This window comes from Musa acuminata, chromosome BXJ3-3, assembly GCF_036884655.1.
Source record: "Musa acuminata AAA Group cultivar baxijiao chromosome BXJ3-3, Cavendish_Baxijiao_AAA, whole genome shotgun sequence".
NCBI classification, from domain to species: domain Eukaryota; kingdom Viridiplantae; phylum Streptophyta; class Magnoliopsida; order Zingiberales; family Musaceae; genus Musa; species Musa acuminata.
The window spans coordinates 31,774,301-31,912,498 of NC_088351.1; the positions used below are offsets into that span (position 1 = coordinate 31,774,301).

Sequence of the window (138,198 nt, forward strand, 5' to 3'; positions counted from 1 at the left end):
CATTTTCTTTAAGTGTAAAATTGTTGATCCTAAATGACAAATTGCTATAAGATTTTATGTATGAAATACCTCAATGTCAGTAAGCCATAAAATTTATTAGAAATTTTGAGTACAACAATTTAGTGTCACCTAAGCCATAAAACTAGCGATCAGAAGACAACAATGGAGAGATTCTACAGCATTCTTTATTATATCAACTTATCTTAAAGCAAAGGAGCCATGATATTGACAAATATGTTTCCATGCATACAATGAATAATCAAATATAACATGTTTAATATCTAACTAAAGAACAGATATAATGTCTCTAAACTTGCTTCACATCATCTGCAATTTCTTAACAATGGACTTCTAATTGGTTGGTACATATGCAAGTTATGATTCAAAGCAGAACACTTACAATAACTGTTGTGACAATGACTTTCACCTCTCCCCTCTGCGCCATAGTCAACTCAACAAACCTCTTAGCAATGGATTCAATATAGCTGAGTCTTCCATTATCAGCCAAGACAGCTTGTATAATTTAAGAAAAAAAAGGTCAGAAGTAAGATTCATAAAAAAGAAAAGACAACTGCCTTCATCAACATAGTCAATATTCTAGCACATGAACACAATTTTCAGTTAACCAAAAAATAGAAGAATTAATCTGCAATAACAAACAACTTGCAAGTATTTGGTGCTAATATTATACCAGGTAACTTCTAAATATAAAAGATTCAAAAGTTGAGGGGATGCATATTTCAGAATGACAGACATAAAACAATATCATGACCAATTGTATTGTCAAGTCCAACATAGATGTCCTTATAGAATAAATCAATATCATGAACATAAAACAATATTTCAGAATGGCAGGCTTTGACACCGGTATTAAAACAGTTAACTTCTAAATAAAAACTGAGTGCTGTTGTCATGTCCAACATAGATGTCCTTATAGTATAATATATTCAAGAACAATTTCCAAGGAAAAGAGTTGATACCCAAAAAATTCTTAGTGACATCAGAAAAGCCAACATCAGAAAAAATTTGTTGCACAGCCCTCACACGTGTTTCCCTAGGCACTGATAAATCCTCGATGAACTGTGAAAACAAAGGACTCCTTTTTGAAGCCTCTACCAAGTCGAGAATCTCAGATTCAACTTTGTCCAATGTATTTGCCTTGGAGGCAGCAAGAAATAGAGCAGATGCATAATTTCCTGAACCTCCAAATAGTGATAAAGGCACCTGTAATTTCAATATAAAACACTAATTGAAAGTCCATACAGAAAATAAACCTCATCTGAAACTAACATAAGGAAATATTGCAAGTATCAGGAGATATTCACACACTGGGAGAAAACTATAATTTAAAAATACATAAAAATCCAGATAAATTATTCTTCAGTATCTCCTCCTAAAAAAATCAATCCTCCTTTCTCCCTTTAATTAAGAAACCCACAATTAAAAATGGTTTGTAACTCAAAATATGAAATCACTGATGATTATGTTCTTCTAGGATCATAAGTATTTGAGTTCTTTGGTTATACTAAGAATGTACACTTTTCTTCTTGATAAAACACTAACATTGTCCACCCTGTCTCCTCTTGATTCAGTTGTTCCTCACTTCCATTTCTCTGAATATGCATTTATTTCTTGAAGGCATAATTAAATAGCACACATGCTCATTCATATGATGTACAGATACAATTTATCTATCATGTGTTTCATTATTGAATAGAATAGAATAGAATACACATACCATACTGCCAGGACGTTTCTAAAATACAGCAAAAATTGCTGAGAAGAATAACTAACTAATTTGTACAGTCACAGATATCAAAGTATATGTATTGGCATCGAATAGAGATACACCAACAGCTGTATAACCTATGTAGCCATACGTAAAGTAGAGAAAGTTAGGTGGATTATCTTTCAAAACCAGGAAGACAATCGGATGCCCCAAAAATAGAGAGACAAGATAGATTCTTCAGCCAATGGAGACTTAGAAACCAATCAAACAAGGGGCCCCTTTGCTTAATTAGTTGTATTATTGTCTTTGCCATCTAACACCTATGAAAGATAATTTAATGCATCTGCATGTTATCTACTCAAGGAAGTCAAGTAATCCTCTTAAAGTTTCAGTTTTACCTATGTAGGTAACTTTTTAGTTTTAGAAATTGGTTTCACATCCTCGACTAGGATTTAATTTTTCAAGAATGACATCTCTGGAGTTTCTGGCCCCATGAAGATGCAGAGAAGTGTTATTGTCAGTGAATATTGACCTGCTCCCATTGAGCCAAGTGTGGCATTCTATATATGATTGGTGTCACTCGATAGATAGATAATGTAACCTAAGACAATACTTCCACAAGCAAAGTTTTCAGCAAGATACATGGTGCATTAATCAACTAATATTTAAATGAGCTCTGAAATACACAGAAGACATATTCAACTATAATCCCACAACAATCTGCAATTCTCTCTATGCTCATTCAATAAGCAAGCCGTGGAATGCACCGAAAATACAGATGCATCAGATCAGATCACTGATATAGCAGTTCCGAGAAATGGATGCATTCGTCAAAATTGAGCTAATGCTACTTAAAAACATTACACCAAGAAGATAAAAGAAAAGGTAAGCGTTAGTGATATAACAAAAACATTCTAAAATTGTATCGAGGTGTGACCTTTACCTTAACATTTGTAATTGGTTTTGCTTGGGTTGCAAAGGTCTTCAACCCCTGCAAGAAAGGCAAAGATTCGCTCGTTAACTCCACGGTCAAAGCACACCGACGCCCGATTCAAGAAATAACAAATAAGACTACGGGGCGAATTAATCTCGATCTTTCCGACCGAAACTAGATTCGACAACCGCAAACCAAAAGCGCAAAGAATGGATCACGGGAAAGCCAAAAGAATAAGATGTGGAACAGCTAAATGGCAACACAGATCGCGATTACATCTGTTACCAACTTAGGGCTTACAAAGGTCAGATCAGCGGCCGATCGAACGCAGAGGGCCGGCGATTCGACCGCAACGATCTTTCTGAAGAAGGGGAGAGCAGATCTGAGACGCCCTGAGAGAGCCATCGGGAACCCTAATGCTTTCGCCGCCTCCGCCGGAGACCCAAATCGATGCGAGGAGGAAATGGTGTGCGCAAGCGGATCGGTTTGGAGGACTGCAACGATTTATTAAGAGAACAGTGATCCTGACGTGGGGTGTTTCTATCACAATCATGTATGTGTCTCCTGTTATGAGAGACTCAGACGATCCTGCCATGCGACGAGTTTGTTCCATGTAATTATTCAACAACGAATGAAATCATTCGAGTGTTCCGTTCTTGTAATCACCGGCAGTGAGCGGATTCCCGACGGGCTCATCGTTTACACCAAACTGGGCCAAGCCAAATGTTGGCGGATAACAGAAGCCTATATATATAGCCCATGAAGTGTGAGTACGGTGATTTTCCGGTGCGCTCACCGCGGCCGATAGGATGACAAAGTGCCGTCCAAAATTTTCTTTCCAGCCTCAAAACTGTCAAATTCGTGTGTTTTGATTGTGCCATCGGTGACTGGAACAGAAAAACAAAATAATAAATAGAGAATATATCATCGACATCAACGAGTTATCATCATAAATTAAATTATTAATAATATACAATTAATTATAATGTTTTTGAGTTATCATCATTTAAATATAATTCTCTTGCATAATATTTTATATAAATCTAAAAAATTTAGATATTTTCTTTAATGCTTTCTGAAAACCTTAAAAAGAATCCTCTTTAGCTCAAAAATACTTCAATATATATACAAGATATTTAAAAAATAAATTCTAATTATAATGATTTATTTCATTCATGATAATTATTTCTCGTACGCTCGAACCTTCTAGACTCGGGACCGGCGGGACAACCGTGTGATGTCCCTGGTGATCACATGAAGTCCTTGTCAAACGAACAGTTCGAGACGTGTGAGACTACGGTGGACAGCATATGAACTTTACGTCGATACTGACGGCCGAGACGTATTTGCTATAAGAAACCATCAGACGCTCGGATGGTGATAGCTACAGCCAGTGCCTCGGTGCTCGACTTGGCAGTAAAGCTTGCATGCTGACGTCCCAGTTGAGTCGGCCTGGAGCCGACTGTGGCAACTCAAGCAAGCCATTTTCTCTTCTACTCTCATCTGCAGGAGATTGGGAAGCTTGGGAGCAGTCAGGGTTCCCACCAGATTGACTACTTTTACATCTATCTCGTCTTCTTTGGTCTCCCAACGCCTCTTCTCATATGCTCTTGCCGTTAGGTGGGAGCTGGCCACCGGCCCTCGCTTTTGTCAGAATTATGGCGACGATCCCCAGCCTTAAGAGGGCGGCACGCATTTGCATGACATAATGCACTCGCTCATAAATGAGCTCGCCAAGTCAGAGAAAAAAAAAGGAGCCCCGTCTTCCTTTATTCTTCTCTTCCTCTCGCTAGCTTTCACTACTCGCGCTGCTACTTACTCCTCCAGGACAGCAGTCCTTGATGAAGATCATCAACATGGGAAGAACCACTTTCCGTGACTCCTCCTCCTCCTCGTCTAGAAGACACTTCCAGTGGAGGATAAGGAGGTCACCGAAGGAAGGAGGAGGAGTATCAGAGAGGAAGGAGTGGGATGAGGTTGAAGAGAACGCAGGTCTCGGTTTGTTTTCCTCCTCATACTACACTTACAAGAAATACCAGAGTAGCGCCACGCCGACCGCCTCTGTTGCTGCTGCAGCGCCGAAGAGAGCTTGGGCGTCGGAGACTGCCGTGTCGAGGCTTCTGTCGGTTCTGGCGGCCGCAGCTTCCGGTCGCCGGAACCGATCGACAGGGCTTGGAGTCTACGTCACGGGGACGCTCTACGGGTACCGGCGCGGGTACGTCCGCCTCGCCTTCCAGACGGACAGCAAGTCGTGCCCGGTGGTGCTCGTCGAGCTCGCGACGCCCACGAGTACGCTCGTGCGCGAGATGGCGTCGGGCCTGGTCAGGATCGCTCTCGAGTGCGACCGCAAGGCCAGAAGTGGCGGCGGAGGGAAGGCGGCGTCGACGAGGCTAGTGGAGGAGCCGCTCTGGCGGTCGTACATCAACGGGAAGAAGTGCGGCTACGCGGTGCAGCGCAACTGCGGACCGGCCGACTGGAAGTTGCTGAGGGCCGTGGAGCCGGTGTCGATGGGGGCCGGGGTGATCCCGGGCGTCGGAAGCGGTGCCGGCAGCACCGACAGGGACGTCATGTACATGAGAGCAAGGTTTGAGAGAGTGGTCGGGTCCAAAGACTCGGAGGCCTTCTACATGATGAACCCCGACGGCCATGGCAGCACTGAGCTCAGTGTCTATTTGCTCAGAGTCTGAAGAAGATTCGTCTCTGCTTCGTAATGGATCAACTGCTTCCGTTCTCTGTCTTTATGTAGCAGTAGCTTTGTGTTGGGGGGTGAGATCGAGTTGCTACTTCACTTTCCCGGTGTTGTATTATGCCCTTCTGTGTTGTTTTCAATCCCAAATCTGTGGAATGAGGTGGCTGTTTCGAATATCTGCTTCTCACTGTTCTTGGTTGAATGACGACACACAAGCCAATCCTACTCACTTGTTAAAGATCTCTATCTAATCCAATTAAAGATCAACCAGATCCAAAGATATTTATCACGAACACATATGTCACTGGGCATGATTCTAAACTACCACGCCTAAGTATTTAATGGCGCGATTTCCGTAGAAGATTCCAACTTGCCTATTAGGAAATGTAGAAGTGAAGTATCAGTTAGTTTCTTCGCTTTGGGATGTCGCAAGCATCATCATCACAATTGTGGTAGCAATTAGCACTTAGCGTTGAGGGGTTACAGTATTAACGTCACGGTCACAATAACACACGTTCACGTCAGCCATTTTGAAGGCTATTCTTTCACCAAATAAATGCAATTTAAAGTGATTCTCTTTCAGCAAACATGCTCTGTTTTCATCATGACTGGAATAGTTGAGATGCTTTCAATAAAGGATCATATTTGTGATGATAGTTTAAGAATGCCTCCAGTGGTTTAAATGCTTTCTCTAAAGTAGGATGTGTTTTTCTTCTCCAAAGAGGGCCCTCTGTTGATATGCTACAAGCACCAGCTTGGATCAATCATGCCCTACTTTTGGAATGATTTAGTATGGATTTAATCCATTCTTTAAGGGGAATCACAAACAAAGCTTGGCTCCATTACCCTTATCAGCTAACATACACCACGAATTGCTGTCTCCGGCTGAAGCCTCATCCTCCTCCTCTCTCTCTCTCTCTCTCTCTCTCTCTCTCTCTCGCAGCCTTGGAGGGAGGGACATGAGCGTGACTGTGTTGGGCACAACTGAGACAAGCAGATCTGAGGGATTCCTCCTCGTTTCCTGAGCTCGCCCTATCCTCACATTACAGTCTTTAACGAAGGGTTTCATATGGTTACTCTTCCATGAGCATGTGTGGAAAAGGAGAACAAAAGATATATATATATATATAGAGAGAGAGAGAGAGAGAGAGAGAGAGAGAGAAAGGAAGGTGGTACTGAGGAGGCTTGGCTTCTCGAGGTTAGGAGTATTAATATAGGCTTTGAAATCATTGCCACACGCACTGAAGCATGCAGAATGTGATGCTGCTTTGTGGAATGCTCGATTCCCAGCAAAGTTGCATGCGCCTTTGCATGAAATGCTAAGTTGCATGCGCCTGTGGAGAAAAAAGAACATGTATGTAGTCTGATATCGATTCGATCGAACCAAAGTCGAATCGAAATTGAATCAATCCAGAACCAGAATAGAAATGGTAATTTAGAACCGAATCAAAATCTACTTTTGATATTTGAAGTTGCAGTGAAACTCATGAAAAGTCACCATGTCATTGGTGCAAATAATTTTCATTGAATTTTCAAGCTTGCAATTCGAGTCTACACAACAAAAAATGGAGACTAATCTTAATATGATCCATGGTGTCCTAAATCAGAGGATAAAGAGCATGCTAAAACAGAGAGTGAAGCGACATTAATGAGGTGCTAACCTGAGATTTACATTACTAGAAATTTTCCATATATAAATTGTTGGAAAATTACTTATATATCATCAAATCATTAGGTTAAACCTGTGGAGTGGCTGTGATGTTTAACTCCATCCCCCAAGAAATCTGTGCTCGTTTGTTCTACCTGCTTGCCAGATTCACATTTACTCTGCTCTCGAATTCTTGTCCTCCCCAGGAGGATGTCAATCTACCTCATCACATCAGCTGCTGCCGGAGGTAATTAAGTTGATAGGCATCGCATTGACTTTGATGTGCTGTTTGTTAAACTTACAATCATACGTAGTTGTTGGCCTCCTTTTAGGTCACAACAGTAGGCAAACCCTAATTCTGGAACCACATCGAGTTCCGAATTTGTAGCATGTGTTTTGACTCGCACACCTACGCACTGACTAATTTGCGCCATGGTGATGCAATAGAAACAACGAAGTCAGCACCCGTATCTATCTGTGTAAGATGCAACAGATGTAGACTTTTAAGGTCGTGATGTAGCGATCTTCATCGATCACTGCCATCTGATCGCGATCGAAAGAGAGAAGAACATGTATCAAAAGCAAATCCCAACTTCTAATGATCATGTTATCTTTTTAGGTACAGAAGAAATTAACTTTCAACTCAGTCAAACACTGAGCTGTGTCTTCTTCATCTCCGAAAAGGTTTACAGGAACCGAGTGTTCAGTTCAAAAAGCTGAATCATGGCAATGCATCAAGTTGCGACGTTGAGATGCGTATGAGCCACATTCTTGGTTTGGTGGGCGGGAGAGCATTTGCATGATCGGCCAATCTGTATGAACAAGCTGCTATGTCATGCCGGGTCAACTGGTTAAGGTGTCCTATCACTCATCCATCCATCATCTTCATCAACAAGCTTTAGAAGTCAATGCTCAATAGTGGAGCAGTTATTAGCTATGCCTCCTGGCCAGTAGCATCATTCCACTTCTCCTCTGATGATACATCGAGTCTCAACCTAAATTGTCCTCCGTCTCCAATCTTATGATCGAGCCGACAGAAATCAAAGCGAACCTGTAGAGTTTGGAGCGAGTGACATAAATGATATCAAGTGTCAATTATCTGGTGATGATCGGAAAGAAGTAAAAGCGTACATCAAGGAGAGGGCATTCGATCACTAGGAATGGAGTTGTGCCGCTTCGACGGCGCCGACGGCGGTACTGGGATTCCCCTCGGAAGGAAGTTGAACGTGCTGCTCCAAGGGACACTATGAACTGTGTGGTGAACTCGGCGGAGGAGCTCGTCAGGTGGTCGGTCACCGGCGGGAACCTCTCTTCTGATGGAGCAGGCGCTGCGTGGGCCATGAAGAAGAAGAAGCATAAGAAGAGAGAGGAGAAAGCGAGGAGAGATGCATGAGGGAGGAGGTAGAGGAGATTTGGCAGGAGAAGCCATGAGGAGAGCCTCCTTGAGGTATGGAATATGAGAGGGATGTGGTGCAGGACCGGTTATTATGTAGAATGGGAAGGGGGGAAGCTACGTGTGAAGAGGAAGACGATTGAGATCCAAGAGAGACTGTTCCAGAGTTGGAAAATGTCAAAGGAGGATCTCTATGCTGACAGTGGAACCGCAACGTGGGCCGTAGAACTTCGAATGCAAACGCTAGAACTCCGTCATCGTTTACATCATGGTGGTGTATGCATGTTCCACTGTTCCGTGGCCTTAACGAGACATATTATGTCGTGTATTAAGAATGAGAGATAAGATGGTGTCGATTAACCCTCCCACCCCACTTGTGACAACCAAAGGTCAAACCACGGCACATGGACATGAAACTATGAGACATCGTTTGGCTTGGGAGTCAAAATGTCGGCAACGCAGGAGGCGTGCGTAAGCAAACGTTTAAGTTAATGAGTTGGTGGTTGTTAAACAGACATGATTTGCGCACATTTTGGAGTTGAATTCTATATACGCACGCCATCTCATTTCCCATGTATTCATACACGATGGAAGCAATAGGAGATTACGACGTGTATGGCTAAATATTGGAGGAGTCTGATAAATAATATTGAGGACCATCAAAAACATAATAAATCTTAAATAGGTTTTTAATTGAATTGGTGTGCCATCCAGCATTGCAGTCATCAATTATATATCTCTTCACTCTTTTATTCCGTTTCTCTCAAAATTGTTGGTGCACTCTACAGTTTGATCGTAAGTCATTCTTCGCAACGAGGTATATATTTCCCATCACAATTTAATGGCTCCCATGTTCTTATGGATTGGTTGAGGAACAACCATGGGCTTTTTATTTTTTTATTTTTGGAAGCCCGTCTCTCATGACAATGACTTTTTTTTCGCCTTAGCGCTCGTTAAGATAATTATGCTCTTGGGTTCTTGGCTCGTGTTGTGATCAATCTCGATGAAAGAGTGTTAGGGGTGATTATAGGAAAATAATCGACTTTGGAGATGGATGCTTCAAAATGACAAGGCTGGAGTTTATGAGGAGAGACCTCTAAAATAAAGATAGCGACCATGAGAAGGGGTTAAGGGGGCATATGGAGGTGGTGAAGTTTCACGATAGGATGGAAGCGATGAGAATAATAACAAGGGCCTCGTGACGATGGTAACAGCTCATACGACTAAGGTAGCCATAACAAGACAAAGACGATCACGAATAAAGTAATCTTATTTTTTCAAAATATATACTAAAAAAAAGAAAAGTTTTGACTTTTTTTTTTTAGGAATTTGTCTTTTTTTTTTTTGAGGAATTTGTCTATGGGTATATATATTTATATATAACCAATTCTTAAGGTTAAAAATGGTATAGATCGTTATTAATAGGATACTTTTACTGCGTGCACGGTCTCTCTCTCTCTCTCTCTCTCTCTCTCTCTCTCTATATATATATATATATATATATATATATATATATATAACATTTTTTTGTTCTTTTGATGAAGTTACTTGCGGACATTCGAAGCTTCATATCCTTGGATCTCGAGAACTATAATAAGCAACCCACTCTAGTTTTGTATATCTAATTAAGCATTCAAATCGATAAAATAGAACATGCAGTTAGAAGGATGCTTGCCATTTACAACATGGGTGGATCGATCACTATAATAATCGAAGGAAACAAGGAAAAAGTGCCCGCCTTCTCCTTGCTTCACTTCTGGTCAAACTTGACGAGCACCAACTAACCCTTCTCGTCATTCATTTACTACCGTAAGACTTTATCTAGAGATCACTGCAAATGGAGAGAGAAGACAAGAGGGAGATCTACTCATTCTCACACGAACAATTCAAACTTTGTGGGTAAACAGAGTGAAGGAATTCAACAACAAAAGACAATGTCTACTAAAACAAACACGAAGGAGAAGCCACTGCAAGCCGCGGAAGACGACGGTGGTGCATTGTAGTACCAAGGGAACCAAGGCACGATTGGGTTTGGAGGGGGAGGCACAGGGAAGTCGATGTAAGGTGGCGGCGGCGGCGGGGGCGGAGGGTAGTTTCCATACTCCGATGTGCTCGGCGGAGTGGGCGGCGAGTCTGTGACTGATGGCGGTGGCGGTAGGCACGGATACGGACATTCCGGAGGTGTGGTGGTGTCCCATGAGACAGACGTCGGAGGATTCGACAAGAGAATTAGAAGGAACAAAAGAGTGGTGGTGGCGTGGAAGAGCTTGGAGAGCATCATTGTATGAGGTGAGGTGGAGGTGCGGTAGGGAAGAAGAAACAAAGGAGACGGCATATTATGGGACGGAGCTCATCGTTTTGTCCTAAGAATTAACTTCTGTCAAATTAACGTGTTCTAATGCATAATTATTTGCATGTAACATATGATACCGGTAATATCATTTGCATAATTATTTCCCTCGGAAGCTAAGAGTTGATAGAATATTCTAACGTCTACGTTGTAAGCATTTGGCAGGGGTCAAGTTTCATGAACTGTACTGATGACAGGTGCCTTCCAGGAGAGAGCGAGAGAGGGGTGGTTGCATGCTTTCGTCGTTTGCCGGTGGATTTGGTCATCAAAGAAACAGCAGAGAAAGGAGCGTGGACTCCTCTATCTCTATGCTTGGAAACTGGTGAAAGAGAAACGAGAGTAACCTCTTCAAGTGATTACTCGCTCCTTTTCTACACTGATTCACTATTTATTTGCATTAAATTAGTTTAGGATAAGAATTCACAGGCACGAATGGTCAAATGAAGCAGGTAGTTGTATTGTCTCGGCAGTGCAAACTGTGGAACTCCATATGAAGCCAGCGGAGAAGACAAGAAAGAAGATGAGAGTGTAGAAAAGACTATTCTGATGATGCGAGCAATTAGGCTTCATTTGACTCGATATGCTCCGGAATTAATGAGGAGACGAAAAGAAAGGAAGATTCTTTACGTCACATCCCTTTTTTTTTCTAACATTGAGAGAAAAAACAATCTGCTTTCTGGATTTTTTTTAGTCTTTCTTTATAGATACCTTATTTTGTTGAAGAAATAATAATATTTCTCTCTGATTTGGCCTCTGTTCTTCACATCATGTTCGAGATGTGTTTTCTTCTTCCGGCAATCATAAAGAACAGAGACAGGACGAGTCGCGAATCAATGAACTTGTGGAAGCAGGATTTCTTCGAATTGAAGGGTACAATTCTGCAATTCAGAGAGACAGAGAGGAGAGACGGAAACGGACAGATCTGCGATGGATGATACATACGTATCATCGTCGCTCTAAAACAACATCGCTAGTAATCCACAGGATATCATCCCCGTCCACCATCCGTGATGAGTCCGCCAAGCCCCCGAAAGAAGGTATTCTGGATCCACCGGGTACACGTTCCCCGGCGTGTAACACGAGTAGCACGGCGGCGTTGGCGGCTTGTCACATGAGTAGCATGGCGGCGATGGTGGCAGCGGCGGCGGCGGGCAGGCCGGTGGCGGAGGCGGCGGCGGCGGCGGGGGGCTCGGAATGCTGCATGGTTGCCCGCACGGATAGCAGGGACACATCATATCCAGCTCCCGTTCCGGTCGTGTCACCGCAACTCCATCGCCATCGCTCGCAGCCACGCACTCGGTCAGCAGCAGAACCACCACGACGGTGAGTAGCATCTTCTCCTCGGACGAGTCCACAGTTGGCCGTCTCCTCGCTCTTCTTCTGTATGTTGAATCTTGCGAGGAAAGGGTCTTCTCCATGGCCATTACTTTTATATCTGATGGGACTGTGATGCTTGCGTCGGCAAACGGCAATTGCATGTGGACGACTCTGCCTCTTTTGAGGGTCAACAACTGAGCTCTCGTTACTTAGTCGTGAGATTCCACCTCTCATTTAACAACAGAAATGCTTAAGATTGAAATATTATGCAATGCTTATCTTTCTACGACATTATTGAATTGGATTCTATGCACAAGAAGACTTATAATAATAATTGATGTAATTAAGCATCTAATATATCTTTATCTAAGTTATTTGGCCACATAATCTAATCCAAGTTAACGGAGTGGTCTCGCTTCTCCACCAAGGAATGAGCAAGTTGGTGGGCGATGCATGTTTAGGTAAGCATCATGTGGAGACACTAATTATTATGGTACCAACTGTCTCTTGGTCTTCTACTCTGCCAACCTGTACAAGGTGGGCATGCCGAGTTGCAGATGAAGCCTTGGCCGGCCGTCTCATGACACGGGATGAGAAGACATTAAATTGGCCATGAAATATGGGTTGGAGCAGTGAGTGGTGAGGTTGCGAATGATGAATGGCTCTTTAGGTGAGAAGCGGACAAAGGGAAGGGATGAAGACGTTTCACCACCCTGCAGTTGCTGTGCCTGGCAGAATCATGCAAAGGACAGGGAAGGGTGGGGATGAAGGGACAGGAAATGGTCGTCCGAAACTTGGAGCTTATCCACGGAGAAAGGGAAGACGACACGCATCAACGTCTTCCACTCAAAGACAATCTCTCCTCCATCCTATATTCTGTCGACTTGCAACACAGGGACAAAGTTGTTCTATTCTACTCTTGGGTCATTGATCCTTACTGCCACCCTCGAGTCTTTCCGACGTTCTGCCAACTTCAAACTATGTTGTCTACATAGAAGTCGATCTAACAAATGATTTCCTGGCAGAGTCGAAGGAATTGTAAGTGGCATGAATGATCCTTCGAAGAGCAAAAAGCCTAATTGCCAAACACCAAATCGAAGACGCACATCTCTGCCATTTAACATTTGGGCTAAGAGATTGAAGACGAAGGAGCAGAGGTCGTCGACGAATACAGGTGTGGCATCGCTATTAAGGATCAGTAAAGCATGACATGACCGATTGGAAATACTTAACCAGTGAAACATAAATGGTAGCTGAGAAGAATCCATCTGTGTTGTGACATTTATTCCCAACGAAAGCTTCGATCGATGGAGTCGACAGGGAAAGAAAGGTAGGCTGGACAATGCAAAAGTGGGAGCCTCTTTTAAGCCTATATATATATAATTGTCATGATTCTAAGAGAAAGAAGGTATTTTTTTATTGAAAAATATAAAGAAAAAGAAATAAAGAGAGATAAACAGGAAAGATTAGTGAGACTTCCTATCAGATGGTCTCCAAATAGTGCTATGATTTTGAAATGAATGAGGAAGAGTCAAACCGGTCCTGCTTAGCATACATGAGATCTAGACACTAATTCGACCAGAAGGGTATATGTCATCTCCTTGTTCATCTATGGTTCAGCCATCTCCATCGTGGTGTGTCAAGAATGTTCCGCTAGTGGTGGGTTTGGAGGATTTGGTTAAGGTTTGAAGTTAATAACTATGTCAAGCGAGGAGTCCCTTGATAATATACTTGAGTGACTTTTCTATAATGTGATGGATGATTGTTAGGATGAGATTATGGCAACAATCGAGAATTGTTATATGAATTCTTCGATCATTAATTGGTTATGAGATTGTGAGCTAAATTGTTAGGAATACGATTATAGAGTAACACATTTGTTGAGTTAGCTTTCCTCTAAGTATTGTATAGCTGATCTTGTGGGGTCAAATCGATACACCCTCGTTAGTGCCACACCACCAATGTCATGAAACCAAGTCCTGTTAGAGTAACAGGGTCAAATCGATATACCCTCGTTAGTTCTATATTGTTATGATCTTAAAGGTATTAGCGGATTCGAAACCGATATCAAAATTATGTTTAACTTATAATATGAGTAAGTGTCATAAGTAATTAAATTGGTAAGCAATAAAAGGAAATGCATACTAGATTTATAATGATTCGGTCATCGCGATCTACGTCCACCCTCGATTCCTTCTCCGTTGAGACTATCGAGTTTTATCGACGATCTTCTTTTTAATGGGTGAAGATAAAGTACCATTATTATAACTCTTTTCTCTTTTTCATAGGTAGGAGAGAATCTTTACAACTCTCTTTTACAAGTAATCATCACACCACCCTTAGAATGATTTAGAAGCTTAAGAATGATTTAGAAGCTTAAGGAGAAAGGAACTCAAGACTTTCAATAAAGTTTACACACTTAGAATCACAAGTATTTTATGCTCTTTTCTTACTATCTTAAACGAAGTATTTATAGGCTCCAAATAACTTCTAAAATGAAGCTAAAAAGTCTTATCCTTAGGTTTTCAGGAGTACTAGCGGTACTATCGCAAGTGGGTGATACTATCGTCTAATAGAGTCTGAGAGACTGAGCTTTGGCAGTACCACCGCTTGCTTGGGTGGTACCATCGCTTGACATAGCCTAGAAAATTATGCTAGTACTACCGTTAGTCTGGGTGATACTACCACTTGACATTGGCGGTACCACTATCGGATTATTCGAAAACGTATTCTTCGTACTTTTCAATTTATAGACGGTTCCATCGTCTAGTCTGGTAGTACTACCATCTAACCCAACTTTATGTCATTGAATTTAATCTTATAATAGGCCCAATTTAATCCTAATTCAGGTCAATAAGTCCTTAATTAAATTGGCATAGTTACACTTAAAATCAACTCAATTAAAATCTAAATTATTTCGATTACAATCATGAATCATATATTGTTTGATATGTCATTGGTTCCTCCGATATTTTGTTTGAACTTTTGGCGCATCATCCTTGCTTTTGACATATTATCCAATTTATTGGCATGATCTCATGTAACATTTGATATTTGCGTAATGTTTGATCTTTCATGCCTGATGCCCGGTATATGACATGATCCACTCTAGTCTAATGTCTAATTCTCCTACTTCAATTGATTTATCTTTTCATAATCGAAGTTAGTCATACATCATTTTTCTCAAACACTTATTAAATCATAAAATCATTTATTGATTTCATCATCAAAATTTAGGATTTAATACATATGATATCTCATCTAAATGGGCATGATGTGTCCCTTGTTGCTTACGTGGCATGCCCCTCGTATTATCTACCTGCATTTGATACATGAAAGGAGTCATGACACAAATTTAATAGGCTAATGATCACATCGAATGCTTTGTGGCCAATTGAAAGATGTTTTTGTTATTGTAAGATACTTTGTTATTAATTTAATAATATCATCTTTATTGGATAGTTTGTGATCGATTCCACCATAGATTAATTTGATCACATTATTGTCGTAGGATGCTTTGAGGCTAATTTAATTACATCCAAGGAATGTTTTATAGTTAATTTGATCGTATTATTATCTTCTTAATCGATATGAGAAGATGAGATTATTTTAAATTCGGCCTTAACTCATACATATATATTATATTAATAAGCAGTTTAGAAGGAATGCCAACCTAATAACTAACTTCCCCATCTCAAAGGGCATCATCATAATTTCCAAAACCAACACGAATATTCAAAATTGGAGTCTCAACTATATAAGCCACCTCATTAGCAATGGGTGATTTCCATGAGATCGACCAATTTATTCTTCTTCCAAATGGAAAACGCGCATTGTGATTAAAAGGTTGACATTACGTGACACGTGCGAGCATGAACGCTGACGTGGACATGTATTATTCATACACGTAAGTCGAGATGCATGCTCGTGAGATGTGCTGAACCAACTTGAAGTATTCGGTTCTGTACTTTGACCTTCATTTGTGTATATATATATATAATCGAACTGGAAAATGACCTAATTAAGCATCGGGTCATTGGACGAACCATATGTTCAATTAATATTATTTTATAAATAAATAAATAATTTAAAATTATATTAATATAGAATATTAAAATTAAATTATATAAAAACAATAAATTGATAATATCAATGAATATTATAAATATAAATATTTGTGATAATTATATTACATTAGATCAGTTTTAATTTATTTCTCACGTCAATCATGATTTGATGATTGACATAAATATCATTTTAAACAAATAAAAAAACAGATTTTAAGTTAAAGATATTTAAGTAGTGTTTTTATTATGTTACAAAATGAAATCGGTTTCATGTAACCCAATCGATACATCGGGTTATCCAAAAATCGATCGAGTCAATTAGTTTATTTTATTTTTTAAAATATATTTGATTCAATAATTAAATCAAACCTAACCATTCGATTCAATATATTTTAATTTTTTAATATATTTGATTCAATATATTTTAATTTTTTTAACCTCTTTGCAGCCTCATGTTTTCTTTTGTGAAGTAATTTATCAGGGACTATACATGGAGTGTCACGTAGGTATATTGACATCAGATAAGCCAAATATGTTCTCCTCTCTCCACTGGCGAATGCCATATCTCATTGTTGGTGTTTGTAGGTCACCACTGTTTCATATGTGTAGTTTGTTCGAACAGCTTGTGCACTTAATGGACAACAATGAGAGCACAAGTTTGTGGTGCCACTTGTGCTTCCTCGAGCCACATACATTCGAACCAATGCTTCTGCAGTCAACCGATAGATCCACAAGCATCAAAGTTAGGTATTTTAATGCATTCTACTTCATTGGATTACATAAACTAACATTGGAATTGGAAAAGGAGGAATCTCGCATGCATCTTCTCTCCCCAGTGGATGTCCACGGGTCGTTCATGGGTCGGAGCTCGGTGACATCGGTGGTGGGTCTCCTTCACCGACCATTACACTAAGTTCTCAGTCATGCGGTCAGATTTCAGACACAGAAGAAGCAGAGCCGCAAGCGTGGAAAACGCTTGCACAAGTCCTCGACACACGATCTCTCTTATTCAACGATGAAATGGCTGCGGAGAAGGAAAATGAAGTCGACAGAGAATGCTTGTGTCTTTCATGTTATTCTATCGAGTCATCCCTTTCTTTTGTGCGTTCAGATCGGAAGCAGATGGATCAGCTCTGGAGTAGTGGTTTCGTGAATCGATCCACTTCTGTTCTCTGTTCAGATTGGAAGCGAACGGAGTGGAGCTTCCACTCGTTGATGTCGGATGCAAGCTGAGAATCGAAATTTAGATGTTCATTATTTTTTATTAATGGAAACTCTAACCCATGAAATCTAATCAATGCTTAAATACATCACATCAATAAAAATTGAACCCATTTATCGTCTTCTTTGTCTCTACGTGTCTCTTGTGGTCCAAATCCGTCATCCCCTGATGACCATGAACGCACGGCTCCATGTAAACGACAGGGAAGCAAGTGCAAGAAACGTGAACCCCGGACCTGCCTTCCTGCTCATCCAGCTTATAAGTACGTACGAGGGAGGGAAGACGTCACAGGAACTGATCGGAAGACTGTCCTTGATGAGTTCCACAAACACGCCCATGTCGATCGGGCTGCTCCACGCGGTGATGTCCCTGGTTTCCACCTGCTCCGCACGCATGGCGCGCGCAGCCAGGAAGCTGTCCAGGCGCCGGTGCAACGTCATCCCTTCCGCCCGCGGGAAGAAGATGGCCGTCGAGGAGGACGCCAACGGCGAGCTGGAGGACGGCGGGGACGGGGTGTGGCGGAGGTCGATACTGATGGGGGAGAAGTGCCAGCCGCTGGACTTCTCCGGGGTCATTTACTATGACGCGGACGGGCGGCGGCTCTCTGAGGTGCCGACGCAGCGCTCGCCGCTAAGGAGCCCCTTGCCTTCCTTGCCGCTGAAGGCTCCGATGACCGCCAATTAGTCACAGTTTCTACATGAACGCCGTCAGTGTCTCCTTTCTCTCTCTCTGTTCTCATCCGAATCCTCTCCATGTTCTCTCCTCCGATCGTCTTTTGACCTGCTCAAATAGACGAAGCTTCAGCCCTCGGTTTGAGTCTACATGGAAAATTACCTGTTTGAATTGCTATCTTTTCCTGCCGACTGCAAACAGGAGGAATTAGTCTGTCCGGAGACATCTCCGGTGAACCAAAGCGTGATTTCTGCTCCTGTGTTTGTTATTACGGCTCGAAAGAGCTCAATATGTCATAACGAGTCCGATGAAGATGATAATTGATTTTTCTTTTTCGTTCAAGGAGATGATGATCCCTCTTATTAAATTAATTTTTAATATTTTTAAAAATATTTTAAAAATATAATAAAATAATAGTTAACTCTATAGATCCATTCTTTTTCGTGAAATAACTAATATAAATTTATGATTCCAAGTTTAAAACTAATTAAATAATAAAAATTCACATATAATTTCTTAAAATATAAATATGTCTAATTAAATTATAACAATGAGGGAGGGGTCTATTACAATGGGCTGTTGGCCTCCTGTGCTAACTGCTAAGGGAGAGGGCCATCCATATATATATATATCCCAACCTAAGCAGCCCAGAGGACAGCTGTGAGAATTATTTGTGTGGATCTCACTCATCTTCTTCACATCGCACTGGTGTGGAAGAACTGTAAGAGCTGGAGCGAGAACATGTAAATATCAAGCAATTTTCTTTAGGATACATTGATTTCCTCATAAACTGGGAACTCCATGCTTTGGATATCTTTCGAAAGCAATTCCAGAACAAAAATAACAGCAAACAGAAAGAGAAAAGATTCAAGAAGACGAACACCTCTATATTATGGAATCACCTTCATATTTCTTTGTTTCTCTTAATAAACGTTCTAATAAAAATTATTGTTTAGTAAATGCTATGTGCATTGGAACATAGATATATAATAGATAGTGGGCACTTTAAACAACCAGAAGAGGAAAGGAAGAAGAATGTAGACAAAAAAAAAGATAAAATTTGATTCGATTTCACTTCTCCAAAGCCAATACATGCATTGCACACACGACACCTTTGATATCCATAAATGTAAAACATTTGTGAAAATAATCGATGGAGCTTTGTGATGATATAAACCCTCTGATTAAATTACTTCGAAAACTCAAGTTAAAACTCTCTTTTGTCTATCTACTAAGGCTGTTTTGTAAATACACTTTAGGATATCAATACTATAGATCCATATGTTTATCTCGGTCGCATTAGATGAAGATTTTTTTTTCCTAAATGTTGTAATTGATTTGGATCTCGATAACTTGTAATTATAGAAGGTGAAGTTATTTCAATAATCTTGTAAACTACATTTGTGATTACTATTACAAGCATAGGAGGTGGCCATTGATGCATAAGCTATGATTGGCTGCTTCGTTGAAAAATAAATTATAACTGTTATTAACATTAAATTAATTAATCATTCTAACATCACAATTCAATAATTATGATTTATTAATTATAAAAATTTAAAATTAAAATATTATTACGTATCATATACATTATAGTAATTTTAATATTAAATATTAAATATTTTAAAATTTTAATAAAAATTAATAAAAAAAATATCTATTTTTCTTTAAGGAATTGATTAAAGGAGAAGAAAAGTAAATAATATTTTTATATTTTTATTTTAATTATTTTACTTTCATAGATAAAAATAGAAATACATTATTTATTTATTCATAGATAAAAATAAAATTTATATTATTTTTTAAAAAAAATATATTGCTCATTAGGAAATAAATCAATTAATAATATAATTAATTGATAAAAATCTAACTTATCCATGGGAAATCAATTTTAATTATTTCTTTAATCACATTATACAAATAAGGTAGTTTGATACAAAGAAAAATAATAGATTATTACAATAATAAATCAATACCTGATATAATACATCTTCATGGATAATCCAACTATTATCCATCCAAGTAGTTTCCATGCTCACTTATGTGTTATGAAATAGTTTCCATGCTCACATATGTATCTCATGTTCGATTGTTATTCATTCAAGTAGGTCTCAACGTTGATGGATAACTATTCAATCCTAAATAATCCTAAGTTTTTATCCATTCGAACCTCCTAAACTTCTATACCTTCTCTTCTGCATTCCTATAAATGTCTTATGCATAGTCTCTCACTCACATATCAAACTACGTTCAAGATATGTTCCATTCGGTTCTCACCCTTCTTCTCGTGCGTCAGACCTCAATTTGATCATTCTTATTAAATTATATTTTAATTTTTTTTAAAAAATATTATAAAATAATAGTTAATTCTAAATCCATTCTTTTTCATGAAATAACTAATATAAATTTATGATTCCAAATTTAAAACTAACTAAATAATAAAAATTCACATATAATTTTTTAAAATATAAATATGTATAATTAAATAAATTATAACTATTATTAACATTAAATTAACTAATCATTCTAACATCATAATTAAATAATTATGATTTATTAATCATAAACTTTTAAAATTAAAATATTATCATGCATAATATATATTATAATAATTGTAATATTAAATATTTTAAATCTTAATAAAAAATATCTATCTTTCTTTGAGGAATCTCTTGTAAACCCTCATATAGGAATAAAGGAGGAGAAAAGTAAATAATATTTTTATTTTTATTTTTAATTTAATTATTTTTCTTTCATAAATAAAAATAGAAATATAATATTTATTTATTTACATACAAAAATAAATTTTATATATTTTTTAAAAATCATATTACTCATTAAAAAATAAATTAATTAATAATATAATTAATTGACAAAAAATCTAACATATCCATGAGAAATCAAATTTAATTATTATTTTTAACCACATTACACAAATAATATAGTTTCAAGTAAAATTGATACTCGATGCTATCCGTTCAAACAAGTGGTCGAAGAACAAGTGGTCGAAGAATCAACCACCTGGTTCCATCTGGTTCTCGTCCTTCTTCTCGTGCGTTGACCTCTTGCTCTCCCTCCTATCAACCAGCAATCCACGCTTTATGGTTGGAGCCCACCAACTAAATCGTGATGCATTTCTCGAGGGCTTCGTCTCGTCTTTAGCACTGCAAGCTCTGCCTACTAAGTTGAGGGCATGGCGCTCAAGGGCGACAGAGGACTGAGCATATGGGTTGCATTCGTTAGGGTTTTGGGTATCATGTAATCTTTCTCTTTCTCTTTTACTTCACCTTCTTCACTGAAATGATTTAATATTTTTCCTTGAAGGATTTCTATTCGTGTGTGTTGGTTGAAGGATTTCTATTCGTATGATATCAACATCACAAAGAAGTTCAACTTTGATGCATATCGATTCTCGATCTCGATTTTTCTAAGTACTGGAAACATATTTTTCTATTATTTTTTTATCATCCGTTACTCATCTTTAAAAAGTAGCATTGGAGTCTCTACATATAAAAAATAATATTTAACCCTGATTCTTCTTACATTGTTAATTTCATCGATAAAAAAATAACATGTATTGTCACATGCAAAAAGATTGTGAATGAAAAGGATAAAATTTACAACATGCGAGTAGCGAGCGAGGAGGAAATTAAAATTTTATATAAAATTAATAATTTAAAAGATAATAACGAAAGGAGAGAACCTATATCGTATTTCTACTCTACACATTCCTTTTAACAATGGATGGAAGAAAACTCTAATTATCACATCAAGAAGTAATATGATAAAATATTATAACAGACTTCCATTGTATCATCAACCTAATCTAAAACGTGAGTTAAAAAATGCTTGACCATATAGGTTGATCTATCTAACCAATCTAACTTGAGTCTGACCTCGATTTGATTCCTTTTATTAAATTAATTTTTAATATTTTTAAAAATATTATAAAATATTATAAATAATAGTTTAACTCAAAATCCATTCTTTTTCATGAAATAACTAATATAAATTTTTGATTCCAAGTTTAAAACTAATTAAATAATAAAAATTCACATATAATTTCTTAAAACATAAATATGTCTAATTAAATAAATTATAAATATTATTAACATTAAATTAGCTAATCATTCTAACATCATAATTCAATAATTATAATTTATTAATCATAAAATTTTAAAATTAAAATATTATTATGTATCATATACATTATAGTAATTTTAATATTAAATATTTTAAAATCTTAATAAAAATTAATAAAAAAATCTATCTTTCTCCGAAATCTCTTTCAACTCTCACATAGGAATAAAGGAGAAGAAAAGTAAATAATATTTTTAATTTAATTATTTTATTTTCATAGATAAAAATAGAAATATTTATTTATTTATTCACATATAAAATATAAATTTTATATTATTTAAAAAACATATTGCTCATTAAGAATCAAATCAATTAATAATATAATTAATTGACAAAAATTCTAACTTATCCATAGGAAATCAAATTTAATTATTTCTTCAACCATATTAAACAAACAAGTTAGTTTGATACATGTTAAGAAATAAAAATAATGGATGATTAAAATAATAAATTGATACTCGATAAAACAAATCTTATAACCCAGCTATTATCGGTCTAAGTAGTTCCCATATATGTCCCTCATGTCGAGCTACTCTTTATAAAAGTAGGTCTCAACGAAGGTTGACGAATCAATTGTTCAATACCAAATATCCTGAGTTCTCATGTACTTGAACCTCTTGAACTTCTATACCTTTTGCTATTCTGCCCTCTTATAAATATCTTCTGCATATTCTCTCACCCACATCATCAGACTATGTTCAAGATGTGTTCTATTCGGTTTTCATCCTGCTTCTCATGCGTTAGACCTTAGTTTGATTCCTCTTATTAAATTAGTTTTTAATAATTTTTAAAAATATTATAAAATAATAGTTAACTCTAGATCCATCTTTTTCATGAAATAACTAATATAAATATATGATTCCAAGTTTAAAACTAATTAAATACTAAGAATTCATATATAATTTCTTAAAACATATATATGTATAATTAAATAAATTATAACTATTATAAACATTAAATTAACTAATCATTCTAACATCACAATTCAATGATTATGATTTATTAATAATAAAATTTTAAAATTAATATTATTATGTATCATATACATTATAATAATTTTAATATTAAATATTTTAAAATCTTAATAAAAATTAATAAAAAGTATCTATCTTTCTTCTACAAATCTCTTTACAACTATCATATATGATTAAAGGAAAAGAAAAATAAATAATATTTTTTATTTTTTATTTAATTATTTTCCTTTCATAGATAAAAATAGAAATATATTATTTATTTATTCAAAACAAAAATAAAATTTTATATTATTTTTTTAAAAAAAATATATTACTCATTAGGAAATAAATCAATTAATAATATAATTAATTGACAAAAATTATAACTTATACACAGGATATCAAATTTAATTTTTTTTTAACCACATTACACAAATAAAGTAGTTTGATACATGTTAAGAAAGAAAAATAATGGATGATTACAATAATAAATCAATACCTGATAGAACAAATTTTCATAGATAATCTAGCTATTTTCCATCCAAGTAGTTCCCATGCTCACATACGTGCTACTTGTCCACCGTTATGCATTCAAATAGTTCTCATGCTCACATACGTACCTTATGTTTGGTTCTCATGCTCACATACGTACCTTATGTTTGGTTGTTATCCGTTAAGTAGGTCTCAATGAGGGTTGATAGATTAACCGTTCAATCCCAAATAATCCTGAGTTCTTATCTATTCGAACCTTCTAAACTTCTATGCCTTTCGCTCTTTTGCCTTCCTATAAATATCTTCTGCATAGTCTCCCACCAACATAATCAGACTATGTTCAAGATATGTTTTATTCGGTTCTTGGATATCCTTCTTCTCATGCGTTAGACCTCAATTTGATCCATCTCATTAAATTAGATTTTAATATTTTTTAAAATATTATAAAATAATAGTTAACTCTAAATCTATTCTTATTCATGAAATAACAAATATAAATTTATGATTTCAAGTTTAAAACTAATTAAATAATAAAAATTCACATATAATTTTTTAAAACATAAATATGTCTAATTAAATAAATTATAACTATTATTAACATTAAATTAACTAATCATTCTAACATCATTATTCAATAACTATGATTTATTAATCATTAAATTTTAAAATTAAAATAATATTATGTATCATATATATTATAATAATTTTAATATTAAATATTTTAAAATCTTAATAAAAATTATCTATCTTTCTTCGAGGAATCTCTTATCAACTACCTATAGCAATTCTTAGGTTTCGATCTCTCATTACTAATGTGAACATGGTAACATCTCATGCTTTAAGAAGATATCAACATCACGAAGAAGTTCAAATTTGATGTATATCGGTTCTCAATCTCTTGGAGCAGGATTTTTCCAAGTATTGGAAACATATTTTTCTATTATTTTTTTATCATCCATTACTCAACTTTAAAAAATAGAATTGGAGTCTCTACATATAAAAAGATAAAATATTTAACCCCAATTCTTCTTACATTGTTAATTTCATCGATAAAAAAAATTGCATGTATTGTCCCGTGCAAAAAGATTGTGAATGAAAAGGATAAAAATTGCAACATGTGAGTGACGGGTGAGTAGGTGTCATAGTTGCATTAGGCAAGCAGGCGCGTGAGTGAGTGACAGGACGAGCAGACGAGCATACGAGCAAGCGAGTGATGGGCGAACAAATTTTTTTGCATGTGACAACACATGCTATTTTTTTCATCAACAAAATAAATAACATAAGAAGAATTGAAGTAAAATACACTTACTTTCGTAAGTGTATGGACCATAATACAACTTTTTAAAATATAGATACTGGGATGCTAATCATAGTTAACTACATGGGATAACTTATAATTACCCCATCAAAAATATAATAATAATTCTTATACAGTAAATAAAATTATGCATTAATCACATGTAACATATCTTGATGTCATACAAAAGATAATAAAAACATATATCACACATTATGGTGTGCTCTCTCAACATCAGCATGAAAATACATACCTTTCAATAATGAAAAGAGAGAACCTATATCGTATTTCTACTCTACACATTCCTTTTAACAATGGATGGAAGAAGAATATATCATATCAAGAAGTAATGTGATAAAATATTATAACAGACTTCCATTGTGGATAACCCAGCATAGTTATAAATACAAATGTTAATAATCATATCAATATTATCAACCTAATCTAAAACATGGGTTAAAAATTGCTTGACCATATTAGCTGATCTATCTAATCAATCTAACATGACTCCGACCTCAATTTGATCACTTTTATTTAATTAAATTTTAATATTTTAAAAAATATTTTAAAATATTATAAAATAATATTTAACTCTAAATCCATTCTTTTTCATGAAATAACTAATATAAATGTATGATTCCAAGTTTAAAACTAATTAAATAATAAAAATTCACATATAATTTCTTTTAAAATAAATATATCTAATTAAATAAATTATAACTATTATTAACATTAAATTAACTAATCATCCTAACATCATAATTCAATAATTATAATTTATTAATCATAAAATTTTAAAATTAAAATATTATTATGTATCATATATATTATAATAATTTTAATATTAAATATTTTAAAATCTTAATACAATTTAATAAAAAAATATCTTTCTTCCAAGAATCTCTTTTTAACCCACACATAAGAATAAAGGGGAAGAAAAGTAAATAATATTTTTATTTTTAATTTAATTATTTTACTTTCATAGATAAAAATAGAAATATAATATTTATTTAATCACATACAAAAATAAAATTTCTATTATTTAATAAAACAAATTGCTCATTAAGAAATAAATTAATTAATAATATAATTAATTGATAAAAATTCTAACTTATTCATAGGTCAAATTTAATTATTTTTTTAACCACATTAAACATATAGTTTGATACTTGTTAAGAAAGAAAAATAATGGATGATGATAATAATAAATTGATATTCGATATAATAAATCTTCATATATGTACCTCATGTTAAGCTATTATCAATTGACGGATCAAATGTTCAATCTCAAACCTCTTGAACTTTAGCCTTCTGCTCTTCTACCCTTCTATAAATGTCTTCTACATAGTCTCCTACCCACATTTAGACTATGTTTAAGATGTGTTTTATTCGATTCTCTTTCTTCTCATATGTTAGACCTCAATTTGATCACTCTTATTAAATTAGTTCTTAATATTTTTAAAAAATATTTTAAAATATTATAAAATAATAGTTAACTCTAGATCCATTCTTTTTCATGAAATAACTAATATAAATTTATGATTCCAAGTTTAAAACTAACTAAATACTAAAAATTCACATATAATTTCTTAAAACATAAATATGTCTAATTAAATAAATTATAACTATAATAATTATTAAATTAACTAATCATTCTAACATCATAATTTAATAATTATGATTTATTAATCATAAAATTTTAAAATTAATATTATTATGTATCATATACATTATAATAATTTTAATATTAAATATTTTAAAATCTTAATAAAAATTAATAAAAAAGTATCCTTCTACGAATCTCTTTTCAACCCTCAAAACAAGAAAAGGAAATAATATTTTTTTTTATTTTTTAATTTAATTAATTTACTTTCATAGATAAAAATAAAAATATATTATTTATTTATTCACAAATAAAAATAAATTTTATATTATTTTTTAAAAAAATATATTGCTCATTATGAAATAAATTAATTAATAATATAATTACTAGATAAAAAAATTATAATTATCCATAGGAAATCAAATTTAATTATGTTTTTAACCACATTACACAAATAAGATAGTTTGATACATGTTAAGAAGGAAAAATAATAGATGATTATAATAATAAATCAATACCCAATAGAATAAATTTTCATAGATAATCCAACTACTATCCGTTCGAGTAGTTCTCATGCTCACATACATGCTACTTGTTCAACTGCTATACATTCAAGTAATTCTCATGCTCACATACATACCTCACGTTTGGTTGTTATCATTAAGTATGTCTCAATGAGGGTTGATGGATTAACTATTCAATCCCAAATAATCTTGAGTTCTTATTCACTTGAACCTTCTAAATTTCTACGTCTTTCGCTGTGTTGCATTCTTATAAATGTCTTCTGCATGGTCTCCCATCCATATAATTAGACTATGTTCAAGATATGTTCCATTTGGTTCTTGGATATCTTCTTCTCATGCATTAAACCTCAATTTGTCTCGCTTATTAAATTAGTTTTTAATATTTTTTAAAAAATATTTTAAAATATTATAAAATAATAGTTAACTCTAGATATATTCTTTTTCATGAAACAACTAATATAAATGTATGATTCCAAGTTTAAAACTAATTAAATACTAAAAATTCATGTATAATTTCTTAAAATATAAATATGTCTAATTAAATAAATTATAACTATAATAAACATTAAATTAACTAATCATTCTAACATCATAATTCAATAATTATGATTTATTAATCATAAATTTTTAAAATTAATATTATTATGTATCATATACATTATAATAATTTTAATATTAAATATTTTAAAATCTTAATAAAAATTAATAAAAAGTATCAATCTTTCTTCTACGAATATCTTTTCAACCATCATATAGAATTTAAGGAGAAGCAAAGGAAATAATAATTTTTTTATTTTAAATTTAATTATTTTGCTTTCATAGATAAAAATAAAATTATATTACTTATTTATTCACAAACAAAAATAAATTTTATATATATTTTTTAAATTGCTCGTTAGGAAATAAATCAATTAATAATATAATTAATTGAAAAAATTATAACTTATCCATAGGAAATCAAATTTAATTATTTTTTTAACCACATTACACAAATAAGGTAGTTTAATACATGTTAAAAAAGAAAAATTATAGATGATTACAATAATAAATCAATACTCGATAGAACAAATTTTTGTAGATAATCTAGCAACTATCCATCCGAGTAGTTCCAATAATCCTGAGTTCTTATCCACTCGGAACTTTCTAAACTTCTATGTCTTTTACTCTTTTGCCTTCGTATATGTCTTCTACATAGTCTCCCACTCACATAATTGTTCAAGATATGTTCCAATCGGTTCTTGAATATCCTTCTTCTCATGCATTAGACCTCAATTTGATCCATCTTATTAAATTAGATTTTAATATTTTTAAAATATTATAAAATAATAGTTAACTCTAAATCCATTCTTTGTTATGAAATAACAAATATAAATTTATGATTCGAAGTTTAAAACTAATTAAATAATAAAAATTCAAATATAATATTTTAAAACATAAATATGTCTAATTAAATAAATTATAACTATTATTAACATTAAATTAACTAATCATTCTAACATCATAATTGAATAACTATGATTTATTAATCATTAACTTTTAAAATTAAAATATTAATATGTATCATATATATTATAATAATTTTAATATTAAATATTTTAAAATATTAATAAAAAATTATAAAAAATTATCTATCTTTCTTCGACAAATCTCTTGTCAATGCTCATGTAGGAATAAAGGAGGAGAAAAGTAAATAATTTTTTTATTTTTAATTTAATTATTTTACTTTCATATATCAAAATAAAAATATAGTATTTATTTATTCATATATAAAAATAAATTTTATATTTTTAAAAATCATATTACTCATTAAAAATAAATCAATTAATAATATAATTAATTGATAAAAATTCTAACTTATTCACCTGAAATCAAATTTAATTATTTTTTTCACCATATTACACAATAAAAATAAATTTTATATTTTTAAAAATCATATTACTCATTAAAAATAAATCAATTAATAATATAATTAATTGATAAAAATTCTAACTTATTCACCTGAAATCAAATTTAATTATTTTTTTCACCATATTACACAAACAATATAGTTTGATACATATTAAGAAAGAAAAATCATGGAAGATTACAATAATAAATCGGTATAGAATAAATCTTCCTAGATATTCGGTTCCTATCCATTCAAGTAGGTGGTTAATGGATCAACTATTCAATCGCAAATAATCATGAGTTCTTATCCACTCTATGCTTTCCGTTCTTCAGCCCTCCTATAAATGTATTGTCTTGCATCCATATTATCATATATGTTCTAAGATGTGTTCCATCCTGTTCTCATCGTTTGTCATTTTCTTGCTCTTCATATTATCAATCAATCCACGCTTCGTGGTCGGAGTCCACTCCCACCAACTAAACCGTGATGCATTTCCCGAGGGCTTCGTCTTCGGCACTGCAGCCTCCGCCTACCAAGTCGAAGGCATGGCGCTCAAGGGCGGCAGGGGACCGTGCATATGGGATGCATTCGTTAGGGTTCCGGGTATCATGCAGTCTTTCTTATTCTCTTTTACTTCATCTTCTTCGTTGAAATGATTCAATATTTTTGGTTGGAGGATTTCTATTCGTGTGTGTTGGTTGATCGCAGGTATGATTCCCAACAATGCCACTGCTGATGTATCAGTTGATGAATATCATCACTACAAGGTAGAGTAGTCTATGGTCTTTAACAAGTCGCTACTGCCTGTAAAAATTCATAGGTTTCGATTTCTCATTGTTGAGTTAAAGAATGTTAACTTGGTAACATCTCATGGTTCAGGAAGATGTCGACATCATGAAGAAGTTCAACTTTGACGCATATCGGTTCTCCATTTCCTGGAGCAGGATTTTTCCAAGTACTGGAAACATATTTTTCTATTATTATTTTTATCATCCAGTCCTCATCTTTGATCTATACCAATTTTACATCATCCACTCCTGTTAGATAACGACTTTTGTTTTCTAGATGGAACTGGAGAGATTAATTGGCAAGGCGTAGACTATTATGACCGGCTAATCGACTACTTGATACTGCAAGGTAACTTTATACCTTTAACGATCAAAAGAAACAAACGACAATCTTTTTTCGTTCTATTTTTCGTTTCAGGCATTACTCCCTATGCAAATCTCTATCACTACGATCTTCCATTGGCACTTCATAAAGAGTATCTGGGTTGGCTGAGCCCCAAGATAGTGTAAGCCCTTGGCTGCTGATAATGCCTTAATCTATAATGCTCTTTGCATTATAAATCATTGGAGATTGTTTAAGCCCGTCTGATGAGTTGTATCATGCAGGGATGCATTTGCCAATTATGCAGACTTCTGCTTTGAGAGGTATGGAGATAGAGTCAAGAACTGGTTCACATTCAATGAGCCCAGGGTGGTGTCAGCTCTCGGTTATGACAACGGCCTTCATGCCCCTGGAAGATGTACCAACTGCAAATTTGGTGGAAACTCAGCCACAGAGCCTTACATCGTCACTCATAATCTCATCTTATCACATGCAGCTGCAGTGAAGAGATATCGCGAAAAGTATCAGGTTTGGACTTGTGCACACAAGTCATGATTCTGTCATACAACATATAACCATGATCGACATTTGTTTCTTGTTGTGTTCTCTCTATTCAGGTAGATCAGAAAGGCAAAATTGGCATTCTTCTGGATTTCGTTTGGTACGAGCCTTATACACACTCAGCAAATGACGAAGCTGCGGCCCAGAGAGCTAGGGATTTCCACCTTGGATGGTAACAATGCAGCCTATTCCAATTGAGAAAACTCTCAAGTATATACTCTCTAAGTGACCGATTGATCTCTTTCTCTGTTTGCAGGTTTCTTCACCCTCTAACATATGGATACTATCCAAAATCAATTCGAGAAATTGTCAAGGACAGGCTTCCTAAATTCACCGCTGATCAAGTGAAGATGGTGAAAGGTTCATATGATTATGTTGGTGTCAACCAATACACGTCTTTCTACATGAAGGATAATGGAGTCACCAATCCCAAACCTGTCAGCTACCAAGACGACTGGCACGTCGAATTCAAATGTTAGATTTGCTGATCCCTTGTAATAGCTTCATTCTTTGTGTTAACCTTCTTTCTTACATTTCCATATCTTGCAGTTGACCGAGATGGTGTCCCGATTGGTCCACGGGTAAAACCATGCCTTTTCTTCTTCTCATTAAAATACTTTTTCACCTAATCTGTGACTTGCGTTGATCCACACTGACAAGCAACTGTTGATTAACCTTTTAGTAATGGAATTTTTCTCAGGCCTACTCCGGCTGGCTCTACATAGTTCCATGGGGAATGTACAAAGCTGTGACCTACGTGAAGGTAAATTATGGTGATCCAGTCATCATCCTCGCAGAAAATGGTATGAAACATTCTATGTTCTCCTCGCTCCGTTGTTATCACAGTTTCTGATCTCTTGACAACGACGATGATGATGATGATGATGATGTTGATGATGATCATAGGAATGGATCAGCCAGGCAATGTCACTCTACCAGAAGGTTTGCGCGACACAAAGAGGATCAACTTCTACAAGAGCTACATCACTGAGCTGAAGAGGGCGATGGATGATGGTGCGACGGTGATCGGATACTTTGCATGGTCTCTCCTCGATAACTTCGAGTGGAGGTTGGGTTACACTTCGAGGTTTGGTCTGGTTTACGTGGACTTTAAGACGAACATGCGATACCCAAAGGAATCGGCCTACTGGTTCAAGAACATGCTGAAGAGGAAGAAGAATAATTGATGTTAGAGAAATCGATTTCGATGTTGCTTTTGATTTCATAATCAATCAGGTTGTAATTATCCTCTGGTTGGAGACTTTTATTAGAGTTATGACGTTTTCATATGCGTTGGCATCCATTGGCCTTTGTGTTATATTGGTTTGATTTGGTCGGGCTTCGATTGTGGTTTGGAAAATTGAGCTCATTCAGATCTTGAAGGACACTTATAGGATAGATTGCAACGTTCGTTGATCTTTGTCTCGTGATTCCGAGATCTTGGAAGCTTCGAGACCCTCGTATGCACCCTTTTGATTATTCTTTATCTTGATCATGTCTTATTTGTGACAGGGGTTTAGGATTTAGTTCTAGTTTTCTGTCAAATCCGAGATATGAGGATGGGTGACGCAATCCTCGCTATCTTCCTACGCCCCCCTTTAAGCAGTTGGCCTTTTTTTTTCTTGATTAAATCTTCTTTTCGATTGAGCGTCACGTTCTGTTTGGATTCTTTTTTTTTTCTTGGTGATAATTATATTAAATTAGATCTTTTTAAACAAATACCAAAAGAAATTGAAGTTAAAGGTATTTATGTCGGATGCAAGCTGCTCATTGAAATTTATGACGAAATTGATATGTTCATTATTTTTTATTAATGAAACGCATGAAATCTAATCAATGTTTATTGAACATATCATATCTAATCAATGCTCATCGACAAAAGATACACAAGATATCATAATTTAGAAATAAAAAAAATAGAAAAGGATGTTTTCAGCATTCGAAATAATTTTTTCCTCTTCTAAGTTTTGATTCCTTCTTTTTTTTTCCCTCTTTTGAATATGATAATATTTGAAAAATTGATTAGATGGAGACAAATTCATGAAGACGGATAAACGATTAAATTTGAACATACCGTATGTTCTTCCTACGATCAAAACTAACCATATAGTTTTTATTGTAGTAAAAAGAAAGAAAAATAATTTAATTTCTTCAACTCAAGTCAGATTGAGGATTACATTTATGTAGGTTCAGAAAAGAACTGGGCGACGAGTCTCGACGGTGGCCACGCCGCTAAGGAGCCCCTTGCCTTCTTTGGCACCGCCTTCCGAATCCTCACCATGTTCTCTCCTCTGTGTCTTTTGGCCTGTACAAATAGACGAAGCTTCATTTCCTCGCAATAGGATGCGGTGTATCAGAGAAATTAAAATGTTTTGGCACTTCCTTCTATCACGGCTTTCAAGGTCTGAGTCTACAGGGAAATTACTTGTTTGAATTGCTATCTTGTCCGGCAGACTGCAAACAGGATGCATTAGTCTGTCCGGAGACATCTCCAGTGAACCAAAGCGTGATTGCTGCTCTTCTGTATATTCCGGTTCGAAAGGCCTCTATGTGTCATAATGAGTCCGATGAAGATGATGCATTACCTTCCTGTCAATGACGAATTCTTTCTTCCTGTCGATGACGAATTCTTTCTTCCTGTCATTTTAAAACCACAAATCCTGACTAGTGTTGTACTCGAACAAAGCCCTCAGTTGATTGATAGACTTCTGTCGCAAGTTGGACCTGTCTGAACCAATATTTTAATAGAATTTTCAAGAATAGATGCAACAAGATGAACTCAACATCATCAGTTATAACCAGGAGAATTCCAAAGGAGAAATATAACACCATGCATTGCGTCAACATATGAGTCTTCGTTTTATTTAGAAATCTACATAGCAATCCACGGCCTATTCAATCCATTGAAAACAATTCCAGCAGCGCACATAAATCATACATGGAAAAGCTTCCAGTTAATTTGTATCATTCACCAAAGAAGTTTGAAGCAAACTAAACTCGAGTATAAGTAGCACTAGCGCGTCTAGATTAACCAAAACACAGCACAATTGTTTGCTTAAAGATTAACAAGGGCACAGGTCGACAAAAAAACCTACACATGCAGTTAATGGCTTGTTGGCAACTGAGATTCCTCATGACATCTGTCCTCACACTTTGCCCGGTATAAAGTTCAGTAGAGCCAGCCCCCATAATTTCAAACCTACAAATGGTGAAACAACTTTAATTTATGGTATCATTGCATGAAAGAAACTTAAACTAGCTCATATGTTTGTGTTAAAGTATACTCTCTTTCACAAATGAAGAACAACTATGCTGAAAGTTCAACTATATGACGTTTGTTTCAAAATATATGAATAGCTAAGGAGAAAACTACCCTACTCTCTCATGCTCTCTTTATTTATGAAAAATCTCCCATTCTAAATTTTAAGCAAAGTTTCTTTAGTTATAAGTCACCTTATAATAAGCAAACTCTGCATCTGAGTCACAAAGATATTAGTGTATTTTTATTGTAGCAAATTGTATGAATGTCCTTACCGAAGGAAAATATTTTGTCAAATGGAACCGTGGTTTGTTTCTCTTCAAAATATGTTTATCCCTTGGAAGCAGAAAACACGACAAAACAAATTATCTCAAACTCTTCGTCTAGGCAAGAAGTTCTAAGAGGAATTACAGCTTCCACGGTGACCATCAGGGCAACTTTCCTACGTGGTTGTCTAAAATGACTCCTAAGTTTTTTTACTTGATAGACTTGGACCAATTTCTAGAGGGTTCACAAAATTTGAAACAAGGCCATAGGATATGTTCAATCAGGTAAGAGATATGCTTTACAACCACCAGCTGTACATTTCATAGGAGAAGGTTTCGATGAAGAAAATGTTGCTCGATGGAAACAAATTTTCATTTCCATATTGTTGTATGCTTTATTCATTTCTATATAGGACATCTTCAAATGATTTACAATATTACTCTGCTCCATCTAAACAATAACATGTCAATTCACTTTTCTTATTTTTTTACTGTAGCAATTTTAGTTCTTTTTGCAAGGGGTGGCCTTGGGGTGGCTTTGGTTGGTAAGGGGAGGAACTGAACCCGGAAGATAGAAATGAGGCCAAACATCCAGTAGCAATAAAACCTACAACCTGCAGGAGTGGACTCCATATTAGATGTATGAACACTTGAATAATATATGTTAGTTCCATCATGTTTCAAACACAAACTTTTAGTTTTGCTTTTGCCTTGAGTAAGATTTAAGGGATAGACATAAAAGTAACAAGATAGCATTGGCTAACAGCAATTGTTATATCATTGGCTATACCAAACATCAAACCCTGCCAAGTGCAATCGTTATATCATTGCAGAAGGCTAACAAGATAGTAGACACTATACAAAAGGAGGTTATCTGAATGCAATGAAACAATTCTTCACCATGTTAACCTTCCACTTCCTCTGGCAAACATAATAGCAATGTATTCTATAGCCACTCCGATCACTCGTCTGAGCTTTTCGTAACTATGTATTTTCAACTCTGAGGCTGTTTGAGGTACAGTATCCATGACGTAATAATCCTCTTTGAAGTACATTATATACTCAGTCCAATAACAAGCAGTCACGACCAAAACCAGTGATTTTTAAGACTACTGGTGTCTAGAGTTAGAAGCCAAAAAGTGCAAACTAGAAGCAGTGATTCTTTTGAGACTGACCTGGTTAGATATCCATAAGAAATCAAGCTGAAAGATCTTTTGTTCTTCTTTAAGCATCATCACTGGGGTGCAAAATTGTCTGGGCCTGCTTCCTCAGCTCCTCGTCCGCTCTCCTCAAGAACTGATCCCACCCACTTCCTTCCCCTGTGTCCAAGTAGTCGTAAGGCACAGCCGTCTTCAACCCTGGCCTCACCCCACATTGGCTTTCGACAATCCGAAACTCCACCAATCTTGCTTCTTCTTCTCCCGGCTCTTTGTCTACTTCTTCCTCCTTGGAATTAAATGCTTCTTCCTCCAACTCCTCCCAGGTAAAGAGAATGGGTAATGTGAAGGCGCGCCATGGGTTGAAGTCGATAAGCTTCACCCGCCCGTCACTGGTGACATAAACGTCGAAGGTGTAGTTCTGAGACTCGAACGTGGGACCCACGACCTCGGAGAAGAAGGTCTGGATGAGAGGCAGGATGTGGTGGCGGCGGTCGAGAAGGGCGGGGTAGCAGTTGGTGACTTCGCGCTGGGATATGGCTTTATTTATTTTACTTTCATAGATAAAAATAGAAATATAATATTTATTTATTCACATAAAAAAAATTATATTATTTTTTTTCAAAAAATTACTCATTAAGAAACAAATCAATTAATAATATAATTAATTGATAAAAATTCTAACTTATCCATAGGAAATAAAATTTAATTATTTCTTTAACCACATTACACAAACTAGATAGTTTGATAGAAAAATAATGGATGATTACAATAATAAATTGATACTCGATAGAACAAATCTTTGTAGATAATCCAGTTACTACCCGTCAAGTAATTCCCATGCTCAAATACGTACCTCGTGTTTAACTGTTATCCATTCATGTAGTTCTAATGCTCACATATGTACCTCATGTCCAACTGCTATCCATTCAAATAGATCTCAAAAGAGGGTTTACAGATCAACTGTTCAATTCCAAATAATTCCGAGTTCTTATCCACAGTTCTTATCCACTCGAACCTTTTGAATTTATACGCCTTCCACTCTTCTACCCTCCTATAAATGTCTTCTATATAGTCTCCCACCCACATCATCATACTACATTCAAGATGTGATTCTTCTTGTGCGTTATACCTCAATTTGATCACTTTTATTAAATTAATTTTATTTTTTTTAAATATTTTAAAATATTATAAAATAATAGTTAACTTTAGATCCATTATTTTTCATGAAATAACTAATATAAATTTATGATTCCAAGTTTAAAACTAAATAAATAATAAAAATTCATATATAATTTCTTAAAACATAAATATGTCTAATTAAATAAATTATAACTATTATTAACATTAAATTAACTCATCATTTTAACTTCACAATTCAATAATTATGATTTATTAATCATAAATTTTTAAAATTAAAATATTATTACGTATCATACACATCATAATATTTTTAATATTAAATATTTTAAAATCTTAATAAAAATTAATAAAATATATATCTTTTTTCGAGGAATCTCTTTTCAAATCTCATATAAGATTAAAGGAGAAGAAAAATAAATAATATTTTTAAGTTCATAGATAAAAATATAAATATATTATTTATTTATTCACAGATAAAAATAAATTTTATATTATTTTTAAAAAAAATATAATGCTCATTAGGAAATAAATCAATTAATAATATAATTAATTGACAAAAATTCTAACTTATCCACATGAAATCAAATTTAATTATTTCTTTAACCACATTACGCAAACAATATAGTTCGATATATATTAAGAAAGAAAAATCATGAATAATTACAATAATAAATCGATATAGAATAAATCTTCTATCGGCTGCTATCAGTTCAAGCAGGTGGTTGATGAATCAACTATTCAATCCCAAATAATCCTGAGTTCTAATCCACTCGAACCTCTTAAACTTTTACGTCTGTCTTCTTATAAATGTCTTCTGCATAGTCTCCTACCCACATAATCATATTACATTCAAGACATGTTCTATCCGGTTCTCATTCTTCTTGTACGTCAAACCTCAATTTGATCCCTCTTATTAAATTAGATTTTAATATTTTTAAAAATATTATAAATTAATAGTTAACTCTAAATCCATTCTTTTTCATGAAATAATTAATATAAATTTATGATTCCAAGTTTAAAACTAATTAAACAATAAAATTCATATATAATTTTTTAAAACATAAATATGTCTAATTAAATAAATTATAACTATTATTAACATTAAATTAACTAATCATTCTAACATCACAATTCAATAATTATGATTTATTAATCATATATTTTTAAAATTAAAATATTATTATGTATCATATACATTATAATAATTACAATAATAAATCGATACAGAAAAAATCTTAATAGATTTAGATTTGTTCCAAACGCTATCCATTCAAGCAGGTGGTTAACGGATCAACTATTCAATCCCAAATAATCCTGAGTTCTAAGAGTTGTTCATTCAAGCAGGTGGTTAACGGATCAACTATTCAATCCCAAATAATCCTGAGTTCTAAGAGTTGTTCATGAATGTATGCTTTCCGCTCTTCAGCCCTCCTATAAATGTATTGTCTTACATCCACATTATCATCTATGTTCTAAGATGTGTTCCATCCTGTTGTCATCTTTTGTTGTCTTCTTGCTCTTCATCTTATCAATCAATCCACGCTTCGCGGCCGGAGCCCACTCCCACCAACTAAACCGTGATGCATTTCCCGAGGGCTTCGTCTTCGGCACTGCAGCCTCCGCCTACCAAGTCGAAGGCATGGCGCTCAAGGGCGGTAGGGGACCGAGCATATGGGATGCATTCGTTAGGGTTCCGGGTATCGTGCAATCTTTCTCATTCTCTTCACTGAAATGGTTCAATATTTTTGCTTGGAGGATTTCTATTCGTGTGTGTTGGTTGACCGCAGGTATGATTCCCAACAATGCCACTGCTGATGTATCAGTTGATGAATACCATCACTACAAGGTAGAGTAGTCTATGATCTTTATCAAGTCGCTACTGCCTGTAGAAATTCATAGGTTTCGATTTTTCATTGTTGAGTTAAAGAATGTTAACTTGGTAACATCTCATGGTTCAGGAAGATGTGGACATCATGAAGAAGTTCAACTTTGATGCATATCGGTTCTCCATCTCTTGGAGCAGGATTTTTCCAAGTAATGGAAACATATTTTTCTATTATTTTTTGATCATCCAGGATTCATCTTTATCTATACCAAGTTTGCATCATCCACTACTGTTAGATGATAACTTCTGTTTTCTAGATGGAACCGGAGAGATTAATTGGCAAGGCGTAGACTATTATGACCGGCTAATCGACTACTTGATACTGCAAGGTAAACTTTATACGTTTAACGATCAAAAGAAACAAATTTTTCGTTCTATTTTTTGTTTCAGGCATTACTCCCTATGCAAATCTCTATCACTACGATCTTCCATTGGCACTTCAAAAAGAGTATCTGGGTTGGCTGAGCCCCAAGATAGTGTAAGCCCTTGGCTGCTGACAATGCCTTAATCTATAATGCTCTTTGCATTATAAATCATTGGAGATTGTTTAAGCCCGTCTGATGAGTTGTATCATGCAGGGATGCATTTACCAACTATGCAGACTTCTGCTTTGAGAGGTATGGAGATAGAGTCAAGAACTGGTTCACATTCAATGAGCCCAGGGTGGTGTCAGCTCTCGGTTATGACAGTGGCTTTCATGCCCCTGGAAGATGTACCAACTGCAAATTTGGTGGAAACTCAGCCACAGAGCCTTACATCGTCACTCATAATCTCATCTTATCACATGCAGCTGCAGTGAAGAGATATCGCGAAAAGTATCAGGTTTGGACTTGTGCACACAAGTCATGATTCTGTCATACAACATATAACCATGATCGACATTTGTTTCTTGTTGTGTTCTCTCTATTCAGGTAGATCAGAAAGGCAAAATTGGCATTCTTCTGGATTTCGTTTGGTACGAGCCTTATACACACTCAGCAAATGACGAAGCTGCGGCCCAGAGAGCTAGGGATTTCCACCTTGGATGGTAACAATGCAGCCTATTCCAATTGAGAAAACTCTCAAGTATATACTCTCTAAGTGACCGATTGATCTCTTTCTCTGTTTGCAGGTTTCTTCACCCTCTAACATATGGATACTATCCAAAATCAATTCGAGAAATTGTCAAGGACAGGCTTCCTAAATTCACCGCTGATCAAGTGAAGATGGTGAAAGGTTCATATGATTATGTTGGTGTCAACCAATACACGTCTTACTACATGAAAGATAATGGAGTCACCAATCCCAAACCTGTCAGCTACCAAGACGACTGGCACGTCGAATTCAAATGTTAGATTTGCTGATCCCTTGTAATAGCTTCATTCTTTGTGTTAACCTTCTTTCTTACATTTTCATATCTTGCAGTTGACCGAGATGGTGTCCCGATTGGTCCACAGGTAAAACCATGCCTTTTCTTCTTCTCATTAAAATACTTTTTCACCTAATCTGTGACTTGCGTTGATCTACACTTGACCAGCAACTGTTGATTAACCTTTTAGTAATGGAATTTTACTCAGGCCTACTCCGGCTGGCTCTACATAGTTCCATGGGGAATGTACAATGCTGTGACCTACGTGAAGGTAAATTATGGTGATCCAATCATCATCCTCGCAGAAAATGGTATGAAACATTCTATGTTCTCCTCTCTTCGTTGTTATCACAGTTTCTGATCTCTTGAAAACGACGATGACGATGATGATGATGATGATGTTGATGATGATCATAGGAATGGATCAGCCAGGCAATGTCACTCTACCAGAAGGTTTGCGCGACACAAAGAGGATCAACTTCTACAAGAGCTACATCACTGAGCTGAAGAGGGCGATGGATGATGGTGCGACGGTGATCGGATATTTTGCATGGTCTCTCCTCGATAACTTCGAGTGGAGGTTGGGTTACACTTCGAGGTTTGGTCTGGTTTACGTGGACTTTAAGACAAACATGCGATACCCAAAGGAATCAGCCTACTGGTTCAAGAACATGCTGAAGAGGGAGAAGAATAATTGATGTTAGAGAAATCGGTTTCGGTGTTCTTTTGATTTCATAATCAATCAGGTTGTAATTATCCTCTGGTTGGAGACTTTTATTAGAGTTATGACGTTTTCATATGTGCGTTGGCGTCCACTAGCCTTTGTGTTATATTGGTTCGATTTAGTTAGGCTTCGGTAGTGCTCTCGGTTGGAACATTGAGCTCGTTCCGATCTTGAAGGACACTTGGAAATGGGGCTTCGAGGAGGATCAAGTTGTTGCCTGTCATCTGGGCGGTGCACCATCGTCGACACCCTCGTATGCACCCGTTTAGCTATTCTTTATCTTGATCATGTCTTATTTGTGATAGGGGGGTAGGATTCGATTTTAGTTTTCTTTGTCATTTCGAGATCTCGGGAATGACGCAAGCAGTGAGGATGGGTACAGGCAGAAGCCCAACATCACGGGATATACCATACTTGCTATCGTCCTATGCCCCCCTTAAGGGGGTTGGCCCTCTTATTTCTTGATTAAGTCTTGTTTTAGATTGAGGGTCACTTTTTGTTTCTTGGTTATTTGGATTCGATGTTCCACTTGTTCAACTTCTTTTGATCTTCTATCTGTTTAGGGCTAGAGTGTATTCCTTTTGATGTCTGATTTTGATATGTTTTCTTTTTTTGAATTCGTAATTTCCCTCTATGGTTCTTCTCCCTTCGATCCTCCTATATATCTTCGTCTGTTTTTTGAATCTTACCATTGATGTGTTCATTATTTTTTTATAAATGAAAACTGGACGTATGAAATCTAATCAATATTTATTGAACATATCATATCTAATCAATGCTCATCGATAAAAGATACAAGATATCATAATTTAGAAGTAAAAAATTTAGAAAAGGATGTTTTCAGCATTCGAAATAATTTTTTCCTCATCTAAGTTTTGATTCCTTCTTTTTTTTTTCTCTTCTTTCTTTATTGAATATGATAATATTTGAAAAACTGATTAGATGGAGACAAATTCATGTTCAATTTGAACATACCAAGTTGTGTATGTTCTTCCTACGATCAAAACTAACCTTCTAGTTTTTGTTATAGTAAAAAGAAAGAAAAACAATTTAGTTTCTTCAACTAAAGTCAGATTGAGGATTACAGTTATGTAGGGTCAGAAAAGAACCTGTTGACGGAGACCTTGTCTTCTTTGTCTCTCTCTCTCGTGGTCATCCGTCATCCCCTGATGATCATGAACACACGGTTCCATGTAAACGACACAAGTGCAAGAAACGTGAACCCCGGACCTTCCTTCCTGCTCATCTAGCTTATAAGTACGACGTATGAGGGAGGGAAGACGTCACAGGAAGCGATCGGCGGACTGTCCTCGAGGAGCTCCACAAGCACGCAGGCCCATGCCGATCGGGCTACTCCACGCGGTGATGTCCCTGGTTTCCACCAGTACTGCGTCATTTCTTCCGCCCACGGGAAGAAGAGGGCCACGGACGAGGACGCCAATGGCGAGCTGGAAGACAGCGGAGACTGATGGGGGAGACGTGCTAGCTACTGGATTTCCCCGGGGTCATGTACTACGACGCGGACGGTTGACGGGTCTCGGAGGTGCCCACGCCACGCTCGCCAATAAGGAGCCCCTTGGCGATGAAGGCTCCGATGACCACCAATTAGCCACAATCTCTACGTGAACGCCGTCCGTGTTTCCAGTATCGGTCTCTTTCTTTTCTCTTCCGAATCCTCTCCATGTTCTCTCCTCTGCTTCTTTTGGCCTGTACAAATAGTCGAAGCTTCATTTCCTCGCTATAGGATGCGTTGTGTATCAAAGAAATTAAAATGCTTTGCCACTTCCTTCTATTACGGCCTTCAGGGTTTGAGTCTACAGGAAGTTTACTTGTTTGAATTGCTATGTTTTCCAGCAGACTGCAAACAGGAGGAATTAGTCTGTCCGGAGACATCTCCAGTGAACCAAAGCGTGATTGCTGCTCTTCTGTATATTCCGGTTCGAAAGGCCTCTATGTGTCATAATGAATCCGATGAAGATGATGCATAACCTTCCTGTCAATGACGAATTCTTTCTTCCTGTCATTTTAAAACCACAAATCCTGACTAGTGCTGTACTCGAACAAAGCCCTCAGTCGATTGATAGACTTCTGTCGTAAGTTGGACCTGTCTGAACCAATATTTTAATAGAATTTTGGAGAATAGATGCAACAAGATGAACTCTATATCATCAGTTATAACCAGGAGAATTCCAACGGAGAAATATAACACCATGCATTGTGTCAACATATGAGTCTTCTTTTTATTTAGAAATTTACATAGCAATCCACGTGCTATTCTAAACATTGAAAACAATTCCAGCAGTGCACATAAATCATACATGGAAAAGCTTCCAGTTAATTTGTATCATTCACCAAAGAAGTTTGAAGCAAACTAAACTCGCGTTTAAGTAACACTAGCGGGTCTAGATTAACCAAAACACAGCACAATTGTTTGCTTAAAGATTAACAAGGGCACAGGTCGACAAAAAACACTACATATGTAGTTAACAGCTTGTTGGCAACTGATTCCTCATGACATCTGTCCTCAGACTTTGCCTGGTATAAAGTTCAGTAGAGCCAGCCCCCATAATTTCGCACCCTACAAATGGTGAAACAACTTTAATTTATGGTATCATTGCATGAAAGAAACTTAAACTAGCTCATATGTTTGTGTTAAAGTATACTCTCTTTCACAAATGAAGAACAACTATGCTGAAAGTTCAACTATATGATGTTTGTTTCCAAATATATGCTTAGCTAAGGAGAAGACTACCCTACTCTCTCATGCTCTCTTTATTTATGAAAAATCTCCCATTATAAATTTTAAGCAAAGTTTCTTTAGTTAGTAGTCACCTTATAATAAGCAAACTCTGCATCTGAGTCACAAAGATATTAGTGTATTTTTATTGTAGCAAATAGTATGAACCTCCTTATTGAAGGAAAATATTTTGTCAAATGGAACCGTGGTTTGTTTCTCTTCAAATTATGTTTATCCATTGGATGCAGAAAACACGACAAAACTAATTACCTCAAACTCTTCATCTAGGCAAGAAGATCTAAGAGGAATTACAGCTTCCACAGTGACCATCAGGGCAACTTTCCTATATGGTTGTCTAAAATGACTCCTAGGTTTTTTTAATTGATAGACTTGGACCAATTTCTAGAGGGCTCACATAATTTGAAACAAGGCCAGAGTATATGTTTAATCCATCCAAGGTCACATATCAGGTAAGAGCCATGCTTTACAACCAGCAGTATATTTCATAGGAGAAGGTTTCAATGAGGAAAATGTTGGTCAAGGGAAACAAATTTTCATTTCCATAATGTTGTATGCTTTATTCATATCTATATAGGACATCTTTAAATGATTTACAATATTACTCTGCTCCATCTAAACAATAACATGTCAATTCACTTTTCTTATTTTTTTACTGTAGCAATTTTAGTTCTTTTTGCAAGGGGTGGCCTTGGGGTGGCTTTGGTTGGTAAGGGGAGGAACTGAACCCGGAAGATAGAAATGAGGCCAAACATCCAGTAGCAATAAAACCTACAACCTGCAGGAGTGGACTCCATATTAGATGTATGAACACTTGAATAATATATGTTAGTTCCATCATGTTTCAAACACAAACTTTTAGTTTTGCTTTTGCCTTGAGTAAGATTTAAGGGATAGACATAAAAGTAACAAGATAGCATTGGCTAACAGCAATTGTTATATCATTGGCTATACCAAACATCAAACCCTGCCAAGTGCAATCGTTATATCATTGCAGAAGGCTAACAAGATAGTAGACACTATACAAAAGGAGGTAATCTGAATGCTATGTAACAATTCTTCACCATGTTAACCTTCCACTTCCTCTGGCAAACATAATAGCAATGTATTCTATAGCCACTCCGATCACTTGTCTGAGCTTTGCGTAACTATGTATTTTGTCTCTTACAAGGGGAAAGATCCTAATGAAATAGATTCGAGGGTGCATGGGACAATCAAGAAGACAAAGTGTTTCAACACTGAGGCTGTTTGAGGTACAGTATCCATGATGTAATAATCCTCTTTGAAGTACATTATATACTCAGTCCAATAACAAGCAGTCACAACAAAAACTAGTGATTTTTAAGACTATTGGTGTCTAGAGTTAGAAGCAAAAAAGTACAAACTAGAAGCAGCGATTCTTTTGAGACTGACCTGGTTAGAAATCCATAAGAAATCAAGTTGAAAGATCTTTTGTTTTTCTTTAAGCATCATCACTGGGGTGCAAAGTTGTCTTGGCCTGCTTCCTCAGCTCTTCGTCGGCTCTCCTCAAGAACTGATCCCACCCACTTCCTTCCCCTGTGTCCAAGTAGTCGTAAGGCACAGCCGTCTTCAACCCTGGCCTCACCCCACATTGGCTTTCGACAATCCGAAACTCCACCAATCTTGCTTCTTCTTCTACCTGCACTTTGTCTACTTCTTCCTCCTCCGAATTAAATGCTTCCTCCTCCAACTCCTCCCAGGTAAAGAGAAGGGGTAATGTGAAGGCGCGCCATGGGTTGAAGTCGATAAGCTTCACCCGCCCGTCACTGGTGACATAAACGTCGAAGGTGTAGCTCTCAGACTCGAACGTGGGACCCACGACCTCGGAGAAGAAGGCCTGGATGAGGGGCAGGATGTGGTGGTGGCGGCGGTCGAGAAGGGCCGGGTAGAAGTTGGTGACTTCGCGCTGTGATATGGCTATGAGGCAGCGGCGGCGGGCGAAGCAGCGGAACTCCATCTCGGGGCGGAAGGAAGGATACCACTTGCGGAGGGCAAGGTAAAAGGTGAAAGGGGGGGAGGAGGAGGAGGAGGGGAGTGGCCGGGAAGAGAGGTCGTGGGCGATGGAGTCGGAGGAGTGGAGGAGGAGGGCGACGTCGGCGAAGGAGGAGCACCGAAGGGTGCCGTCGGCAGAGATCCAGGCGGCGTCCTTGGGTGCGCTCCAGTTCAGCTTGGGGAAGGCGGCGCCGCCCAGGGCGGCAATGGACCGCTCGACCGCCGCCTCGAGCTCGGGAAACGACGGGGCGGAGTCAGCTTCCGCTTCGTCTTCGTCGGATACGGAGAGCTGGGAGGAGCAGTCGAGGAGGGAGGTGGGGTCGATGCCGGCGGCGGGGCGAGGAAGGGGGTCGCGGCCGGAGGCGGGGCGGGGAAGGAGGAACGGCGGCGGCGCGTCATCGTCGTCGTCGCTGTGGGAGTCGTCGTGGGGAGGTGGGGAGACGGGGTTGAGACCGAGGAGGTAGCGGAGGAAGGGATCGGGGAGGGGGTGGAAGAGGGTGCGAATAGTATGAGGCTTGAACATGGGGTACCATTCGTTGATTTGGCACCGCAGAACCTCTTCCTCATCCTCCTCCCCCCCTTGCATCTCCTGTCTCCTTCGATGATCCCCTTCTTGAACCCTTGGAATAGCTTTTCTATCTGTAGGGTAAACGGCGAGGCAAGGGTAAAGAGAAGAGAGAAGCGCGATGGGATTTCTATGTGATCGAAACCTTCTGGAGAGGCAGATAGAGCGGTGGTGGGAGAGGCGAGGGGCGTTAGGGCGGAAAGAGAAACCTGAGGGCGGCCCCTGCGGCTTCACATAGATCACGACCCTCCGATCAAACGCAATGTTTGTATCGATTTGATTACGTCCAAGTCAGAACCAAACCTATAGAGTCCCCAACTTAATTTGATCGCCCAAATTCCCAATTGCGAATTATGGAAAAGATACAGACTGGAAAAATAAAAATAAAAATAAAAGAAGGAAAACAAACTTAAATTTAAGAGAAAAAAAAGGAATATTACCGTGATTCAAAGTCCCAAAGAAAGGCGCATCAGTTTTAAGTTGCAATGAACGCCCGAACAGGGATATTTAGGTTTAAGCTCGGCTGCAACGAAAGACGAGTGACCTCCTCATTTATTTAGTACTTGTGTTGTGCATCATATGATAATATAATAAGATCCAGGGAGTAAAATTTGTAGGACTGCTGGTTCCTAAACCATTTTATCTTTGATACGAGCCACCATTCCATTGCAAAAACACAAATTACAACACCACCGCAATTCCAGGAAAATGCCATGAGCCTCTTGGACTTGCATCCGTCTACAACACGAAGCACTCATTTGTCTACTCAATGATTTAATATACAAGACAGCTCTTCGTCATGCGGGGATAACTGAAACAATCAATCAAGTGATAGAATCCCACCCGTTGGCGATCATTGAAGCACAAGAGAAAAAAAAAAAAAAAGAAGCTTTTAACACCTAAGATTGCAAAGAAAAAACTTACTGTGTAATAAAATTGTAAAAGTCAAAAAATCCTATCATTACTGATGTTCCGAAGTCATCTGTATTGTATATGTACTCAAAGACTATCGTGAGTTCCCTACAAATCAATAGCTATCCATCTAGTCTTATTCTGCATATGGTAATTAGTCAAAGTGTGATCATAACTCATAGTGGTCCTCAGTTTTTTGATCAATTCTATTGATTGATGAACCAATACGATCTTGCATAAACTGTCCTAAGTTTCTTGATCAGTTCTAGAGATCATGTCTGATGTTCTTGAGTCACCTGTACTGTATATGTACTTAAGAGTATGATGAGAACCCTCTTCTTAATTAACACAAACATGTATACAGTACTTAAAGAGTATGATGATGACCAATCTTAGAGTTGACATATATAACTAAGATGAGAACCCTCTTCTTAATTTAGTAACACAAACATGTATAACTTGAGAACACGTAGCCATGAAATGATGCACTAACAACCAGAAATAGCATATTAGAAACATTATGAGAAACTTAATCACCACCACATCTCTCTATTTCGAACAAAAGTACCTACGACTACCCGCCCATCAAACTCGCCAAACTAAAAGAAGGAGAAGAAGACAAGGAAAACCTGAGAGCGATACAGAAAGATAAAAAGGAACACGACCAAGCTCGAAACATGTGTGAGTTTATCGAAGTGTGGATGCCATGGATTGTGCCGCTCCCTACTCAGCGGCGCCGGGTCGCCGGCTCCTTCTGCGAGTTGAAGTAGACGGTGGCGACGGGGAGGCCGAGGTCGTGATGCGCAGCAAATGACCGCGTGTTGAAGTTGAGGCGCGTCGCAGGCGGCGTCACCCCCGGAAACCGAGACTTCTGCCGGAACAGCACCATCACGTACCTGTGGATCCCTAACGGCAGCCGGGGTCCCATGTACGGCACCACCTCCTCCCCTGCCCATCAGAGACAGACGCCGTCAGCCACAGGCACGTACCATAGGCGACGGTGGCTACAACTTATCGTGCCCACAGGCTGCCACTTCTCATGCAGTGGCCAAGTGCGAATTGTGTAGCTCGACAAGTGTCTGCTGGCAGGTGAGACGAAATGGAGAAGCTTTCCACGTAATTATCATGTGAATTGCTTTCTTCGTAGAGAAAGATAACAGTACATGCAAGAAGATCTAACCTTGTGTTCACCAAGCATGCAGACTACAGTTCGATAATAGAGACTTGAGTCACATACCTTGAGAAGGATGTGTTCCACCCGGCATATTAACCATCATCCTGAATTCATAAATAGCCAAGAAAACAATGAAACGAGGACGAAGATATGCGAAACTAAAGTTTATAACACACTTGGATGCTTACCAGTGGAGCCACTCCCTCATCGTGGGATCACTAGGGCTCGGCGCATCAGGGTCAGTCATCACCTACACACAAGAAAACTATTCTTTTACTCTCTTATTCTTGGTTTCTGAGAACTTCCAAGTACAGGAACAAGCACTATAGAGTCTCCACAGACCAAAGTGTAGAGATCAGACTGCTGGCCTGCGATTTGGACCGTCGGCGGGTTAGCGGCCATGGATGGCTTGATGTCACAGCCGTTGCTCACATGCTTCGATCCAAACCTCACTGTCATACTTACGGTGGGCACGAAGAGGTCCACCACATCTCCTATCACTCTCCCCACCACAAGTGGATCCACATAGCGAGCCATGCCGAGAGAGAGAGAGAGAGAGAGAGAGAGTAGGATATCAAGGATAGGGATGGTGGAGCGAGGTTTCTTTTATGGGAAGAAAAGCATCGTTTGGAGTTGGGCAGAGGTGCATGGGGGAGCGCCACCTGGAGGCCAACGCAGCATATTAACAGCTGTCGATTGCACGAGCGGCTAATGAGGCAAAGACGGGGTGGCCTTGCATGGGATGGAGTTACTTGATGGGAATCAGCAAAGCCACGCGGCGTGCCCCGCACACGGGAGATGGATGTCACATCTGACACTGCGTCGACCTGGACTCACCATTCGCAGCTTACCCGTGTCCCTGGGGCCGTCCATGGCATGCACGCGAGTAACTACTGCTCTGCACCTCCTGACATCAGAAACAGGATACTCCAACTGCGGTACGTGTTTTCCATCATGCAGTGAATTAGATGCTTCATCGCTAAAAAGAAAATTTATCGTGAGCTTTCATGACGATATATTAACATCAGCGTTATGTTTTATTTGAACGTGGTGGGGTGGGCACAGGCTTTCTTGGTGTATCATCGAAAGCTGCTGTCGTTTGACGCCCCATTCGGGCCCTGTCAGCCCGATTAAATATTGGGCTAATTTGATGGGTAGCTCCATTGTGAATATAATGCAACTGTCTGACCCTTCTGGTCATTTCACCAGAAGCAGAAGTCCTTTTTATACCACCTGGTCGCTCTAGGGTTTCTTCCCATCATCTCATCGCCTCGTCGCTGCGTTCTCACCTCTGCAGATTTCTTCGTATTGATCCTATTGCTGTTCTTCGTTATTTTTTCCTGTTATCTTCGCCCGTTTTGTGTATCTTCTTCTTGTTGGTTTTCTTGATTCTGGAATGAAGGGGGCTGGTGGCCGAAGGGGAGAGCGGCTTGATTTGGTAGCTCTGAAGAAACCCACAGGTTCTCTGTGGGGTGCCCGGCCATTCCCAGCCCCAAAGGAAGCATAAGGTGGTCTCATAGTACGGGCTCTGTGCTTCTCTTATTCACGAGCCCGCCTCCAAAGACCATTACACCTCTCTGAATCCATCCTTCGTCTTGGCTTTTGTCTGTTCTCTGCGATTCTTCGTTGAGGATTTTAGAGAGCCAATTTGAAATATATTTTCTTGGTTGAAATGCTTGTCTCAATATGCTGAAAATATTAAGGTATTTCGACATCCTCCTCCTACTGGCGATTTATGTCGCCCTCTCTCCTTTTGCCCATAAAAAGATCAAATGAACAATTTGATGTGAGAGCCGTTCAATTTCCATTTTATTTATAGTAATTAGTAATTCCCGGAAGAATTGATTTATCCTTCTGGTGACAAATGGAGGTACATATATAGACCCAAATAAGACAAGAAACAAACATTGCATTGCAGCAGCTGAGTCTGCCGACACCTAATTATCGATGGCATCGGTATCTCCCATATTCTTTTTCTCGACTTGTGGAGAAAAAGGATTTGGTGGCAGTGGCAACCTTTCCAGGCTCCCTTCCAACATCTGAACTGCTACCTTCATCGACGGCCTATCAGCCGGTCTCCACTGCACGCACCACAGAGCTACCATGGTTAACTTTTTCGCTATTTCAGCATCCTCCACTGAGCCTGTTACCAATCCCAGCTCTTCTCCTTGCTTTAATTGGTTATAAATCCACTCAGGAAAGTAGATTTGGGCAGCATTTTCACCATCATCAGCCGTGTTCTTCCTTCCACCAACCATTTCCATCAACACCATCCCAAAGCTGTAGACATCAGACCTGTGCGAAACTGTTTTGTTGCTGCCCAAAAACACTTCTGGCGCCATGTAGCCCATGGTTCCTCTGGCGGCAGTCATCGACACGGCGCTTCTCTCCTTGGAACACAGCTTCGCGAGGCCGAAATCGGATATCTTTGGGTTGAATTCTTGGTCGAGCAAGATGTTTTGGGGCTTGATGTCCAAGTGAAGGATTCGTTGCTCGCAACCCTGGTGAAGGTATCCGATCCCTCGAGCTATGCCCATGCTTATGTCGTGCAGCTTTGTCCATGAGAACTTCGTGCTTCTCTCCCCTTCCTCCATTATATACTTGTCGAGTGATTCGTTGGGCATGAACTCGTAGATGAGTGCTCTCTTCGATCCGTCGACGCAGAATCCCAAGAGTCGAACGATGTTTACATTATGTATCGTTCCGATCGCGGCTATCTCGTTCGTGAACTCGTCTCCGCTGACCGTTGGGTTGTCGAGGACTTTGACTGCCACTGGAACTCCATTGTGTAGCTTCCCTTTGAACACGCTGCCGTAACCTCCTTGCCCAAGTATGGTCTTGAAGTCGTCGGTCATCTTCTTGAGATCCGGGTAGGAGTATCTTGTAGGCTTCATGGATTTGTACTCCTTCAGGAATCTTTCGACAGCAAGATTCTGCTTTTTCTTCTTCATCTTGCTGAATCTCTTGTAGACGAGTAGAATTATTATCGTCACTATCGCCACAAATCCGGCAGCGCACAGACCTGCATGGACACCGATTAGACTGATGATCCAACCGTGCCTAATTTGTATTGCACGAGAAGGGAGAGGAGTTCACCTATCGTTACATCTGTAGCATGCGAATCTGCCAAATGAAATGAATGAAAGTTATATCAGTGAATGAAGAGGAAATTGAAATCTCTGAATGATTTACTGTGTTCTTTATTACCTTTGTAAGAAGATGGATATATATAGGGATCGTAAGAAGGTGGATACGTCATACATTCAGTTTTGTTGCTCGTTCTATTTAACCGACAATCTTCATTGCAACGTCTGCAGTCCGGTTCATCCCATGCCAAAAAGAGGCTTCGTCTATCACAGGAAAGTTGAAACTGACCTGCCGTCAATGGTTCACACGATGGCAGGTCTTCCAGAGGCAAGTCGGGATCAACCCAGCAGTAGTGACCAGGAGGATCGCTTAGACAACTGACTGGCATGAAATAGTTGGACGACGCTTCTGATGAACAGTTGAAGGGCTTATAAGATACAGAGCGAGGATAACTTCTATTGAGAAGAGTGAAGGGCGATGCAGAGAGATTAAGTTTGAGAAGCCTTCCGAAGAGGCAGTCAACTGGGTCAGAGACAGATAGCACCTGGCTTGAGTATGATATATGATCGACAGCCAGTACTTGATCAAAAGGAAGCTTGAGCATGGTAAAGTGTCCCTGGGAGTAAAGCTCGAACCCCTGAAACCCCCGTGATTCCGGCTGATCATTGAGCCGGAAAGGGAACTTCACTTCGAAATAGACTTCGCCGGGTCGTCGTGCATCTTGGACATATTGCTCTGGACAAGATACAAAGTAATTATTCTCGCTCTGGACATCTTGGATGCAGCTGCAGACTTGGAGGACGCTGATGATGAGGAAGGGGGTTAAGTGGAGACCCTTCATGGCTTTGCTAATCCAAACACCTCTCTCTTGTCCAGCCAACTCTGCTCGGAATAAGTAGACGAAAGGAAGAAAGAAGATTCAAGATATCAGCATAGGCGACTTGACTTGTTGTTGTTTGATTGGGACCTTGTGGAAAGACGACGCATCACTGTCCTTTCTTGCTTTTCTTCAAGTTAAGTTTCTACCGTCGGTCTAAAACGTTGACAAGCCAATATCGGTCCACCTTTTCTGTGAGGATAGAATTAAGTCTATCTGTGATATTTTCCACATCATGACTTTGAAGGGATCACTGAGAAGACTTGACTTTTAGATCAATGGGTGATCGTCCTTTGTTTTCCTTTTTTCTTTTTGATAAGAATTGGCAGCTCTCTTAGATGCAGTCGGTAGCTGAAGTGCTGAACATGAAGCTGCAACATCTGCTAGCAGTTCATACCTTCTTCTTCTTCTTGGTCTGCGCCTCCACCGAAGAACACTGTTCTTCGTCATGTGGTAGCATCAACATCACCAGTCCCTTCCGCCTTCCAGATGATCCGGCCGATTGCGGAATGCCCGAGTACGAGCTGACATGCCAAAACAATCAAACCCGTTTGAACATCAGCTCCGGGCTTTATGTTGTTAAAGCAATCTCCTACGAGAACGAAACTATCAGAGTGGTCGATCCTGGTCTACAGAGCAACAACTGTTCTTCACCGCCAAAATATTCTCTCAACACCCGGGATTTGTGGGATTCCGGTGGATCATATGTTCTTGTTCAACGGGACGGCTTTGTAGACTACACGACCTGCCGGCAGCCGGTAAACGATTCGTCTTATGTAACAACTAGCCCTTGCATCAATTCTACCAACGAGTACGACTACGTTCTGGCTGGAGAATCAACTATTGGTGAACTTGATACTAAGTGTAGTATTGTTCTCTCGGTTCCTATCGAGGTTGCCTTTGATGGAAATGCTTCCTATCTGGAGATCTGGTCTGCTCTGCTTATGGGATTCCAATTGTCCTGGAAAGCTTTTCGTTGCCCAGACTGTGAAGCTGCTGGCGGGTATTGCAGGAATGCAATCCAATCCATGCACTGTAAGCAAATAATTTCGTCGCCACCTAAATGCTCCACTTTCGTTAATGGAAATGTACCGCTGTATATTTTTCCCTTGAATAAATAACTAAACATATAAATCTAACCGCGGATCTCTGTCTTGGTACTTCCTTGGAATCTTTCATTTCAAAAGATACGTTGTCCCTGTTTTTTACATCTATTCTGCAGAACTATGCTTGCTTAACGGGTTTCTGGAAAATATTCAATCTCCATTTTCTCTTCTTTTTTCCTTTGTGCGGGAACATTGATTTAGGGTAATTTAAACTTGCAGGTTTCTTTGACGCCTTACAAGGATTAGAAGGTCATCATCTTTGCTTTACTGCTTTGTTCGATGACCAAACATAATTTCCATCGACTATACATGTATTTAAATCTATGAAAAACTAAAGAAATTAATTACAGTCTGATCTTTTGTTCAGATTCATACATATATATGCGATTCTTAAAGTCTTCTAACATATTTTTTTCATGCCATGCGGGATTCATATCTTTTCCTCAGAAATCGGGTTGAGGATTGTCACAATAGCAGGTACGGCTTCTCAATGTTGGGAGTCACATATCACTTGCTTCATCAATCTGCAGTTTATGGAACCTACTCAAGACTTCTTCAATGCAGGATACGTTTTGGCCGCAAGAACTGCGCTGGGATTCGTGTGCCTCTTCTCCTTCCTGATCTATAAATTGCGCAGGCAATACCTCATCCATGCAGGCTATGTTTTGGCTGCAAGAACTGCGCTGGGATTCGTGCGCCTCTTCTCCTTCCTGATCTATAAAATGCGCAGGAAATACCTCCGCAAGAACGAAAGAATCGAGATTTTTCTTGACAAGTACAGGAATCAGATGCCAACGAGGTACTCCTACGGTGCCATCAGGAAGATGACCAGAGGTTTCAAGGAAAAGTTAGGACAAGGGGGGTTTGGGAGCGTCTTCAAAGGCATACTGCCCGGCGGCCGCCCCGTCGCCATCAAGATACTGGGCAACACAAAAGGCAACGGCGAAGAATTCATCAACGAGGTGGCGACCATCGGGAGAATTCACCATGTCAATGTGGTGCAGCTCATCGGCTTCTGCTCCGAGGGATCCAAAAGGGCGCTCGTCTATGATTACATGCCCAATGGTTCCTTAGACAAGTACATCTACTCCAAAGAAGGCCAAAGCAGCCCTCCTGCTCTTGGCATGGACAAGATGTACGACATCGCCATGGGAGCAGCTCGCGGGATCGAGTACCTGCACCGGGGGTGCGAAATGCAGATTCTTCATTTCGATATCAAGCCCCACAACATTCTTCTGGATGCAGATTTCGTCCCAAAGATTTCCGACTTCGGATTGGCCAAACTGTACCCAGCAGGAAGGAGCGCGGTCTCTGTGAGTGCAGTTAAAGGGACGATAGGATACATCGCTCCTGAGTTGATATACCGCAGCTTTGGGCGCGTTTCGTACAAATCCGACGTCTACAGCTTTGGGAGGCTGCTGCTGGAGATGATCGGGAGAATGGCCGACCCGAGAGCAGCGACGGAGCGTGATTCGAGCGGGTTCTACTTCCCTGCATGGCTTTACGATCAGCTGTCGAAGGGAGAAGATGTTGTCGTCGATGTCGTGGTGGAATCCGAGTCGAAAGTAGCAGAAACGCTGGCTGTCGTTGGGTTATGGTGCATACAAATGAGTCCGGACGATCGGCCGTCCATGCACCGGGTTGTGGAAATGTTGGAAGGGAGTGCGGGCGACATAGCGATGCCGCCGAGGCCTTCGCTTCTATTTCCATCGGAAGTCGGCGAGGAAGAGCCTCTTGAGACGGAGTCCTCGGAGAGTTCATATATGCTGGAGGGTGGCACGTCCGCTGCGTGACTGCAGACAGCAGAAGTATCGGTGTTATTATGGGACTGAGTAGAACGCATTGTAACTCAATTACATGTACGATATTTCAATTTGGTAATAATTATCTATTTATGACGCGAAATTAGCGATGAAGGATGAGAATTATTATTTTTCTCAATAAAAAATCATCTAATAATTACTGCCATTTAATCTGTTCAACAGAATAAAAAGTGGTCAAGTCCAAACATTCGAGTCGTATTTCTCTTTTTAAAATAAGTCTTTTTAATTTTTAATTTTTTTCTCATTAAAAAATTATAGTTAGTCAATTTGTCATTCTCATCAAGAAAAATAGAATTTAAAACTCCTATCTATATTCAAAAAATAAATTCTTCATCATTTAAAATTAATTACATGAGTCTTGAGTTATCCTCACTCAAATATAATCATCTTATATATTCTCTCCAATAAATTCCGAATAATTTATATTTTCTTTCTTTCACCCTCAAATTCTAAAAGGCATCTCTCTAATACCCTATTAGAGAAACTTTTGAGCATCCAAAGTATCACTCGTATTTTGTTCTCTACCCAAACCCAAAGGTATATAAAATATTTATAGAATAATCAAACATTAATTGTTAGGATTCCTTATCCTTCTAAGTCCACTTGTTTCTCCTCCTTTCATTAATTGTGTATGTGTTGATGTATTGACCACTCTTTTTTTCTTATCAGACCGTTCAATCATATATATATATATATATATATATATATATATATATATATATATATATATATATATATATATATTATCCTTTTCTCATTCATAAAGTCTAGCTAATCAATTTGGTGTTCTTATCTAGAAGACTCAAATTCCCTGTTGACCATTCTATACATTTGTTGTTCTTATCTAGAATATGTAGGAAGCCATCATTCAACCACGTTTTTTAAATTTTAATTTTATTCTTTCTTTCATTCATAAAGTCCAGTCAATCAAGAGTAGAAATAGAATCTCCTTATCTAAAATTACGAAAAGAATTAAATTTTTTATTATTTAAAATTAATCATAAGAGTTTTAAGTTATTCTCACTCAAATATAATCTTTGTATATATCTTCCGACATAAATAATAAAGAACTTATATGTTTTTCTTTCCGTCCTTTCTAAACTCTAAAGAGCACCTATCTGGTGTCCTATTAGAGAAACTCATAAGTATCCATATATTCTTGACATCTTATTTTTCTATATCAAAACTAAAGATACATAAGATATTTATAACATATTCAAATACTAATTGTTAGGATTTTTTTTTTTTTCAAGAGAATTTTTTTTCCTTCGCATCTTGTTTTCTTATATCAAAACTAAAGAATTTTTTTCGTAGCACACTCCCAATAAAAACATCCAAATAAAGAACTGTGTTCAAGTGGTGATAGGAAGTCAATATTCAACAACATTAATCAATCACCCGTTACTACATCCTTGGGAAATTGCATTTCATGTACTGGTTGATGGTGGTGCTTCAGGTCTTCTCCTAACCATGCACTGTTGTAGATCTCTGCCAATTTACCGGTTCTAGTGTTTGAGAAGTACCCTGCCAGGCTCTCAGCTGTCTTCATGAGGGTATGAACACATCAATCTTAAAAGAAATAATTCTACAATTGCATATCCCATTATATAATGATAGACTAATTTGACGTGTTTCTCCTAAGTTTATGGTGATTTTTCTTCCTTCATTTTTTTTCTCAGGGCAATCAGATCCATTATCACTATGTTCTCTGAGGGAAAAGCGAGGAGAAGAATGTTGTAGGAGATTTGGTAATGGAGGACATAAGAAGGCATCTCCTTAGCAAGAAAACTCGAAGTGAAGAAGACAACTACAATCCCCGACATCCCATGAGAATGACTGGTTTAGGGAGGACCTGAAATGTTTGGATGCATTGATATAATTATCAATGGAAGATAATGGAGTTGAAATTGCATGGACAAGTCACGAATTCCAAATTATAGTGTAAGCTGAAAGAGAGGCCAAATCAATATTAGTATAGTCATTTGATTCTTATATACCAATTCAAATATCTATCCAAAGATCCCATGATATCAACAAAATATTTAATTCCAAATTAGTAGTTGTATACTAATTTAGCTCCCAAATTAATTATGAAGCTTACTATTTATTATTCCATTTCTACTATTGATAATCTTTTTAAAAAATAATAAAATATTATTTTACTATTCATAGTCTTGATATTATCAATTTTATTTATTTTTTTCTTGTAATCCCTTATTTCATCTTAATATTGCTCCTGCCGACATTATCATCGTTGACTTTGCTTGCTATGATCGTCGCCTCGTTCTCCCTATTGATGCTCCCCTATGATTCGTATTATTGTTGTCGATCTTATTCATTGTAGACGTCATTATCATTGACCCCCTTATGTCAACCCTCACCTCCATGATGCCTCTATCATGATCTAACTAAAAGGTAATCTTAATTATCCTCCGCAACAAAAGGTCGGAGATGAACTAGTCCCTTCACCGTTAAGGGAGCACAAGTTTTCTTGGTCTAGTTTGGTCACCAATCTTTCCCTCCATCTTTCTGGATCTTATGCTCCCATGTTTCTAGTCACAAAATTCCTTTCTGCCTCCATCCTTTCATCTTGATTTATTCTAGAAATGTGTAATTTGATGCTTCATCTCTTATATTGATTAAATGTGGATGATTGGAATACGGATGAAAAATTATTTCTTTCTTTTACTTTTTCATATGTTCAGTCTTTTCTTGATATTGTTATTCATATCTTAGATGATTGCGTTAATTTGTTTCTTTTGTATTATTGTTCGAATATGAAACTTTACTCTTTTCCTTTCCTGACTATTTATTGAGGATGAGAAATAAAAAAGAAGAAGAAGAAAAAGAAAAGAAATAAGGAGGGAACAAAAGACTCGATAAAAGATTTTGTTAAAATTAAGTGACAAATTAAGGATATTTATATCCTAAAAAACCATGCCACTGGATTGACTCGATAAAAGGTTTGAGTTGATATCCTTGATGATTGCATTCATTTGTTTCTTTTGTATTATTATTCAAATATGCAACTTCATCCTTTTCCTTTTTAACTATTTCTTGAGAGGAGGAAAAAAAGAAATAAAGAGAAGGGAAATAAATGAAAAAAAATTATAGATAAGAAGTGAGAAGAGCTTATTAGAATTAAGTGATAAATTAAGAATATTTATGTCACTGAAAACTATGCGATCGGATTGACTCCATAAATTATATTATCAAAATGGATTTGAAAGGTAAATTATATTATCAAAATGGATTTGAAAGGTAAATTATATTATCAAAATGGATTTGAAAGGTAGAGAGTATACGACTTTAATAATCACAAGCGATTAGAGAAATATCTTTCCAAACAAAAAATATTTCTTGAATATTTTTTATTTTGATCTTGGTGCATATGGCAATTCGTTTTAATAAAATGGCTACCAAGTGTCAAACTCGGAAGGAAAGTGAAATTTCCTTATCTAAAAATCTCAAGCAAGGTTTCTTGTGGTCTGACAATTTCTTCAGTAAAGCATTTGAATGCATATGGTTTTATGAAATTATATTTTATATATTTTTATTATTTTAATTAATTAACGTAGCAAATTGACGAGAATATGAGTAGAACTTAAATCGGTCCTCATTATGTTGTCCTTGATAAGTCTAACCGTCCCTCCTCCTGTTTTCCCATCAATTTGACGAATCCAATTGAGAAACACACCAATAAGATATGACAAATGTATTATTTAATTCTAAAGACATTGAACCAGATATAATATAGAATAATCTTTGTATATGAACAAATATTAGAAGACCATAATACGCAACGAAATTAAATGAAATCACAATCAAATAGAACACCAAGACATACGTGGAAAGCCTTTTCAATGTGAAGAGTAAAAATCACGGGACAAACTAGAGATAGTCTACTATAATAATAATGAATATATAAATTTCAATCTCTTGCCAAAACCCTAGTAACAATCACAAGATAATAACTAGGATATAAGGATCACGTCACTGTACGTAGATTTGATCTAACATGAGATGAGAACACTGCTGAATGATTGAGAACAGTAACCCACTATGAGCTGTCAGCCCAACAAGTATTAGAGAAATGACGCTTGAGTGCAAACGAATTAGTGAAATGACTTCATGTACCTAACAAATTTTTATCTCATGCTACCTCATTAAATGCGAATTGACTCTCTTTTCTCATTCTTTGTGAACTAGTCTCTCACTAACTTAATTTTGTATTATAGTACAATTTGATATAAATTACAATGTATCTCGATAACTTTATATCATAGTATAATTTGATATAAGTTACGATATATCTCGCTTATGTTTCATGTGTTGAGACACGATGAGAGGCAAACGATATAAGAATAGTGAGGTTGTCAATACCGCATTAACATATAGCCTATATGATTATATTTATAGCCAAAGGAAATGGGTAAACGTTCTAAATATTTAATTATAATATCAAATATAATAATCCTAAACCTCATTATAAAGAGATCTCTTAGGTATGTCATTCGACACATGAATTTTTTTCAATACTTAGACATAACATTTGTCCGAAAATATTTAAGCATTAAAGGGATCCCATTATGTATGTCCTAAACATAATTTTTTTATAGGCTTACTTATCTAACACATTTGATATCAAATTTGTGACACTTCGAATTTTTTTCAATACTTATAACACTTGTATGAGAATATTTAGAGATTAAAGAGACCCGGGTTTTCTTATCAAACACATTTGATATTAAAGATCGAAGAGATCCAGATTTTCTTATCGAACTGATTCATCTTATCAAACACATTTCTTACTCGGACGTAAGTTGAGTTTGAATCCCTCCATTTGTTGAATAATTAAATTATGCTCAGATAGAAATATCGATGGAAAAATTGGTGCTCATGAGAATTTTTTCACAAATTCTGAAAAATATTAAAATCTTTCTTTTCATAATTTTGTCCGGTCCTCGAGAAGAAAATAAAACTCGTTCTTTTACAATGCATGTCTCAGGTATATATCCACAAAAGGAGTATTTTCCTGTGTTTTAAACACCAGATAGGGGACAGATTACAACCTTCCATTTCTTCTATTTAAAACGAAAACAACTAACATTTATAAACATTAATAAAAAATATCACAGTTTTCCACCATCTCATTGAAATCAAATGGACTTCTTCTCTTTGAAATAACCTTGGTGCAGACCATTTCCATTTGAAATATGAAGCTGTTCATAATTTAACTATATTCAAGAAATATCCCCACAAATTGAAATCAAACGGCAGGAACGGATCTTAATATAATATCACAGCTCACTGGTTAACAAAGTGAAGAATAACTGAAGGAAAGGATGCATTCATTTTGATTTCATACAAGCATAGTTAATGGCAAAACCAAGACAAAACATGATAATAGGAATAATATCAAAAGATCAAAATGGCCATATAGCACCTAAACTGGTAATAAAGTCTTAACACAAACCGGGAATACAAATTGCCAATTCTTGCAGTTCTGGTAGATTAAGGAAGTACCTGAGGTAAACAAAAACATGCATGATCCAAGAGAGGATGCCTGTTAGCATGTTCCAGTCTACCTCACAGTGATAATGTCGTCAATCTTCAAGATCATCCTCACACACTCAGTGGCTAGTGTAATTGCACTAGTGCTAACCAACAGTGGCTGCACGACATTCTCCTCCAATATGTTTGTGATCTGACCCTTCCTCACATTGATACCAGTGTTGATCTCACCCTGGGCATGTCGGTTCCTGAGTTCCGTAACAATAGCTATTGGGTTTAACCCTGCATTCTCTGCCAGAGTGTAGGGAATAACTTCAAGAGCTTCTGCAAACTCTTTTATACAGTAACTCTCCATTCCTTGAAGTTCCTTTGCCCAAGCACCAAGTTGTCTTGACATCTCAATTTCTGGTGCACCGCCACCAGCAATGAGAAATCTCTTGTTCACCAAACATCTGAGCATGCCATGAAGTATGTAAATTGGAGTCCATATAAATTCTTCATGGAATCAAATAATGTAGTGTAAAAAAAAAAATTTCTGCATCTGAAACAACGAAATACTGTGAGGCGTAACCAACATCATCGCCATTAAAGCAGATAATAACTTCTTACAATTGGTAATTGGCAAAGGTACAGAAAAAGAAAATGGACAGATCAAAGAGAAGGTATATAAAAAACACATGGAGAAGCCACTGACAACATGACTAAAGATTAAACAAGAGGCTTTGCATGGGTATTTGTGTTGTGTATATAAATTGTGTCTGTGTGCATAACACTTAAAACTATCAAACATTCTAATATATATATATATATATGCCTCTTGAAAGCTTGTCTTTGCAAGTACTATAAACTTTAGTTAGATAATTCTCCTAGCCATACTCCTGAAACAAGATAAATTGCTGTGAGATTAGAGAAAATTGTGTATAACACTTAAAATAGCAAACATTCTGTATATATATGCCCTCCAAAGTTTGTATTTGCATGTAATACAAACTTTAGATAGATTATTTTCCTAGCCATAATTTCTAAATCAAGATACCATGCTAGAAGAAAAAAGAAAGTTTATAGTTGCATGTAATACAAACTCTAGACGAGATAATTTTCCTAGCTACAATTTCTAAAACAAGATAAAATTCTAGAAGTTAAAAAGATTATGGATTTGTGCAATTTAGTTATAAATAAAGCATCTTTCCTATTTAGCCTCTCGATTAACAGAACAGAACAATAATGGCAGTAATTGATTCACCTGCACAAATCAAGAAACAAAACTCCTTTCCACAGTAACAGGATAAAACAATCTCAAATCCTAACTCAACCAAAAATGTAAATGGCATAGAACATACTCTACATTATATCAACCTTCTTACATAACTCAACAAAAAATGTAAATGACATAGAACATACTCTAAATTATATCAACCTTCTCACATATCTAATCAAATCATCGAGAGATCACCCATCTCCTGATTCTACCACAAGCCCTCACAATCCCAGACAAACTTTATGCATTCCCTGTTGCAAAATTTTATATCTTCAAACAAATGGTAAGATTAATTCAATCAACTCCCATTAATCCTTCAGCATATTTCACTGGCCTCTGCTACCTAGCAATATCAATGATAGCAACTACAACAGCTCAAGAATAGGCCTGACAGGAAAACATCACAAGATCCAATCCCTCTCCAATCACCCCAGTTCTATCTCCTTCCCCAACTAAGACACCTCATCAGACAACCATACATGAAAAACAATCCAAAAGCCCTAAGTGTACCTTTTGGCCAAAGCTATGATATTAACGATAACCACAACAAATTTTAGAGGGAAAAGAACAGATTATTAAACCAATTCATAATTGATTTCAGTACGGAGATGTCAAAACAACAAAGGATTGAATCGACCTGACAACACAGAGAGCATCATGGAGGCTGCGCTCCGCCTCATCAAGAACAAGTTGATTCGATCCTCGGACAAGTACAGTTGTCGTCCTGCCCATGTCCTTTATCCCTGTGATCTTCACGATCTTCCCATCCCCAACTGAGACCTCCTCCACACAATTTGCGAAGCCAAGCTTCTCCTCTCGGAAGTGCTCGATATTGGCAATTGGCAGGCAGTTCAATGTCTTCGTCACAAACTCAATCTCATCCCTTTCTACATCCTTAATCACTAGGATCTTCGCCTTGGCCAAGTAGTGCAGCGAGAGATCAGTCACAGCATCCCTCAGAATGCTTTTTTGGATGAGGAGCACATTACAGCCTGTGGCCTTGATCTTCTTAACCATCCCTAGAATATAATTTCGCTCCTCGCGAAGGATCCGATCCATCTGTGTGTAGTCGGAGACCACAATGCTTTGCTCAATGTCAGTCTTTGGTGGCGAGATCTGGAACTGGATGACTGCAATCTTGGCATTCTCAACCCGAGTAGGGCCGCCGGCTGAATGGCTAACCTTCTTATCAAAGACGAGGCCTTTCACCAGCTCGGTGTCATCCACGGTACCACCGAGCTTCTTCACGATCTTGACATCACGGAGATCAACGAGGTCCGGATGGGCAGGGTCGACGACGGAGAGGACGGCGTCGACGGCCAAGGGGGCGAGAAGGGAAGAGTACTGGCTGACGACCTTGCTGTTGAGGGAGGTGGCGGCGGACTTGATAAGGGCGTCGCGATCGGAGAGCTCAAGCGGGATGGCCATGCCGTGGAGGATGTCTACGGTGCGGAGGGCGAGGCGGTGGAGGGCGTCGGAGACAGCGGTAGGGTGGACACCGGCGGAGAGAAGGGAGAGGGAGCAGCGGAGGAGGGAGCCGGCGAGAACGACGACAGTGGTAGTGCCATCACCAGCGGCGGCGTCCTGGGAGCGGGAGAGGTCGACGAGCATCTTAGCGGCAGGCTGGAGGACCTCCATCTTGTTGAGGATGGTGGCACCGTCGTTGGTGATAATGACCTCGCCGTTGGCGGAGGCGATCATCTTGTCCATTCCCTTGGGGCCCAGGCTCGTGCGCACCGCGTCGGCGACAGCGCGGGCAGCGAGGATGTTAGCCTGCCGTACATCGTCACGCCTCTTCGTGTCGACATAGCTCTCCGTCTTCGAGGAGGAGCCCCGCGGGGCGGCGGCGGCGGCGGCAACGGCGGCCATGAGTTGAGCGACCGTGGAAGCGGAGCAGGAGCGAGAAGGAGAGGCCTGTCAAAACCCAAACCCTAGACACCGACTAAAACAAGAAAAAGAATAATGAGCTTTTAAGAATAAGTCGAGAAGAGCAGGAGCGCGTGGGAGTCTGGAAAGCTCCCGTGAGAGAGGTTTGGGTCATTGGAGCGACACAAAAGAACCAGCCCATGGGCCTCAAATGAGCCACCGCTGTCACACCCAGGCTTTGTTGTATCCAATATTGCAGTGTGGTCTGTCACACAGATCACCACAAAGAGACAATCAAACGGTTGCGGAAATAAAGCAGGAAGCACTTGGATCATCGATCCACGCCCGTCGGATGAATTCTCCACACCCGTCCGATCTCCTCACGTCCCCATTCTCACGGGCTCCCTTTTCCCTATCGTGCTCAAAACATTGAACACCATCTCCCGTGCCTGTTCTCTCGGCACGTCAGATGATGGCCCCGCTCTCAACAAGATGATAATATCACCTGCACAACACGAGCGACCAAACAGCAATCGTTTCATCTCTATTGGTAACGAATCGTTTCATCTCCAGGATCGATGTATCAACCACAAGGTTAACCATCATTCCCTGTTCAGTGACGAGGTCGAGACACAGGATCCCGACTTGCAAATGATCCCACCACTGAACAAAAACCCTAACTCCTCGTATCTCCCACGCCTCACTCACTGTTCCATGCGCTCTCTCTATCTCTCTCTCCTCTGGGCTCTCCTCCTCTCGTTTCTTGAAAGAACGATACGAAAGAGAGCACGTTTTGGAGTAATTTTATCCCTTGAAGTGGGTATATAAGGTCGGCGGCGGGTTCATGAGAGGCAGCGAGCTATCATGCTCTCCGCCGTCGTCCTCCGGGGCTGCCGCCGCCTCACTATGCCTGTAGCACGCTCTCCCCACCTCCGCTCCGTCTATCCTAGAAGCACTTGTCCTAATCCCAGAGGTAGCTTGAATTTTCTTAATCCTCGCCTCCTGCCGATGAAGACTGGCGGCGGCGCCGGTGTGTACGTCCCGCCGATCCCGCGGCTCCGGTCCATGATCGCCTCAGCGAACGGCACCCTAACCACAGCCCGGTCGGTGGACTATGACTGGCGGGATGGAGGCGGACAGGGGATCGCGGTCAGCCCGCCGCCGCCTGCGACGACTTCTTCTGGAGGCGATGGGTATCCATCTTACTTCCACCAGCAAAGCTCGCATTATGCGAGGTACGCTTATGATGATTACTCCGATGATGAGTCTGATCGGGACGTGGAGGCGCTGCCGGGGTCTAACAAGGTTTGTGGCATTTCTTGTTGGTCTTGTTTCTTGATGCGCTTTATTTGCCGGTATTTTTATTCAATTCAATGTTCTACTTTCATATAATGATCTTATTTGGGAAATTGATATGTTACTAAATGGGAATTGGATCACTCAGTTCTCATTGTTTGAATTGGTCATCACTGGCAACTCAAATTAGGGTGTACACGGTAGTTGGTGCCTTAATTCTGGCTATGAGTCTGTAAGCGTAGGCTCATGTACCTTCTCTTATTGGCTTAGAGCTTAGGAAAGTCATGGAAGCTGCACGAACGTTCTTGGTTGTTATTTTAGCTGTAAATGGTTCCCTGCAGTGAGTTCAATTCTACAAAAAAGTGCAATTTTTTGGCTACCTGAGTATAGGTGCGATATTCTTTTAGTGTGGTAACGGTTCCAAGCAGACACCTGTACCGTACATCAAAGATACCGAAACATGTATTAAAAAACAATAAGAGACTTATAAGGTACCAGTAGATTATATAATTTATGAACTTATACAACAAACATAAGGAATTAACAGTGGAAATATTTCAACTCCATCACGATCATGTAATCTCAATTCTTTTATTATTATATTATATTTTGTGTGTGGATTTGCTGACCTGTTTGACATGGTTTGTTACTATTTCTTTTCATTTCCCTTTGTAAGAGAATTGAAGATGGGACACTGTTGTAGTTCATATGTCTGGTCACAAACCAAAATACCATCATACAATTTAGGGATTCACACTCTTTTTTCAAACATTATTATTTGCTTTCCATCTCTTTGGTTAATCTCATCTCTACCTCACATGTTTTCTTTCCTTTAATCTTGTATATGTACTTTTGACATGTGCACAATTGACACATCCCATAGGTTATTAATAATCCACACACTTATGAAAGGTTGAGCTGGATATACTTGTACTATTGTGGTGCCCATTAGATTATCCTGCCTGAACATAAATTAGTCGAAGTATGGCACAATGAGGCTTGCATGTATGCTTATTTCTTCATCTGCACATGATCAATTGAGCATTTGCCTATTGTATGTTTTATTAGTCTTATTATCCAGTTTATACTATAAGCTGTAATATATTCTAGCTTTTTTTTTCTCTTATGAATTCTGCTTTCTGGAATGGTTAGGGCGCATCAAGTTTGGATAATGTTGATGAATGGAAGTGGAAACTAAGCATGCTTCTTCGAAGTGAAACTGAGCAAGAAATAGTATCAAGGGAGAGAAAGGACAGGCGTGATTATGAGCATCTTGCTGCATTGGCTGAGAGAATGGGATTGTGTAGGTATGTTTTTGGAATCCCTATCACTCAACTGCTGCAACCTTGCATCTTTTTAAATTACTTTTTAACATACTACACTACCTCACGACATACAATCTTACCCTTTTCAGTCGGCAATATGCGAAGGTCGTTGTCTTTAGTAAGGTGCCTTTGCCAAACTACAGACCAGATCTTGATGATAGAAGGCCCCAAAGAGAGGTACTTCTAAATAACTCTTGATGACCCTTGCAGTAGTATAATCTTGTTGAAACATCCAGATATTTATGGTAGTTGAATCATTAATCTTGTCAAAGTTATATTTATATTGTTTTATATCATTTGGGTCCATTCTTTTTTCTTTCTTTTGTTAGTAGTTGCTTAATGTTCGGACGTTACCTAGCACTTGTGCCTGATAGGTCTCAATTCCTGTTGGTCTGCAAAGAGAAGTTGATGATATACTTGGGGAATATATTGCTCGAAAGCGAACAAATCGAGAAAGCTTTCCAAGTATTGGATTTTCAAGGTCAAGTAGCACTGACAGTTTTGCCACCGATGAAGGGTTTTTTGAACAACAAGATTTACAGACATCCACAAGTGTTGTAATGGAGAAAATTCTCAGACGAAGGAGCTTGCAGCTACGTAATCAACAACAGACTTGGCAGGTCAAAATTTTTTTCGATTCTTCTAATTTCATAAGTAACTAACAAGGTAGCATTTTTTTCTACAATCTTATTATTTGTATCTTTTTCTGATCTTTGTAAAGACATGGTGGTGATATGTTTAAAGTATCTGTAAACTTCAGGTTTTTCATTCATTATGAATATATGATGACTACAATTGATTTGTAATGATTCACCATCATGACATTTCCATAACTATATTGTTGATTATAGAGCTTGAACCAAAGTTTTGACTTTCTTGTGGTAGAATGGTTATATATTTTGCAACCAGCTGAATTGACATCAAACTTCTCAGGCAGTTCCAAATTCTTAGGATGGACTGGCTTAAAAATTCCAGGTCTAGTTTGAAAGATATACCTATCCCATAATGTGAACTCATATATGGCTTGGTGTTAACCCATGACGTGTGGATTAGTTGTTATCATTGGGCCAAAATGCTTAAGCTCAATTTGATGGTAATTAACAGCATGTCCTAAGACCAACTAAATTGTCCTCCCATATCCGATGCAGTAATTGCAGTTAGACATTAGTGAAGCCACATATTATTTTTCCAAAATGGGCCCAGTTAATTACATGTGTTGCACATTGTCTTTATATTTCCTTGATTGGAAGCTCCATATTTGTTGCTTGCTAAGTATAAGGTTGATGTCAGCATGACTCATGATAGGTAATGTTTGAGATAATAGCAATATAGAACTGACAAAAGCTTGGGATGAAAGAAAGAAGCTCCAGAACTCTTGCTTTTTTTTTTTGGGTGCCCATTGCTAAGGAGGTGAGATTTAGAGAATAGTTGTACCGAGATTGTTTTTTTACGTTCCATGGCACCAAGCTCCTATTGTAACTCTCTTATAGTCTCCCAAATATAGTAAAACTTATGTTGCACTGTTCTTTAATGGGCGTAGACCTTGTTCCTGAGCCAAACCATGTAAGATTGTGCCTTCATTGTAGCTGATATTCTTAGTATGTATTGCTCGTGTTTGGCCAACGTTTGGATGTTCAATGTTTGTGTTCTGATTACATCAACTAAATATTTGTGGAGTTAATTGGTCTTAACCTTCACGCATCCTTGCTCAACATCTCCTTTCCCCTGCATATGGCCTCTGCCTGCAGGATGGCCAAGAATGTTAAAAGACAGACTATAACTAGAAGTGAAAATTGACTTGTTGCTTCTCCTGTGACAATCAGATGTTCATATTGCTATTTCCGTATGTAAAATCTTTATGCTGCTCTAGATCTCAAGCTAGTTGCAGATTTTGACAGTTCCACATTCTTGTGTAGGATTCTCCAGAAGGTCAGAATATGCTTGAGTTTCGTAGAAGTCTTCCTGCTTTCAAGGAAAGGGAAGCTCTGTTAGCAGCCATATCTCAAAACCAGGTCTTTCGGAACTATATGGTCTCCTTTATTTTTCCTGTTTCATCTGCCACTGATCTTATATGTATTTTTTTTTCCTTGAACTTGAGATGTAAGTATTACTGTACACCATTTTTTAATTATCGTTGTTTTGTATCTTCCACGTAATTAGACTTGACTGTAATTATAAAAAATGTATTTTGAGTTTATCGAGCAATGGTTTGAATCAAAGTTGAATGGCATTATTGACACATGATATTAAGATTGTTCACATTGATTGTACCTTTTTTCTGAAGCACAAAAAACTGTTATTTAATCATACAAGATAAAACGAGTCAAAGTTGAATGGCATTATTGACACATGCTATTAAGATTGTTCACATTGATTGTACCTTGTTCCTGAAGCACAAAAAACTTTGTTACTTAATCATACAAGATAAAACGTACAGATCTGGGATCTATGCCATCCCCAAAAAAGGGAACTTTATGTTGCACATATTTAGAGATTTACGTCGAGAAGAAATATTAGAAACAATAGCTTGGAGGGACCAACGAATAGTAGAGATTCCTCCGACAAAATTGCAAACATTTACTGCATCCACCTTTAGCAAAATATTGCAGAGTTTAAGCTCTTCAATCTTTCTAATCCCCATGAGTAAGGCTAAGTACTCAACCATAACAGCAGATTCAACTTGACATGTCCCGCCACCCACCTCAGAATGGAGTTGTCCCTAAACTTGATAAAACCCATCCCCGTCCACCTTCCCTGTGAAACAAAAGGAGCCGACAGTTTCTAATGTAAAGTCAAAATTAGACTGCTTGGCTAAAACTTCCCCAACAGCTTTCTGCATTCTCCCCTCAGGCATGTTCCATCTAATGTAGTCACTAGCATAGGACAAAACTCTGTGCAGCAAAGAGGTTGGTTTAACCTGGTGGTTGCTATATTTGGCCCCACTGTGCTAACCCAAAGAAATCAAAGCCCAGAAGCGATAATGGAAAGAAGCCACTCAAAAGTACTAAGCTTCAAGGATCCAGTCCCCACTCAACCAGGAGTCCATTTAGCACATTGATTGTATTATTAACTCTTTGTTAAGATCCTTGTTTTTTTGTCTTATTTTGGATGCTTATGCTATAGCTCAATAGCTTGCTTGAGGATAGCTTCTAGCTTATCCATTATCCACAGGACGCCATGTTGCATTTCTTTTTTTACTTCTACTTTTATCCAAAATTGTGATTTTTTTTTCATTCATACAACCAAACATGTTGTCATCTGAATTTTGTGCATCCCTTGACAAACTATCTAAATTTATGGATTATGAGTGCTTTATACCAAGGATCGTCAATTTGGGTATCAGACCCGTTTCGATGATCTGGTCTGACTGGTGCATACCAATCAATACCGATGTACCATGTGTCATAGTGTTTCAGAGAGAAAAAAAAAGGAGAAGAGCAAGGGGTGGTGGAGGAAAACGAAGAAGAGGAAGGAAGAAGAAGGAAGAAGTGAAAGCAGTGGAGGAGGTGAGGGAGGATGAAAGAAGAAAAAAGAGGAAGCGATGGAGAAGAGGTGGGAGTGTACTGGGGAGATACATGTTGGCGAGCGGCAGCAATGACGATGTCGAATGGCAGTGGCAGTGGCAGTGGTTCATGAGAAGAGGGCAGCGGCGAGAAGAGGGCTTGCATTCGGGAGCCCTAATTGCAATTTTAGGTTTTTTAATAAATACTAAGTAGGACCAAACCCTTTAGGTTTTTTTTTTCTTTTTTTTTCCCTCAGTTGTGTCCATGCCCAGATCGGTATGTACTGTCCATTTCATACCATTTCAGGCAGTATCACAATCATTGCTTTATACCACATTTGGACCTAAAGATGTTCAATCTTAGACTCAGGTACATCAAAGTATTTAGTAAATTTCTTGTTAATGTACAAGTTTCTGTCCTCATACATAGTGAGTTATAAAGGACTAATCTGATGAACTATATACAGAAACAAAATACAGTAATGAATTTTAGTCATTTGTGATGGTAGTTTTTTTGGGTTCCTATTAACATAAATCATTGTGCCAATTGTTTCAGGTCAGCACATGCTGGTGTGCTGATCATCAAGTCATGCTGGCACATGGTCAGTCAGACTAACATGGTACATACTACATACTTCATACTACATAGTACATAGTACACACTACACACCATACTTGGAAGGTATTTTCCTGCCCTCAGACTAATTTTTGTGTTTGTGGGCTGGCACAACTTGGTACATAGTCAATACCATACTAGGAAAGTATATTCCTATCATCAGGCCTCAAAACTACAATCCTTGCTACTTTATAAGATGATTACTATTAACTTTCAGTGTGATTTTCTTTCCTTCCATCTAGGTCCCAAAGGTTTTTAAAGCTGGGACGGCAGTTCCTAACTTCTGGCCAGCTTGTATAGTTCCATATCCAGTATGGTATTGACAGTAGGTGTCATGCTGTATTGGCATGTCATTGGCACAAGCATATGTCCCTATACATGTTATGCTTTTCCAGACAAAACACAGGGCCATGCCATGATAAGAACAATTGAAGCTTTAAATTTTTCTTGTTTTCACTTTAGTGCTAATACTTTTGGAGCATCTTTTTGGAATTTGGAGATTCTGTAGGGATTGGATCAAGTATTTAAGAGGTGAATTGAAATCCGACTCCTTATTGCTTGTTATGTGAAGATGCAATTTTTTTACAGTTTATCTACTTCCTCTCCAATTCAAGGCAGTATTGATGTTCATACTCCATCTTGAATTGCACTCCTAGCTGCTTACTGACCCAATGTGTTATTTGATGCAACTATTGAGAACTATATGAACTTGACATTGTAAACTTATTAGTTCATAAGAGAGCCTCTATATAAATTGTAGCCACCCCTCACTCCTTGGTTAGGCCAAATTGCATTACTCATCTGTCCTAAACTTTTGTCATACTTGAAAAGTCATTTTTAAAAGTTTCATTCATCTATGTAAAATTTGGCACGAAATGATGTCAGCACTAGAATTGTCTATAAGTGGTGTTCTGAGTGGAATTTTTCTTCTGAGTGTTCCTTGTTGTGTCTTCTTGTCATCAATGTTGGGTGCCTATGAAGTACTTCAGCACTGAATGCGACCATTATTTTTCTGAAGCAACAATTGTAGCTGTCATCTTGTAAGTCCTGGTGTCTATAACAGCTGCATAAACAACAGAGAGAAAATAGAGGGCGATGAGGAAGCACATGAGAATGGGGTGAGAGAGCAAATTTGACAAGAGTATATAAGTGAAAATGTTTGTTGATTTCTTCTTGATGTTGTACACCTCTGCCACTTTGGATGTGTTTCTTTGGGATTTTGCACCAGGCATTCCCATGATCCCGTCAGCATCTCTTCTTATAAAAAGGAAAATGCATAGCTCTCTCTCTCTCTCACTAAGATGCAGGTTTGTTGTTTTTCTGGGTTACAAGGGGTCTGAACATTTGCAATCAACCCTACCTATTGCTCTTTTCTTATTTGGCCTTCATGGGACATCACCAATCTATCATAACTTAATGATTGAAAAGCCATTCATGTCTTATGCTAATAATTAGGTAGTCATGCTCAACATAGGCCGGTGGTTTACTCGCTGCATAGAGAATCATTCGTTCTTGTCCATATTTGCTTTGTCATTTATAATACAGTGTACTCTTGTAGCTTCCCTTTCAGTTAGCTTTTCCTACATGTAACGGTATGTGTGTCTGGAATTTTTGGGAGAAATAAAACTAGTTGAGGCTGCTAAAATGTATGTCACAGTTACCTTTGTTTTGTTTCCTTGTCTTTCTAATAGTACCTCCAACTGCTTTTCAATATATCACTGGAGTTTGTTCATGCCGGAGTTTTTTCTGATAAAAAATCTAAGTGCCTATCTTTTTTTTGCCTATTCCTCCCATATTTCTGCTAATATTTGTTTGGTAATTGGTAAATTTATGGTCCGTACTGCAGGTGGTGGTTGTTTCAGGTGAAACAGGATGTGGTAAGACAACACAACTACCTCAATACATTTTAGAATCTGAGATAGATGCTGCACGTGGAGCAACCTGTAGTATTATATGTACTCAGCCAAGGAGAATATCTGCGATGGCTGTTTCTGAAAGGGTCGCTGCTGAAAGGGGGGAGAAATTGGGTGAATCTGTGAGTGCTGATATCATGAAGGCCAAAAAGCTACAGATATTCTCTATGTTAATTAGATTTGATTATATGAATGAATTAGTAATTTGAATTTGCTTTTGTAGGTTGGATATAAGGTTCGTCTAGAAGGTATGAAAGGAAGGGAGACTCGCCTACTTTTTTGTACAACAGGAATTTTGTTAAGGAGATTGCTAGTTGACAGAAACTTGAAAGGTGTTACCCATGTTATTGTTGATGAAATTCATGAACGCGGCATGAATGAAGGTGATATTACATTGGTAAAGAACCTTCATGAATGAAGGCAGATTTTCAGGGCAAAGTAGCATATGTCCTATAGAAACTAACCCATCACTTAATTGTCACCAGATTTTCTTCTGATTGTCCTTAAAGACCTTCTTCCCCGTCGTCCGGAACTTAGATTAATTTTGATGAGTGCAACTTTAAATGCTGAATTGTTCTCTTCGTACTTCGGTGGGGCTCCAATGATACACATCCCTGTAAGTTGTTAGAAAATTGTTAAAATATCTCATATTGTTCTTTACTAATCTGACCTGCGATGTTCATTTGGTGGTTTTGCAATGGAATTTTAAGTTATTTTACTTTATAATACCATATTGCACCTTTTCTTTAGAAGAAAAGTAAAGCACTGGGATCTACCGTTTACCATCTGCTCCTCTTTTTTCTGTCCATTGAATTATTCCCATCTCTCTATCATTGCTCTCATATTACACTCTTCCTGTTTATTAGTACCCTTTTTCCCACCCACCTCCCTCTAGTCTCTTCCCCTCTGTTTGCTCCATCTTTGGTCCTCGTATTGCAATCTTCTCTTTATCTTTTTGTGGTCATCTTCTTTTGGCAGTTTGTTATGTTTGTGTATTTTTTTGAACCAGCAACTGCTTGGTGGTTTTTTTTTTTTGGGGGTGATAGGACATAGGGCACAGAGGACATATAAGATAGAAGGGCGTGAAGTTTGGATTCCTGATACTCTTGATGCATATGCATTTTTGTTTTCAGCATTTGTGACGCATGCTTGGATTTGCCTTTTACTAATTCTTGCATTTACTTTTTTACTTTTTAATGCTTCATTTTGTCCTGGCAATGCAAAATGTCTTGGTATCTCTTGGATTGCATAATCTGTAGGCCTTCTGATTCAATTTACAGGGTTTTACGTATCCAGTTCACACACATTTTCTGGAGAATGTTCTGGAAATTACTGGACATAGGTTGACTCCATACAATCAAATTGATGATTATGGCCAAGAGAAGATGTGGAAAATGCAGAAACAAGCTATGAGAAGGAGGAAGAGTCAAATTGCTTCTGTTGTTGAAGTATGAAAAGTATTCTTACTCTCAAGTTAAAGCTTTGTTTAAAAAATTATTTCTAATGACCTTAGAACATATTCAGGATGCTCTAGAAGCTGCTGATTTTAGGGAGTATTGTTCACGAACTCGTGAATCACTATCTTGTTGGAACCCTGATTCAATTGGCTTTAACCTTATAGAAAGTATTCTGTGCCACATTTGTCGGAAAGAAAGGCCCGGTGCAGTTTTGGTGTTTATGACTGGGTGGGATGACATTAATTCTCTTAAAGATCAGCTGCAAGCTAATCCTCTTCTTGGAGATCCTACAAAAGTATTGCTTCTTCCATGTCATGGATCGATGGCGAGCTCGGAGCAGGTGAAAATTAATCCTGCTTCTCTTTATAGTCTTTCATATTCTGATTTCGTTTCTTCCTGTTGTATGTCTAGATTATTCATCCCATCGATATGTTCATTTTATCTATGCTTGTGAAGTTTGTTTCATTTCTGATGTTGAGCTGCTTTCTCCTATTCAAGATGTATATTAGTCTTCCCTACTGACTGTATTTGATATAACATGCTGTGTGTTTTCTTATCTTCTTCTGTTAACAGTAGACTTATTTCTGAGCCAGTATTTTTTTCTTCATATGCAGAGGTTAATATTTGATAAGCCCGAAAATGGTATAAGAAAGATAGTTCTTGCTACTAATATGGCTGAGACAAGTATTACAATTAATGATGTGGTTTTTGTTGTTGACTGCGGGAAGGCAAAGGAGACTTCATATGATGCTTTAAATAACACTCCTTGTTTGCTTCCAACATGGATCTCTAAGGCATCCACTCGACAAGTAAGAATTTATTGTTCATCTGCTTAAAATTTTTGAGTGGAAAATCAGAAGTAATGATTTTACTCAAACTTTTTGTATTTTATTCCTTTCAAATTTTCAAATTTAGTGTGTTCCTCTCCTTTATTCTTATTTGATTCGATGCACTTTCTGTAGTGAGATTAACTGTGATGTAAATCTTAGCTTCTCATTGTTCATTGTGCAGAGGAGAGGGAGAGCTGGTCGTGTGCAGCCTGGGGAGTGCTATCACCTTTACCCAAGATGCGTGTATGATGCATTTGCTGACTACCAATTACCTGAACTTTTAAGAACACCATTACAATCCCTTTGTTTGCAAATAAAAAGTCTACGCCTAGGAAGCATATCTGAGTTCTTATCCAGGGCTTTGCAATCACCGGAACCTCTGTCGGTATTATTCAATTCTAATTTTTCTACTTTTCATGTCAATCATAGCAGCTAGCGAATAACTGAATCTGTCACTTATTTGCTTCAATGTTTCATATTTTTTTTCCTTTTCTTAGAATAATGAAGGGGGTTGCCCTTCACCTAGAAAATTAACTGGTCCACTACTTGGGAACTGCCTCCACAAGGGTTCAAACCTAGGATCTCTTCAAGATGAAGGGTGTGAACCACCAGGTCCACCACTAGGCCAAGGCCTGGCTGGTGATTAATTTGTATTTATTACGCTTTTATGACCTGGTTTCACTATCTTTCCTCACTTTAGTTGTTCTGGTGCTCTGCAGAAGCACTTATCTGTTTCTTTCTTGTAGGTACAAAATGCCATTGAGTATCTAAAAGTAATTGGGGCACTGGATGACAAGGAAGAATTAACTGTTTTAGGTAGGAAGAGATCTGAGGGTTTATTTTGTGGTCTGTTGTATCGTTCGCCTTTCTTCTTCTTGAAAGAAACTTGTGTTGAATTCTCGTATATTCCTTTCACAGGACGCCACTTGTCAATGCTACCAGTGGAACCCAAATTGGGAAAGATGCTTATATATGGGGCTATATTCAACTGTCTTGATCCTATACTGACTGTTGTTGCTGGTCTAACCGTCCGAGATCCATTTTTGACTCCGTTTGACAAGAAAGATGTATGTGAACCACACATGTGCTTTTAATTGATTCTTTTACTTGACATAATCTGCTGATTATTTCTTCTCAATGTCGCCTCCTTATTGTTGATTTAGTATCTTTTTTATTGTTTTTTGTGTATACAAAGTGACCCAATAGCCCCTGTTTCTTTTGTCTTCTAGTATATCTTTATGAACTTGCTATTAAAAGAAGCAGATCTTTGTACCTCTGTTTGGATTTTTTTTTTTTTTACATTTTAGTAATGGTTGCCTTATAATGATGAAGCAATTACTTAATGTTAAGTATCTAGAAGTGTTTTTTTTTTTGCTGATCATTTTAAATGGTTATATTGATGTCTATAATTTGTTCTGGTAGTTGGCTATGTATCAGAATCAGTTCAGTTGAAGTCTAGGCATCTCAAATGAGGAGCATTGCTAAACAAGAGTCCTTGCTATCTATTCATTGGGTAGTTTAAAGATATTAGTTTGTAAGCATGTTAATTTGCTAAGTATGTAGTTCTTCCCAGATAAAGATGCTACTAGAATGGTATGAACTGTTTGATAGTTTAGACATGTTATCTTGGTCTTTTAATGTGATAGCTTGTCATATTACGGTATTACCCATACAGGTGGGTTGTTGAATTGAGATCCAGTTGCAGAAAAGGTCATTCCTGATCTGGTTGTCCATTTACACTAGGAGTCTAACAATGAGAAGTTTGTAATAGTTATATTTTATTATCTTATTGCTTAAAATCAGTTTCATTTATACTAATTGACTGTAAAATTCATCAATGCCTGGGCTTCTGTATTATACGTGGTATCATTTTGTGCATCCATTGCACTATATTGTATTAGTTTGTCTCCTGCAGGATAAACACTTGCCACTATCTGGGACCTTTTCTTAACTTGCTTTGGTGCAGAAATTAACTTGCTTTGGTGCAGGCTGCAGAATGTTTTGAGTGCTCAATTTCCATTGATTCTATTTCTTACGTTTAATAGCTTGTGTTTCTCAAATTGGTTATTCTTTACCATTCAGGGTTCTTGGAATTTAATTGAGCAACAATGTTTGAATTCTTTTTGCAGTTGGCAGAATCTGCCAAATCTCAGTTTTCTTGCCGTGATTATAGTGATCATCTAGCACTAGTTCGAGCTTTCGATGGATGGAAGGATTCAGAAAGAGAGCATTCTGGATATGAGTATTGCTGGAAGAACTTTCTTTCTGCTCAGACATTGAAGGCCATTGATTCTCTTCGGAAGCAATTTCTTTTTCTTCTGAAGGATACAGGTCTTGTTACCGACAGTTTTAGTACATGCAACAAGTGGAGTCAAGATGAAAACCTTACCAGGGCTGTGATATGTGCTGGATTGTATCCTGGAGTTTGTTCTGTTGTTGTAAGTTCAATCATTTTTTTCTATCTTTAATTTTTTATCTTAAGAACCATCCATTTTTTTTACAAAATAATGTTTACAATCCATGTTTTCAAATATTTTTTAATACGAATGTTGTGATGTCAGAACTATCTTGATGATTAACTTGAAACTTTGCAGAACAAGGAGAAATCAATTTCTTTGAAGACGATGGAGGATGGACAGGTCATGCTTTCCTCGGTGAGTTTTTTCCTATTTGGTCTACTTGACGATCAGAGTACGTGTTACCTGTCCTATAAATAGAAGTTCATGACACTACACAAATAGCTGCTCTATGCGATATAAGATATATTTTTGAGTATCATTTGTTCTTTTCAGAATTCAGTCAATGGCAAGGAGTCTAAGATTCTATATCCTTGGTTAGTTTTTAATGAAAAGGTTAAGGTGAATTCAGTATTCCTTCGTGACACAACTGCTGTGTCTGATTCTGTACTGCTGCTCTTTGGAGGGAACATCTGCCGAGGGGGGCTTGTAAGTTTCTTGAGTTCCACTAATGCTATTTATTTAAAGTATTTTGAGAAGTCTTTGCTATGAGTTGTCTTAATATAATCTTATATTTTGCAGGATGGTCACTTGAAAATGTTGGGTGGGTACCTGGAGTTCTTCATGAATCCTGATTTGCAATCGACTTATCTAAATCTTAAGAGAGAGCTTGAAGAACTTATTTACTTCAAAGTAAGTCTTAATACCAGCTTTTAATGTGCAGTTTGAAGATTTGGATAAGACAAAAGAAAACTAATATTTTGTCTTAATATATGAAACATTCACATGTTTCCTGACTAATTAGGATGATTGTCATTAGGTATGTTATCAAACAGCCACTTTCCCATGATTATTGATAGCCAATTGACTAAGCTTAAGAGGCTTCACCATAATTTAGCCTACTTTGCTCTATGAAAAAGCTGGTCTTGTCATGTGAAACATCCACATGTTTTATGACCAATGATGATGATCATAGGTATTTTATTAAACAACCACTTCCTAATGATCATTTGGAGCCAGTTTTAACTAATAGCTGAGCTTAAGAGGCTTTGCATAATTGCGTCCATTCTGTCGCATGAACTTGCATCTGCTTGTGTTCAATCCAGAGAATACAGAGAACAAAAGACTGAAGCCTTGTTTAAACAACGGTCTTTCTCTCTAATGCATTACATGCATCATGCATATATAATTCAATTCAGAAATTAGTCTCATTTTCTATATGGATTTCCATTTTATTCATCCCATTTTACTTCTGATCTTTGAAACAGCTTGTCAATCCTAGAATGGACATTCCGAGCAGTGAGGATCTCCTGTCGGCAACAAGGTTGCTGGTGGCAGAGGATCCATGCAGTGGCCGATTTGTCTTTGGCCGTCAGGAGCTAAAGCCCAAGAAGGAGAAGTCTTTGCTTGCAGGTAGCACAGGTGGTGGTGACAACTCCAAGAACCAATTGCAGACGTTGCTCACCAGAGCTGGGCACCAAAACCCGAAGTACAAGACGAAACAACTTAAGAACAACCAATTCAGAGCCATGGTCGAGTTCAACGGTATGCAGTTCCTTGGCCAGCCATGTAGTAACAAGAAGCTTGCAGAGAAGGATGCTGCAGCCGAGGCACTCGAGTGGCTTCAGGGTGGGACCTCATCCGGTTCTCGGGACCCAGATCCTATGTCCATGATGGTTAAAAAAAAGAGCAAGAAGCAGCATCACAGAAGAACTTAACAAGTGTGATATAAACGATCGTTTCTTTCTCCCTACAACGGAGAAGCTGTAGGCATCATAGGAAATCACACGCCATATTTTTATTTTCACAGGGCAATTCAAAGTCCGGAGTTGGCATTTTGTAGAACAACAGTTGGATGCTATTTTGGAGCAGGAAGATTAGGAAAGAAGCTTATTAACGTTAACCAGGCAGGTGTCTTTGTACGTCATAATCAACCTTCATGTGCCTCTGTTCTTTTTGCCTTCGACTCCTTCGCCTGTGTACATTTTAAACTCATGTATATGATGCTGCTGATCCGTGGGGCCGACATTTATTGTATGTCTACCAGCGTCAGCAGTCTATGTTGCTTTTTCTCCATTAATGAACGTAGTGACACGAAGGCAGCATTGGATCATCCATCTTCACCGTCAGAAGAGCGAGGGAGGCTATCCTTGGTGTCACGCCGGTGGCCTCTCAGTTCATCTCCGTCAGGCCATATTTTATGGTCTTACACATGGTGAGTGAGACAAAATGCCAAACACCACATGGGCATCTCGGTCCTCTGATCCTATTTTCTTGTCGAGGCACTGACCGCGGCACCGCATCTTGACCCGAATCTTTCAATGAAGGATAACATATTCAATTGTTTTCTTTAATTTCCTCAATCGATCGGCATCTGTCCTCGAACTCCTAAACCCAATCTCTAAAAAGTTGCGGTAGATTCCCTTTCGCCCGACCAGCAGCTGATTCCAATTATCATGGCTTTGCAGTGTTCACAGAGGGGGAAGACAAAAGACCAAGTCGTCGAGTTAGGGTCAACGGTCAACAACCCCGACAGCGGAGCATCGAAGGGCATGGCATGGCTTCTACTTCAAGAATCTACAGTGGCACCAAGCAAGACACAGCGACCTGGAAACAACAACTCATTTGGCTTAGAGAGCACATCACGCGCGTCCGTCGTCTCAAGGCTCCCACTCAACCACGACGGCCGAATTATTGTGCCGTAACTATCATGGTCGGGCCTCAGAGAGCCAGTGGGAGGTGTCAATGTGTCGGGCATTCGAAGTTAGGTACGTGAGCCCACGGCAGCCCCCATGCACTCTCAATTTGAGGAGTCGGAGATGTCCTTTTTGTCTTTGCGGTCCTGTGACTCCCCAGTTGTCCTGTAGCTGACGAGGGGATTGGGCTGGCAAATAACTGGCACGACCTGTAGGCTATTTTGTCGTCTCCTCCTCACCCTTCTTTGCTTACCATTCAAAGAGAGAGAGACGAGTTTAAATTTATCTCTTTTTGTCTGTTGACCCATTCGAGTTGATCAATGTATTGTTACATAATCAATAGATTTCAGGTTTGAATCTATGTGAACATATATACATCTATAATAAAAAAATTTAATTAAAAAAATTCATCTCTGACATTGTATTCATATATTCTTTCGAGGAGGGAGGGAACTAAATTAGATCGGATAAATGAATCGAAATAAAAAATAAAAAAAATTAATTATTTAAAATCAACTTATTATAAATCAAATTGTGTTTATTTTTAATAATCACATGAATTGATAGTTTCAATAAAACTAATCGTTAGAATTGAACTAGACCGGATGATGATCGGACCGAAAAGGAACAAAATAAAAATCTAGTCATTTGAAATCGACTTATTAGAAATGGAAATGAGCCGATTGACCTAGGTGATTTTTTATAGTCATATGGATCAATCATATCAATAAAACTAATGAATGGATCCAAAAAGAAAAAAAATCAAAAAATTAATCATTTGAAATTGACTTATTATAAATTGAAATGAGCCGATTTACTTGGTTGATTTTTAATAATCATATGAATCGATCATATTAACAAAAATATATTTTTTAATATTATATTTAATTTTAAATTACATTTATAGCATCACGCACTCGTGCAACTTCTACTATAATTTTCTTGTTAAGAAGTGGACGAGCTGTGTGCTTATTATTATTAGTCTTCTGATGAGATGCGTTTCTTTTGATTGGGATAGATTTGGATTTAGATGTTGGAGAGCTGATTCATCAGCGTTATAGATCGAAGCTTAAATAATGGAAATGACAATGATATGTTAAAATTCTTCATTGTTTTGGATAAGATTCCTAAGAGAATGTCCGTCTCGGACAATTGGAATTGCTTGATAAAGACCGGACGTGGAGGAAGATTAACTTCTAATCAATGATGATGCCATCATTGATGATGAAATCCTTTCCCGAGCAAAACACATAAGCATTTGGTACGACATTAAATGAATGAATTTGTATTTTTTTTCCTGGATTTATTTGTTTCTGAATATGAAACATCGAATCAAACGAAGAATTAGAAAAGAAAGATACTTAGGAAGAACCATTATGACGCTAAGAAAATAATATTCATATGCGAGTCAAGAATCGAAAAAATACTAAAGAATGGTTTGATATGTATTGGTTAGATGTGTTTGTGTTCAATCTCATGTATGTTAATTTGATTAGTTTGACGAAGATTATACCTCGGAGTTAAAAATCTTTATATAGTGTTAACGTCATTTGACTCAAAAGAATCAATGGGTCAGAAAAATGATTGAGAGTTGACTTATGAATAAAAAGAGAAGATTGAATCATATATAAAATCTTATTAATGAGTCAAAAGAGTTGACTTTGAATAAAAGAGAAACACTAAATGAGTGAGACCTAATGGAACTACACATGAACATTAAAAAAAAATATATTAAGAAATTATTCATGTTTAAGAGAAGAAGATTGAAAAGATGATTATAAAATAATCCCATATTACATAAAATTTAAAGTGTTAAGATAACATATATTGGATTTCATCGATATAAGTCTAAGTTTCTGAATTGCGTTGATGGAAATCTCATGCATCTTAATCTAACAAATTTGACTCAGATTCATCATCAAAGGGAGATAATTAACTCGACAATGCACGGGATGGGGATTAACTCAACATGGGAATGGATGGAGTCAACTTAATTCGATCCCCAAATGGGACAACATCCGAGGATCTTTGGATTATCCAATGACCTACCTTTGAGCTCATAGTGTATGTCTGCCAGTGGAGCGGTGACGACTGAGAGTCGAACGAGAACGACAGATAGATCATATACATCGCAACATTGCCTTCACAACGTACGACAGTCCATGTACATCTTAGATTCTCCGAGGCTTAGCGAAATCAATGTTAAAGCTAATCGTCGATCCTAAGCTACGGAGTTGGTCTTTGAGGGAATGGAACTTCCAAGATGAGTTCCAAGGTAGATGAAAGCTTTGCATTGAAACAGCTTTTATTGGTTAATCTTTTACGTTATTCTTTGTATGAAAGTTGTCTCCTTTCCAACTACTAAATCAGATCGAATAATAAATGATAAGCTGAAGGCTTGCGTTAATTCTGCACATAAATCCGCGGTTTAAGACGGACGCTTATGACTGCTGCTGCTGCCTTACGTGATGTCAAGTCAATTCCATGGACTGATACAGCCTGATGTTTGTGTCCGTGCATGAGCAATCACAAGTACAGGCACCCTTTTCTTCTGTTCTCCAAATGAGTGAGAGAGAGAGAGAGAGAGAGGGGGGGGGGGGGGATGGTGTAAAGTGGAATGTCCTAACCAATCATTCTCCTGAGTTAGAAGGCCTAATTAGATTCTGATACACCGTACCTTGACATCAGAGGACTGCGGGTGTGGGGGGCATTCCGGGAATGAAAGTTGTGATTAGAATGGACTCCTGGTGGTGGCACAGTGAATGTACCTCTCAGAGGGATCACTGTTCTGGTGGCAGTGTGCGTGGGAAGGCATATGGAGGACGGCCTTATGGCCTACACCCGTTTTTTGCTTTGCCTTTTGGTGTGTCCTTTTCTCCCTTGTGCTCCCATCCCCATCTCACCCCCAATGAGCTTATTCCCTAAAATACCCTCCTATTTTTATTATCTTCTTTGAATATAAAAGAAAATATAATTTTGATTTGATACTTTTATTCCATGTTTATAGAGAAAAATAAAAAAATTTCAAGTTGCCTTTGATTATTCTCAACTCAATCATAAGTCATTTTGTATATCTTCTCATTTTTCTTTGGATCTTAAGAGTAATGGATGTATTTTTTTCACATATTTCTCACATCAAGACTTAGATATATATTTGGTGTTTATGGAATAGCTAATTCTCTTTTTACACAAAAATATTTCCTAATTTCACATTGATTAAATTATTGTTAATACTGCTTTCATGCAAATAATGATGCATTTGTTCTATGCATTCTTTTATTTATTTTTAATACTTAGATAGAGATTTGAGAATTTGAGTTTTGATGACTTCTAGGAATAAAAAACCTCCCTCCATTACTTACAAAATTAAAAAAAGTAAAAGCAACCTCCATAAATTATTTTTTAGTCAGAATTGAAATTTCTTTGAATTATGTAAAGAATATGCCTCGGAAGTGATCATACGATTCAAGAAAAATAAACCTTCTGAAATGATAAATTTGACTCAGGAGAAGGTGACAAGCATGCCCATTATTTTTTTTAATCTCAAGCCATACAAAATAAACTCTATTGATCAGATTCGATAAGGTGGATTTCATGTATTATAATTTATATAATTAATTGAATAAATTTTTAGGATATACATTTGATGAGAGAAAATGTCATTAATATCTGGGTCTGACGTGATTTACACTTATATATATATATATATATATATATATATATATATGATTATCTGAGGTACCTCGAAAATAAAAATCTCGAGCTCTCGAAGTATCATTTATGCATGAAGACCAAAGTCATGAGAAGTTTTTCAAAGTATTTTTTTCAACGCTTAAGTTAATAATTCAAAATCTCCGAGTAGAAACATAAGTAGTTGAAAAACAAAGATCTTATTTTTATTATATTAAAGATGAACTTTTATATTTGATCATTAATTGATAAAATATTTTCTTTTATAAGAAGATAATTTTTAACCGCCCGATTATGTATCAGATAATGATTAACTGATAATCTATTTTATTTTTATGATGCATGAAGTTTATAAATATAATAAGGAAAAAAATTGTCACAAATCCTCACTAGCGTAAATAACCCAATGGTAAGGGGGCAGTATCCGACATCACCTCTGCTCTTCGCATATATTGAACAGTGCCCTTTGACCGTCTATTCCGTCTCCCCCCTTCTCTCTCTCTCCTTTTCGCCACGCCTGGGGTCGTCTCTCTCGATCGATCAAAACGAAGAAGATTGCGCCTTTTGATCATCTGGGACTTCCTTCGGCGGCCCGGATCTTCTCATCTCCTGATCGTACGGCTGGGGGCGGGCTTGTCGGCCGCTCCTACGTGAGTAATTCTTCAAGAAACGGCGATAAGGGAACCGCCTTTTCTCCTCCGTGTCTGTTCCTTTTCCGTTTCTTGACGCGTTCGATCCGTGTTTGCTTTGTTATCTATACAATCGAGTTGCCGAGGAATAAAAAGGAAAGGACGGACGGAAGGTAGGGAGAAAACGAAGAGTACGATTCCTCTGCCAACCGTTGTATGCAGCCATTCCCTTCTTTCCTTTTCTTCTGCGAGTGTGGGTACTTTGTGCTCTTGGTTTTATTGTATGTGTCTTTGAGAATCTTCGTTTGTTAAAGCCTTATCCTGTTTGGTGGTCTCTTCTTTTTCTTGGTATTGTATCTCGAAAATCTTTTTAAAAAAAATGTTCTTTTTTTCTTTCTAATCATGAAAAGATTATGGTTTTCTTCGTGTTATTTCTTTATATTATTCCATCACACGATTCTCTTTCGCTGGAAACGGTGTTTCTTGAATCCTCAGTTTGATGTTTGGTTCTGTGGATCCTCGTCAAGGAGATTGATCACCGGTTTTGGCGTTTCCTTTCGACACGGATCGCATATATGCTACCAACTTTCGGTGTGATTAAGGCTTATGAATCCAAGAAATATTTTGGGCATATGTTCTCTGTTTTTCTTTTGGGAGGTGTCCACCATCTTCTGCTATTGGCGAAGGTTTTGCTTCTAGGGTTCATTTCTTCCGCTTTCTCTTCTAATGTTGGTGGTTGTATAAAACCCTCAGAGACATAGTCTGGAACGCAGATTTTGAACTTATTTATCATTTCTCAGTACTGTTCTCGTTTCTTGAGATCTGATGCTGCTCATTATAATTGTTCCACTTATCGTTTTTTATTTGTTTGGATATAGTGGTTCTGTTTGTCATAGTCGTTAGTTTTTAAAGAATTTTCTGCTTTCGTTTGTAATTTGAAGTCATCTGCATGTTAAATATCTGGCACCATTTGTTCAAGAAGATAATGTTCTTTTATTTCTTTTTGAGTCATGGAAGACATCATGGTTATATCGACTGGTAGTTTTATTCAACAGTTCATGCAACATAGGACTCTAATTATTTCGATATATAGCTAGCTGACGATTCTTGCTTCTTTCCAGGGAACTGTAGCTAACTGGATTGGTTTTTAAATTTGTCTCTGAGAAATGATTTCTGCTCTTTTTATGACTCTTTATTTGTGAGCTTTCTATCTCATGTACCGATTATTGTGTTCAGGGTGCTCCCTTGGATGGGGTTCATGGAGGCCAATGGCTTAGATAGAACAACAAGAAGGGACAACATAGCTCGAGAAGACAGTGATGCAGAATCACTAAATGGTTTTGGCGAATTTGATCCATGGACAGCTTGGGCCTATAAGCCACGCACAATTTCTTTACTACTCATTGGCGCATGTCTGTTAGTGTGAGTCCTGGTTGTTGCCAATTTGACAAAAGTTCTTTGGCATCAAATTTATTTAATATTAAATTATGGTTCATATGTTCATTTATTATATCTCAAATTTGTCCAACGTGTGATAACTTTTGGAAAATTTGCCCCACCTCCCTCTTTCAAGTTTGATTAAGGGGGACATTTGGTATACCATATGGTTATTTCCTCTTATACTTGGTTGGGCAATACTAGTGAAACAGTAAATTTAGATGTAAGCTATGCACAAAAGCTAGCTTGTGGATTTAATTGTAAACTTTAAATAGTTTACTTTTAGTAACCTACTCTGTCTGTTTTTTTCCTGCAACCATATGGTTGTGCTGAAAATATAAGAGAAGAAATGATTAGAAAAGAAAAGAATGGTCTGCCATATCCAGAAGGATGGTCACCATGGTTTTACATGCAACTATATAATAATATCTGTTCAGAGTCCTGTACTAACTCATAGGTCCAGAATGAAGAACCTTACATAAGAAGGAGAGTGAGAAACTATGAAGACTATTAGTGAAGCCTGATTTAGAACAGCAGAAAAACTCAATTAGCAAGTTGTACAACTATTTCCCATTTGCTAAGCTAATGTCAAGTGTCTATTTGTTGACTCAATTATCAGCGACTTGAGAAAGTACTAAGATAAATATATAAATCTGGCAGTTCTAAAACATATTTACTTGTTGAATGTTGATGTCTTATCATGGATCGGTTGGCGTGCGTACTAAACTATTTTGTCTTTACAGTTGGGCAAGCGGTGCACTTGATCCTGAAAGAACAGAATCTACTGATGTTGTTACCTCAGTAAAGAGGTATGCTCATTTCTTATCAAAAATATCATCCTTTGGAAAGTTTGATCCGATTTCTACCTCATATTCCAGCTATATGAGAATGCTAATTGCAGAGGATTGTTTTCTTTGAATTTAATTAAGTTTTAATTTGCTTCATCTATGTTAGACTCGTTTATGGCTGATGTTCTTTGGTTTCTTAAGGGGCGTGTGGGCAATGATTGCAGTTTACCTAGCCTATTCCTTGCTGCAAGCACCTTCAACGTGAGTTACAGAATTCCATTGCTGGAAAAGTTTCTAACCTTTTCTTTTTCTAGTACTCATTCTCATTGTGTTGGAGTGAAATATACTTCATGATAAGCATATTAGACACAAAAGTAATGGAGCTTGCCTGTACGTTTGCAATCAATGGAATGTAAGCTATTTGCAGTGATTCCACTCTGTTTACAAATCAGAAAAACAAAGATTTTTATCTGCTAGTTCACTGCCAATATTCAACTTTAAAATTGTATAATATGTGTATCATTACAATTGTTGCAAAATGGTTCAATAGCTCAGAGGATCAGGTGGTACTGCACGTGGATGAATTTTATGTGATTAACTGTATAAGTTTGATGAGAAAATGTATCTTTTAACACTCAAAAAAATATTTATTTTTATATTAAAGGTTTTTGTTACCTACATAGACTTAATTGCTAAAGCTGTTGTTAGCTATATAACATGAGATGACACTATTGATCTCGGACCTTGTTGATGGCATTTATGTTTGTCAGGGTCCTTATAAGGCCACACCCTGCCATTTGGCGCTTGGTTCATGGGATGGCCGTGGTGTACCTTGCTGCCCTCACCTTTTTGCTTTTTCAGGTTTGTCCTTGATCTCTTAATCTGATAAATTTTGAAGTGTATCACTGATTCATTTCTGATTCTTCTCCCTATTTTAATCTTTAGAAATACTTTTCTCTATTGATATGCTGTGGTATCTGGCGTTTATTGAAAATAGGATAATTTTTCGAGCCACATTGTTAAGTTTGAATTTCCATGATCTGAAAAATTCTTTCTTCTTCTTATTCTTCTTTTTGAATGTTTATTGTGACAGATTATAATAGGCATTTGACTTTCTTTTTTTAAGTAACCTACAATAATTACATTTTAGAAGATTCTCTTGCTTCTAGTTGATAGGCTTCATGCTTTCTGTATCATTTTGATCTGTTACTTCTAAATATAGTCTAGATTTCATTTTATAAGTTCATAGTGTTTGAATTTCAATTATTTTCATATGTAATACTACATCCGTTTATTTGATGTCTTTTGCATGCTCACCAGAATCGTGATGATGCTCGGCGGTTCATGAAATTTCTCCATCCTGATCTAGGAATTGGTAAGCATTTGACTTTAAGAGATTTTCAGTTTGTATCATACAATAGTTTATTTTGAATATATAAAACAAAACCTTTGTTATGTTTATACAGAACTACCTGAAAGGTCTTATGGAGCTGATTGCCGTATTTATGTACCTGAGAATCCTAAAAGCAGGTTTAACAATGTTTATGTACGATGTCTTCATTCACCAACCTAACTTCACTCCCATTCTGTATATCTGAGTGTTTTCGGACCAAAAAAAAAATACTGTTGGATTCGAAGTGTCTAACCATAAGTCTTTACTGATTCCAGGAGACATTATTTGATGAGTTTGTACTTGCTCATATTCTTGGATGGTGGGGGAAGGCAATAATGATACGTAACCAGCCTCTTTTATGGGTGTTGTCAATTGGCTTCGAATTGATGGAGGTTTGGTTTTGAATTGTTCATCTTTATCAATATAATTGTTAGTTTATTTGCTTTTAGTGCTCAGTGCTCTTTTGACATATCGATCACCTAACGTTGCAGCTAACTTTTCGCCACATGTTACCAAACTTTAATGAGTGCTGGTGGGACAGTATTGTTTTGGACATCTTAATCTGCAATTGGTTTGGTGAGTTTCCCTCTCTCCTTTATTTTATTTGCTTAATACAAATGATGCTTTTCAAGTTCTAAAATTTTAATTCTGTGGATGCTGGTTATAGTCCAAGAAAGACAATACAACAGTGGATGTTTTCCAAATTGGGAAAATTGTGATGTTTTAGCATGTGCATTGATTTCATACATAGATGTGTGAATTCAGTTCGTACCATACTTTAACAGAATTAGCTCAGTGGTGGTTCTGATGATTTGGTGAAACACAATATCTGCACAATTTCTGACAATTGCTAGTTGAATGCAGTGCTTGGTGAAGAATCTGTCTATTAGCATAATAGCATTTTGTTCATAAGAAATATATATGTTTAGTGATTGTGCCAACCATGATTGTTAGCTTTCGTTGGAGGAAGCCTTTCATAAGTTGATGTCAGATTTTAAAAAATGAATCTAGTGATAGATAAACTGTATCATGTGGGATATGCATACAGCTTGGTGAAGTAGAGATGGAAAGACATCCGGCACAATCGAGTTACTGACTAGAAACATTAATTTTTGTGTCATTTTTATCATGTCTCTCATGTGTACATTTACTTGATGGTCTATTTTGAGATATCTTGTTGAAATACCATAATCGTGTAGCCAATTTGTGGAACAAGATTTATTATGATAAACATGTAGCCAATCTGTAGAATAAGATTTATCACAATTATTAGCATTTGATTAGCTTCTTGTGATGTGCTTAAGTGAGAGTCCGTAAATCTTTTGTTTCTCTTCACTGTTATATCTTTTAAAATTCTTCGTTTTTGAATATATTACATGTAGTCAAGCAAAAACTAAAAAAGGCCTGCCTGGCACAATGATGTCGTTTTGGTCTATGATTCAGGTATCTGGGCAGGTATGCGTACTGTTAGGTACTTCGATGGAAAAACTTATGAATGGGTTGGCATAAGCCGCCAGCCAAATATCATTGGTAAGGTATGTTCTAGTACAATTGTTTTATAGCTTTCATGAAGATTTAAATTTTCATTCAGATTTGCAAGTTAGTTGGGCTTTTATTCCTTGGTTTTAGGAAATATAATTAGAATCTACCAATATGAGAATTATGAATTTAATGGTTGCGTTATAATGTTATAAAATTCAACTAGATAAGAATCTCTTTTCAGAAGTCAAATAAATAATTTTATAGTGTTTGCTGCGAATCTCTTGATACTTTGTTTTTATGTTAGCAGCACCCGCGCCCTCCATGTCACCTTGTGCAGAGTGAAAATAATATGCTGGTCAGAGAGGGTTACATGTGCCAGACATACCTTAAATGGTTCTTTATTTATTATTTGGGTCAGGGAACAATCTTTTCATTCTAAGTACCAAAAAAGTGTTTCTGCCATGGACTTACATATTTTCATGAACAAATTTTGGCTTTGTTCTCTCGAAGAATTAAGATAGTAGTCATGTCAGAGAAGCTTGCATGTTAATCGAGCATCCTCTAATTGATTCTTTGTATTATCTTATCAAGTTTGTGTGTTACGTCAGACTCATGTAGTGCCATGTAGCATTGAAGATTAGATGGTTAATTACGAAAGCATTAGTATTGCTGAGTTCTTGTCAGTTGGCATAGCACTATTATGGAGAAGATTAGACTTGATTTGACCCCCATGCAGACCAATTAATCCAAGGTTCCTTTGACGTTAGAGCATGGTATCTGGGAAGAATTTTAAAGCCCCATAATGCACATTTTTTAGATGGATTGATTGTAACAGCAGCTGCCCTATTTTGAAAAGGAATGAAGATGAAAACTAACTTCGACAAGAAGTTCTATGAACACTTGGATATTAAGATATAGAACTTGCCATAGGAGGCTTGGACAACTTGGCAATACTTCTCTTATCCATATAGAGAGAAGAGATGGGACAGTACTGCACCATGACTGTAGCATATGATTGTAGCACTGATATTATAGCAGTTACTAGCCAAATATCATTTTGTAATTGAGAATGAAGCCTAGATTAAGTTGAATTAGGATTATAATATTCGGTTATGGCACTATATTTAAAAATTGAAATGGTGTAAGATATTCCAATTTGAGCTTGGCAGAGGCCACTGTAGCTTGCATCAAACCTTTCTCCTTGAGTCATTTCATCTTTGCTGATCTCGATCTGACCTCTGGACCTAGCTTATCATCCCAAAGCTGAGCCGATTAGGTTTAATGGTTAAAGCTTGTGATTGAGCAAGACTACTTGCCTTGTGGTGTACTCATATCTTTTAGTGCATTTGTCTTAGTTGTTTCATTCTGTGAAGCTAAATGTTCTGCTTTATCAAAGATGAAATTCAAGTTGTCTGTACTCTGTATATCTTTATTGTCTTTTTAATTATTTTTGATTTATTTTTATATTACATGTGGCAAAAAACATTGGGCCAGTTTACACCCCCATGACTTCACATTTGGGGGGTATTCATATTTTTTTTTGGTGCGTCTTTTTAACTTCTAAGTTGCTTTATCTTGTGAAACTAATTGCTTTCTTATAGCAAATGTGAAATATGGGTTGTCTGTAGCATCTTGTGAAACTAATTGCTTTCTTATAGCAAATGTGAATATGAGTTGTCTGTAGTATTCTTTATAGCTTTACTGTCTTTTTAATTTTCTCGATTTACCTTTGTATTTGTGTTCTTGCCAAGGTGAAAAGAACATTGGGCCAGTTTACACCTGCACGGTGGGACAAAGACGAATGGCGTCCTCTGCTTGGGCCATGGAGATTCATCCAAGTGCTGTTCCTTTGTGTTGTTTTTATGACCGTGGAGCTCAACACCTTTTTTCTCAAGTTTTGTCTTTGGATTCCACCTAGAAACCCTTTGGTTATTTATAGATTGATCCTGTGGTGGCTAATTGCTATACCAACTATTCGTGAGTACAATACCTACTTGCAAGACAGGTACCTCCACATCTTCCCAATTAAAAGAATAATCTACAATTGAATTTTCAGAATTCCTAATCATATAAAGCTAATAGTTAGCATGTACCTCAAGTTCTTACTTCTTGGTTTATTAAAACATAACTACGTGATATATTTTTTTCTTTTTTTTTTGAACAATGATGGGAAAAAATCCATGCATCCGACTCCACATGTAGTTGGGGTATCATGATCTGTTGTAACTCCATTTTTCCAAAGATGCATGATGGCAAGTATTTGATGTAGCTAGAAGGAAGACTAACATGTCAATGGTTTCAGAAAACCGGTGAAGAAGGTCGGAGCATTCTGTTGGCTTTCATTAGCAATATGCATTGTGGAACTTCTAATCTGTGTCAAATTTGGCCATGGTGAGTGCGGTAGTGTATTGTTGTTCACCATTTATGCTTCAACGTTTGCTTCTCGAGTGTTCTCATCCTGCTAATGTTCAATTAGTAGTCTGACTGGTATTTTGTTGAGCCAGGTCTCTTTCCCAATCCAATGCCCGCATGGTTAATAACATTCTGGACAACAGTGGGCACAGCCTTGGTGATTTTTCTTCTTGCATGGTCTTGGCAGATTCATCGAACAGTGACGAAAAAGAGATTATGATCACCATTTCGGATTCTCTTCTATTAAATTATTTTTCCTCTGTAAATATTCCTTACATTTGTAAATGAACCTAATGCTTTAGACTGGAAATCGGTCTGACTATTAGAGGATATTTCTTTATTTTTTTCCCCCTCTTATTTACTAGGGCAAATTATGTGTTCGGTGCAAATTCCTCCTCTGATATCAGTATCTCGTTTTTCTTTTTACTCCTTGACCTTTATCTATTCGATTTAACAATGAAAATTGTCATATTTACAAAAATGATACTGGGTCATTTATCTGCGATATATCATCAACTCATCCTGTCTTGTTTACGACCTCTAATTGTATTGTTTCTAGCATGGGTGAGGCTACATGGATGTTTGGTCAATGTTAGCTTTTGCTGATTCAGGTTGGCTTAGTCATTATTTCTCATGGCATTTGCTGGTTTGTTCATCAAAATCAATGAATATTTGGTGCAGTCTATATTCATAAAGGAATTGTCATCATGCTCGTGTTTACTATCCTATTGTAAGGATGGCTACTATATACAGTGTAAAACCTGTCTTCCTAGTGTCGCCAAATTAAAAAGCCAGAAAGAACGGGAATCGTAAATGAATGTCTTCTTCTTACACCATGCAGCATTAATGCGATCCCTCGGCCATGCTATTGATGGAGAAGTTGACGAGCTTTGAGCAGTAGAGGTCGGAACCTGTCGACGTCGAGCTTCACGTTTTGTTTGTCCAGGTACACCTCCCCCATCTTGATCCATCCCAGCCTGTGAATGGACTTGGGGTCCCTGAACACGGCGTGGTCCCTCGGGTACAGCTCTGTCAGACTGCTCTCCTCCTCGCTCACACTGTATTCCAGGTAGTGCAAGCCTGCGTCCTGGGAAGGGTATCCAAAGCATGCCCTGGAGATGTCTTCCAGCTTGCCGAAAGGAACTATCTGAATCACCACTGCGTTGGTCGGCAGGAACACGAAGTTGGTGAGCCCGGCGCCGTGCACCCCCATCATCACGTCGCAGGAGTTCACCACCCTGGCGATGTCAGCGACGTTACTCCCCATCTTGGCCTCTGTCACCACCACCTCCAACTCCAACTCCTCGGCCGTCCTTACGATCTCCCCCAAGTTGGTGAACCTTCGACTGCCCTGCCTCGAGATGAGTAGCAGCCTCGGCTTCTTGGCCCCGGTTCCTCCCGGTCTGATCGGGGAATCCCTCTCGAGCGAGTAGGCGACCCTCATGAGCTTCGTGAAGTCGACCATGGAGTACCCGTTCGGAGCTCTCGTGGGGTCGATGGACAGGGCTTTGTGGCTATGGAGACCGACCACCACACGTCGGTAGCAGTGGACTCGGTCGTCGTTGTTGAAGAAGATGATCTCGTGCCGCGACAGACTTCGAAGAATCTGCTCGTACTTGGAGATCCACCACAGGTTAGTGGTCTCTATGACAAATTGAACCTCTCCGTCGAACCGTCGCGAGGTTATGAACAGTGGAATGAGTACGTCGGTGAAGTCGTGGTAGTAGTTTCCGGTGTATCCTCCGAGCGCGAACACGATGGCCGGGTCGCTGTGGTTCGTGCTGCAGGCGGGGATGCCCCCGAGGCCATTCGACACTCTTACCGAAACCTCGTGGACGTGCGCCATGGCGGCCTTGTCGAACTTGCGAGCGTAAGGCTTGATCCGCCACGACTTCGTTCTTCCTGATTTGCGAGGTCGGCCATCGGTGACAAGAACTACAGAGGCAGACTTCCCGTGGATTCGAACATCGCCTTCCATGTCGCAGACATCAGTTCTCGGATTGGAGAGATCGCAAGCCGCCTTCGTCAGGGACTTCGTGGACTTACTGATTCTTGGTCCATCTTCACAACAATCAAAAATCTAAATAAGTTGTCACGAAGAATAGCTGAATTGACTTGCTGGTTGAAACAGATGAGCTTTCGATCGACATAAATGATCATTCGTACCTGGTTGTTTGGATTCATTGACCTCTTCCTTCTGGTTTTTGCTTGGTTGACTGGCCTTCGTCTTCTTATCGCCTTCTGCAAAGAAGAAGATAAATCTGTGAATGAGGTGCAGCAGGAAACGAAGAGAACTCGCACACCCGACATAAATGATCACACTTGCCTGGTTGTTTGGATTCCATGATCTCTTCCTTCTGGTTTTTGCTTGGTTGTCTGGCCTCCGTCTTCTTATCGCCTTCTGCAAGATAAAAGATTAATCTGTGGCTGAGGTACAGCAGGAAACGAAGCGAACTCGCATACTCGTCATGAACTCTGAAGTCGTCGTTTTCCCATCAGATTGAGGTTTCCAACCTCGCCCCTTCTCCAAAGAGAGACGTCTCAACTTATCATTTCTCTGTTCTGTTTCTTAGATCGAGTCTCACCTGACTCCAGATTACTGCCCTTGGTCTGTCCACCGGAAAGAGCGTCGTCTCTTGTCGATGATGAAGTCTGATTCGTTCTGGTAGCGCCATCGCTGCTTGGGTTGCTTCCCTCTGCACCACGTCCTCGACCTGCATCTTCTCTAACTTAGCAACACAACACGTCTAATCCAAAACTCCCAAATATCAGAAGCTCTCTGCAAGTTTAGGGACTCTCCTACCTGATCTCTGTGAATAGTTGCTGCTCTCTGCCACCGGAGACGCATTAACCACGTAAGGCAGATTAGATAGCTGCTGTTTGGCTGCAGAACAATAAGAATCAACAAGACTTCTACACGATCTTTCATATTGTTGCAGTTCATCGATCTACTGTTTCTTGGATTTCATAGCTTCAGAACTTACCTGTAGACACCGTCATGGAAATGAAGCAGGCGACTACGCCAACGCAGAATCCTACGAGCAAAGCCAATCCAAGCTTCCGCGCCTCCATCCGCTTCAAGCTCTTTATCAGGATCATCTCATACCCCATCTTCTGTGTCACCCTCTGTTCTATGGCTTCCACCTTTGATCTAAAGCCGATTTGCTCTGAAACCTTTGACCGAGTCTTATCGGAGGAAATAGCCATTCTCGTGGAAGGTCATGTTCTTATTCACTGGGATCCGGGCATTGTAGATCATGGTAAATCTTTATGTTACCAGGGGATTTCCAATCCAGCCATGGGCTAAGCAGGTGAAATGGATTAAAGGTAGAATAAATAAGCAACAAGCATGAAAGCAACCTTGATTGAGATGCCATGATTTGGAATGAAAATGGTACTTTATTCCCACACGGTAGCAGTTCAACAGGGGAACCATATTTTCCACCCGCAAATGTCGAAGATGAGAACAACTCGCCAACGTACAATTTGGACTCCTTTAACAGCCGTAATGCAGCAAACTAACTATATTCGAGTGGAAAATTCCTCAGACCATGTCCGAAATCCATTGTCGACCACTTCCTGCAACTCATTCCAAGTGCTGTTCTACCTCTTCCCTCCGATGCTGCTTGTCGTTTTCGTAGTTCTTGTTTGCAGCATCGAGAGAATACTTCTATTCTTTCGAGTAGGTTGCGTGATTTTAATACCTCGAAGAAGAGGAGTAATAGCCAGAATGGAGCCTCTCCACCTGTCTTTTCTTCTGTACAGCTAATAATTAAGACAATGTCTCCAAATTGCTCTTCGGGCCACCGACGGAATGTCCCTATCAAGGTGAAAGAAGCTTAACCAGTAACATTAATAGCATATATACATACATGTCCCAATTAGAAGTCCTTTGGTTCACATGCCTAGTGTGCCCACCAAACTTCGACAGTGGGTTCTTTGATATGGCTCCAGAGAAGGAAACAAAGCCAGTCCAGCATATGCTAAAGCCAACGACGACGTGTCACATATCACACGGACGTCCTACCGACTGAGCTCACCAGTTTTATATTGACTAGGACTGGATTGTAAATAACATACAGCCCAAGTAACTTGTTAGCCCAACATCCGAAGCCCAAGTCGTCGACTTGGGCTGGCTCACTAATAACGCAAACAATGACACACAGTGCTCCGGTAAACCCGGATCCGAAACACTCCGGAGGTGATCGTTGACGTCCTCATCTACCCCTCACGTTTCCTTTTATGCGGTTGAAAGATCCGCCGTCCTCTCTTCTGCGCCCGAACCCGCCGCGCGCTCTTTCCAAATTGTTCGGCACACGACACTCTCCGCGTAACGTCCCCCGCTATAGTGAAGGCCGTCATCACCTTGCGCGCACTTATAAACCAGAGAGGAGCCGCCGGTAAACGCGAACGAATCGTCTTCGATCGATCGCGAGCGCTAGCATTTCGAAACCCTAAGCCCTTTCGATCCGGCCATGGCCACCCGCCGGGCCCTCGCCTCCCTCCTCCGATCCTCCGCTCAACGTTCCCACGCGATCAGGCTCCCTGCTCCCCGCCACCTTCGCCCGTCGATCGCATCCCGCACCTCCCCCACCGGGTTTCTCCTCTCCCGCACCGTCGAGTACGCCACAACCTCAGCGGCAACTGGGGCCCCGACGACCCAGCGGTCTCCCTCCTCTAAGGGCCTCACGGGCAAGATCACCGACGAGTTCACCGGTGCCGGCTCGATCGGACAGGTATGCCAGGTGATCGGAGCCGTCGTGGACGTCCGCTTCGATCAGGGTCTACCGCCGATCTTGACGGCGCTGGAGGTCTTGGACTACCCGATCCGGTTGGTTTTGGAGGTGGCGCAGCATCTGGGGGAGAACATGGTGCGGACGATCGCCATGGATGGGACCGAGGGGCTCGTTCGTGGGCAGAAAGTTGCGAATACCGGCTCTCCCATCACTGTAAGATTTTCCTCTCTGTGTTTTCTTGGCGGAGTTAGTATGGCGGACTATATAGTTTCTTCGTTGCCGATTGATGCTAGCTTCGCTGATACCTCGATCTTGATCTGACGCGTACATAGGACCATTGTAGATCATACTCTGTTTTATGCAACGAAATTGCTTTTCTGGATCTTTGCTAACAATTGAACCTTTCGATTTCAATCATACTCTGTTATATGCAAAGGGGTTGCTCTTCTGGATCTTTGCTAACAATTGAACCTTTCGATTTCATTAATAATGGTTATATGTTAATTTCTGTCTGATCTTTGAGAATTACCACTGTTGTCGTTCCTGGGTGTATATCTTTCTAAATTACTTAATGACTGTTCCTACATTCAGGTTCCTGTTGGCAGGGCCACCCTCGGAAGAATCATTAATGTCGTTGGAGAGCCTATAGATGAGAATGGTGACATAAGTAAGTTTTCTTGGTCCATTTGTAAGTATACCATTAGGATAACTACTACGATGACTTATTTTGGGATCATTAGGCACTTCTAAGCTGTTTCTGTTGTGGATATGATTTCTTTCCATGTAAACAGAGACTAGCCACCACCTTCCTATCCATCGTGAGGCCCCTGCTTTTGTTGAGCAGGCTACAGAACAACAAATTCTTGTCACAGGAATCAAGGTAAACTGATACAGGCATGTCTGCTTGTTTACTTAGATGTCCCTCCTCGTAATAGTTTTAAGCATCGTGTATATGAATCGATCATATCTGTTTTGCTTTCGTTGTTAAGGAGAAGTGATTAGTTGGATATGCCTGCTGCTTATAAGCTTCAATCTCTCTTACAGGTTGTGGACCTTCTCGCTCCTTACCAGAGAGGTGGTAAAATTGGGCTCTTTGGTGGTGCCGGGGTAGGGAAGACAGTGCTCATTATGGAACTCATTAACAATGTCGCTAAAGCCCATGGTTGGTTATACATCAACTTGCCTATTCGCCGCACTTGACATCTTGATAACTTGTCATTATAGGATTTGATCTTATGTAATTCTATGGTAGGTGGTTTCTCTGTCTTTGCTGGTGTTGGAGAGCGAACTCGTGAAGGCAATGACTTGTACAGGGAAATGATTGAGAGTGGTGTCATTAAACTTGGAGATAAGCAGGTTGCAGTGTACTGATTCTTATCTTCATGTAAAGGATCAATGGGTTATTGTTTGCGTCTTAGTGATTTTTGACATTGAATGGTCATATTTGGCAGAGTGAGAGCAAATGTGCTCTTGTCTACGGTCAGATGAATGAGCCTCCTGGTGCTCGTGCACGCGTCGGGCTTACTGGCTTGACCGTGGCTGAACACTTCCGAGATGCTGAAGGACAAGATGTGCTTCTTTTCATTGACAACATATTCCGTTTCACCCAAGTGAGCTTTCACGAATCTGAACTAGTCTTTTCTTTCCCTGTACGCATGACATGTAGCTATACTCGGCTGCTTATCCTCTTTTTTCTTCTTTCATATGTTAGGCAAACTCTGAAGTGTCAGCTCTACTTGGACGTATTCCTTCGGCTGTTGGTTATCAACCAACTTTGGCTACTGATCTGGGAGGACTTCAAGAACGTATCACGACAACAAAGAAGGGTTCAATTACCTCTGTCCAGGCAATTTATGTGCCTGCTGATGACTTGACTGATCCTGCACCTGCAACTACCTTTGCGCATCTTGATGCTACGACCGTGTTGTCACGACAGGTGCTATTATATAAGTTTCTTTTCTCTGGTTTATCTCCTTTACTACTTCGGACTAACATGGACATGTTTTTCTTACTAGATATCGGAGCTTGGAATATATCCTGCTGTCGATCCTCTTGATTCAACATCTAGAATGCTTTCTCCTCATGTGTTAGGTGAAGAGCACTACAACACTGCTCGTGGTGTTCAGAAGGTCCTGCAGAACTATAAAAATCTTCAGGATATTATTGCTATTTTGGGCATGGACGAACTCAGTGAAGATGATAAATTAACTGTTGCTCGTGCTCGAAAGATCCAGAGGTTCCTTAGCCAGCCTTTCCATGTTGCTGAAGTCTTCACGGGTGCACCTGGGAAGTATGTGGAATTGAAGGAGAGTGTTAGCAGCTTCCAGGTGAGAATAACAGTTCAAATGTGTAGCTAGTTTTGTTCTGACATATTATATAGGTCTGAAAGATATCAGTGCATTTGCAAAAAATCTTCTCGGGTGGAGCATCAATCATATTAGTTTAGTATAATGAACTTAATTTTCTGACAGTTCGATTATATTATTTTGACAAAATTCAAATAGAATTATATATTTTTATTCTGTCATTTTGTTTTTGAATAAGGTGATTGCTTCTTGTATATAGTATGATGATCTTAATGGTGAGAATAGTTAATTGGTACCACGTACTGCTGTATTGTCTTCTAAAACAATTTGTTTTCATTGAAGTCATGTGTATGATTGGTTTCAGTTAGAGGCTTCTTAACCATTATGTGTTGTTGCCAATTTCTATTAAATCTGCTGCTTGTACAATGCAGGGTGTTTTGGACGGCAAGTACGATGACCTTTCAGAGCAATCATTTTACATGGTTGGAGGGATTGAGGAAGTTATTGCCAAGGCTGAGAAGATTGCCAAGGATTCCGCTTCTTGAGGAAAACTGCAAATTTAAATAATCTGAAAAAGGTGCTTATGATGGTTCATGCGCCCAAAAACGTTTTTACTTTTAATTTTAATTTTTTAATTTTTTTTTGGCGGATGTTTAGGTCTTGAGAAAAAAGCCCAAGTTTCTGCTTTTTAACTAATAAAACCATCTGAACATTCTTTTTACCTTTTTATATTTGGAACAGTATTAAATATGAGAGGGTCATGCCATCATTTATCTGAAGTGAGAGATCTACAAATGTGGATTGATACTTTTTTGTCTATGTCCGTCAAGAAAAACAAATTCTCAATCATGTGTTTTGACAATTTTTTTTAAGATTGACTACTAGTGTGTTTTTTTTATATATATTCTTCCTTAATTTTAATATTTTTCTTTAACATAAAAGTCAATTGAATTTTTTATCCTCCAAGGAAGTTGAATTTATGAAATTTTAAAATATTTGTTGATTTTGATAGTTATTTCTTTCCATTTTATCACTTGTAGAAAATACTTGGTTAATTATCTTGTGAGTTGTGATGTTCATTTGCTCATTTCCTTTAATGATTATATATATATAGTCTTGCTAAACAACAAGTTGTCATAAAGTATAATTCTCCCCTTCAAAATCTAATTGATTATATTATTGTCAAATATCTAATCGTATCAGATCTTCTGGACTCGAGGGAGAGAACTTTGGTACTAAGAAAAAAGCCAAAAAATCATCAGTAAAACCGTAAACTTGGAAGAATAATCAACACTAGATTTACATTGTTAACATTATTATCTATGTCTATGATTAAAAAGTAAATTCAATAAACTATAAGTTAGTTCATACAAATTCCGATTTTTTTTTTACTTTTTTCTAGATTGACAAGGGAGAATCGTAGGAACACTTAAGCGTGTCTTATTATATTATTAACTTAATAATGAAGTATTTATAAATAAAATTCAATTTTTATTTTTACTATTTTTTTTGGCATTTTTATCATGCTCGAATACGTTGTCTTCAAGAACAAGAAAAGACGAGTACTCCTCACCATCAAGAATATGAGATGGCACTACGCGTGTGTATATATATATATATATATATATATATATAGTAAGCCCTTTAAAAGGCTCCTTCCGTTTGGAGGTTCGATTCGTTTGAAAGGCTCCTTCCGTTTCCTCTTTTTCCTTCAACCCGATGGCTTCGGGTCCGGCAAAGTCTCGATCTTTGATGCCATTCTTCCGCCATTCCCCGTGTCAATATCAACCTAGCCCGAGACCCGCTGCGCCGCCTTGGGCATGGCGGTCAGGACATGACCCTTCCCCCCTTCTCCTTCCCTTCGTCTCCCTCCTCCTCCTCCTCCTCCTCCTCCTCTTCCTCTCCGCCGTCTTCGGTTTCACCGCCGTCGTTCGCCTTCTTGGCCCGCCCAGCTACCGGCATTTCAGTGCCATGTCGAACCTTCTTGCCATGATTCACCCAGGATCGCTGCCTTGCCCACCTCTTCTCCCACGGCCCTGGCACGGGGGGTCGCAGGAGCTGGCGGTCCGCCTGCAGCACGACGGGTTCGTGCACGTTGTGGGCAAAGACGGACCACGACCCCATGGGTTCGTCCGGGATCGCTGCGATGCGGCGTGCCGCGTCGGCGCTCCTTCGAGGCAGGGTTGGTTCGTGACCTTGAGCGCATCGGACTGTCCACCGGTGAGCAAGGCATTTTGTGTTCTTCATCTTGTTTTCTCTTTCAAGATCACATAATCCACGATAATCGCCCTCCCTTTTCATGATCGCATATCATGATCGCATATGAGGTAATCTACCTTCGTCTCCGAGATCACATATCCTGTGATCTACCTTCTTCACATATCTTGAAATCCGTGGTAATCTACCTTCGACTACAAGATCACAATTCTTGAAGTCCTCGATTATCAACCTTCATCTTCAAGATCAAATTTCTTCAAGTCCACAATGAACGACCCGACCCGACCCTCGTCCTCAAGATCACATTTCTTGAAGTCCGCAACAATAATCTGCTATATCTAAGCTATTTAACTAGAATCTGCTAATCCGCTTGATGTTTCGCATGAACCCCCAAATCAGGAGATATTGAACTATATATTTTGTAACTACTAATTAGATCAATAGAACAAACCAGATAAAATAGGTCCAATAAATTAACAGATAAAAAGTATAGATTATTCATATGCAGAAATGAATACATATAACGGTTGTTTGTGATGTTTGATTGGTGCATGGTACAAGGATGAGGTATTAATTGGCCTAATTAATACCTGTCTCGGTTTGTTGTCGAGCACAATAGTATGTTATAACTCTCATAGAAGTCTCCACCCTACGGATAATTAAAACCTGATAGATGATGAAATCAAAAGCAACACTGAATACGGATTCTCTAACATCAATTAATTTCCTCTACCTCTTCAGCATGTTCTTGAACCAGTAGGCTGATTGCTTTGGGTACCGTATGTTGGTCTTAAAGTCCACGTAAACCAGACCAAACCTCGAAGTGTAACCTATCCTCCACTCGAAGTTATCGAGGAGAGACCATGCAAAGTATCCGATCACCGTCGCACCATCATCGATCGCCCTCTTCAGCTCAGTGATGTAGCTCTTGTAGTAGTTGATCCTCTCTGCGTCCCGCAAACCTTCTGGTAGAGTGACATTGCCTGGCTGATCCATTCCTATCATCATCACCGTCAAGAGATCAGAAACTGTGATAACGACGGAGGGAGGAGAACATACAATGTTTCATACCATTTTCTGCGAGGATGATGATTGGATCGCCATAATTTTCCTTGACATAGGTCACAGCTTTGTACATTCCCCATGGAACTATGTAGAGCCAGTAGGAGTTGGCCTGAGTAAAATTCCATTACTAACAGGTTAATCGACAGTAGCTTGTCAAGTGTAGATCAAGGAAAATTACAGATTGGGTAAAAAAGGATTCTAATTAGCACAAGAAAAGGCAAAATTTTACCCGTGGTCCAATAGGGACACCATCTTGGTCATCTGCAAAATATGGAGATGTAAGAAACAAGGTTACCACAAAGAATGAAGCTATTACGAGGGATCAGCAAATCTAACATTTGAATTCGACGTGCCAGTCGTCTTGGTAGCTGACAGGTTTGGGATTGGTGACTCCATTATCCTTCATGTAGTAAGCTGTGTATTGGTTGACACCAACATAATCATATGAACCTTTCACCATCTTCACTTGATCATCGGTGAATTTAGGAAGCCTGTCCTTGACAATTTCTTGAATTGATTTTGGATAGTATCCATATGTTAGAGGGTGAAGAAACCTGCAAACAGAGGAAGAGATCAATCGGTCACTTAGAGAGTATATACTCGAGTTATCTCAATTGGAACAGGCTGCATTGTTACCATCCAATGTGGAAATCCCTGGCTCTCTGAGCAGCAGCTTCGTCATTTGCTGAGTGCGTATGAGGCTCGTACCAAACAAAATCCAAAAGAATGCCAATTTTGCCTTTCTGATCTACCTGAATAGAGAGAATACAACAAGAAACATGTGTTGATCTTGGTTATATGTTGTATGACAGAATCATGAATTGTGTGCACAACAAACCTGATACTTTTCGCGATATCTCTTCACTGCGGCTGCATGTGATAAGATGATATTATGAGTGACGATGTAAGGCTCTGTGGTTGAGTTTCCTCCGACTTTGCAGTCGGTACATCTTCCAGGGGCATGAAGGCCGTTGTCATAACCAAGAGCCGACACCACCCTGGGCTCATTGAATGTGAACCAGTTCTTGACTCTATCTCCAAACCTCTCAAAGCAGAAGTCTGCATAGTTAGCAAATGCATCCCTGCATGATACAACTCATCAGACGGGCTTAAAAAATCTCCAATGATTTATAATGCAAAGAACATTATAGATTAAGGCATTGTCAATAGCCAAGGGCTTACACGATCTTGGGGCTCACCCAACCCAGGTACTCTTTATGAAGTGCCAATGGAAGATCGTAGTGATAGAGATTTACATAGGGAGTAATGCCTGAAACACAAATGAAAAGAAAAAAAGATTCTGATATAGCCATTTGTTTCTTTTGATCGTAGAAGGCATAAAGTTTACCTTGCAGTATCAAGTAGTCGATTAGCCGGTCATAATAGTCTACGCCTTCCCAGTTAATCTCTCCAGTTCCATCTAAAAAACAGAAGTTGTCATCTAACAGTAGTGGATGATGCAAACTTGGTATAGATAAAGATGAGTCCTGGATGATCAAAAAATTATAGAAAAATATGTTTCCATTACTTGGAAAAATCCTACTCCAGGAGATGGAGAACCGATATGCATCAAAGTTGAACTTCTTCATGATGTCGACATCTTCCTGAACCATGAGATGTTACCAAGTTAACATTCTTTAACTCAACAATGAGAAATCGAAACCTATGAATTTCTACAGGCAGTAGCGACTTGATAAAGACCATATACTACTCTACCTTGTAGTGATGGTATTCATCAACTGATACATCAGCAGTGGCATTGTTGGGAATCATACCTGCGGTCAACCAACACACACGAATAGAAATCCTCCGAGCAAAAGTATTCAATCATTATAGTGAAGAGAGAGAAGTAAAAAGAGAAGGAGAAAGACTGCATGATACCCGGAACCCTAACGAATGCATCCCATATGCATGGTCCCCTGCCGCCCTCGAGCGCCATACCCTCAACTTGGTAGGCGGAGGCTGCAGTACCAAAGACAAAGCCCTCAGGGAATGCATCACGGTTTAGTTGGTTGGCTCCGACCGCGAAGCATGGATTGCTCGTTGATAGGAGGGAGAGCAAGAGGAAGATGCACGAGAAGAAATATGAGAACCAAATGGAACACATCTTGACCGATGATGTGAGTGGAAGACTAGGCATAAGATATTTATAAAAGAGCAAAACACATCTTGGCGTAGAGGTTTAGAAGGTTCAAGTGGATAAGATAATTTAGCATGACAGGAAAGGATGGCAGTCGGATATGTATGTACATTTGTTCTATCGAATATCGATTTATTATTTTGTAATGAATGATGATTTTTCTTAACATAAATCAAATTATTATTTTTTGTTTAATATGGTTAAGGAAATGATTAAAATTGATTTTATGTGAATTTTTTAAAATTTTGATCAATCAATTACGTTTTTAATTCATTTATTTCCTAATAAGTGAAGTGGTTTTTAGAAAGTAAATAATAAAAAAATTATTTTTATATATGAATCATAAGAAGTAAATATTATAATTCTATTTTTATATATGAAAGTAGAATAAAAATAAATTAATTATAATTTATTGAAGAGAGAATTTCTTTGGGGCTCTCCTTCCTCGTTCTTGGATTAAGGATAGATTTCTCGAGGAGAGTTAAATCTTTTAATTTTTTATTAACTTTTATTTATATTTTTAAAATCTTTGATATTATAATTATTATAATTTTATGATACATAATAATATTTTAATTTTATAATTAAAAATAATAATTATTGAATTATGATATTAGAATGGTTTGTTAATTTAGTTAATAGTAGTTCTAATTTATTTAATTAAATGTATTTATGTTTTAAGAAATTATGTGTGAATTGTTATGATTTAATTATTTTTAAATTTGGAATTATGAATCTAAATTAGTCATTTCATAAAAAAATAGATTTAAGGTTAATTATTATTTTATAATATTTTAAAATACTTTAAAAAAAATTAAAATATAATTTAGTAAGAGGAGTCTAATTAGGGTCTGACCCTAGTTAAGTTGATTAGCTAGATTAGTCCATGTGGTCAAGCATGTCTTAGCCCATATCACTAGTTATGATCCAACCCATATGGTCAGCCACAACTCAACCCATATAGTGAAGTACGATGCAACCCATATGAACAAGCATAGTCCAACTCATATAGTCAAGTATGACCTAACCCATAAGCCAAACATTAAAAACAAGTTTAATGACTCTTTTACAATTTTGCTAGATAGGGAGTAGGATTTTATCAATGAGTAGGATTTTATCTTTGTGATCTTAGGTGTTAAAAGCTTATAAAGCCTTCTCATTACCATCGAACTTTTGGAATGTATAAAGGTTTACTTAAAAGAAGCAAAATTTCGCCTCAACTTGAAGCAAGTCTTTGATAGTTTTAATTACCTCTAGGATTGTATTATATTCTCCATCATTTTCATCACCTACTCCTCTAAGTAGAAAAGATATAACACCATCGAGCACTCATGCATCAACCCAAAGTTTTTAACTTTTGACCATTTTGATGAGAAGCTCGTTGACATCGGTCTTGTAAAGTTCCCTGATCTCTATCCTTCAATCTTTTCTCGGTACTTGAAGTTTGTCTTTGCATTCTCTACCTCCTCAACCTCTTTTATGATTATACGCTCTCCTTCCATGAGAGCAAAGGATCGACGACTCCACAAAAGTTTCGCCTCTGTGGTATCATGACATTGTCATGCTTATGGATTTACTATATTTTGTCTTGCACATGTGTCCCTTTCTTTGCGATTAGTAGGTATGCCTCTATGGTACTATGGTACTCCTCTAAGTCTATCCTTATCCTAACTGATGCTTAGTTTTATGTAGCTAAGTCTCTCTAGACTTATCATTGCTTCCTCGCCTCTTTCGACCACATGCTTCAACACATCTATGTTCCCCAAGCAGTCTTATGCATGACCTCTATCATTATGTTGTAAGGCTCACGTTGATTCTTTTATCCTTTGTATCCTTGGTAGCAATGTTTACTCACTTAGCCTTGTTCTTTGACTTTTTGAGCTCCCTCAACCAAATATGAGCTCTACAATAGTCCACTAATTAAGTACAGTGCACACGTTCGCTTTGATCGTTCCTCTACATGATTAAGTCCTCCTTCATGGGCCTTACTAGTACTTATATATGAAATCTCCCTCGGTGGTATACAACTCTCATATGTTGATGACCAAGGCTTTCATCTGATATAAATTTTGATGCCCAAATGGAAGACTCACCTTTATGATACCATGAAATTCACTACTTGATTCTATAGTCTTTCTTATCATCATGATGTTCACTAAAGTAGAACTCTCAATAGCTCCCAACCATACCTCCGTATGATTAAGTCTCTTACCGGATTTCTCCTATATATGTTGCATTATCTTGAACTGTTCTACCATAATTCATTATACAATATCACCTCCTGATGATATCTTTATTGTATTCTGATCATGAACTTGGAATGTAATCTCTCCATGTGTTGCCTATGCTATCACATTTCAGAGCCTCCACTACCTATGATTGTGTTTACTTCTTTGGCAATCGATCTTTGTCTATATGCTCTTTGGTCATGAATAAATGAAGCATAACTTTATAACAATATAACACCTAGCAGCTCTTGAAGTTCATCGACTTTACTAAAATCAGTGTGTCATTGTTTAGATCCTAAGCCTTTACCCCTAGCATAATCTCTAATACGCATAGCTTCCTTTGCGATAACTCGAATGACAACACTATAATATATTATTTAAGGGCACCCACTTCTGTATACTCTTGCCCTGTGCCAAGATCTTCTAACCCCAACTTCACTTCTACAAGTTGAGTTACCTTAGTCTCCTCATCAATAACTTCATTAAGATAAGATGCATATACCTTAAAGCTCTTCTCAACTTTGGCATTATGCAAGATGAGTCTACTCAATTAGAACGAGAGACTCATGGAACGATATTATCTTATTTTTACCTATGTAAGAGTTCATGTCATTGATCTCTATCCAAATTAAGTCTCATGCTTCTGCTTCATGTTCTGTCTTCTATATTGATTCTCTTCATGCGACTTGGACATTTCACTAAATTCCACTCAAATTATTCCATTTCTTGATTTACATAGAGTTGATGTGGCCCTCGCACCCATCATTCCATGGGTCAGCCCTCCGTTGAGTTTAATCTCTATATCAGCTCTAGGGGTACCTTCGTTTGGTGTTATCCGAGGTCACTCCCCTATATGATCTCGCAATACGTTTACCAACATATTACCTCATACTAGATCATGGGATGACTCCTCATTGTTTTCTTGGTCTATTGAGCATTATGAAATTGTTATCTTGAGGTACTCCTATAGTCCATTATACATGATTATCCCTTTGGAGAACTGAGACAACTTTTCTTTTCGTGTCCTTATCTGTAGAAGTTTTGGAGACCACCATCCTCTTAGACTACATTATCTTATTTAACAAATAGTATACTATTTCGTCACCATGAATACACTTGCTAGCTTATGATTTTTCACTAATATAAAATCCACTGCATCCCTTAAGGCCTAGCAACATATTGAACTTATTATATACTTCAGCCTCCTATGGATATATCCTTTCTAAGAAAAGGTTTCAATACTCTATGGTACTAAGTTTCGATCGCCTTCAGATAGTCACAGATAATCTATCATTTGCATACAAGTCCTTGCATAAGTATCACATTCTTCAAGTTAGTAATTCCTCCCATCTTTGTGAGCTTTTTTGTAACTTTTTAGGTCATCAAGCAACCCATCCCTTATTACACGACCTCATCCTTTGTCAAATGCTCTGCTTGCCTTAAGCATCATCAAGTTTGGTTGCCAATGTCAAGCTATAGTTCGAACTCAATCATCCCAACCATTGTGCACTATATATTATTCCTTGTGTGCTTATCCTCAGGATGCCTCTCATGTGAAGGGTTGGTCATTCTATGAATGTCAATCTCGAATACTCACTCTTTTAAGCGATTCTTTTTTCTACATCTCTGTACTTATTTCCTTCAAACAGTCATGTGTGTTGGCTACCCTCAATGTAGCTTCATTAGGTCTCTTATATTTTCATGTCAAGTGTTTCTAAATGTGCCTGTCTCACTCTAACACTATATATTATGTACTTAGTTGGTTTTGTCTAACTCGTGCGACACTCTTGCATATTTGTAAACTAAGGGTCAACCTCTCCAAAATATTTTAATGTCCCTTTAGAACTTGTAAAAGAGAAGACGGGTTCGAGATATTACAAATAGATATTTCAGTAAATCTTTAATAAGTAGTGCAAATTACAAATATAAACTTTGCAAGCTCTGATTGATCATGCAAGAAAGGGTTTATGTGGTCTGCTGCAAAAAGTCTTCATAAATGCCCACATGCTACTACTGCAAAACAAAATAGCAACCTATCTCTAGACATTGCCCTAATGGTCCTTCCAGTTATATGCTATTCGAGTGGTTCTTGGGTCCTTTGTTAGCTAACACTCTATACTACTCTATGTTTACAAGACAAAACAAATCATAAAAGCCAAACAAAATAGGCTTCTTAAGTATACTATAAGCCCTCTTCATGTTGTAAAAAAAAATATATAAATTCGAAAGATACAGATATAAATGCATATTATATTGAATACCCTATTTATAGATTTGTCTATGACATTCTTAAATTGAGGAGAGTTTTCTCGAAGAGAGGTAGATCCTCTAATTTTTTCATCAAATTTTATTCATATTTTAAAATATTTGATATTAAAATAATTATAATTTATGTGATACATAATAATATTTTAATTTTATAATTAATAAAATAATAATAATTAAATTATGATGTTAGAATGATTAGTTAATTTAATATTTTTAATTCATATAATTAGATATATTTATATTTCAAGAAATTATGTGTGAATTTGTATGATTTAATTAGTTTTCAATTTGGAATAATGAATTTAAATTAGTTATTTCATGAAAAAGAATGGATTTTAGGCTAATTATTATTTTATAATATTTTATGATACTTTTAAAAATATTAAAAATATAATTTAATAAGAATGATCAAATTAGGATTTGACTCGAGTTAAGTTGATTAGCGAAATTAGCTTGTGGCCAGGTATATCATTGCTCAAACCCATATAGCTAGACACAACTCAACCTATATGTAATCAAATCCTTAATTTGGGCATGATTTTTTATTTTATTTCTTGCTAATAAATTTTAGAAAATAACTATTCAACATTCCAAGTGTGGTGATATCATTTTTGTCAATAAATTAAATAAAAATAAATATTAAATAAATACTAGTATGGAATATATCATCATCCAATATATAATTACCACATTGAGTCCTATGTTGGATGAGAAGGCTCAAGTCACCTTTTACTCCTCCGCCTAATCTAAAAATGAGTAATAGTAAATTCTCTACTTAAGATAATCATGAACTCTTTTCTTACGAAATTATGACCAGAAAGATAATCACGAACTTTCTTATTACGGAATTCTGATTGGAAGATAATTATAAACTTTCTTCTTTTGAAATTATGATCGGGAAGACAATTCTAAAATTTATTCTTATAGAATTATGACTAGAAGATATGAATTATGATTAGGAAGACATTTCTAAACTTTTCTTTCACGAAATTATGGATGAAAAAATAATATTGAACTTTCTTCTTATAGAATTACGACAAGTATAAATGCATATTCTTATAACTAAGAAAAACTTATCTCTGGCTCAGAATTCCATATTCTTATGGCAAGTATGAATGCTCAAACGGACTTTATCTGCATTCCTTATTAAGCTAAGCTTAGTAATAGGAGAAATCAAAAGAACTCCTATTGCATTCCTCACTAAGCTAAGTTGGAGGAACGAGGAGTTATATCCTATCAAGAAGTAGGTTTTCCTACATTATTGAAAAATAAAATTTTTTCTTTGATTCTTTTAAATATTTAAAATTTTATTTTTAACTTAAAAATATATTATATAAAGTCTTAAAATATTTTTTATTCCTTTAAATGTCAAAATTTTATTATTAAATTAAAACATGTCCCTTTTAAGATGTAGAATTTTATTTTTAGATTGAAACATGTTAAAATTATTCATATATTTCTAAAAATTTTACCATAAATGCATGATATTTGATTTATACAACACTTGATTAAGAATACTATTTCCTTCTTATACAGTATATCTTTTAAATTTATTATTATGTTTTAATTACTTATAGTTAGTGAATATATACTTTATTATAATTTCGTAATATTATGAAATTGAGTGAATGGGTTAAGGTTTAAGTTGAAATTAGCTTAGAGGGTAGACTTGGTTAATAAGCTGGACACAACCAATAGGCAAGCACAACCCATAGATAGGCCAAAGCCCATAGGCTAGGCTCATCTAACATGTTTGTCCCAACCCACATGTCAAGCTCTAGCCCGTTGAACTAAATTATATTTAATTAGTTTAAATGATGATTCCTAATTAATTTGATTTATTTAAGTTTATTTAATCTAAATTTAACCCAATCTAATCTAAATTATATTGTTCTAAAATAATTCTAAATTGGTTAAATGATAATTAGATATTGGTTCAACTAGGTTCTAATTAAATTAAGTTCAATTAGACTGATTAAACTAATTAATATTAATACTTTTTTAAAATAAATATTTTAATATATTATTTCATCCATAGATATGACCCGTATAAAATGATGTGTCTCCCTATCAAGGGCAAGTATGTGGGCAAACCCTAGGAAGTTGATCCCCTCGAAGTGATCAAGGAGGGCCGATCCCCTTGAAGCGATCGAGGAGGGCTGATCCCCTCGAAGCGATCGAGGAGGGCTGATCCCCTCGAAGTGATCAAGGAGGGTCGATCCCCTCGAAGCGATCGAGGAGGTCGATCCCCTCGAAGTGATCAAGAAGGGCCGATCCTCTTGAAGCGATCAAGGAGGCCGAACCCCTCGAAGCGATCATTATCATTCCCTTTTCTCCCCTTTCTTCCATGACAAAACCTTAGGGTCTTATCAATTGATATTAGAGCGACGATAAGACTTTAGGGTCTTATCATTTGGTATCAGAGCAATGATCCTTGGCGCAGCCCGTCGCAGCCTTGCTTCCCTTCTTCCCCACCACCACTACAAGGCAACTTTTTCTTCACCGCTATCATTGTTTCCCAAGCCGCTCGACCACCATCGCCGTTGCTGCCCAGCCACCAAGTAGCTATTGTCATCCAAAAAAAAATACAAATAAAAGAGAGAAAGAAGAAGAGAGAAGATCGGCAGCCCGCATCCCCTGCTTCCGGCCAGCCCACCAGCCGTTGTAGCTTCTCCGCCGACGGACCACCACCGTCGCCGCTATTGCCCAGCCAACAGCCACCACTGTCGTTGTTGCCCCCCTTGCCAGCAGCCTTCCCTCCTTGATTCTCCACCCTGCTTGAGTGAGAAGGGTCGCTGCCGCTGTTTCCCGGCCAACGGACCAACCCCCTCGTTGCTTCTACCGTCAGCGACACTGCTCCAACCACACCACCATCGCTACCTCCCCTTGGGTCCAGTAATTGCAGCCACATCGACGTAGTCGCCTTCCAGCCCTGGCTCTCTCACCCCACGTTGCAATAGAAACAAGACAGCACCTCTTCCTCCTCGGCAACTTCGCAGCTACAATGCAGATGGCTTTGACTAAACAAGAACAAGGGATTACCAACTTGCAATCGTACGCAATAGTTGTCGATAACTTAATGAAAGCACAAATGGAAGTATTGGAAATAAGAATTGAGAATCGGCTACAAGAAATCCTTCACGATTTTAAAAAGAGCTTATTGGAGCACTTTAGCAGGTTTAAACAAGATGGGAGCTCAAGTTCTATGTTGAACAGATTGAGAGGCACAGGAAAAGAGCCCCAGGATGGTGACATACACTACCCACACATTAGGGTAGAATTTCCATGATAGGAATATGATGATTCGACTAATTAGATCTCTAAGGTAGAAATTTTTTTTCGTTTTCACATAATCCCAGAAGAATCTAAGGTAGAAGTGGTCTCAATCCAACTCAAGGGAGATGCACTCCAGTGGTATGATTGGTATGAAACTGTCTACGGAGTTCCTTTGTAAGAGAAGTTCAAAAGAGGGCTTCTTGTTCGATTTGGCCCATCTGAATATGAGAATATTGATGGTCAGCTCGCCAAAATTTGTCAGACTTCTACAGTGTTGGAATATCAAAGTATGTTTGAAAGATTGTCAAATCAAGCTAGAGATTGGTCGGAACGATAACTTTTGGATACATTTATTGAAAGGCTTATTCCAGAGATCCGATGTGAAGTTAAGGCTCGTCAACCCCGCACTATGATAGTTGCGATCTTATTCGCACATCTACATGAGAAAAAAATCAACAAGGAAAATCATGGAAATAGAAGTGACAACAACCAAATGATCAATAAGCCACCCACCCCATCTATTCCCAACAAAGCCTTGATACCAGAAGACTAACCCAAGAAGAACTCAAGAAAAATTAAGCAAAGGGTTTGTACTATTATGAAAATTGGAGTATGGAGTACCGATGTAAACAAGGGCAACTTCTGATGATTGAACCAATTGGAGAGAAACCAGAAGCAAAAGAGTTGGACTCCGATCATGAAGGTGTAAAAACTGATAAAGATATTGAAGCCATCACACATACAGTGCATGCATTGACTGGCTACACTAACTCACAAACTATGAAAATTGGAGGAACTTTGAAGCATCAGCCTATCACTATTTTGATTAATATAAATAGTACTAATAATTTTATAGACATGAAAGTTGCAGCCCAACTAGCCCACCACATTGAAGGCTGTGACATATTCGAAGTAAAGATCATTGATGGACGGATTTTAACTTGTGATAGCAAAGGCCAGGAGTTTCTTGCAATGATTACTACACTGAAAGATCGACCTATTGCTTATACTATCAAAAAGTAGAGACCATACTTGATCAACGGGTTGTGATAAGTTACAGATAGACTATGACTGAAGTGCTGAAAGAGAAGCTCCCCAAGATTGATGCTGCTCATCCTTAAGGACAAGACTGATTTGAAGAGGGAGGAATTGTTAGGACCCTTTTTCTAAGCTTTTGAATAATGTTTATCGAGTCTGTTTAATTCAGTTATTTATTGAGTCGGTTTGGTTCGGTTAGAGTTAAGTAGAGGTTTATTTAATATTTATTTATTATTAGAGTTCAAGTCCTGATGGACTCTAGGTGGAACTCTATAAATAGTGATGTAACCCTTTCTTTAAGGAATCAATCAATCAATTAAATGTTATTCCACTCTGAAGACAAACTTTTGGAGGTCGATCCCCTTGAAGTGATCAAGGAGGGTCGATCCCCTTAAAGTGATCAAGGAGGGCCAATCCCCTCGAAGCGATCAAGGAGGCCGATCCCCTCAAAGCGATCATTATCATTCCCTTTTCTCCCCTTTCTTCCACGAGAAGACCGTAGGGTCTTATTGTTGGGAAATCTTGAAGGCGACATCACATGCGCAGCGGAAGAACAAGAAAACAAAATCCTTGATTCCCAAAGAGATGTTCGTCGTCATTCGAAGATTGGTGCGCAAAATCCGCGAAACTGAAAAACTGTGTATAGAGTAGATTGTGTTACGCAGGCAGTGCTGTCCCCCCGGGCGGTTGCCCCTACAGGGGGGGCTTCGCCTGCGGGAGTAGCGGCGACAGGCGCCGCTGCCCGCGGGTTGCTAGCCCCGCCGGCCGCAAGCAGGCCGCCGACCAGCTGCTATAGACGAAGACCCTGTGTTGCCTGCTTGCGGCTGCGCTGCACGCACGTAGATCGAGGGCAGCAACTATTGTTGCCCTTTCTCATATTTGCGTAAACGATTTTGACGTCAAAAGTTTCTTCAAAACACAACACACGTAATTCAAAACCAATCTATCGCATGAACAACCTGGCTCTGATACCACTGTTGGGATATCTTGGAGGCAACATCACATGTGCAGCGGAAGAACAAGAAAACAAAATCCCTCATTCCCAAAGAGATGTTCGTCGTCGTGCGAAGATTGGTGCGTAAAATCCGTAAAACTAAAAAACTGCGTATAGGGTAGATTGTGTTACCTAGGGAGATCGTATATCCCTGTTTCCTTGCAGACCTTTAAGAGAGGGTGAAGGAGGTCAAGCGTCCTCCTCTCTAGCGGTGATCCACACAATAGGACTACGACGACGCTCCTCAAAACTCCAGGCCTGCTATAAGGTGGAGAGGGGAAGGAGAATAGGAGAGGCAAGCAGAGACTCTAGCCTATGAGGCTCTGAATCCCTCCTATTTATAGAGGTCTCATGTCAAACCCTAATGGATCCTCCCCTAGTGGGTATTGGATCTGCATCCAATAACCCAAGCCTTTTAGATTATTGGATCTCTATCTAATAATTACTTATGGGCTCTTATTGGATCTCGTCCATGGGATCCAATAATTCAGAGGCTTATTGGATATCCAATAAGACAAGGGCTCTGTCGGATATCTCATATCTGAACCTCTACTCATCGCAATGCCTACCATATGTGTGTGACCCTCTAGGCCCAATATCGAGCTGGCCGTGAGTCATATATGTCAGAACTCCTTCTAACTCAGTGAATTATTATCTCTGTAATAATTCACTCGACTCATTGACTACGGACGTACTAGGCCACTACGCCGTAGTCCCCAGACGATACAAGGGAATCCAATCCGTTGGACATATCTGTCCTCAGTTACCGTGTACCTATAATTCCTCATCCATCTAATATCCCAGAGACCGTATATCGAGCATGGTGCTATCAGACCCATACGGTTTCTACTCGAGTCTCGCACTAATCGGATTTTCCCAGAGAACACTTTCTCTCTCAACTCGAATGACCCTGGCCAGGGATTTGTCTAAGCAAGAACACATGAGATATTCCTCTCATGACGCCGAGAGTGGATGATCTTCTATCGACACTCAATAGCCCTCGTAAGGTCGACTACCACTCCCAATAACCAACTGTACTATATCTGGGACAGCCAAACCTATAAGTCTGGTATCAAAGAGTGGAGCACTCGTACAGGACATCCTTGGTGTCGTCTTAAGTCTAAGGACCAGATATACCACTAGGATTACGGAATCGCTGTCTGATAATAAGGCATCATCAACCATCCAGCATTCCGTAAGCGGATCAATCAGTGAACTCATTCTCTAATGAGCACCTGTACTATATTCCTTGTGTCCCTACACGAGCAGCTATGAGACCAGCTACATCCATCATATGGACGGGTATACAGCACACTAGTCTGTCAAGTTATCACGATGTCCCTTTCGAGTAACCTATGACCGGGATTATTTAGGATATGTGTTTAAAGGTAAATCGATCTCATTTTCGTGATCTCGTCACAATCCGATTCCCATTGCACAAATCCAAGGATATCACAATATATATGTGCATATATGTAATAGTTATAAAGTGATATATGCCAAAATATAATAAGCAAAAAGATTCTGTATCAAGTCACACGTGTCATCACTCGCGTGATTGGCTTGCTGGACACCTATGACTAGCACTTATCAATTGGTATCAGAGCGACGATAAGACTTTAGGGTCTTATCATTTGGTATCATAGCGACGATAAGACTTTATGATCTCATCACTATCAAATATGATGGTTAGATGATTCCTTTATTAACTAGTAAGAGAAACATGTTCACGTTTTAATGGGTGAAAGATAGCACTTCATTAGTTGTCAGCAAGTTGATCTCTATCCACTATTAATCATGTGTTTTATTTTAAAATTAATTTATAAAAATTTTATTTTTATTTTTTTATCCATATCTTTTCCGTAATCCGTAACAGGAGATTTGGGCAATCAAAGTTAAGATGGAACTATGTAGGTATGCTTCTGACTTAAACGTCATCAAATAGATCCGTCATAATCAAGTAGATCCAAACATTGAGTGTGATCGGAGGGTTGTGATCTATGTGAAGCCACAGGGGCTGCCCTCAGGGGCCCTCCGCCCTAACGCCCCTCCCCTTCTCCGACCGCCGCTCTAGCTGCCTCTCCAGAAGGTTTCAATCACATAGAAATCCCATCGCTTCTCTTTCTCTTTACCGTTTCCTCGCCGTTTACCCTACGGATAGAAAAGCTATTCCAAGGGTTCAAGAACGGGATCATCGAAGGAGACAGGAGATGCAAGGGGGGAAGGATGATGAGGAAAAGGTTCTGCGGTGCCAAATCAACGAATGGTACCCCATGTTCAAGCCTCATACTATTCGCACCCTCTTCCACCCCCTCCCCGATCCGTTCCTCCGCTACCTCCTCGGTCTCAACCCCGTCTCCCCACCTCCCCACGCCGACTCCCACAGCGACGACGACGATGACGCGCCGCCGCCGTTCCTCCTTCCCCGTCCCGCGTCCGGCCGCGACCCCCTTCCTCGCCCCGCCGCCGGCATTGACCCCACCTCCCTCCTCGACTGCTCGTCCCAGCTTTCCGTATCCGACGAAGACGAAGCGGAAGCTGACTCCGCCCCGTCGTTTCCCGAGCTAGAGGCGGCGGTCGAGCGGTCCATTACCGCCCTAGGCGGCGCCGCCTTCCCCAAGTTGAACTGGAGCGCACCCAAGGACGCCGCCTGGATCTCCGCCGACGGCACCCTCCGCTGCTCCTCCTTTGCCGACGTTGCTCTCCTCCTTCACTCCTCCGACTCCATCGCCCACGACCTCTCTTCCCACCCACTCCCCTCCTCCTCCTCCTTCCCACTCTTCACCTTTTACCTTGCCCTCCGCAAGTGGTACCCTTCTCTCCGCCCCGAGATGGAGTTCCGCTGCTTCGCCCGCTGCCGCCGCCTCATAGCCATATCCCAGCGCGAAGTCACCAACTTCTACCCCGCCCTTCTCGACCACCGCCACCACATCCTGCCGCTCATCCAGACCTTCTTCTCCGAGGTCGTGGGTCCCACGTTCGAGTCTCAGAACTACACCTTCGACGTTTATGTCACCAGTGACGGGCGGGTGAAGCTTATCGACTTCAACCCATGGCGCGCCTTCACATTACCCCTTCTCTTTACCTGGGAGGAGTTGGAGGAAGAAGCATTTAATTCCAAGGAGGAAGAAGTAGACAAAGAGCAGGGAGAAGAAGAAGCAAGATTGGTGGAGTTTCGGATTGTCGAAAGCCAATGTGGGGTGAGGCCAGGGTTGAAGACGGCTGTGCCTTACGACTACTTGGACACAGGGGAAGGAAGTGGGTGGGATCAGTTCTTGAGGAGAGCCGACGAAGAGCTGAGGAAGCAGGCCAAGACAACTTTGCACCCCAGTGATGATGCTTAAAGAAGAACAAAAGATCTTTCAGCTTGATTTCTTATGGATTTCTATCCAGGTCAGTCTCAAAAGAATCACTGCTTCTAGTTTTTGCTTTTTTGCTTCTAACTCTAGACACCAGTAGTCTTAAAAATCACTGGTTTTTGTTGTGACTGCTTGTTATTGGACTGAGTATATAATGTACTTCAAAGAGGATTATTACATCATGGATACTGTACCTCAAACAGCCTCAGTGTTGAAACACTTTGTCTTCTTGATTGTCCCATGCACCCTCGAATCTATTTCATTAGGATCTTTCCCCTTGTAAGAGACAAAATACATAGTTACGCAAAGCTCAGACAAGTGATCGGAGTGGCTATAGAATACATTGCTATTATGTTTGCCAGAGGAAGTGGAAGGTTAACATGGTGAAGAATTGTTACATAGCATTCAGATTACCTCCTTTTGTATAGTGTCTACTATCTTGTTAGCCTTCTGCAATGATATAACGATTGCACTTGGCAGGGTTTGATGTTTGGTATAGCCAATGATATAACAATTGCTGTTAGCCAATGCTATCTTGTTACTTTTATGTCTATCCCTTAAATCTTACTCAAGGCAAAAGCAAAGCTAAAAGTTTGCGTTTGAAACATGATGGAACTAACATATATTATTCAAGTGTTCATACATCTAATATGGAGTCCACTCCTGCAGGTTGTAGGTTTTATTGCTACTGGATGTTTGGCCTCATTTCTATCTTCCAGGTTCAGTTCCTCCCCTTACCAACCAAAGCCACCCCAAGGCCACCCCTTGCAAAAAGAACTAAAATTGCTACAGTAAAAATAAGAAAAGTGAATTGACATGTTATTGTTTAGATGGAGCAGAGTAATATTGTAAATCATTTGAAGATGTCCTATATAGATATGAATAAAGCATACAACAATATGGAAATGAAAATTTGTTTCCATTGACCAACATTTTCTTCATCGAAACATTCTCCTATGAATTGTACAGCTGGTGGTTGTAAAGGATATCTCTTACCTGATATGTGACCTTGGATAGATTGAACATATACTATGGCCTTGTTTCAAATTATGTGAGCCCTCTAGAAATTGGTCCAAGTCTATCAAGTAAAAAAACCTAGGAGTCATTTTAGACAACCATGTAGGAAAGTTGCCCTGATGGTCACCGTGGAAGCTATAATTCCTCTTAGATCTTCTTGCCTAGATGAAGAGTTTGAGATAATTAGTTTTGTCATGTTTTCTGCATCCAAGGGATAAACATATTTTGAAGAGAAACAAATCACGGTTCCATTTGACAAAATATTTTCCTTCGGTAAGGAGGTTCATACAATTTGCTACAATAAAAATACACTAATATCTTTGTGACTCAGATGCAGAGTTTGCTTATTATAAGGTGACTTATAACTAAAGAAACATTGCTTAAAATTTAGAATGGGAGATTTTTCATAAATAAAGAGAGCATGAGAGAGTAGGGTAGTTTTCTCCTTAGCTATTCATATATTTTGAAACAAACGTCATATAGTTGAACTTTCAGCATAGTTGTTCTTCATCTGTGAAAGAGAGTATACTTTAACACAAACATATGAGCTAGTTTAAGTTTCTTTCATGCAATGATACCATAAATTAAAGTTGTTTCACCATTTGTAGGTTTGAAATTATGGGGGCTGGCTCTACTGAACATTATACCGGGCAAAGTCTGAGGACAGATGTCATGAGGAATCAGTTGCCAACAAGCCATTAACTGCATGTGTAGGTTTTTTTGTCGACCTGTGCCCTTGTTAATCTTTAAGCAAACAATTGTGCTGTGTTTTGGTTAATCTAGACGCGCTAGTGCTACTTATACTCGAGTTTAGTTTGCTTCAAACTTCTTTGGTGAATGATACAAATTAACTGGAAGCTTTTCCATGTATGATTTATGTGCGCTGCTGGAATTGTTTTCAATGGATTGAATAGGCCGTGGATTGCTATGTAGATTTATAAATAAAACGAAGACTCATATGTTGACGCAATGCATGGTGTTATATTTCTCCTTTGGAATTCTCCTGGTTATAACTGATGATGTTGAGTTCATCTTGTTGCATCTATTCTTGAAAATTCTATTAAAATATTGGTTCAGACAGGTCCAACTTGCTTCAGAAGTCTATCAATCAACTGAGGGCTTTGTTCGAGTACAACACTAGTCAGGATTTGTGGTTTTAAAATGACAGGAAGAAAGAATTCGTCATCGACAGGAAGAAAGAATTCGTCATTGACAGGAAGGTAATGCATCATCTTCATCGGACTCGTTATGACACATAGAGGCCTTTCGAACCAGAATTTACAGAAGAGCAGCAATCACGCTTTGGCTCACTGGAGATGTCTCCGGACAGACTAATGCCTCCTGTTTGCAGTCTGCTGGACAAGATAGCAATTCAAACAAGTAAACTTCCCTGTAGACTCAAACCCTGAAAGCCGTGGTAGAAGGAAGTGCCAAAACATTTTAATTTCTCTGATACACTGCATCCTATAGCGAGGAAATGAAGCTTCGTCTATTTGTACAGGCCAAAAGACACAGAGGAGCGAACATGGTGAGGATTCGGAAGGCGGTGCCAAGGAAGGCAAGGGGCTCCTTAGCGGCGTGGGCACCGCCGAGACTCGTCGCCCAGTTCTTTTCTGAGCCTACATAAATGTAATCCTCAATCTGACTTTAGTTGAAGACACTAAATTATTTTTCTTTCTTTTTACTACAATAAAACTATATGGTTAGTTTTGATCGTAGGAAGAACGTATGTTCAAATTTAATCGTTTATTCGTCTTCATGAATTTGTCTCCATCGAATCAGTTTTTCAAATATTATCATATTCAAAAGAGGGAAAAAAAAAGAAGGAATCAAAACTTAGAAGAGGAAAAAATTATTTCGAATGCTTGAAAGCATCCTTTTCTAATTTTTTTTATTTCTAAATTATGATATGATATGATATGTTCAATCAACATTGATTTGATTTCATGCGTTTCATTAATAAAAAATAATGAACATATCAATTTCGTCATAAATTTCAATGACTTAAATACCTTTAACTTCAATTTCTTTTGGTATTTGTTTAAAAAGATCTAATTTAATATAATTATCACCAATATTTATTATCAATTTATTCTTTTGAATAACTTAATTTTAATATTTTATAATATTATTATTTTAAATTATTTATCGTTTTATGAATTATATTAATTAATATATATATATATATATATATATATATATATATATATATATATATATATATATGACAAAAGAGGATTTCAAACATCTAGAATCAATGGTAAGATGTATAAAGAAACGATATCATCTATTAAAAACATACCAAGATATATAGAAGGATCGGAGAAGAAGATCATATTGGGAAATTACAGATTTAAACATCAAAAGAAATTTAAACATCAAAAGAAATACACCCTAGCCCTAAACATATAGAAGATCGAAAGACATTGAACGCGAAAAGCATTGTGGAACATCGAATCCAAACAACCAAGAAACAAAACGTGACCCTCAATCGAAAAGAAGACTTAATCAAGAAAAAAAATGGCCAATTGCTTCAAGGGTGGCGTAGGACGATAGCAAGGATGGTACGTCACCATGATGTTGGCCATCCGCTTGTACCCATCGTCACAGATTGCGTCATTCCCAAGATCTCAGAATGATAGAAAACTAGAACTAAATCCTAAACCCCTTTCACAAATAAAACATGATCAAGATAAAGAATAATCAAAAGGGTGTTTACTAGGGTGTCGAAGCCCCATTTCCAAGATCTCGGAATAACAATACAAAGACCAGCGAACGTTGCAATCTATCCTATAAGTGTCCTTCAAGATCTGAACGAGCTCAATGTTCCAAAGCGCAACCGAAGCCCGACCAAATCAAACCAATATAACACAAAGGCCAATGGATGCCAACGCATATGAAAACGTCATATAACTCTAATAAAAGTCTCCAACCAGAGGATAATTACAACCTGATTGATTATGAAATCAAAAGCAACATCGAAATCGATTTCTCTAACATCAATTATTTTTCTTCCTCTTCAGCATGTTCTTGAACCAGTAGGCCGATTCCTTTGGGTATCGCATGTTCGTCTTAAAGTCCACGTAAACCAGACCAAACCTCGAAGTGTAACCCAACCTCCACTCGAAGTTATCGAGGAGAGACCATGCAAAGTATCCGATCACCGTCGCACCATCATCCATCGCCCTCTTCAGCTCAGTGATGTAGCTCTTGTAGAAGTTGATCCTCTTTGTGTCGCGCAAACCTTCTGGTAGAGTGACATTGCCTGGCTGATCCATTCCTATGATCATCATCAACATCATCATCATCATCGTCGTTGTCAAGAGATCACAAACTGTGATAACAACGGAGCGAGGAGAACATAGAATGTTTCATACCATTTTCTGCGAGGATGATGACTGGATCACCATAATTTACCTTCACGTAGGTCACAGCTTTGTACATTCCCCATGGAACTATGTAGAGCCAGCCGGAGTAGGCCTGAGTAAAATTCCATTACTAAAAGGTTAATCAACAGTTGCTTGTCAAGTGTAGATCAACGCAAGTCACAGATTAGGTGAAAAAGTATTTTAATGAGAAGAAGAAAAGGCATGGTTTTACCTGTGGACCAATCGGGACACCATCTCGGTCAACTGCAAGATATGGAAATGTAAGAAAGAAGGTTAACACAAAGAATGAAGCTATTACAAGGGATCAGCAAATCTAACATTTGAATTCGACGTGCCAGTCGTCTTGGTAGCTGACAGGTTTGGGATTGGTGACTCCATTATCCTTCATGTAGTAAGACGTGTATTGGTTGACACCAACATAATCATATGAACCTTTCACCATCTTCACTTGATCAGCGGTGAATTTAGGAAGCCTGTCCTTGACAATTTCTCGAATTGATTTTGGATAGTATCCATATGTTAGAGGGTGAAGAAACCTGCAAACAGAGAAAGAGATCAATCGGTCACTTAGAGATTTCTCAATTGGAATAGGCTGCATTGTTACCATCCAAGGTGGAAATCCCTGGCTCTCTGGGCCGCAGCTTCGTCATTTGCTGAGTGTGTATAAGGCTCGTACCAAACGAAATCCAAAAGAATGCCAATTTTGCCTTTCTGATCTACCTGAATAGAGAGAACACAACAAGAAACATATGTTGATCATGGTTATATGTTGTATGACAGAATCATGACTTGTGTGCACAAGTCCAAACCTGATACTTTTCACGATATCTCTTCACTGCAGCTGCATGTGATAAGATGAGATTATGAGTGACGATGTAAGGCTCTGTGGCTGAGTTTCCACCAAATTTGCAGTTGGTACATCTTCCAGGGGCATGAAAGCCACTGTCATAACCGAGAGCTGACACCACCCTGGGCTCATTGAATGTGAACCAGTTCTTGACTCTATCTCCGTACCTCTCAAAGCAGAAGTCCGCATAGTTGGCAAATGCATCCCTGCATGATACAACTCATCAGACGGGCTTAAACAATCTCCAATGATTTATAATGCAAAGAGCATTATAGATTAAGGCATTATCAGCAGCCAAGGGCTTACACTATCTTGGGGCTCAGCCAACCCAGATACTCTTTCTGAAGTGCCAATGGAAGATCGTAGTGATAAAGATTTGCATAGGGAGTAATGCCTGAAACAAAAAATAGAACGAAAAAAGATTGTCGTTTGTTTCTTTTGATCATTAAACGTATAAAGCTTACCTTGCAGTATCAAGTAGTCGATTAGCCGGTCATAATAGTCTACGCCTTGCCAATTAATCTCTCCAGTTCCATCTAGAAAAAAGAATTCGTTATCTAACAGGAGTGGATAATGCAAAATTGGTATAGATCAAAGATGAGGATTGGATGATAAAAAAAATAATAGAAAAATATGTTTCCAGTACTTGGAAAAATCCTGCTCCAGGAGATCGAGAATCGATATGCATCAAAGTTGAACTTCTTCATGATATCGACATCTTCCTGAACCATGAGGTGTTACCAAGTTAACATTCTTTAACTCAACAATGAGAAATCGAAACCTATGAAGTTCTACAAGTAGTAACGACTTGATAAAGACCATAGACTACTCTACCTTATAGTGATGGTATTCATCAACTGATACATCAGCAGTGGCATTGTTGGGAATCATACCTACGGTCAACCAACACACAAGAATAGAAATCCTCCAACCAAAAATATTGAACCATTTCAGTGAAGAGGATGAAGTAAAAGAGAATGAGAAAGACTGCATGATACCCGGAACCCTAACGAATGCATCCCATATGCACGGTCCCCTGCCGCCCTTGAGCGCCATGCCTTCAACTTGGTAGGCGGAGGCTGCAGTGCCGAAGACGAAGCCCTCAGGAAATGCATCACGATTTAGTTGGTGGGAGTGGGCTCCAGCCGCGAAGCATGGATTGATTGATAATATGAAGAGCAAAAAGATGACAAAGGATGAGAACAGGATGGAACACATCTTAGAACATAGATGATAATGTGGATGTAAGACAATACATTTATAGGAGGGCTGAAGAGCGGAAAGCATAGAGTGGATAAGAACTCAGGATTATTTGCGATTGAATAGTTGATCCGTTAACCACCTACTTGAATGGATAGCATTTGTGAACAAATCTAAATCTATGAAGATTTGTTCTGTATCGATTTATTATTGTAATTATTATAATGTATATGATACATAATAATATTTTTATTTTAAAATATATATGATTAATAAATCATAATTATTGAATTGTGATGTTAGAATGATTAGTATTATTTAATTAGACATATTTATGTTTTAAAAAAATTACATATGAATTTTTATTATTTAATTAGTTTTAAACTTGGAATCATAAATTTATATTAGTTATTTCTTAAAAAAGAATGGATTTAGAGTTAACTAATAATTTATAATATTATTCAATATTAAAATCTAATTTAATAAGAGGGATCAAATTGAGGTATGAAGTACGAGAAGAATGAGAACCGGATAGAACATATTTTTAATGTAGTCTGATTATGTGGGTAGGAGACTATACAGAAGACATTTATAATAAGACAAACTAAAAGTTTAAGATATTCAAGTGGATTAGAACTCGGGATTATTTGTGATTGAATAGTTGATCCGTTAACCACCTACTTGAATGGACAGCGTTTGGGAACAAATCTAAATCTACGAGGATTTGTTTTGTATCGATTTATTATTGTAATTATTATAATATATATGATACACAATAATATTTTAATTTTAAAAATATATGATTAATAACTCATAATTATTGAATTATGATGTTAGAATGATTAGTTAATTTAATGTTAATAATAGTTATAATTTATTTAATTAGACATATTTATGTTTTAAAAAATTGTATATGAATTTTATTGTTTAATTAGTTTTAAACTTGGAATCATAAATTTATATTAATTATTTCATGAAAAAAATGGATTTAGAGTTAACTATTAATTTATAATATTTTAAAAATATTAAAATCTTATTTAATAAGAGGGATCAAATTGAAATATGACGTACGAGAAGAATGAGAACTGAATAGAACATATCTTGAATGTAATCTGATTATGTGGGTAGGAGACTATGCAGAAGACAGACGTAAAAGTTTAAGAGGTTCGAGTGGATTAGAACTCAGGATTATTTGGGAATGTAATCTGATTATGTGGCTAGGAGACTATGCAGAAGACAGACATAAAAGTTTAAGAGGTTCGAGTGGATTAGAACTCAGGATTATTTGGGATTGAATAGTTGATTCATCAACTACCTACTTGAACTGATAGCAGCCGATAGAAGATTTATTCTATATCGATTTATTATTGTAATCATTCATGATTTTTCTTTCTTAATATATATCGAACTATATTGTTTGCGTAATATGGTTAAAGAAATAATTAAATTTGATTTCGTGTGGATAAGTTAGAATTTTTGTCAATTAATTATATTATTAATTGATTTATTTCCTAATGAGCATTATATTTTTAAAAAAAATAATATAAAATTTAGTTTTATCTGTGAAAAAATAAATAATATATTTCTATTTTTATCTATGAATGTAAAATAATTAATTTAAAAATAAAAAAATATTATTTATTTTTCTTCTCCTTTAATCTTATATGAGATCTGAAAAGAGATTCCTAGAAAAAAATATATATATTTTATTAATTTTTATTAAAATTTTAAAATATTTAATATTAAAATTATTATAATGTGTATGATACGTAATAATATTTTAATTTTAAAATTTTATGATTAATAAATCATAATTATTTAATTGTGAAGTTAAAATGATGAGTTAATTTAATGTTAATAATAGTTATAATTTATTTATTTAGACATATTTATGTTTTAAGAAATTATATGTGAATTTTTATTATTTAATTAGTTTTAAACTTGGAATCATAAATTTACATTAGTTATTTCATGAAAAATAATGGATCTAATGTTAACTATTATTTTATAATATTTTAATTTTTTTAAAAATAAAAAATTAATTTAATAAGAGTGATCAAATTGAGGTATAACGCATAAGAAGAACGATAAGAATCGGATGGAATACATCTTGAATGTAGTCTGATAATGTGGGTGGAAGACTATATAGAAGACATTTATAGGAAGGCAGAAGAATGGAAGGCGTAGAAGTTCAAGAGGTTCGAGTGGATAATAACTCAAGATTATTTGGGATTGAACAGTTGATCCGAAAACTCTCATTTAAGACCTACTTGAACTAGTTGGACATGAGGTACGTATGTGACATTGAGAACTACATGAATGGATAGCAGTTAGACATGAGGTACGTATTTGAGCATGGGAATTATTTGATGGGTAACAACTGGATTATCTACGAAGATTTGTTCTATCGAGTATCAATTTATTATTGTAATCATCCATTATTTTTCTTTCTTAACATGTATCAAACTACCTCGTTTGTGTAATGTGGTTAAAGAAATAATTAAATTTTATTTCCTACGGATAAGGTCAAATTTTTATCAATTAATTATATTATTAATTGATTTGTTTCTTAATGAGCAATATTTTTTTTAAAAAAATAATATAAATTTTATTTTTACATGTGAATAAATAAATATTATATTTCTATTTTTATCTATGAAAGTAAAATAAATAAATAAATAAATAATAAAAATATTATTTACTTTTCTTCTCCTTTATTCCTGAGGGTTCAAAAGAGATTCCTGGAAGAAAGATCGATATTTTTTATTAATGTTTATTAAGATTTTAAAATATTTAATATTAAATTATTATAATATATATGATATGTAATAATATTTTAATTTTAAAATTTTATGATTAATAAATTATAATTATTGAATTATGATGTTAGAACGATTAATTAATTTAATTTTAATAATTGTTATAATTTATTTAATTAGACATATTTATGTTTTAAGAAATTATATTTGAATTTTTATTATTTAATTAGTTTTAAACTTGGAATCATAAATTTATATTAGTTATTTCAAAAAAAGAATGGATTTAGAGTTAACTATTATTTTACAATATTTTAAAACAATAAAAATATAATTTTATAAAAAAGGATTAAATTGAGGTATGACTCAAGTTAGATTGATTAGATAAATCAGTCTATCTGGTCAAGTATTTTTTAACCCATATTTTAGATTAAGTTGATGATATTGATATAATTATTTACGTATAGTATTTGTAACTATGCTTGATGATTCACAATCAAAGTCCATTATAATATTTTATCATATTATTTATTGATGTGATAGTTAAATTCTTCCTCGAATATTTAGAGTAAAAATACGATATACGTTTCCTCCTTTCATTTTTTAAAGGTATGCATGCTGTTTAGAAAGCACACAAGAATATGTGATATATGTTTTTGTTATTTAATTTTTATATATGACATCAAGATATTTTACATATGATTAATGAATAATTTTATTTACTACATAAAAATTATTATTATATTTCCGATAAGGTAATTACAAGTTACCCCATATTTAACGAATGGTATCCCATGTTCAAGCCTCATACTATTCGCACCCTCTTCCACCCACTCCCCGATCCATTCCTCCGCTACCTTGGTCTCAAACCCGTCTCCCCACCTCCCCACGCCGGCTCCCACAACGACGACGATGATGACGCGCCGCTCTATTCCTCCTTCCCCGCCCCGCGTCCTGTCCGGCCGCGGCCCCCTTCCTCGCCCCGCCCCCGGCATCGACCCCACCTCCCTTCTCGACCGCTCCTCCCAGCTCTCCGTATCCGACGAAGACGAAGCGGAAGCTGACTCCGCCCCGTCGTTTCCCGAGCTTGAGGCGGCGGTCGAGCGGTCCATTACCGCCCTAGGCGGCGCTTCCTTCCCCAAGTTGAACTGGAGCGCACCCAAGGACGCAGCCTGGATCTCCGCCGACGGCACCCTCCGCTGCTCCTCCTTTGCCGACGTTGCTCTCCTCCTTCACTCCTCCGACTCCATCGCCCACGACCTCTCTTCCCACCCACTCCCCTCCTCCTCCTCCTCCTCCTCCTCCTTCCCACTCTTCACCTTTTACCTTGCCCTCCGCAAGTGGTACCCTTCTCTCCGCCCCGAGATGGAGTTCCGCTGCTTCGCCCGCTGCCGCCGCCTCATAGCCATATCCCAGCGCGAAGTCACCAACTTCTACCCCGCCCTTCTCGACCACCGCCACCACATCCTGCCGCTCATCCAGACCTTCTTCTCCGAGGTCGTGGGTCCCACGTTCGAGTCTCAGAACTACACCTTCGACGTTTATGTCACCAGTGACGGGCGGGTGAAGCTTATCGACTTCAACCCATGGCGCGCCTTCACATTACCCCTTCTCTTTACCTGGGAGGAGTTGGAGGAAGAAGCATTTAATTCCAAGGAGGAAGAAGTAGACAAAGAGCATGGAGAAGAAGAAGCAAGATTGGTGGAGTTTCGGATTGTCGAAAGCCAATGTGGGGTGAGGCCAGGGTTGAAGACGGCTGTGCCTTACGACTACTTGGACACAGGGGAAGGAAGTGGGTGGGATCAGTTCTTGAGGAGAGCCGACGAAGAGCTGAGGAAGCAGGCCAAGACAACTTTGCACCCCAGTGATGATGCTTAAAGAAGAACAAAAGATCTTTCAGCTTGATTTCTTATGGATTTCTATCCAGGTCAGTCTCAAAAGAATCACTGCTTCTAGTTTTTGCATTTTTGCTTCTAACTCTAGACACCAGTAGTCTTAAAAATCACTGGTTTTTGTTGTGACTGCTTGTTATTGGACTGAGTATATAATGTACTTCAAAGAGGATTATTACATCATGGATACTGTACCTCAAACAGCCTCAGTGTTGAAACACATTGTCTTCTTGATTGTCCCATGCACCCTCGAATCTATTTCATTAGGATCTTTCCCCTTGTAAGAGACAAAATACATAGTTACGAAAAGCTCAGACAAGTGATCGGAGTGGCTATAGAATACATTGCTATTATGTTTGCCAGAGGAAGTGGAAGGTTAACATGGTGAAGAATTGTTACATAGCATTCAGATTACCTCCTTTTGTATAGTGTCTACTATCTTGTTAGCCTTCTGCAATGATATAACGATTGCACTTGGCAGGGTTTGATGTTTGGTATAGCCAATGATATAACAATTGCTGTTAGCCAATGCTATCTTGTTACTTTTATGTCTATCCCTTAAATCTTACTCAAGGCAAAAGCAAAACTAAAAGTTTGCGTTTGAAACATGATGGAACTAACATATATTATTCAAGTGTTCATACATCTAATATGGAGTCCACTCCTGCAGGTTGTAGGTTTTATTGCTACTGGATGTTTGGCCTCATTTCTATCTTCCAGGTTCAGTTCCTCCCCTTACCAACCAAAGCCACCCCAAGGCCCCCCTTGCAAAAAGAACTAAAATTGCTACAGTAAAAATAAGAAAAGTGAATTGATATGTTATTGTTTAGATGGAGCAGAGTAATATTGTAAATCATTTGAAGATGTCCTATATAGATATGAATAAAGCATACAACAATATGGAAATGAAAATTTGTTTCCATTGACCAACATTTTCTTCATCGAAACATTCTCCTATGAATTGTACAGCTGGTGGTTGTAAAGCATATCTCTTACCTGATATGTGACCTTGGATAGATTGAACATATACTATGGCCTTGTTTCAAATTATGTGAGCCCTCTAGAAATTGGTCCAAGTCTATCAAGTAAAAAAACCTAGGAGTCATTTTAGACAACCATGTAGGAAAGTTGCCCTGATGATCACCGTGGAAGCTATAATTCCTCTTAGATCTTCTTGCCTAGATGAAGAGTTTGAGATAATTTGTTTTGTCGTGTTTTCTGCATCCAAGGGATAAACATATTTTGAAGAGAAACAAACCACGGTTCCATTTGACAAAATATTTTCCTTCGGTAAGGAGGTTCATACAATTTGCTACAATAAAAATACACTAATATCTTTGTGACTCAGATGCAAGGTTTGCCTATTATAAGGTGACTTATAACAAAAGAAACTTTGCTTAAAATTTAGAATGGGAGATTTTTCATAAATAAAGAGAGCATGAGAGAGTAGGGTAGTTTTCTCCTTAGCTATTCATATATTTTGAAACAAACATCATATAGTTGAACTTTCAGCATAGTTGTTCTTCATTTGTGAAAGAGAGTATACTTTAACACAAACATATGAGCTAGTTTAAGTTTCTTTCATGCAATGATACCATAAATTAAAGTTGTTTCACCATTTGTAGGTTTGAAATTATGGGGGCTGGCTCTACTGAACTTTATACCGGGCAAAGTGTGAGGACAGATGTCACGAGGAATCTCAGTTGCCAACAAGCCATTAACTGCATGTGTAGGTTTTTTTGTCGACCTGTGCCCTTGTTAATCTTTAAGCAAACAATTGTGCTGTGTTTTGGTTAATCTAGACGCGCTAGTGCTACTTATACTCGAGTTTAGTTTGCTTCAAACTTCTTTGGTGAATGATACAAATTAACTGGAAGCTTTTCCATGTATGATTTATGTGCGCTGCTGGAATTGTTTTCAATGGATTGAATAGGCCGTGGATTGCTATGTAGATTTCTAAATAAAACGAAGACTCATATGTTGACGCAATGCATGGTGTTATATTTCTCCTTTGGAATTCTCCTGGTTATAACTGATGATGTTGAGTTCATCTTGTTGCATCTATTCTTGAAAATTCTATTAAAATATTGGTTCAGACAGGTCCAACTTGCGACAGAAGTCTATCAATCAACTGAGGGCTTTGTTCGAGTACAACACTAGTCAGGATTTGTGGTTTTAAAATGACAGGAAGAAAGAATTCGTCATCGACAGGAAGAAAGAATTCGTCATTGACAGGAAGGTAATGCATCATCTTCATCGGACTCATTATGACACATAGAGGCCTTTCGAACCGGAATATACAGAAGAGCAGCAATCACGCTTTGGTTCACTGGAGATGTCTCCGGACAGACTAATGCCTCCTGTTTGCAGTCTGCCGGACAAGATAGCAATTCAAACAAGTAATTTCCCTGTAGACTCAGACCTTGAAAGCCGTGATAGAAGGAAGTGCCAAAACATTTTAATTTCTCTGATACACCGCATCCTATTGCGAGGAAATGAAGCTTCGTCTATTTGTACAGGCCAAAAGACAAGAGGAGAGAACATGGTGCGGATTCGGAAGGCGGTGCCAAGGAAGGCAAGGGGCTCCTTAGCGGCGTGGGCACCGCCGAGACTCGTCGCCCAGTTCTTTTCTGAGCCTACATAAATGTAATCCTCAATCTGACTCGAGTTGAAGAAACTAAATTATTTTTTTTTCTTTTTACTACAATAAAAACTATATGGTTAGTTTTGATCGTAGGAAGAACATACGGTATGTTCAAATTTAATCGTTTATCCGTCTTCATGAATTTGTCTCCATCTAATCAGTTTTTCAAATATTATCATATTCAAATGAGGGAAAAAAAAGAAGGAATCAAAACTTAGAAGAGGAAAAAAATATTTCGAATGCTGAAAACATCCTTTTCTAATTTTTTTATTTCTAAATTATGATATCTTGTATCTTTTGTCGATGAGCATTGATTAGATATGATATGTTCAATAAACATTGATTAGATTTCATGCCGTTTCATTAATAAAAAATAATGAACATATCAATTTCGTCATAAATTTCAATGAGCAGCTTGCATCCGACTTAAATACCTTTAACTTCAATTTCTTTTGGTATTTGTTTAAAAAGATCTAATTTAGTATAATTATCACCAATATATATTATCCATTTATTCTTTTGTATAACTTAATTTTAATATTTTATAATATTTATTATTTTAAATTATTTTATCATTTTATGAATTATATTAATATAATATATATATATATATATATATATATATATATATATATATATATATATATATATATATATATATATATATATATATATATATATGACAAAAGAGGATTTCAAACATCTAGAATCAATGGTAAGATGTATAAAGAAACGATATCATCTATTAAAAACATACCAAGATATATAGAAGGATCGGAGAAGAAGATCATATTGGGAAATTACAGATTTAAACATCAAAAGAAATTTAAACATCAAAAGAAATACACCCTAGCCCTAAACATATAGAAGATCGAAAGACATTGAACGCGAAAAGCATTGTGGAACATCGAATCCAAACAACCAAGAAACAAAACGTGACCCTCAATCGAAAAGAAGACTTAATCAAGAAAAAAAATGGCCAATTGCTTCAAGGGTGGCGTAGGACGATAGCAAGGATGGTACGTCACCATGATGTTGGCCATCCGCTTGTACCCATCGTCACAGATTGCGTCATTCCCAAGATCTCAGAATGATAGAAAACTAGAACTAAATCCTAAACCCCTTTCACAAATAAAACATGATCAAGATAAAGAATAATCAAAAGGGTGTTTACTAGGGTGTCGAAGCCCCATTTCCAAGATCTCGGAATAACAATACAAAGACCAGCGAACGTTGCAATCTATCCTATAAGTGTCCTTCAAGATCTGAACGAGCTCAATGTTCCAAAGCGCAACCGAAGCCCGACCAAATCAAACCAATATAACACAAAGGCCAATGGATGCCAACGCATATGAAAACGTCATATAACTCTAATAAAAGTCTCCAACCAGAGGATAATTACAACCTGATTGATTATGAAATCAAAAGCAACATCGAAATCGATTTCTCTAACATCAATTATTTTTCTTCCTCTTCAGCATGTTCTTGAACCAGTAGGCCGATTCCTTTGGGTATCGCATGTTCGTCTTAAAGTCCACGTAAACCAGACCAAACCTCGAAGTGTAACCCAACCTCCACTCGAAGTTATCGAGGAGAGACCATGCAAAGTATCCGATCACCGTCGCACCATCATCCATCGCCCTCTTCAGCTCAGTGATGTAGCTCTTGTAGAAGTTGATCCTCTTTGTGTCGCGCAAACCTTCTGGTAGAGTGACATTGCCTGGCTGATCCATTCCTATGATCATCATCAACATCATCATCATCATCGTCGTTGTCAAGAGATCACAAACTGTGATAACAACGGAGCGAGGAGAACATAGAATGTTTCATACCATTTTCTGCGAGGATGATGACTGGATCACCATAATTTACCTTCACGTAGGTCACAGCTTTGTACATTCCCCATGGAACTATGTAGAGCCAGCCGGAGTAGGCCTGAGTAAAATTCCATTACTAAAAGGTTAATCAACAGTTGCTTGTCAAGTGTAGATCAACGCAAGTCACAGATTAGGTGAAAAAGTATTTTAATGAGAAGAAGAAAAGGCATGGTTTTACCTGTGGACCAATCGGGACACCATCTCGGTCAACTGCAAGATATGGAAATGTAAGAAAGAAGGTTAACACAAAGAATGAAGCTATTACAAGGGATCAGCAAATCTAACATTTGAATTCGACGTGCCAGTCGTCTTGGTAGCTGACAGGTTTGGGATTGGTGACTCCATTATCCTTCATGTAGTAAGACGTGTATTGGTTGACACCAACATAATCATATGAACCTTTCACCATCTTCACTTGATCAGCGGTGAATTTAGGAAGCCTGTCCTTGACAATTTCTCGAATTGATTTTGGATAGTATCCATATGTTAGAGGGTGAAGAAACCTGCAAACAGAGAAAGAGATCAATCGGTCACTTAGAGATTTCTCAATTGGAATAGGCTGCATTGTTACCATCCAAGGTGGAAATCCCTGGCTCTCTGGGCCGCAGCTTCGTCATTTGCTGAGTGTGTATAAGGCTCGTACCAAACGAAATCCAAAAGAATGCCAATTTTGCCTTTCTGATCTACCTGAATAGAGAGAACACAACAAGAAACATATGTTGATCATGGTTATATGTTGTATGACAGAATCATGACTTGTGTGCACAAGTCCAAACCTGATACTTTTCACGATATCTCTTCACTGCAGCTGCATGTGATAAGATGAGATTATGAGTGACGATGTAAGGCTCTGTGGCTGAGTTTCCACCAAATTTGCAGTTGGTACATCTTCCAGGGGCATGAAAGCCACTGTCATAACCGAGAGCTGACACCACCCTGGGCTCATTGAATGTGAACCAGTTCTTGACTCTATCTCCGTACCTCTCAAAGCAGAAGTCCGCATAGTTGGCAAATGCATCCCTGCATGATACAACTCATCAGACGGGCTTAAACAATCTCCAATGATTTATAATGCAAAGAGCATTATAGATTAAGGCATTATCAGCAGCCAAGGGCTTACACTATCTTGGGGCTCAGCCAACCCAGATACTCTTTCTGAAGTGCCAATGGAAGATCGTAGTGATAAAGATTTGCATAGGGAGTAATGCCTGAAACAAAAAATAGAACGAAAAAAGATTGTCGTTTGTTTCTTTTGATCATTAAACGTATAAAGCTTACCTTGCAGTATCAAGTAGTCGATTAGCCGGTCATAATAGTCTACGCCTTGCCAATTAATCTCTCCAGTTCCATCTAGAAAAAAGAATTCGTTATCTAACAGGAGTGGATAATGCAAAATTGGTATAGATCAAAGATGAGGATTGGATGATAAAAAAAATAATAGAAAAATATGTTTCCAGTACTTGGAAAAATCCTGCTCCAGGAGATCGAGAATCGATATGCATCAAAGTTGAACTTCTTCATGATATCGACATCTTCCTGAACCATGAGGTGTTACCAAGTTAACATTCTTTAACTCAACAATGAGAAATCGAAACCTATGAAGTTCTACAAGTAGTAACGACTTGATAAAGACCATAGACTACTCTACCTTATAGTGATGGTATTCATCAACTGATACATCAGCAGTGGCATTGTTGGGAATCATACCTACGGTCAACCAACACACAAGAATAGAAATCCTCCAACCAAAAATATTGAACCATTTCAGTGAAGAGGATGAAGTAAAAGAGAATGAGAAAGACTGCATGATACCCGGAACCCTAACGAATGCATCCCATATGCACGGTCCCCTGCCGCCCTTGAGCGCCATGCCTTCAACTTGGTAGGCGGAGGCTGCAGTGCCGAAGACGAAGCCCTCAGGAAATGCATCACGGTTTAGTTGGTGGGAGTGGGCTCCAGCCGCGAAGCGTTGGTGGGAGTGGGCTCCAGCCGCGAAGCATGGATTGATTGATAATATGAAGAGCAAAAAGATGACAAAGGATGAGAACAGGATGGAACACATCTTAGAACATAGATGATAATGTGGATGTAAGACAATACATTTATAGGAGGGCTGAAGAGCGGAAAGCATAGAGTGGATAAGAACTCAGGATTATTTGCGATTGAATAGTTGATCCGTTAACCACCTACTTGAATGGATAGCGTTTGTGAACAAATCTAAATCTATGAAGATTTGTTCTGTATCGATTTATTATTGTAATTATTATAATGTATATGATACATAATAATATTTTTATTTTAAAAATATATAATTAATAAATCATAATTATTGAATTGTGATGTTAGAATGATTAGTATTATTTAATTAGACATATTTATGTTTTAAAAAAAATTACATATGAATTTTTATTATTTAATTAGTTTTAAACTTGGAATCATAAATTTATATTAGTTATTTCTTAAAAAAGAATGGATTTAGAGTTAACTATTAATTTATAATATTATTTAATATTAAAATCTAATTTAATAAGAGGGATCAAATTGAGGTATGACGTACGAGAAGAATGAGAACCGGATAGAACATATTTTGAATGTAGTTTGATTATGTGGGTAGGAGACTATACAGAAGACATTTATAAGAAGACAAACTAAAAGTTTAAGATATTCGAGTGGATTAGAACTCGGGATTATTTGTGATTGAATAGTTGATCCGTTAACCACCTATTTGAATGGATAGCGTTTGGGAACAAATCTAAATCTATGAGGATTTGTTCTGTATCGATTTATTATTGTAATTATTATAATGTATATGATACACAATAATATTTTAATTTTAAAAATATATGATTAATAACTCATAATTATTGAATTATGATGTTAGAATGATTAGTTAATTTAATGTTAATAATAGTTATAATTTATTTAATTAGACATATTTATGTTTTAAAAAATTGTATATGAATTTTATTGTTTAATTAGTTTTAAACTTGGAATCATAAATTTATATTAATTATTTCATGAAAAAAATGGATTTAGAGTTAACTATTAATTTATAATATTTTAAAAATATTAAAATCTTATTTAATAAGAGGGATCAAATTGAAGTCTGACGTACAAGAAGAATGAGAACTGAATAGAACATATCTTGAATGTAATCTGATTATGTGGGTAGGAGACTATGCAGAAGACAGACGTAAAAGTTTAAGAGGTTCGAGTGGATTAGAACTCAGGATTATTTGGGATTGAATAGTTTATTCGTTAACCACCTACTGAATGGATAGCGTCTGGGAATAAATCTAAATCTATGAAGATTTATTCGATTTATTATTATAAATATTATAATGTATATGATACATAATAATATTTTAATTTTAAAAATATATGATTAATAAATCATAATTATTGAATTGTGATGCTAGAATGATTAGTTAATTTAATGTTAATAATAGTTATAATTTATTTAATTAGACATATTTATGTTTTAAAAAAATTACATATGAATTTTTATTATTTAATTAGTTTTAAACTTTGAATCATAAATTTATATTAGTTATTTTTTAAAAAAGAATGGATTTAGAGTTAACTATTAATTTATAATATTTTAAAAATATTAAAATATAATTTAATAAGAGGGATCAAATTGGGGTAGTAGAAGAATGAGAACATATCTTGAATGTAGTTATGTGGGTAGGAGACTATACAGAAGATATTTATAAGAAGACAAACTAAAAGTTTAAGAGAGTGGATTAGAACTCAGGATTATTTAGGATTGAATAGTTTATCCGTTAACCAGCTACTACTGAATGATAGCATTTGGGAACAAAACTAAATCTATGAAGATTTGTTCTATATCGATTTTTTATTGTAATTATTATAATGTATATGATACATAATAATATTTTAATTTTAAAAATATATGATTAATAAATCATAATTACTGAATTGTGATGTTAGAATGATTAGTTAATTTAATGTTAACAATAGTTATAAATTATTTAATTATACATATTTATGTTTTAAAAAAATTAAATATAAATTGTTATTATTTAATTAATTTTAAACTTGGAATCATAAATTTATATTAGTTATTTCATGAAAAAGAATGGATTTAGAGTTAACTATTAATTTATAATATTTTTAAAAATATTAAAATCTAATTTAATAATAGGGATCAAATTGAGGTCTGACGCGCGAGAATGATGAGAACCGGATAGAACTTATCTTGAATGTAGTCTGATTATATGGTTAGTCTGATGTGGGTGAGAGACTATGCAGAAAACATTTATATGAAGACAAAAGAGCGATAGGCATAAATGTTTAGAAGATTCGAGTGGATAAGAACTCAGTTGAACAAATAGCACATATATGAGCATGGGAACTCCTTGGACGGATAGTAGCTAGATTATGTACGAAAATTTGTTCTATCGGGTATTGATTTATTATTGTAATCATCTATTATTTTCTTTCTTAACATGTATCAAACTACCTTATTTGTGTAATGTGGTTAAAAAAAATAACTAAATTTGATTTCCTATGGATAAGTTATAATTTTTGTCAATTAATTTTATTATTAATTTATTTATTTCCTATTGAGCAATATTTTTTTAAAAAAAATAATATAAATTTTATTTTTGTTTATAAATAAATAAATAAATAATGTATTTCTATTTTTATCTATGAAAGGAAAATAATTAAATTAAAAATAAAAAACTATTATTTCCTTTTTCTTTTTTAATCCTATATGAGGGTTGAAAAGTGATTCGTAGAAGAAAGATAGATATTTTTTTTAAATTTTTATTAAGATTTTAAAATATTTAATATTAAAATTATTATAATGTATATGATACATAATAATATTAATTTTAAAATTTTATGATTAATAAATCATAATGATTGAATTGTTATGTTAGAATGATTAGTTAATTTAATGTTTATTATAGTTATAATTTATTTAATTAGACATATTTATGTTTTAAGAAATTATATGTGAATTTTTATTATTTAATTAGTTTTAAACTTGGAATCATAAATTTATATTAGTTATTTCATGAAAAAAAATGGATCTACAGTTAACTATTATTTTATATTATTTTAAATTATTTTTAAAAAAATACTAAGAACTAATTTAATAAGAGAGATCAAATTGAGGTCTAATGCATAAGAAAAAGGATATTCAAGAACCGAATGGAACATATCTTGAATATAGTCTAATTATGTGGGTGGGAGATTATGTAGAAGACATTTATAGGAAGGTAAAAGAGTGAAAACCAAACATGAGGTATGTATGTGAGCATGAGAACTACTTAAACGCATAGCGGTTGGACAAGTAGCATGAGCATGGGAATTATTCGGATGAATAGTAACTAGATTATCTATGAAAATTTGTTCTTTGATTTATTATTGTAATCATCTATTATTTTTCTTTCTTAACATGTATTAAACTACCTTATTTGTGTAATGTGGTTAAAAAAATAATTAAATTTGATTTCCTATGGATAAGTTAGAATTTTTGTCAATTAATGATATTATTAATTGATTTATTTCCTAATAAATAATATATATTTAAAAAATAATATAAATTTATTTTATATTAAAACTATTATACTGTATATGATACATAATAATATTAATTTTAAAATTTTATGATTAATAAATCATAATTATTGAATTGTGATGTTAGAATGATTAATTAATTTAATGTTTATA

At 37.5% G+C, this 138,198-nt stretch overlaps 20 protein-coding genes, 1 long non-coding RNA gene and 1 pseudogene across 40 annotated transcripts in view; 10 read left to right on the top strand and 12 right to left on the bottom strand.

The window, feature by feature from the left end:
* The window catches only part of LOC135632353 (ATP synthase subunit O, mitochondrial-like), a 4,695-nt gene extending 1,544 nt beyond the window's left edge, over window positions 1-3,151 (bottom strand). The window contains exons 1-4 of the mRNA XM_065140858.1: window positions 2,964-3,151; window positions 2,673-2,720; window positions 981-1,224; window positions 401-513 (exon numbers count right to left, since the gene is read on the bottom strand). Coding sequence (XP_064996930.1) covers window positions 401-513; window positions 981-1,224; window positions 2,673-2,720; window positions 2,964-3,068 — 510 coding nt within the window. The 5' untranslated portion in view covers window positions 3,069-3,151. The remainder of the gene's footprint in view (window positions 1-400; window positions 514-980; window positions 1,225-2,672; window positions 2,721-2,963) is intronic.
* Window positions 3,152-3,956: 805 nt separating this feature from the next.
* LOC135632730 (protein MIZU-KUSSEI 1-like) lies at window positions 3,957-5,522 on the top strand. Of its 2 annotated transcripts, XM_065141453.1 has the most exons (2): window positions 3,957-4,655; window positions 4,740-5,522. In XM_065141453.1, the coding sequence occupies exons 1-2, from the start codon at window positions 4,505-4,507 to the stop codon at window positions 5,348-5,350; spliced, it is 762 nt and encodes a 253-aa protein (XP_064997525.1). In that variant the 5' UTR covers window positions 3,957-4,504; the 3' UTR covers window positions 5,351-5,522. The 2 variants fall into 2 exon arrangements, with proteins under 2 accessions (XP_064997525.1, XP_064997524.1); XM_065141452.1 differs by having other exon boundaries at window positions 3,958-5,522.
* A 2,049-nt stretch (window positions 5,523-7,571) lies between these two features.
* LOC135632833 (uncharacterized) lies at window positions 7,572-8,538 on the bottom strand. Its single transcript, XR_010494801.1, has 2 exons — window positions 8,132-8,538; window positions 7,572-8,051 (listed from the first exon to the last, which is right to left on the bottom strand). It is a non-coding gene; the product is annotated as an uncharacterized LOC135632833 (long non-coding RNA).
* A 3,161-nt stretch (window positions 8,539-11,699) lies between these two features.
* Window positions 11,700-12,167, bottom strand: LOC135632527 (formin-like protein 8). The gene has a single exon (XM_065141141.1). It carries the CDS (start codon window positions 12,165-12,167, stop codon window positions 11,700-11,702), a length of 468 nt encoding a protein of 155 aa, XP_064997213.1.
* A 5,320-nt stretch (window positions 12,168-17,487) lies between these two features.
* On the top strand, window positions 17,488-18,198 carry LOC135633189 (uncharacterized). Its single transcript, XM_065142365.1, has one exon. It carries the CDS (start codon window positions 17,518-17,520, stop codon window positions 18,031-18,033), a length of 516 nt encoding a protein of 171 aa, XP_064998437.1. The 5' UTR covers window positions 17,488-17,517; the 3' UTR covers window positions 18,034-18,198.
* An 11,068-nt stretch (window positions 18,199-29,266) lies between these two features.
* On the top strand, window positions 29,267-31,884 carry LOC103974871 (beta-glucosidase 26-like). The gene is made up of 11 exons (XM_065141655.1): window positions 29,267-29,521; window positions 29,627-29,685; window positions 29,798-29,873; window positions 29,984-30,055; window positions 30,125-30,212; window positions 30,313-30,556; window positions 30,646-30,761; window positions 30,846-31,063; window positions 31,139-31,170; window positions 31,290-31,392; window positions 31,496-31,884. The coding sequence occupies exons 1-11, from the start codon at window positions 29,302-29,304 to the stop codon at window positions 31,774-31,776; spliced, it is 1,509 nt and encodes a 502-aa protein (XP_064997727.1). The 5' UTR covers window positions 29,267-29,301; the 3' UTR covers window positions 31,777-31,884.
* A 1,640-nt stretch (window positions 31,885-33,524) lies between these two features.
* LOC135584657 (uncharacterized) lies at window positions 33,525-45,969 on the bottom strand. Of its 4 annotated transcripts, none has more exons than XM_065144324.1 (2): window positions 44,540-45,969; window positions 33,525-33,788 (listed from the first exon to the last, which is right to left on the bottom strand). In XM_065144324.1, exon 1 carries the CDS (start codon window positions 45,723-45,725, stop codon window positions 44,589-44,591), a length of 1,137 nt encoding a protein of 378 aa, XP_065000396.1. In that variant the 5' UTR covers window positions 45,726-45,969; the 3' UTR covers window positions 33,525-33,788; window positions 44,540-44,588. The 4 variants fall into 4 exon arrangements, with proteins under 4 accessions (XP_065000396.1, XP_065000397.1, XP_009393600.2 ...); XM_065144325.1 differs by lacking the exon at window positions 33,525-33,788 and adding an exon at window positions 41,478-42,475; XM_009395325.3 differs by lacking the exon at window positions 33,525-33,788 and adding an exon at window positions 42,587-42,949 and having other exon boundaries at window positions 44,540-45,966.
* LOC135632528 (uncharacterized) lies at window positions 35,339-36,183 on the bottom strand. Its single transcript, XM_065141142.1, has 2 exons — window positions 36,179-36,183; window positions 35,339-35,825 (listed from the first exon to the last, which is right to left on the bottom strand). The coding sequence occupies exons 1-2, from the start codon at window positions 36,181-36,183 to the stop codon at window positions 35,339-35,341; spliced, it is 492 nt and encodes a 163-aa protein (XP_064997214.1).
* LOC135632858 (beta-glucosidase 26-like) lies at window positions 37,879-40,345 on the top strand. The gene is made up of 11 exons (XM_065141689.1): window positions 37,879-38,111; window positions 38,202-38,260; window positions 38,373-38,448; window positions 38,557-38,628; window positions 38,690-38,777; window positions 38,878-39,121; window positions 39,211-39,326; window positions 39,411-39,628; window positions 39,704-39,735; window positions 39,856-39,998; window positions 40,057-40,345. The coding sequence occupies exons 1-11, from the start codon at window positions 37,892-37,894 to the stop codon at window positions 40,343-40,345; spliced, it is 1,557 nt and encodes a 518-aa protein (XP_064997761.1). The 5' UTR covers window positions 37,879-37,891.
* A 1,286-nt stretch (window positions 45,970-47,255) lies between the features above and the next one.
* On the bottom strand, window positions 47,256-48,327 carry LOC135632879 (protein MOTHER of FT and TFL1 homolog 1-like). The gene is made up of 4 exons (XM_065141721.1): window positions 48,133-48,327; window positions 47,979-48,040; window positions 47,854-47,894; window positions 47,256-47,564 (listed from the first exon to the last, which is right to left on the bottom strand). Exons 1-4 carry the CDS (start codon window positions 48,325-48,327, stop codon window positions 47,344-47,346), a joined length of 519 nt encoding a protein of 172 aa, XP_064997793.1. The 3' UTR covers window positions 47,256-47,343.
* Window positions 48,328-49,577: 1,250 nt separating this feature from the next.
* On the bottom strand, window positions 49,578-51,842 carry LOC135632449 (rust resistance kinase Lr10-like). The gene is made up of 3 exons (XM_065141042.1): window positions 50,998-51,842; window positions 50,887-50,913; window positions 49,578-50,812 (listed from the first exon to the last, which is right to left on the bottom strand). The coding sequence occupies exons 1-3, from the start codon at window positions 51,716-51,718 to the stop codon at window positions 49,728-49,730; spliced, it is 1,833 nt and encodes a 610-aa protein (XP_064997114.1). The 5' UTR covers window positions 51,719-51,842; the 3' UTR covers window positions 49,578-49,727.
* An 11-nt stretch (window positions 51,843-51,853) lies between these two features.
* LOC135632448 (rust resistance kinase Lr10-like) lies at window positions 51,854-54,758 on the top strand. The gene is made up of 4 exons (XM_065141041.1): window positions 51,854-52,789; window positions 53,080-53,109; window positions 53,308-53,337; window positions 53,425-54,758. Exons 1-4 carry the CDS (start codon window positions 52,093-52,095, stop codon window positions 54,651-54,653), a joined length of 1,986 nt encoding a protein of 661 aa, XP_064997113.1. The 5' UTR covers window positions 51,854-52,092; the 3' UTR covers window positions 54,654-54,758.
* Window positions 54,759-60,006: 5,248 nt separating this feature from the next.
* LOC103979245 (T-complex protein 1 subunit delta) lies at window positions 60,007-63,414 on the bottom strand. Its single transcript, XM_009395321.3, has 2 exons — window positions 62,093-63,414; window positions 60,007-60,649 (listed from the first exon to the last, which is right to left on the bottom strand). Exons 1-2 carry the CDS (start codon window positions 63,322-63,324, stop codon window positions 60,268-60,270), a joined length of 1,614 nt encoding a protein of 537 aa, XP_009393596.2. The 5' UTR covers window positions 63,325-63,414; the 3' UTR covers window positions 60,007-60,267.
* Window positions 63,415-64,018: 604 nt separating this feature from the next.
* Window positions 64,019-78,753, top strand: LOC135633869 (DExH-box ATP-dependent RNA helicase DExH3-like). 2 transcript variants are annotated; one of them, XM_065143833.1, is made up of 19 exons: window positions 64,020-64,626; window positions 65,770-65,924; window positions 66,032-66,119; window positions 66,317-66,562; window positions 67,859-67,954; window positions 71,907-72,095; window positions 72,197-72,356; window positions 72,459-72,589; window positions 73,254-73,421; window positions 73,498-73,770; window positions 74,045-74,239; window positions 74,442-74,645; window positions 75,007-75,076; window positions 75,179-75,327; window positions 76,390-76,698; window positions 76,855-76,914; window positions 77,053-77,205; window positions 77,299-77,409; window positions 77,985-78,753. In XM_065143833.1, exons 1-19 carry the CDS (start codon window positions 64,186-64,188, stop codon window positions 78,432-78,434), a joined length of 3,648 nt encoding a protein of 1,215 aa, XP_064999905.1. In that variant the 5' UTR covers window positions 64,020-64,185; the 3' UTR covers window positions 78,435-78,753. The 2 variants fall into 2 exon arrangements, 1 of the variants encoding a protein (XP_064999905.1); XR_010495171.1 differs by lacking the exon at window positions 77,985-78,753 and having other exon boundaries at window positions 64,019-64,626; window positions 76,855-76,951.
* A 4,822-nt stretch (window positions 78,754-83,575) lies between these two features.
* Window positions 83,576-93,426, top strand: LOC135633349 (CDP-diacylglycerol--serine O-phosphatidyltransferase 1-like). 8 transcript variants are annotated; one of them, XM_065142709.1, is made up of 13 exons: window positions 83,576-83,984; window positions 84,968-85,153; window positions 85,912-85,977; window positions 86,158-86,217; window positions 86,727-86,817; window positions 87,277-87,331; window positions 87,423-87,502; window positions 87,625-87,741; window positions 87,841-87,925; window positions 88,793-88,884; window positions 90,583-90,836; window positions 91,134-91,222; window positions 91,336-93,426. In XM_065142709.1, the coding sequence occupies exons 2-13, from the start codon at window positions 84,981-84,983 to the stop codon at window positions 91,461-91,463; spliced, it is 1,290 nt and encodes a 429-aa protein (XP_064998781.1). In that variant the 5' UTR covers window positions 83,576-83,984; window positions 84,968-84,980; the 3' UTR covers window positions 91,464-93,426. The 8 variants fall into 8 exon arrangements, with proteins under 8 accessions (XP_064998781.1, XP_064998780.1, XP_064998784.1 ...); XM_065142708.1 differs by having other exon boundaries at window positions 83,576-83,945; XM_065142712.1 differs by having other exon boundaries at window positions 83,576-83,922.
* LOC135633348 (beta-1,2-xylosyltransferase XYXT1-like) lies at window positions 91,905-94,465 on the bottom strand. The gene is made up of 6 exons (XM_065142706.1): window positions 94,228-94,465; window positions 94,047-94,127; window positions 93,829-93,957; window positions 93,570-93,644; window positions 93,410-93,484; window positions 91,905-93,304 (listed from the first exon to the last, which is right to left on the bottom strand). The coding sequence occupies exons 1-6, from the start codon at window positions 94,448-94,450 to the stop codon at window positions 92,109-92,111; spliced, it is 1,779 nt and encodes a 592-aa protein (XP_064998778.1). The 5' UTR covers window positions 94,451-94,465; the 3' UTR covers window positions 91,905-92,108.
* Window positions 94,466-95,508: 1,043 nt separating this feature from the next.
* LOC135632627 (ATP synthase subunit beta, mitochondrial-like) lies at window positions 95,509-99,268 on the top strand. The gene is made up of 9 exons (XM_065141257.1): window positions 95,509-96,192; window positions 96,571-96,646; window positions 96,771-96,859; window positions 97,024-97,141; window positions 97,232-97,335; window positions 97,431-97,589; window positions 97,691-97,915; window positions 97,995-98,306; window positions 98,717-99,268. The coding sequence occupies exons 1-9, from the start codon at window positions 95,719-95,721 to the stop codon at window positions 98,828-98,830; spliced, it is 1,671 nt and encodes a 556-aa protein (XP_064997329.1). The 5' UTR covers window positions 95,509-95,718; the 3' UTR covers window positions 98,831-99,268.
* A 1,963-nt stretch (window positions 99,269-101,231) lies between these two features.
* Window positions 101,232-103,674, bottom strand: LOC135632529 (beta-glucosidase 26-like). Its single transcript, XM_065141143.1, has 11 exons — window positions 103,449-103,674; window positions 103,284-103,342; window positions 103,096-103,171; window positions 102,916-102,987; window positions 102,750-102,837; window positions 102,406-102,649; window positions 102,204-102,319; window positions 101,904-102,121; window positions 101,797-101,828; window positions 101,574-101,676; window positions 101,232-101,500 (listed from the first exon to the last, which is right to left on the bottom strand). The coding sequence occupies exons 1-11, from the start codon at window positions 103,672-103,674 to the stop codon at window positions 101,232-101,234; spliced, it is 1,503 nt and encodes a 500-aa protein (XP_064997215.1).
* Window positions 103,675-115,485: 11,811 nt separating this feature from the next.
* LOC135632288 (uncharacterized) lies at window positions 115,486-119,546 on the top strand. Of its 7 annotated transcripts, none has more exons than XR_010494664.1 (4): window positions 115,486-116,904; window positions 117,540-117,589; window positions 118,496-118,597; window positions 118,965-119,546. XR_010494664.1 is itself a non-coding variant. In XM_065140721.1 (2 exons), exon 1 carries the CDS (start codon window positions 115,722-115,724, stop codon window positions 116,853-116,855), a length of 1,134 nt encoding a protein of 377 aa, XP_064996793.1. In that variant the 5' UTR covers window positions 115,486-115,721; the 3' UTR covers window positions 116,856-116,904; window positions 118,969-119,544. The 7 variants fall into 7 exon arrangements, 2 of the variants coding, with proteins under 2 accessions (XP_064996793.1, XP_064996791.1); XR_010494663.1 differs by having other exon boundaries at window positions 118,969-119,546; XR_010494661.1 differs by lacking the exon at window positions 117,540-117,589 and having other exon boundaries at window positions 115,487-116,904; window positions 118,965-119,544.
* Window positions 119,547-120,802: 1,256 nt separating this feature from the next.
* On the bottom strand, window positions 120,803-123,341 carry LOC135632530 (beta-glucosidase 26-like). The gene is made up of 11 exons (XM_065141144.1): window positions 123,122-123,341; window positions 122,958-123,016; window positions 122,770-122,845; window positions 122,588-122,659; window positions 122,430-122,517; window positions 122,086-122,329; window positions 121,881-121,996; window positions 121,595-121,812; window positions 121,488-121,519; window positions 121,265-121,367; window positions 120,803-121,167 (listed from the first exon to the last, which is right to left on the bottom strand). Exons 1-11 carry the CDS (start codon window positions 123,339-123,341, stop codon window positions 120,887-120,889), a joined length of 1,509 nt encoding a protein of 502 aa, XP_064997216.1. The 3' UTR covers window positions 120,803-120,886.
* A 2,318-nt stretch (window positions 123,342-125,659) lies between these two features.
* LOC135632532 (uncharacterized) lies at window positions 125,660-129,918 on the top strand (annotated as a pseudogene). Its single transcript, XR_010494716.1, has 3 exons — window positions 125,660-125,664; window positions 126,846-128,006; window positions 129,597-129,918. The product of XR_010494716.1 is annotated as an uncharacterized LOC135632532 (transcript).
* Window positions 129,919-131,985: 2,067 nt separating this feature from the next.
* LOC135632533 (beta-glucosidase 26-like) lies at window positions 131,986-134,554 on the bottom strand. Its single transcript, XM_065141145.1, has 11 exons — window positions 134,305-134,554; window positions 134,141-134,199; window positions 133,953-134,028; window positions 133,771-133,842; window positions 133,613-133,700; window positions 133,269-133,512; window positions 133,064-133,179; window positions 132,778-132,995; window positions 132,671-132,702; window positions 132,448-132,550; window positions 131,986-132,350 (listed from the first exon to the last, which is right to left on the bottom strand). Exons 1-11 carry the CDS (start codon window positions 134,552-134,554, stop codon window positions 132,070-132,072), a joined length of 1,539 nt encoding a protein of 512 aa, XP_064997217.1. The 3' UTR covers window positions 131,986-132,069.
* Window positions 134,555-138,198: the final 3,644 nt, after the last annotated feature.

What these genes read in the sequence shown, in the direction of transcription:
- LOC135632730 (XM_065141452.1), top strand. Translation starts at nt 4,505, where the DNA reads ATGAAGATCATCAACATGGGAAGAACCACTTTCCGTGACTCCTCCTCC.
- LOC135632527 (XM_065141141.1), bottom strand. Translation starts at nt 12,167, where the DNA reads ATGGCCATGGAGAAGACCCTTTCCTCGCAAGATTCAACATACAGAAGA.
- LOC135633189 (XM_065142365.1), top strand. Translation starts at nt 17,518, where the DNA reads ATGACCATGAACGCACGGCTCCATGTAAACGACAGGGAAGCAAGTGCA.
- LOC103974871 (XM_065141655.1), top strand. Translation starts at nt 29,302, where the DNA reads ATGTGTTCCATCCTGTTCTCATCGTTTGTCATTTTCTTGCTCTTCATA. An exon ending in CTGGCACGTCGAATTCAAAT is followed by an intron (nt 31,064 to 31,138) that starts GTTAGATTTGCT and finishes CATATCTTGCAG; the next exon opens with TTGACCGAGATGGTGTCCCG. An exon ending in CATCATCCTCGCAGAAAATG is followed by an intron (nt 31,393 to 31,495) that starts GTATGAAACATT and finishes TGATGATCATAG; the next exon opens with GAATGGATCAGCCAGGCAAT.
- LOC135632858 (XM_065141689.1), top strand. Translation starts at nt 37,892, where the DNA reads ATGTGTTCCATCCTGTTGTCATCTTTTGTTGTCTTCTTGCTCTTCATC. An exon ending in CGACTACTTGATACTGCAAG is followed by an intron (nt 38,629 to 38,689) that starts GTAAACTTTATA and finishes TTTTTGTTTCAG; the next exon opens with GCATTACTCCCTATGCAAAT. An exon ending in TGGCTGAGCCCCAAGATAGT is followed by an intron (nt 38,778 to 38,877) that starts GTAAGCCCTTGG and finishes TGTATCATGCAG; the next exon opens with GGATGCATTTACCAACTATG.
- LOC135584657 (XM_065144324.1), bottom strand. Translation starts at nt 45,725, where the DNA reads ATGCAAGGGGGGGAGGAGGATGAGGAAGAGGTTCTGCGGTGCCAAATC.
- LOC135632879 (XM_065141721.1), bottom strand. Translation starts at nt 48,327, where the DNA reads ATGGCTCGCTATGTGGATCCACTTGTGGTGGGGAGAGTGATAGGAGAT. An exon ending in ATGAGGGAGTGGCTCCACTG is followed by an intron (nt 47,895 to 47,978) that starts GTAAGCATCCAA and finishes TTATGAATTCAG; the next exon opens with GATGATGGTTAATATGCCGG. An exon ending in TGGAACACATCCTTCTCAAG is followed by an intron (nt 47,565 to 47,853) that starts GTATGTGACTCA and finishes TCTGATGGGCAG; the next exon opens with GGGAGGAGGTGGTGCCGTAC.
- LOC135632449 (XM_065141042.1), bottom strand. Translation starts at nt 51,718, where the DNA reads ATGAAGGGTCTCCACTTAACCCCCTTCCTCATCATCAGCGTCCTCCAA. An exon ending in ATATCCATCTTCTTACAAAG is followed by an intron (nt 50,914 to 50,997) that starts GTAATAAAGAAC and finishes TTCATTTGGCAG; the next exon opens with ATTCGCATGCTACAGATGTA. An exon ending in TGCTACAGATGTAACGATAG is followed by an intron (nt 50,813 to 50,886) that starts GTGAACTCCTCT and finishes GTGTCCATGCAG; the next exon opens with GTCTGTGCGCTGCCGGATTT.
- LOC135632448 (XM_065141041.1), top strand. Translation starts at nt 52,093, where the DNA reads ATGCAGTCGGTAGCTGAAGTGCTGAACATGAAGCTGCAACATCTGCTA. An exon ending in CGCCTTACAAGGATTAGAAG is followed by an intron (nt 53,110 to 53,307) that starts GTCATCATCTTT and finishes TCTTTTCCTCAG; the next exon opens with AAATCGGGTTGAGGATTGTC. An exon ending in GAGGATTGTCACAATAGCAG is followed by an intron (nt 53,338 to 53,424) that starts GTACGGCTTCTC and finishes TCTTCAATGCAG; the next exon opens with GATACGTTTTGGCCGCAAGA.
- LOC103979245 (XM_009395321.3), bottom strand. Translation starts at nt 63,324, where the DNA reads ATGGCCGCCGTTGCCGCCGCCGCCGCCGCCCCGCGGGGCTCCTCCTCG. An exon ending in GATGCTCTCTGTGTTGTCAG is followed by an intron (nt 60,650 to 62,092) that starts GTCGATTCAATC and finishes TGGCATGCTCAG; the next exon opens with ATGTTTGGTGAACAAGAGAT.
- LOC135633869 (XM_065143833.1), top strand. Translation starts at nt 64,186, where the DNA reads ATGCTCTCCGCCGTCGTCCTCCGGGGCTGCCGCCGCCTCACTATGCCT. An exon ending in GAGAGAATGGGATTGTGTAG is followed by an intron (nt 65,925 to 66,031) that starts GTATGTTTTTGG and finishes TACCCTTTTCAG; the next exon opens with TCGGCAATATGCGAAGGTCG. An exon ending in ATCAACAACAGACTTGGCAG is followed by an intron (nt 66,563 to 67,858) that starts GTCAAAATTTTT and finishes ATTCTTGTGTAG; the next exon opens with GATTCTCCAGAAGGTCAGAA.
- LOC135633349 (XM_065142707.1), top strand. Translation starts at nt 84,338, where the DNA reads ATGAATCCAAGAAATATTTTGGGCATATGTTCTCTGTTTTTCTTTTGG. An exon ending in ATTGGCGCATGTCTGTTAGT is followed by an intron (nt 85,154 to 85,911) that starts GTGAGTCCTGGT and finishes TTGTCTTTACAG; the next exon opens with TTGGGCAAGCGGTGCACTTG. An exon ending in GCAGGTTTAACAATGTTTAT is followed by an intron (nt 87,503 to 87,624) that starts GTACGATGTCTT and finishes TACTGATTCCAG; the next exon opens with GAGACATTATTTGATGAGTT.
- LOC135633348 (XM_065142706.1), bottom strand. Translation starts at nt 94,450, where the DNA reads ATGGCTATTTCCTCCGATAAGACTCGGTCAAAGGTTTCAGAGCAAATC. An exon ending in CAACTATTCACAGAGATCAG is followed by an intron (nt 93,958 to 94,046) that starts GTAGGAGAGTCC and finishes GAGAAGATGCAG; the next exon opens with GTCGAGGACGTGGTGCAGAG. An exon ending in GGGCAGTAATCTGGAGTCAG is followed by an intron (nt 93,645 to 93,828) that starts GTGAGACTCGAT and finishes TTTATCTTGCAG; the next exon opens with AAGGCGATAAGAAGACGGAG.
- LOC135632627 (XM_065141257.1), top strand. Translation starts at nt 95,719, where the DNA reads ATGGCCACCCGCCGGGCCCTCGCCTCCCTCCTCCGATCCTCCGCTCAA. An exon ending in CAATGTCGCTAAAGCCCATG is followed by an intron (nt 97,142 to 97,231) that starts GTTGGTTATACA and finishes ATTCTATGGTAG; the next exon opens with GTGGTTTCTCTGTCTTTGCT. An exon ending in TTAAACTTGGAGATAAGCAG is followed by an intron (nt 97,336 to 97,430) that starts GTTGCAGTGTAC and finishes CATATTTGGCAG; the next exon opens with AGTGAGAGCAAATGTGCTCT.
- LOC135632529 (XM_065141143.1), bottom strand. Translation starts at nt 103,674, where the DNA reads ATGTGTTCCATTTGGTTCTCATATTTCTTCTCGTGCATCTTCCTCTTG. An exon ending in CGACTACTTGATACTGCAAG is followed by an intron (nt 102,838 to 102,915) that starts GTAAACTTTATG and finishes TTTGTGTTTCAG; the next exon opens with GCATTACTCCCTATGTAAAT. An exon ending in TGGGTGAGCCCCAAGATCGT is followed by an intron (nt 102,650 to 102,749) that starts GTAAGCCCTTGG and finishes TGTATCATGCAG; the next exon opens with GGATGCATTTGCTAACTATG.
- LOC135632288 (XM_065140721.1), top strand. Translation starts at nt 115,722, where the DNA reads ATGCAAGGGGGGAAGGATGATGAGGAAAAGGTTCTGCGGTGCCAAATC.
- LOC135632530 (XM_065141144.1), bottom strand. Translation starts at nt 123,341, where the DNA reads ATGTGTTCCATCCTGTTCTCATCCTTTGTCATCTTTTTGCTCTTCATA. An exon ending in CTGGCACGTCGAATTCAAAT is followed by an intron (nt 121,520 to 121,594) that starts GTTAGATTTGCT and finishes CATATCTTGCAG; the next exon opens with TTGACCGAGATGGTGTCCCG. An exon ending in CATCATCCTCGCAGAAAATG is followed by an intron (nt 121,168 to 121,264) that starts GTATGAAACATT and finishes TGATGATCATAG; the next exon opens with GAATGGATCAGCCAGGCAAT.
- LOC135632533 (XM_065141145.1), bottom strand. Translation starts at nt 134,554, where the DNA reads ATGTGTTCCATCCTGTTCTCATCCTTTGTCATCTTTTTGCTCTTCATA. An exon ending in GATATCGTGAAAAGTATCAG is followed by an intron (nt 133,180 to 133,268) that starts GTTTGGACTTGT and finishes CTCTCTATTCAG; the next exon opens with GTAGATCAGAAAGGCAAAAT. An exon ending in CATCATCCTCGCAGAAAATG is followed by an intron (nt 132,351 to 132,447) that starts GTATGAAACATT and finishes TGATGATCATAG; the next exon opens with GAATGGATCAGCCAGGCAAT.